Raw genomic sequence first — 144,179 nt, 5'->3', positions numbered from 1 at the left:
GCCCTTTTTGAAGGAAGGAGTGTGTTTATTGAGTCTAATCCATAGATTAAACAGCGTATGACGGGAGCAAGACAGACGCACATGATAAAGTCCAGATATGAGCTCTTAAAGGAGACAGGTAGTCTCTGTCCAGTCTGTTTCCGAGGGGGACATCAGTGATACAATGGTGTAGGAAGAGTGTGGTTCATTGTTTGCTGTGTTTGCTCCTAGACTGAAGTATGCAGGAGTCTTTGTTTGGCCCGTCTGAGTTCATCCACAGCGCACTCTACGGCAATTCATTCATAAAGCCACTAGACCGCTGGGAGACCTCAGGCGACCGAGGAATCTGGCACCCCGTATGCCATCTCTATCTGACTGTGAACAGCTGAGACCTGCAACAGTGACCCCTGAGCCCAGACAGACCAGTATAAATATTAGTGATCCACTGCATCTAGGTCTTTCTTTCAGGTTTGATTGTCTCTTTACCTTGCTTAAACACATTTTAGGTGTCTTTATACAGTATGCCATCTTTTATCTTATTTATATTTCACTTTGCTGTCTGTTTTCTTTTGTATCTTTCCTCAGAATCTCAGCTCATTTGCTTTTTCAGTCATCTCATCACAATGAATCACATTCCACAGAACTGTAGACCACACACACACACACACACACACACACACACACTCCTACACAAAAACACACACTGAACTATCCTGGAGCTGCTCTGGTGGTTTACAGTAAAACTTTTAAATGAGGCACATTATTCATGAGGTAACACAGCAGAACTTAACCAGGCTGCAAGACATTTCAGACAGACTCTTACACACAGATCTGTTGACAGATCTGCAAATACAATACATTCTGGTAAAGCATGTTGTCACTCAAGTTTTCTACTAAAATGTTAATACTGAAGATAATTTGTGACAAAGCAGTAAAAATAAGAGAGCAAACTTTTTAAGATTTACTCCGTTCAGTGAGAAAATTCACACGCACACACAAAGGCAGCATGTGAGAGAGAATATACTCTGACGAATCCTCCTCCTCGGCTTCCAAACATTTCTATCTGGGGTTTTTATGACCACAGAACCATTTGTTTTTAAGATCTCTCAAAACAAACCCCACAAACACACTTAAATACACTCGGCATATTGATTGTCCAACAAAGGCACACAACACAGACTTTTAAAGCCTCTATGGCGAGTAAACCTTATTAACCATGCAGTGTGGCATTTATCACTGTCAGCCGTCCACTCGAGCACAGTCCCAGGGGACCCAGAGAAAGTCCAACAGACAGACATAAATGTCCAATTGCAAAGACATTTTGGAGACAGTAAAACAGCATGGAAATACAGTTGGTAGTGTGGCATACCTCAGAGGTATATCCTAGGTTCGTTTTTGTTCCTCAGAGTATCCAAACATCAGGAGTTTGAATGTCTTCTAGCTCAGTTCATACAGGTAATGTATCTTCCAAGTACTGGCTGTAATCCTGCACGTCTCTGTGTCTCTTGTCTATCACAACTCCACAACACACTCACTCCAACCATGTGAGGATGAGTCTGTCCGCTGAGAGCGCAGAAAGGGGTGTGTGTGCGCTCTCTCTCGCTCTCTTTCTCACCCATTTGCACAACCCTCCCCGTTCCTCCATTTGCTTCTCCTCCCCCTCTCCTTCTCACCTCCCCCCTCGCTCTTCACCCTCTCCTTCTCTCTCTCATTTCACCTCCTCTGGATCAACAGTATCTGCCAGCACGCAGCCCGGGTCTTTGCCCCTAAGCTTTGAGACACCCCGTTTCCTTTTAAATTGCTTGCCTGTGAGCCCCTAAGATAACATACTTGTGTACACAAGACCCACACAAGCACATACACACATAGTACATGTATGTCATACATTTAAATTATTTTACTATAAAGTATAAAAAAAAAAAATTTAAAATACAATTACTGTTAAAAAAAAAGTTGTGGTATTATGTATGTAAAAAATTTAAGTGCCTCCATTATGCCTTTTCGAATATTACTGTCATATTACCGTCATGTAGCTGTATGTGAACATAAACTATCTGCAAGGTTGTGAAGCCGACAGTGCACAATAAATAAAGTTATTGTCTATCAAAAAAAAAAAAAAGAGTCGGCTCGCAATCGCCTAAACAAGTCGTCAGGAATTCAAATATTATTCTGTTACGGCTGGACGTCACGAAGTAACACATTTGCATAATGTCCGCCCATGGGCTGTCATTCACGCTGTGCGTGGTAGACCAATTACAAAGGACTGCGCCATCTGACCAATCACAGCAGTGAGGGCTCACGGAAAGGAGGGGTTTAGAGAGACTGATACTTCGAACTGCTTCGCACGAGTCATTTACGAATCATTTAGAAATTAGGTAAAATTAAATCTATTTTTTGAGAAAACTAAAGTGTTTTTTGACCTTGGATGCATGTAAACCTGTTTTAGGAGGTACAGGTACTCATAAGACAATATTAGCAACCTTAAAAAATGGCATAATAGGGGCACTTTAAAAATATACATGTGTTATGTTGTGGTATTATAAGGGTAAAATTATACAAAATAAAATTAAAAAGTAAAATAAAAGGTACAAACATTATGTTGTGGTATTAAGAAGAAACAAATAAAATAAAATGTGCACATTATGTTGTGATATTATGTGAAAAATAAAATGAAATAAAATTTTGTTTCATTAAAACAGTATAAAATAAAAGGTTAAGGTTTAAAAAGTAATGTAAAAGGGGCTTTTTATGTGCATGTACTGAAGCTTGGGAAAGCTGTATGTGAAAGAAAAATGTCAATAAAGTATTCCCATGTCACATCTAATGTGCAGCTCGTGTGTTTTATTTTTAATGGACAGATTTTACAAAGACAAGTATTTTCATTGTTGCACTGAAAAATCAATACTAAGATATACAACAATACAATCTACTGAAATTCTCCCTCAAAACCTCATTTTAATTTGTGTAAAATTAAAGGTGTCTAGCCTGTCCAAAGTCCATAACACACATTACAGATCAGGCCTATAGAGAGAAACTTCTGTTTTCAGCCATAAATCCACAGAAAAACAAGGATGTTGCGCAATGTTGCCGGTCATATCCGCCTCTGGCTAGTATATCAGTGGGAGAGGGGGGCGTGGGAAACTCTGCACTGATCCTAGTTGTGGAGATCAGGGATTTAACCCACGGCAAGCTGCTGGGAGCCGCCACTGCACAAAGAACTAGTATTATTATTTCAGAGACCCCACTGTAAACGCTGGTCAATGAATAACTAGTGCTTACAAACCTACTGAATAGAAACCATAGGTGTATGCATGCATGTACATTCCTTAAGTGTTTCCTCTACAGGTTGCCACAGAACCAACCCCTTCATGCTGTTGTGTCACAGTACAGAGAGAGTTTGATGTTAGGAATTCTATTGAAGAAGCATATTAAAGTTACAAACTAGTTTAATATATAGATTTTCACATACACAAACACATCCACATAGACATGCACACACAGATATGCACACTTACATGGTCTCAGGCTTAGAGACAAGTAAAGAGTGACAGAGTCATCAAGTTGGTTGTAACTCTGGTAAAGTGTCTCTGGGTCAGGCTTAAGATGAGGGTGGCTGTGTGGCCAAGGATTCTCATGATTGGGAGGGACAGATTTAGAGCATTTCACACAGATCAGTGAGTATGACAAAACCTACGTCTATAGTGACGTCCTGGATGAAGGGGAGCAGATATATATGTGTGTGTGTGTGTGTGTGTGTGTGTGTGTATGTGTGTGTGTGCATGCATATATATATATATATATATATATATATATATATATATATATATATATATACACACACACACACTCTCTATATACTGAAACGTAAGCTTATGGCTTCAAAAGACTTTAATTGTACTTTTGTGGTGCTTTTGAATTCTTTTTAAAGCTTGAACTCTCCAGTCCCCATTTATCAAAAATGCAAGGAAAAGATTTACTAGTATATAATAATTTAGAGATTTAAACGAACATGCATCATTGCAAGACACCTGATAGTGTGGATTCTCCTGAAATCCATTTTATAACTGCTTCAGTACTTCACCGACCGTGAGAGCCGAACATGTCTGCGCAAGGAGAAGGGCGTGGAGAATTAGATGATGTCCCATACTGCTTTTCATCACCTAAACTTCCTCTCAGAACAAAGCCGACACACCTTCACTCCTCGGGCTGTTGATGACATTCACACAACAAACAGGCTCTAAGGAATCACAATGACGTTTTTATCTGACACACAAGAAGTGAATAGAATTAAAGTTTAGTGATGATTTACCCATAAGCACAAGTTCTTCCCTAAGCACAAGAGAATTCTGCTAATCCATTGGCTGAATATCAGTCACTGCTGACTGGCCGACTGCCACACTATAGCGATACGATTACAGAAGGCATGAGCGTGTTTAGACAAGCACACAGAATAATGAGTCAAGGTGTGAGATGCTCCACCTGTATGCTGTTCTCCAGTGTCTCGCACATTGTCAGTCAGATCACAGGTCTATTATTCCCCGACCCTCTCACAAACACTCACAAGCTCAAATACACATACCTAACTGCTATCACAACTTCAGTACAAAGTTATTCCTGATCAAGAAACATGATATACTTTATGAAATAAGACGCTATATATGTTTTTTGAGACCAAAGCAGCATATTAGAATGATTTCTGAAGACCCCAAATGAAGTCCATAGACCCAAAAGTCTTGTTTTTGTTTATGACACATTAAATATGTATGTACTCTTGACTAAAGTCTACTGCTTGTGCTCTATATATTTCCAACATGAGACTTATGGCTGATAACAAATTGCATTGTGTTTTCACAGACGAGTAAGCTGAAGCTTCCTGTCAGATGGTTTTAATCAGAATTCACAAACGGAAAGAAAAGAAGCTACTATAAGAAAACGTCAAACACAATAGAGCAGGTAAGACTGCCATTCTCTGATCTTCATTGACTCAAACTCTGATAAAAGGTGCGGGCGGCTGAAGGGGATAGAAAAACTACATTAAGAATCAGTTTAAGATGACAGGGGGAGATTGAGAGAGTAAAAGAGAAAAATGGTGAAAGGAAAGAGGGATTGCTAGAACACCACCCTCACCTCTCTGTCCCTTTTTCTCTTTCACTGACTTTATGCTTCTGATTGGCATGGATTATTCATTTGGTCTGCAAATTGTGTACAGTTGTGCATCTATTATTTATCTTTAATGCTTCTTATACAGTATAACACACACACACACACACACACATACATACATACATATACATATACATATACATATACATATACATATACACACACACACACACACACACACACACACACACACACACACACACACACAGTACAAACTACAATTTTTTTCCTCAGTAATCTACACTCCGTACCTCATAATGACAAAGTGAAAACAGAATTTTAGAAATGTCTGTAAATTTATTAAAAAGAAAAAACTGAGAAATGAAACTGAAAATACTAAGTACTTAGCTGAGGTACCTTTGGCATCAATTACAGCCTCGATTCTTTTTGGATATGACACAACAAGCATAGCACACCTGTATTGGGGAATTTTCTGCCATTCTTCTTTGCAAATCCTCTCAAGCTCGGTCAGGTTGGATGGGGACCATCAGTGGACAGCCATTATCAGGTCTCTCCAGAGATGTTCAAAAGGGTTCAAGTCAGGGCTCTGGCTGGGCCACTCTAGGACATTCACAAAGTTGTCCCTAAGCCATTCCTGTGTTGCCTTGGCTGTGTTGTGTTTAGAGTCGTTGTCATGTTGGAAGTTGAACCTTCGGCCCAGGTTCTGAATACTCTGGACTGGGTTTTCATTAAGGCTATCTCTATATTTTGGTGCACTGAGCTTCTCTTCTACTCTGACGAGTCCCTCAGTCCCTTCCTCTGAAAAACTCCCCCACAACATGAGGCTGCTACCAGCACACTTTACTTTTTGGATGCTGCTCTGCAGTTGATGAGCAGAGATGGTTTCCTTCAAACATGATGCTTGGAATTGAGGTTGATCAGACCAGAGAATCTTGTTTCTCAGAGCCTGAGGGTCCTTTAGGTGCTGTTTTGCAAATTTCAAGTGTGTTTTCAAGTGTCTTCACTGAGGAGAGGATTGAGTCTGGTCACACCGCTATAAAGCCCAGATCGGTGGAGTGTTGCAGTGATGTTTGTCCTTCTGTAGGTTTCTCCCATCTGCATTTATGATCATGGAGCTCAATTAGAGTGACCATCAGCTTCTTGGTCACCAGTCTAGACAAGGCCCTTCTCCATCAATTGATCAGTTTGGCTGGGCGATCAGCTCTTGGAAGAGTCCTGGTTTTGCTAAACTTTTTCCATTTGAGAATTATGGAAGCCACTGTGCTCTTGGGAACCTTCAATGCAGCAGAATTTTTTTCCAGATCTGTGCCTCAATACAATCCTGTCTCTGAGCTCTGCAGGCAGTTCCTTTGACCTCATGGCTTGGTTTTCTCTCTGATATGCATTGTCAGCTGTGAGTTCTTTTATAGAGAGGTGTGTGCCTTTCCAAATCATGTCCAATCAATTTATTTTACCACAGGTGGACTCCAATCAAGGTGTAGAAACATCTCAGCAGTGATCAAGAGAAATGGGAGGTACCTGAGCTAAATTTCAAGCGTTGTAGCAACTTATGTAAATGTGATATTTCAGTTTTTTCTTTTTAATAAATTTACAGACATTTCTAAACTTCTTTTTTCACTTTGTCATTATGAGGTACGGAGTGTAGATTAATGAGGTGGGAAAAATGAATTCAAACAATTGTAGTATCAGGCTGCAACATAAAATTGAAAAAAGTGAAGGGGGTCTGAATACTTTCAGTGGGTACGGAAAGTATTCAGACCCCCTTAAATTTTTCACTCTTTGTTATATTGCAGCCATTTGCTAAAATCATTTAAGTTCTTTTTTTTTCCTCAATGTACACACAGCACCCCATATTGACAGAAAAACACAGAATTGTTGACATTTTTGCAGATTTATTAAAAAAGAAAAACTGAAATATCACATGGTCCTAAGTATCTGCAAGGAGGAATGGCAGAGGATCCCCAAATCCAGGTGTGAAAAACTTGTTGCATCTTTCCCAAAAAGACTCATGGCTGTATTAGATCAAAAGGGTGCTTCTACTAAATACTGAGCAAAGGGTCTGAATACTTAGGACCATGTGATATTTCAGTTTTCTTTAATAAATCTGCAAAAATGTCAACAATTCTGTGTTTTTCTGTCAATATGGGGTGCTGTGTGTACATTGAGGAAAAAAAATGAACTTAAATGATTTTAGAAAATGGCTGCAATATAACAAAGAGTGAAAAATTTAAGGGGGTCTGAATACTTTCCGTACCCACTGTATGTATGTATGTATATATGTATGTATGTATATATATATATATATATATATATACATATACATACACACACACATATACAGTTAGGTCCTTATATATTTGGACACAGGCACAATTTGTATTATTTTAGCTGCTGACCAAAACATATTCATGTTACAGTTATATAGTGAATATGGGCTTAACGTGCATACTCTGAGCTTTAATTTGAGGGTATTCTCATCAAAAGTGGAGGAAAGGTTAAGGAATTACAGCTCTTATACATGTACCTCCCCTCTTTTTCAAGGGACCATGTAATTGGACAATTGACTCAAAAGCTGTTTCATGGACAGGCGTGGGCTATTCTTTCATTATTTCTACATCAATTAAGCTGGTAAATGGTCTGGAGTTGATTCCAAGTGTGCCATTTGCATTTGGAAGCTGTTGCTGTGAACCCACATCATGCAGTCAAAGGAATTCTTCAGTGAAACATACAACTGTTAGGCTTCAAAAACAAAACAAATCCATCAGAGAGATAGCAGGAACATTAGGAGTGACCTAATCAACAGTTTGGTACATTCTGAGAAAAAAAAGAAAGCACTAGTAAACTCAGCAACATGAAAAAGCCTGGACGTCCACAGAGGACAACAGTGGTGGATGATCGGAGAATCCTCTCCATGGTAAAGAAATATCCTATCATAACATCCAGCCAAGAGAAGAACACTCTCCAAGAGGTAGGTGTGTCACTGTCAGAGTCAACAATCAAGATAAGATTCACGAGAGCAAATACAGAGTGTTCACCACAAGGTGCAAACAACGCCAGATTAGACTTTGCCAAAAAACATCTAAAAAAGCCAGAGCACTTCTGGAAAAGCATTCTTTGGACGGCTGAAACCTGCACCAGAATGACGGGAAGAAAAAGGTATGGAGAAGGCTTGGAACAGCTCATGATCTGAAGCATACAACATCATCTGTGAAACATGGTGGAGCAGTGTGATGGCATGAGCATGCATGGCTTCCAGTGGCACTGGGTTACTGGTGTTTAGTGATGACATGACAGAAGACAGAAGCAGCCGGATGAATTCTGAAGTGTATAGGGATATAATGTCTATCCAGATTCAGTCAAATGAAGCAAAATTGATTGAGCGGCGCTTCATAGTACAAATGGACGATGACCCAAAACATACAGCAAAAGCAACCTAGGAGTTTTTGAAGGTAAAAAAAAAAAAATGGAATATTCTGCAACGGCCAAGTCAATCTCCTGATTTTAACCCGATTGAGCATGCATTTCACTTGCTGAAGACAAAACTAAAGGCAGAAAGACGAATAAACAACTTAAGTCAGGTGATGTCCATGAGTTCCAGACTTTGAAACTGTGTCAGTGTTCAAATATATATGGACCTTACTGTGTGTGTGTGTGTGTGTGTGTGTGTGTGTGTGTATATATAGTCATAGCCGAAAATATCGGCACCCTTGGTAAATATGATCAAAGAAGGCTGTGAAAATTAATCTGCATTGTTAATCCTTTTGATCTTTTATTTAAAAAATTCACAAAAATCTAACCTTTCACTGGATAATAAGAATTTAAAATTGAGGGAAATATCATTATGAAGTTACAAACAACTGAAGTCAGGTGATGTCCATGAGTTCCAGACTTTGAAACTGTGTCAGTGTTCAAATATATATGGACCTTACTGTGTGTGTGTGTGTGTATATACAGTCATGGCCGAAAATATCGGCACCCTTGGTAAATATGATCAAAGACGGCTGTGAAAATTAATCTGCATTGTTAATCCTTTTGATCTTTTATTTAAAAAATTCACAAAAATCTAACCTTTCACTGGATAATAAGAATTTAAAATTGGGGGAAATATCATTATTAAATAAATGTTTTTCTCAAATACACGTTGGACACAATTATTGGCACCCCTAGAACTCCTTATGAGTAAAATATCTCTGAAGTATATTCCCATTCATATTCACAATTTTGGAGCACTCCAGGGTGATTATGAACATGAAATTATCCAGCCATGGCTTCCTGTTTCCCTTAATCATCCATCACAATGAGAAAAACCAAATAATATATTTCTGATGTGCAGCAAAAGATAATTGAGCTTCACAAATTAGTGAAGTGGCTTTAAGAAAAGAGCTAGAGCAGTGAAAATTTGCATTTCCACCATCAGGGCAATAATTAAGAATTTCCAATCAACATAAAATGTTACGAAATTGCCTTGAAGATAGGGGTGTCACGGTGCGCGTACTGAACCGTACGGTTCACAGAGCAAATTCTAAATGGAAGTGATCATCCCTATCCCCTTGGAGTGGGGACTTTGGAGTGAACAGGGTACGTGCGAGCCATTATTTAGTCGTTTGAAATGCACTTGGCAAAGGGAGCGATCTAATTTCCTCATAATCTTCAGCTGGGATGTTCCCATGACAACGCAGCACGGTGTGCATCAGTAGATGTCGCTGTTTTAATGTCATATGTCTTTTTATTGTTGTTAGCATAACTGTTGCAAATGAACATACATTTTATATTTTAAAACATTTTGAAAGTTTTTTGCTATATAATATATAAAAACTAATATGTATACAACTTTTTAAAATATAAAATGTATATTTTTTTTATGTCGGTCAGCGAATTTGCCGTGCTGCGTTATCACGGGAACATCCCAGCTGCAGATTATGAGGAAATTAGATCGCTCCCTTTGCCAAGTACATTCCAAATGACGAAATAACGGCACGCACGTGCCCCGTTCACTCCAAAGTCCCCACTCCAAGTTCGGTACGTGCCACCCCTACTGGAAGAGGACGTGTGTCTATATCGTCCTAATGCACGGTGAGAAGGAGAGTTTGAGGGGCTAAAGACTCTCCAAGGACCACAGCTGGAGAATAGTTGAGTCTCGGGGTCAGAAAACCTTTAAAAAAAAAATTTCAAACATCACCTATATCACCACATGTTGTTTGGGAGGGTTTCAAGAAAAATTCTCCTCACTCGTCCAAAAACAAACTCCAGCATATTCAGTTATCAGACACGACTGGAACTTCACTGGACTGGCTTCTATGGTCTGATGAAACTAAAAATGAGTTTTTAGCAGCAAACACTCAAGATGGGTTTGGTGAACACAGGAATAAAAAGTACCCCATGTGTACAATGAAATATACTGCTGTATTTTTGATGTTGTGGGCCTATATTTCTGCTGGAGGTCCTGGACATCTTGTTTAGACACATGACATCATGGATTCTATCAAATACCAACAGATAAAAAAAAAATCAATAAGTGACTGATTCTGTTAGAAATCTTATAATGGGCCATGTTTGGATCTTCCAACCGGACAATAATCCAAACACAAACCTAAAAAAAAACACAAAAATGGGTCACTGGGCACAAAACCAAGCTTCTGCTGGCCATTCCAGTCCTCTGACCTGAACCCTGTAGAAAATGAGTGAACTGAAGAGAAGAAGCTGGGAATCTAAAGGGTCTGGAGTGATTCTGGATGAAGGAATGGTCTCTGATCTCTTGTCAGGTGTTCTCTAACCTCATCAGGCATTATAGGAGAAAATTTAGAGCTGTTAAACTGGCAAATGGAGGTTTCAAAAAGTATTGAATAAAAGGGTGCCGTTAATTGTGGCCAATGTGTATTTGAGAAAAACATATTTCATAATGATATTTCCCCCCATTTTAAATTCTTATTATCCAATGAAAGATTAGATTTTTGTGAATTTTTTAAATAAAAGATCGAAAGGATTAACAATGCAGATTAACTTTCACAGCCTCCTTTGATCATATTTACCAAGGGTGCCGATATTTTTGGCCACGACTGTATACTATGTATGTGTGTATCTATGTATTGTATGTGTGTATTTTAATTGAATATTAAAAAGATAATAAGAAACATAAAATTATGCATCATAATGTTTTTTATTTTATTTTACAAAGTGTTTCTTCTTATTTTTTATTAGTATATCTTATTTTATTTTGTTTTACATTTTATTAATAATATTAATGTTTAATTTTAACAAATTATACACCATGATGTTTCTTTTTTATTTTTAATATAAAAGCTATATTTAGTATAAAAGTACTTCCATAATTTAAATTTGGTTACCATATGTGCTCTCAGACTTTTGTAAAACAGTGTGTGAGATTTGTGTGTCCATATCTAGATCTTATTCTATATCTAGTTCCTCTTTTACCTTCTTTCCTGTAAGCCACACACCTGCTGACATTATCGGCTCTCTTATCTCTAACTCACTCTGCAGCGTGAAAGTGAGGTCACACTTAAATATAGGACATATATATATTTTGTCAAGCACCTTACCATGAGACAACTCCCTCATAATCCACACACATACACAAATACATGCTGAAACAGCACACAAAGTTGCAGGTGTTTGGGACTAAGGGTCTCAACTAAACTGCCCGTGGACCCTCCAAACCTGTCAGTATTCTCATTACAATTACACAGACCACACACAAGGGTAGATCATAACGTCATTTGTGCGATAAACTCCATTGCTCTGCCCACAGCAAGGTTGGCACGGTCAGCCTGAAGCTACAGAGGCCACCTGGATAAACAAATGAATAAATCATCTCAAGAACACCTGTGACTACAGCCACAGAGTGGCTACAGGGAGTCTGAATCACAGCATGAATTCTAAAAACAGAAACAACTTATTAAAAGAGTTTATCATCACGGAGAACATGAAACATGACAGGAAGATGTGCCATTTGGCATTTCCCCCTCTTTATTTATGGGTATGACGCTGTTATATTACATAATATAGGCCTTCAAGCATTTTATTTTCAGTGGCCAGTGAAAAAGGAACCTGAAATCAATTTTTGGTTCCTTGTTAGACAGTAAGGATTAGAAAAAAAATATACAAACGCAAATTAAGGTTTCATTCTCTGATAAAAGACAGAGTGTGACGTCCCAGGATGTGACTTATCAACTGATAACAATGATCTGTGCAAACAAAGTCCCTCTGAACATTAAGGAAAAATAATCTATGATATAAGAACACACAGAGAGAAGAATAAAGAGTAGTTATCTTGTGTATAACGATTTTTGTACAAACAAACCCTCTGTGATGTATTTACATTGACATCTTGTTAGGTTTAAATTCTAAACAGGAACATTTAATCACAGGAAAACTTAATTATTTAACTTAAACTTAATATTCATAACGCAATAACAGCTTTTTATGTGGTTCTATGAGTGTCAAACACCACATTTGGGATGCTTTTTTCTTCGTTCAAAACTTCAAATTCATTGAAAACAAAAACAAACAAAAAAACAGTAATATTGTGAAATATTATTACAATAGAAAATAACAGTTTTCTATTGAATATATTTTGAAATGTAATTTATTCCTGTGATGCAAAGCTGAATTTTCAGCATCATTACTCCAGTCTTCAGTGTCACATAATCATTCAGAAACCACTCTAATATGCTGATTTGCTGCTCAAAAAACATTTCTTATTATCAGTGTTGAAAAACAGCATTTTTACTGTCACTTTTGCTCAATTTATTGCATTCCTGCTGAATAAAAGAACTGATTTCTATTAATATATATGTATATTTAATTTTTTTTTTTTTTTTTTTTTTTAAATCAAACATTTAAGCCTTTAGATTTTAAGATCATAAACATGAATTCAAGGTGGAAATTTAGGATTAATTCTGTCTAAATCTGGCAACAGCAAAGGCAAGATGGCAACTACACAAAGAAAGAAAACGATTACATTAATATATATATTTCTAATATGATTGTGCATATTCAGGGGCTGTAGCTGAAGATGCAAGAATAACATTCATAAGCAAACTGTACATTCCCTCACATTAGCGCATATTAGATGCAACTTTATAGGCAGAGTGATTTCTCACGAATTACACAAGCTCCAGTTAAGCTCAGCAAAGCTGATGGGCATCATCTAACCAGACATGCTAATGCAAGAACACTGCTACATTATTACATCTGACAGTAAGCTGAAAATGTGGGCCAAGTCTATTGAGGGCAGGAAACCACTGGTTTCATGGGTCTTCCTTCTCTGGGAGATGTATTATGAATGGGATGAGTGCAACAACCAACAAAGGGACGGATGGAACGTGTGTTTAGATGTGGAAGAAGAAAAAACAGAAAGACTGAGGAGGATGAAAAATGAAATTCAGGGAGAGGACAGACAGAGAGGTGGATAATGGAGAAGAAGGGCAGAGAGGGCAGGCGGAGAGAAAGAGCAAAAAAGGAGAGAGAGGTGCGGAGGTGACCCGGGCTGCACTCATTAGGCTGGATGCCCAGACAGAGTGTCCAAGTGCTGAGATTCTTTCCAATTTACATCAAAGCCCCTGGGACACGAGTCCAGGCACCAAATCGAGTCAAACGTTCAAGTGATGCAGAAAAAGAGAGGTCTAGCCAACTGGGGTTGAGAAAATATTCATTTCGAAAACACACACGCCAAGATGGGCTTGTGGGACTTGACCAAACAACATCACAGAGCAATTTCTGTTCTAAAATTGAAATATGCAAATCTAATCAAAACGAATATGAGGGCCCGGCTGACTTTGATTGAGGTCTTCAGTGTGACGTCTGTTAATCTGTGGGAAATGTTGTGTGTACACTCACTGTCTGCTTGATGTAGGAGTCTTGTAATTTGCACGCTGACAGCTTACTGCCTGACGGATGGATTATGGAATTTTATATGGAATATTCTGTAATTAGAGGGTTCTGTACACTGTAAGAAAAAAAATGTCCTGGAAGAAAATTAACAGTACTTTTCCATTAACTTTACGGACATTTCCTTCAACCCTCAACAAAACACAATGCAATGTTATTCAAAACAACGTTGAAAAATCAATAATGACAATTCCTTCAAATTTACAAGAGTGTAGGAACACTAGCTTACTACTAAAGTTACTACTAAATAATAGTTATGCACACTCAGTAGTCAGTAGTTACATTAGTGGTCAAAAGTGACAATAAAGGCATTTATAATGTTACAAAACACCAAAAAAAAAAAGCACCAAATCAGTATATTAGTATGGTTTCTGAAGGATCATGTGACATTGAAGACAGGAGTCATGATGCTGAAAATTCAGCTATGCATCACAGGAATAAATTACAATTTAAAAATAGTAAACAGCTATTTTAAATTATAATAATATTTCACAACATTACTAATAGTTTTTACACTATTTTCAATAAAATAAATGCAGCCTTGGTGAGCAAAAGAGACTTTTTTCAAAAACATTTAAAAATCGTTGACCCCAAACTTTTGACCAGTAATGTACAAAATAAACTGTGCTCTTATATCCCATTCCCACATACAAATTCATAAATGAAGACCAACATGAGAGTTGATAAGTCAGACCAAGCAGTGAATAAAGCTAAAACGAATACTTGTAAATTCAGTCTGTGATTCATGAAGGCTGAATCAACACAGTAAATTTGAAAATCTTCAAAACAGCATTGACAGCCAACACTGCTGTAGATATTTTGATTTTTGGTTAGTCACAGAATATCAGTCAATTCTGTAACTGAATACGTGGGTGAAATGTAACGGAAGCCACAAGGGCCTGAGACTTTATAGTAATAATAGTCACATATCTACCTTCAGCACAATATAACCGCTTCTTGAATCCTGAATCATTCTGAGAGGTGATAACACAAAAAACTGAATCTTCCACTGACAAAAGCTCACTTAGTGTGACTGGGAGGTCAGAGAGAGGAGACTGTATTAGAATGAAGAGTAACAGCTGAACCAGGTGGTAAATTAAAAGTTCTGTCATTTACCAGGATAATCAATAAATGTGGAGCTGCTGGTGTAATGAATGTGATATGGACAGTATAGCACAATGCCACAACGCCAAATGACTTCCTAGCTGTCTAAATGATGACTGATTTGTACTTAAAGGGGTGATTTACTGGTTTTTTTCTAGGCTTGATTGTGTTTATGGGGTGCAGTCTAACGTGTTCATGACAAACGCCTCGATTACTTCCTGTTTTTATGAAGCCCCTCCCTCAGAAATACGTGATGGGCTCTGATTGGTTAGCTGGCTCAGTGTGTTGTGATTCACTAAACCGCCGAGCGTGCGTCTAAATGTCCCGCCCCTCAGCTCAGCGGCATGTGCTCCGGTTGTATTGTAAACAATGATTTATAACAATATAGAAACGTCTATATTGCTTATCCATTTGAGCCCGATTGAGACGCAGAGGATATTAGTGAAGAGGATCGCGCAGAACCTGTGCAAGCACGGCTCTTAATGGTATGTTTGTTTGTTTGTTGTCTCATACCGTTAGATACGCTGTTATTATGCTACTGCTTATGTTAGCTTTTAATATACGTTTTTATTCTGATTAAAGCTTTAATACAGTACGGCAACCGCTGCGTGTCCATTCCATGTATAACGCTTCTCATTGCTATGTGAAAATGTATAATTGGAACAGTTTGTTGGAGCTGATCTGACGATCTGAATGAGAGAGAGAGAGAGAGAGAGAGAGATGCAGAGCAGGGGACGCGAGGAACAGGATTGAGAACCGCTGTTTTAGAACATTGATTTTGAAACTTGTGAATCCATTAGAATCGATAGAAGACAGAATCGCGATTCATATATGAATAGATTTTTACGTGCACCCCTAGTTTTCTCTTCCTCTTCTCTAAAGCAGCGCAGCATGGCCTCGCCCCCTTCCTTACATGTTCCCGAGGGCGGGGTTTATTTGGGTCAGTGACGTATCAGACCCGGGAAGTAGTTCGTTGTAGTCCCTTACCAGCCGTTTTTGTAGGCATTAAACTTCCAGAATTTTAAAAGACAATATCTCTGTTTGCATTGAACTTTCAGCGCTGCAACTTTGCAGATGTTGTTTATGCTCAAACAGCAACATTACACACTAACTAACATTAAAAAAGTGAAATTGCAATAAACCACCCCTTTAAATGAAATGAAATGCTTCTATAATAGTGAATATGAATATATTCTTTTGGCAATATTTCTCCAGAATTATAGCTAGCACCAAAACAAGCATACAGAATAAACTTTTGGACCCACAACTCCTATCCGATCTGCCTTTGAAATAAGGCTGGTGATGAAACAGAGCACTTGTAACTTAAGTAGAATCTATCCGAGAGTCTTGCCTGCAAAGACTGTACATTTATCCAAGCATCTTTCTCATCATCTTTCATCATTGTTACTGGAACACAGCACAATAGCTCTGCTCTAGTTTCATGCCTGTACAACACAAAACACAAATACAAGCGCTCAGAGATATAGAGCATGCAAATCAAAAGCGATGCAGCAGTGCTAAAGCAGTCCGCCCCTGGCGTCTCTCACTTCCTTTTCTCTGCTGTCCTCACTCTCTCCCTTTTTCATTCCATACTGTGAATCTCTTATTTCCAGGTCAGGCAGAAAGGATGTGATCTGTCTCTAATTCCTCTCATATAGTTCTACTTGTCTCTGCATAATAGGATATGAAATGTGTGTTAAATTCTCACTCAAGCACATGCACTTTTCAGGGTAAAAAATATGTTATTATTAATAATATCGATAATAATATTAATAAAAATAATTTTAATAATATTTTCAAAAAACATCAAGAAATTTGTATATAATTTATTTTTTCACAACACTTTTACACATTAAATGGGATTAAATTCATTAAATACTGTATGTCAGAGCTGAGTTTTGAACATTGTCTGTAATAACAAACACAGATAAACACTCTCACAGGCACACAAACCCACATAATACAAAGCGACTGAAATCCCATCAAAACTACTTCAAGTTGAAGAGATGCTTAAGCATCATTTTGATGAGGACAGCAGAAAAGGGGCATGAGGAGGGAGAGATGGAGAGAAAGTGGGGGATTAAAACATCAGAAGGTAAAAATTCCTCCCAGACTGATGTCCTGTCCCAAAGGAAAGAAAAAAAAGAATAATCCCTCCCTTAAACGGACAGCCTGCACTTTTACCACCCACAGAGTGCTACACACAGACACACACACACACACAGTAGCTGAGTAAGCAAATGCATGAACTCTTCCCAGTTTGTTTGTCCTAAAGATACCTAAAGGTGCTGATCTGGGCCCAGACTTCAATAAATAAAGGCAGAATGACTGTTTTTATAGACCAACCACAGCATTATTCTGAGATCTGAGTTTACCAACATGTGTTTATTTTTTATATTGCTTTAAGGTCTATACCAGAATATTTCTGTATTTTATTCAGAAAATTTTGAATAAAATTTTCTGTATTTTAAATTTTTGTGTGTGATGTTTTAATTAGCATTTCATTTTCTATTTCCTATTTAATTTGATATTTTATTTAATTTCATGTTATTTGATTGTATTATTTTATTTTATATATCAACACATTTTATATTTAATTATTTCACTTTATATGTAATTTCAGAATTTTATAATAAAAACATTTCATAATAATTAAATAATTATTAGTATAATAATTACTACTAAATTAATAAAAACAACTGTTTTCAGAAATTAATAAAGAAATTTCAAGCCTCTTTACAGTGTTATTTTTATTTTGTTCTTTCATGTTGCTTTATTTTAGATTTTATTTCATTACATACTTTATTCTTATTTCATTCAATAAGTAATTTTTTTTGCTATTTTAGATATTTTTGTTATTTTATGTTGTTTAATATCTTATTAAATGTTATACTTATATATATATATATATATATATATATATTTCATTTTGTTTTAGTCTATTTCATTTCACTTTGTATTTATTATATTTCATTTTCATTTCATTTGATCAGGGATATGACCTAGGCCAGACTCAACAATCATCTATGCCACAGTTCTAATGATTTCAGGTTTTACTACACTTGTGGGGACATTTGTTCTCTACAAAGATAGCAAATCCTGCCCACCACACACAGAGAGCTATAAAAGTAACTCTCCCTACTTAAACAGCAGACATTGCTGCAAGGTCGGCACTTCAAGAGACATGAATATCTTCGAATAACTAGTGAGTTGGCACAAATCTTGAAGAATAACTTCTGCCCCTTGAGATCTGACCCGAGTATATAGAGAATAATTCAAAATCGGTCAGAAGATCACACATCTCATGCACAAAAAAAATCCACAGACAGACAGCCTGCAAGGGCAAATGAGGACAAATCCAATAAAGAAGTCTAGCAGCTGTATTATGCAGTTAAACTGAGCTGCGTTTGCATGCTTCATTAAGATGCTGGGACTTATCAGAGATACAGACATCCACACACAAACACACACACACACACACACACACACACACGTAGCTTTGTCCAATCACCCCTGCACTCTCGAAAATCCCACCCACTCTCCCGTTTGCCTCCAGGTGTTCATTTCTTTCTCAGTACGCCCCCCATTCCAATTAATGACTCTAATTGCATCCCCTGTCTAACAAGCTCAGAGAAAGAGAAAGGACTGTTTTTACCAACTCTGAAATAACCTTAACCTAGAAGCAGAGGTCAGGAATGAAAATTGCCTCTGGTATGACGCTCCACAACACCAACCTGATAATAAAAAACACGCAACCCTAAAGCTACTGCACTTAGTAAGAGGATGACAAGTTAGTGATTGCTTACACAGGTCAAACGATATTGACTAAGAAAACATTTGGGTATTTCACAAATGTTATCGAGAACATGCACAGGTCAAAATGTCAAAAGACAAAATAATAATAATAATAATAGTCTCTATTTTGATTTTTTGGTAACATTATTTTTATGACAGTTAAGATAATTACCCTGAAATAATATAAATTAGAATAATATTAAATAAATAAATACATTTGTCCAGATAATATGCCCTATATAATATTAAAAAACAATTAAAATTAAAAATAAAAAAAATTTAATAAAAAAATGGCATTTTTAATAAACAAACAAATACAATACAACACAACACAAAACCAATTCCATAAAAAATGTTATGCTGATTTTATTAAATATTTTAATATACATCAGCATAAACAAATTTAACATCTGAATGTGTTGTACTGCATTTAATTTATTCACATTGTAATGTGGCCTATATAGTATTAAACTATAAATATAAGATATTTATATTATAATTTATATTTAAAATATATTGTTACACACATATACATGTTTTTATTTTTTAAATACATTTATTTTTATTTTCATTAATATTTAATATATTTTATATACATATATTTATTTAATTATTATATATATATATATATATATATATATATATATATATATATATATATATATATACACACACACACATTACACATATTTTTTTCCCAGAATTAATTTAAATTATATGCTTTCTATTTTAAGATTACATGTTATATGTACAATATAAACAAGTTTGTTGTTTCCTGTGAAAATGTTTCAAAGACCCCCACACACACACACACACACACACACACACACATCAACAAAGGAGCAAAACAAAACCCATTTATCGTGTTACAGACTTTTGAAATGAATATCAATTGAAAATTTTTAAAACGAATCAGGTCAAATAAATGTTTTTTAATCTTTGTCTACTTTCACTGATGGTGTTGAAAACTACACAAAGAATAAATAAGGGAAGGAGCTCAACTCACCGTGACACATATCCAGGTGTAAACAAGCTGCTTTCTTCCTCAGTCTGATCCCCCTGCAGCCACACCTGTTACGGTTATTTGCATGTGTGTTAGCACTTGAATTATACATTTAAATAACGGCTGTTTAAAGGAGCTAATCCTCAACCCCACAGGATAATAATAAGAAAATGTGAAAGTGATTTGTGTAGCAACATTGATGTGAGCTTGGCCAAGTACATTCTGAACTTTTAATTATCTTGAGTAATAACCCTGAGCAGTCTTTTTTATGCCACTTCCTGTTTACACTATGGTGGGAATGTCCCACAAACTGACAATCTTTCAGTCGCACTCCTCTTGTGGCTGCAGTTTACGACTGAGCAAGCTGGACAGCGTTTCATCATCAGAGAGGAAAAAATGTGGATTATATTTATTCTGAAGTCTGATTCTCAGTTCAGTTTAAAACCTTGGAGGGGTCTTAAACATAGAAATCTAGCGATACATTGATCGGCTTGGCTATTGTATTGATTGATTGGCTAAGGTCAGTTTACAACACGGATCAGTTCCTGTCTGCAAGTTTGTCCCATCGCTACAGGGTCAAAGGTCAAGCTTTATAGTTGCCGCTGTGAGAACTGGCCCAGTCTAAGACTTCGATAAGATAATAAGTAGCTACAATTAAGCATATTCCTTTGATGGCGTGCCAAATTAAACATAATAACAGTTTGAAGTAATAAAACTAGTTAAAAGCTGTATATACACACTGACAAACTATATCACAAAAGCAAAACACACAATACGCTACACTTTGAAGTAATAGATTTATAAAAATCAAAATATGATAATGCACAAAGGCCGAAATAATTGTCACCAGTCAAAATAATTGTAATTTGCATTTTCTTTTAAATTCACCACATTTTACTTCAATTATATATATATATATATATATATATATATATATATATTATAATATTTATTTTATAGTACATTTTTTATGCATTTAAATATGGGCCTAATAGTGAAGATTGTTAAGCTTTGCACTTTTTTATTATACATCACAATATTCATGTTTTAATCTTTTCAAAATTCAAAACATTTCAGCTTTAAATCAGATGCTGAATTGGATTTTCAAAGTTGCCTCAGACATTCGGAGTCCACTGTTTTTTTAAATATTAATTGCATTTAATTTGCCCTAGTATATATATATTTTATTTAATATTTTCCTTCAAGCACACTGATCTAACAAGGTCATAAAATTAAAAGCAGATGTTAGTGATTCCACTTGATCTGTGGAGCAAAGAGGTCAAACACACACTTAAATATGGGTTACAACATGTTCATTCAAATAGACTCTCAGGCCCAGATGCTCAGAAACACGTAAAGTCAAAGAAAATAAGATCATATGTGGGATGGAATGAATGTGATCCGAGTCAACTCACTATCGAGAAGAGTCGTTGAACTCCAATGGGTGCAATAAAAGTCCAGAGGTGAAGTCTGTTTTATGTGTCCTTCACTTTTCTTCTGCCAGAACCTGATAGCTGAGCAGAGAGGAAACTTTCTCAGGCAGTAAAAAGTGACTCAACTGCAGTGAAAGTGGACCACACAGCGATCCTCCATCCTCAAACATCACAGGCGCAGATTATTTCGAGGTTCTGGCTGAATAACACACATACCTGTGGAGCAAAGGTCTGGTCAGGAGGATTCTGGAGACATAAGAGAGCATTCAGTGACCCCTGGCTTGTAGTATGAGGGCCATGTATGGCATCTGACCTCTAGCAGTGGTTTAAAAATATTCACAGACTGAACATAGCCATTACAGTATACTGTAAAAATGAGAAGATACATTTGGGGGAACCCTCTGGAGAACTTCTGGCAACTTTTGAAGCTATCAAATACCCTATTGTATACTGGAGAAACTTTACTTTGTAAATCAAGTAAAATAATTTCCTCAAATAATTTCCCTCATGACAGGGTTCTTGGAATTTTGACAATATTGGAGGAACTACCACCTTAGAAAACAACCATTCTGGGCTCCTAGAAGGTTTTGAATATATCAATACATTCCATAAGAGATTAAATGAATATGTAATCATTCAATAATAGACTACTAGACAGAACCTAGGATAAACAGAGTCAGGTTTAACCAAACAGAAGCATTTCAATTTTTACAAACTGACAAGAAGTTTCAAAGAGATGGGACAAGATAAGAGGTGGGGGAACTAGAAACCAGAAACAAGGGCTTAAAAGTCAATAAAATCACCTTAAGTTCTTTGACGCGTAAAGAGCCCTTATGTAACATCAACACTGAACCAAAACATTCGCACTCGCCTCCCACAGTGATCCAGGACATCTGGCCTTGTTGCTAAGAAACAGAGGTCCGAACAACCGCTCAGGTGGACATAATTAGTTTAAAAATGATTTAAAGACGCAAACACCAACAGATAACTTTAAATCACAGATCCGTCCAGATCAAAATGTTCCTCAATTGTTGAATTAAATTGGGCTCAGTAAGATTTTTTAAAGAAATGTAATACTTTGATTTAGTAAGGATGATTAACCAAAAGTGACAGTAAAGACATTTTATTCACCTTATTTTTCCCGTTACAGTGGGCGCGGCCATTTGTAAATTTTATGTGCCTAGCTTCCGGTCTCATCCGCCTCCAGCTATTTTTTAGCTGTATAAAACTACTCGTTTCGCTGCTTGATATTGCAAACCAGTGTGTTTTACCATATTATTTAAATGTACAATCTCGTTTATAAACAAACTGGTTTTGAGTGCAAACAGTTTTCGCGTTTACTGTTATTCTTCTCGTTATTTTCCTACAGCGGCTAATGAACCGGAAGTCTCGCACATTCGCGGAAAACGGCCTACTTCCGCGTTGAAATATAAAGTGGATAATAATATAAATTATATCTGTATCAACTAAATACTGCTCTTTAAAATTGGTTTCTATACATTCTATTCAACATGGATAATAATAAGAAATGTTTCTTGAGCATTAAATCAGCATATCAGACTTATTTCTGAAGGATCATGTGACACCATAAAGACCAGAGTAAAATGAATAATTTTCGTCTGTTTGAAAAAGACAGTGATTTATGTTTGCTTATGAATTCTTGTTGAAGCAAGTACACTTTAAGATTTTAAGAGGGAACTTTTTGGGATTTAGACTAAATTTATACTACTATGCCTCAAGCTAAGCTTTTATACAACCAAAACAATAATTATCCTCAAGCACGTGCATGAGCAAGTCATACAAGGAAGAAATATGTGGTTTTCATGCATGTTTGCCATCTGTGCCAAATACACAAGATGGTCAAAGTCACAGTAGCCTATGTACAATCTCACATACAAAGTCAGTCTTTGTAGGTGCCACTGTAAAGTCTGGCCATCCAGCCCACCCAGATGATGAATGGTTTTGAAGCATTCATTAGAGTGGGGATGCTTTGTGTAAGACACAAGACCTTGTTAGTGTGTGTTGACATTATGTGAGGCCTATGACTTGTGCTCCGGTGGGACGGGCAGCTTCTTCATTATTCATGATCCGCCTTGCTGATGCTATTTATACCAGCGTTTTGACTCATCACGCTCCAGTGATTCTGTCTGCTTCTGGAAATATGTCCATGTGAGGACCGTGATTGTACTTCCTCAATGCATTTTAAGGCCTTTGTGCTGCTGCACCTGTAATGAAAGAGGGCAGAGAAACGTATTACTCACAATAAATTACATCAGAAATAATTTATCACATGATTGTCCTATTTTTATTCCTGTTTGGATTGAATGCATTGGCATAAAATATGTACTATTAAACAAGCGTATGGTAAGAAATGTACAAACTGCAAATTAAGCAGAATAAAGACAGAAAAGACCAAGTTTCTACATTTTAACATAAAAAAACACTTGTATTTTGGGTGCAAATTTGGTTGGTATTTGAACTGTGAAACTCATCTGTGGGTCTTTGCAGGTCTTGGTTCTCTGGGGAATCTCATTTTCTCTGGAGAGGAAACTGGAAATGCCAAGTTTCTTCACATGGGAGACTGCTCCATTAAAAGAGAAAGAGGTTTTGGAGCATGTAATTTCAGCAGCAGTCCGCTGGCCATCTGCGAAAGCTGGCCTGCACCGGGCGCAGCTGTTTAATAGCAGTTTCAAATATAGAGTCAGATGTCAAGGGCAAGACCACCCATTTAAAATCATATTCATAGAACATCAATGACTCCCAACTCTGAGGCATTATACTGATATATTAGTGATTTGAAAAATATCTTAAAAGCCTAAGGTTGGTTGGTCTATGCAGGTCCAGACGAGCTAGTTTACAGCTGGTCACAGAGATTGACTATATAAAAAGTGTCCTCTAAAAATTCGAAATTCTTACAAAACAAACGCATAAGGTGTTATGAAGTAATACTACAAATAAGCAATATCATAATTAAGTATGCACTGCTTATTTGAAAAGCATTGCAAACTTCCTGAAATTACTTTGAGGTACTGTTAGGTCTGGCACATGATAACGCAAGAAAAGTCTGCCATCTAGTGGTGTATCCTCAGCAGTGTTGGGCTAGTTACTCAAAGAATGTAATATATTACTCATTACTAGTTACTCCTTTCAAAAGTAATATTGTTACTTTACTTATTACTTTCTGGCAACAGTAATTAGTTACACTACTAGTTACATTACATTTACATTACAGAAGTTGTAACTGTGTATCTTCCAGATGTTTCAGAAATGTTACTAACAACATATTTCTGCCTCATCATTTGACCAAAATCCACACTGGATCACAGTCAGAAGTTATTACAAACACTCAATAGTGACTGATAGTGACATTCAAGTAGAAGTGTTGTATTCATCTCATTACTAATTGTCATGTGTAGCTTGAAGTAATTTTTCCATTAGCCATATGCGATTAAATTTCGTTATGTATTTTATCAAATCACATGAGTTTGTAAGAAACTGTTTAATTTTCCAAAAATATTTTTATATTAATATAATGTATCACATACTGATCAGAGGGATGAAATGCCAGAGTAAAGCCACAGCCTACACAACAGTGTTCAGATCATCTTTTTTCCTGACAAAATCAATATAATGCAATATTTCTATCTGCTGAATGTAAGCTTTTCCATATTCCAAGCTTGCCTGCTGCACTGCACGCGTCGTGAAAACTATGAAAATAAATCTAGGAATTATTTGATTGTTAGATTTTAAATCAGCGGGGTTGAGGCATCAAAAGTAACTACGTAACTAAGCTGTTTTATGGAAAGTAACTGTAATATTATTACTGAAGTCTTATTAGTAATTAGTTACACTACCAGTTACTGCAAAAAGTAATATTACAGTAACTAAATTATTAGTAACTAGTTACTGCCCAACACGACTTCCTCAGCAACGACTTCTCTTGACTCCAGACCTGCCAAACCAGTTAAACTAACTTTATGAACATTTACTATGGTAACCACGGTTTCCAAAATACCATAGCTACTACAGGAAAACACAACAAAAAGGAATCTTCTTCCAACAGTGTAAGCAGCTTTCAAACTTTTTGATGACAGAGGAAAGTTTTATAGTAAAAAGGTTATGCCATGGTAAATTCTTTCAGGCTTTCTGAGACAAAAGTATTATATTTGATCCCAGAAACAGCAGGGTTATTGTTTTAGTATTACTTTATATGCCATTACATATATATCTTTTTTAAAAATATTTTCAAAATAACTTATTTTTATGTTTTGAGTTTTAACAATTTTGTGTGCTTCTGGCATTTTTATTAGTTTTTTTTTTTTTTAAATACATTTTTAGTTAGTTTTCAGTTACCTTTAGGGTTGCAAAATTCCGGGAATTTTCAAGACTGGAAACTTTCCATGGGAATTAACGGGAATATATGGGAATTAACGGGAATTAATGGGAATAAACTGCAAATTTGCTAAATTGTAGGAACTGGGAACTTAAATGTAGTTGAGAACAAAAACTTGCAGCATAATCTTGGTTAAAACAACCAGATTTAATGCAATTTAATTTTAATTTCTACTCTACACATTGCTCAATCGCACGCAGCACACTGCTTACTGCGGGGCTATCGAGGCCACGCCCCCTACATGCACTGTGCTTATCTACCATTACATGCACAGATCATTTCTTAAATCATGCACACAAAATATCAAAATGTCCATCTTGGTAAGTATTCATATAAATTACATGAATATTACAAAAAATGTTTAAAACTTCCTTGTGCTGTGTAATATACTGTGCAACTAAATTAGGCTATACCATAGTAAAAACAAATACACTGACTGAACAAACATTTAGGTGAGATAAAACAAAAGTCTAAAAATGACCCCCCCCCCAAACACACACAATCCTCTCTAGTCACCTAAGAGGGGGATTCCCCTCCATTTTCTCTAAAGCTGCACTTTCTGCATTTGAGCCCAAAGACTACATCGAAGTTTTGATATTCTAAATATATTTGATCTATGGGATTCACGTTTAACTAGTAAATACCAAAAAGTGTTTATACAGTAGCTAGACAGTTTATGAGGTAGGCTGTGAGCTATATAGCTCAAGCTGTGATGCTCCTTCTGCTAGCAAGTTTTCTGTTGTCATACAGAAGTTCAGTACTGGTCAAAAGTTTGGACACATTACTATTTTTAATGTTTTTAAACATTGCATATCTTTTGCTCATCAAGCCTTCATTTATTTGATCAAAAAAAAAAAAAAAAAACAGTAATATTGTGCAGTATTGCAATTTAAAATATTGGTTTTCTGTTGTAATATACTTTAAAATATAATGCATTTCTGCAATGCAAAGCTACAGTCTTCAGTGTCACATGATTTTTCAGACATCATTCTAATATGCTTATTTATCAATTTTGGAAACAGTTGTGCTGCTTAATATATATATTTTTTATTATTATCATTATTACCCGTGATTCTTTTTTCAGGATTCTTTGATGAATAAAGAGTTTAAAAAAACAAAAACATTTAAAATAGAAATCCTTTTTTAACAATACACTACCATTCAAAAGTTTGGGGTCAGTATCTTTTCTTTTTTTGAAATAAATTAATACTTTTATTCAACAAGTATGTGTTAAATTAATTTTTAAAAAGTAGTAGCAAAGACTTATTTTCTAACAATATATTTCTATTTTGATAAACTGTTCAATAAATCCTGAAAAAAGCATCACAGATTCCCCCCCCCAAAATGTCATTTTTAAAATTTGTATTAGTTTGCATGCAAGTGAGCCTATGATCAAAAAATATATATAATTATGTTTGTATATGATACAGTTTTATAAATTTCCAATTAATTCCCATAAATTCCTGGTAAGTTTCAAATTTGGAATATTTCCAAAGTTCCCATGGAAAGTTTCCGGAAATTTACCGGAGATTTTCCGCCCCTTTGCAACCCTAGTTACCTTCAATGATTTTTATTAGTTGTAGATTACGACAGCAACACTGAACAGAATCAGGTTTAATACTATACCTGCACAATTTATTTTTCCCCATCAAAGCCCAAAAGTGTACTTCATAAAAGACACACACATATCCAGTCTGCTCAATCTTTATTGAATAAAGCAGAGATCAGAGGAAACAAACATCACTTTGTATCTGTAAGAAGGTAGATAGCGCCCACATAGACGTGTGCAGAAAAACGGTTCTACATAGCTAAAGTATAATTCCTTAAACATTAACTTGCAAAAATAGAGATCATAATCGTCAGTGGGCTAAGTGCTTACGGAAGGGGGATCCACATTGGTCACCATCATTTCAAAGCTAAGTCTTTGATTAGAGCTGGACTTCACTGAGTGATGCCTACAACACCACAGGCCAGACGACCTCCAGCGTTGCCAGTTTTTTGACTTTCTTCATTGCCTCCTTTACCGAAGTCATCCTCTTTCTCATGGATCTAAAGCAGAATATACACAATGAGGTCAGCTGGTTGTTGCTATTAGATATGCTGCTGATTATAAATTCAGAGTTGATTTCTTACCACCATGGTCCTCCCAATGATGGAGTATTCTCCTGACAGGGTCACCATTGCATCCACAATGTCAATTTTTGCAACACCATTGTTACCAGCTATCACGTTACCAAGGTCTCCGACGTGTCTGTGGGACACAGTACATCACAGTAATAAAACACATTTGCTAACGTGGCTGCTTTAAATTACACTGAAAAGGTACGCCTCCAAAATAAGGTCTGCATGATACTAGAAAATAACTTGCATGGCAATATTCAGGTTTCTGCGATATATAGAGAAAATACAGACATTTTCTTGTCTAAAGATGACTTTAATACTTAGATTTGGGAGAAATTAATGAATCATTGAATGACTGGGGTGACTAATCTAAATTAGAAAATTAAAATAACTTTTAAAAAAGCTGAAAAACAATCTATTTAGAGGGTAAACCATCCTTCAGGCCTGAATGATTTTGGAAAAACTGGATATATCTGAGTGTTCAACACTAGAATATACTCTTTATAAAAACCATAAAGTTAACAGGGCTTTAAAAAAAATATATCTGTCTTTCCACTTGAATTTTCACAGACTGTTTTTGATACATTCAGTGACTATAAAAATTATTTTTATTATGAATATCGTCAAGTTAAAAAATATATAAAAAGCAATAAATATTAGCACTGGTTTTTGACAAATTTCAAGATTCATAAGCCTGCGATTCGATTTGTATTATTTTGGATATATATCAGGTACAGTACATGCCAAATTTTCTCAAGGAAAAAGCAAATCTCTCAACTGATGCTGTAAAATATACGTCAGCTGGTACTACATTACTACAATATTGAAGGTTAAAATGAACAGATTTGTATACAAATGCTTAAATTACACTATGGTTAAATATTTTTAATAATAAAGTTACAATTACATAATTCTATTTCTACTCCAATTTGTTTTTTGAAATATAAACATTTAAACAGTGGCTGTCATAAAAACTTAAGGGATTTATTCAACCGTAAATTAACTAACGAGTTTATGGTCACCAATGTTTATTCTGAGGTAAGTGTGACGTTATGTGACTGTTTACAAGCTTTTATACTGATGTCTTTGCGTGGTTAAAACACTGAGTGAGTGATTACATGATACGGATTTCGGGAAGTTGTACTCTTTCTTTTAACATACCTTCGGATGTTTATTCAAGTTTATTTCGAGCTGAAACTGGCATTAAACCAGAGGAGACGATCAGTTCACGTGCCCTTCGAGCTGCTTCTCTGTGCTAAACAGTGCCAAAACAGCATTTATTGTTTGAAAACTGTAATAAAATGGACAGAATTTGAAATCGGAGACTTTGTTTGTTCATATCAAAAGTAAAAAAGCTTATTGCGATATTTTGGATGTGATGTGTGCTACAATGTTCCGAAAACAAGCTTTACTAATCGATTCTTAGGATTTAAGAATCAATATAGTTTCATAAAAATGAGAATCGATTAAAATCGGGAAATCAATATTTTTTACCCAGTCCTCATAAATATATAGTAATAAAAACTATTGCTCAGTAAAATATAATGCTCTTAAAAGCTTGAAATGTACTCATTTTTATTTGATCTCAAAGGTCAGTATAGTCAATAATGATGGGTTTGGGACTGTTTTGCTATCAACATTTTTAAGTTGTCATTTACTGTGGCTACAAAATAATCACCACATTTATACACATATATACACTTCTGCAAATTAATATATAAAAAAATATAGTCCTCTGTGCTCTCTGAACACTGCAATATCGTACTGAATACAAAAGTAATAGGACACTATTTAGGAAGTACTGCTCTTCAGATATACACCCATTTGACTAGTAGAGATTTATGCAAATCTGACAACTTTGTGGGCAGGTAGAGTTTGTACTGTGACCTATAACATCAATAGATCATAAATATTAGCTTTTCACCAAATATAAAAGATTGGAAACACGTAAAGGGGTCGTGGCATACAGCACACTGATAGACTCACCTGACACTATCAGTTGGTCCACCGTGAGTTTTATTGTGAGGATTGAAGTGTGGACCTGCACTGATGCAGCCTGTGAGGAGAAAACAAAATGGTAATGTCTGTATCCAAAATAAAGATATCTCTAGGGGTTTAAGGGAAATGTCTTCAGTCCTAATGGGATTAACCTGTACTTTAAGGTAAGTGACAGGAGTAATGGTGCTTACCGTTTGTGTTGTCTCCAAAAGCATGGACATGGAAACCATGCGATCCTGGAGTAAGGCCAGTGATTTCACCTGAGAGCTTCACTGGAGTCCCGTCATTCTAAAACAAACAGATCACTCATTTGGTCAATGATAGTTTCATATCACTTCAAAAAACAGAAGCATTTACTGTTTGGCATGGGTTTGATTACCAGGGAATGCAGGAACTGATCAAATGTATACCTGCAACGTAATGCAACTTAAATAAAATCACCTACCAAATGCTTAAATGTAAATACTTGACAGGGTTTCTGCAGGTTTTATAAATGTAAATTTAAAACTTGAAGATCAAGAATAAGTCAGGAAGAAGTTGAAGAAAGCACAATATACATGTCTGGGAAGCACACAATGAGCCGCATTAGCAGAAATTCAAAGTTTGAACAACTTCCAACTTCATTAATTTTGAAAACATTTTTTTTTTTTTTTTTTTTAAAGGCTTGCTTAAAACTGCTAGAAAATAGATTTTTTTTTTACTCCATCTACTAAACACACTGTAACAAGTGATGTTCTTCCTCAGTGTTTTTGTCTTGTTTTCCAGTGCAAAAGTCAGAGTAAAGATTCGTAAATAATGATATTCAGATGGAAAATGACAAGATAAGAAGTTTTCAGATTAAATGGGTTTATGATTAAAACAAAAACAAATATCTAAAAGAGGTCAAACAGGGAGTTTTCATATTCCATTGACATATTTGTTCATGTTTTAATCAAACTCATTCAATTTCTCACTTCATCTCTTCATTTTGCATCTCAAGGAAATACTGATTAAAGGATGTTTAGATATTTTAACTGGAAAACGAGACAATTTAAATTTTTTTAATTTATCATTTAATTTTTTTCAATGCATGTAACATTTAATGCCATGTACATGAATGAGGCTGCTCAAGATTTAATTAGTGAAAGGGCAAATTAAGAGTTTCGGATCTATGATCAGATTTATAACTAAAAAAACAACACTACAAATGGTGTTTGAAGAGCAATGAAATGCTTTTACACCAGTACAGTTTGAGTCTCTGCCAGCATAATGGGTGCCTTGATCTCTGTCCTATTTGGCCAAAATTTGACAGCAAACAAACAGAGATAGAGCATGACTCAGCAAACTTGTCCCTTCTAGTTATAATTTCATGAGATTTAAGGCAAGTCATTGTCACCACAGTCTGCCACCAAACGCTTCAGAAAGCTGCAAAGTCCCAATCTCGGGTGCAAACGCATACGTTAACAGTTTCATCATTCACATGCATGCGTGCGTGCAAATAATTATCATGGGTGTGCACGGGGGCGAATACTAAACGCAGACCTGCCTTCGTATCAAAGGCCATTGCTGAGCTGCTTTTAACGGTTCTAACGCAATTATGCAATGTAACATTGAACAGAAGTCAGTCAACAAGTGAAATCATGTATTACAGGCCACTGTAGATTAATATCAGATTTGGTCATCAGTGTGTGCATGATATTAGTACAGCTAATCCCATGCAATTGCATAAGCATGTCAAGCTAACGCGTGTACTCTTGAATGATGGAGCTAAGCACATATAAAACAAGCTGCGCGCGATAGCTGCAGGCTAGCTCGCTGCTCTCCCGCTACAGGAACGTCATAACAAACGCCGCAAAAAAATAACACCTTTCTTTTTCTTTACCTCTTGCTCGAAATGAACGGTGCCGGTCACTTCCCCGGTGCCTTTAAGTACACAAACCGCCTTCTTCACCATGCTGCCTTTGAATTATACAAACTGTGAAGTTGTGACTCAGAGTGAAAGAAATAGATAGTGTTTGATAAGGGATAGGAGGCGCGTGAGCCGAGCTGACCAATCAGGTGGCAGAAGAGACTCGTCGACGGTGATTGGGTCAAAGTCTGGCGTGTCACGCTGTCATGTGGAAGTGACTTGATGCACAAATTCTAGACTTTTTTTTTATGAAGGAAATTAAATATCTTACGTCGTTTAAATAGTCTAAGAATAAAAAAGCTTTAAAAATATCTGTTTCGAAATGATCTTTCTATTTTTAGTGACGATGTAATTTTCAAATTATATTTCTATTTTATTGCTTTTCTCCATTTTTTGGTTTATTTGTTTCTCATTGTACTTGTTACAGTATGTTTTTTTAGGTTTAAAAATGTTTCAAAGAAAGGAGAAAAACGTCTTCTACATGCATTATAGCACAACATCTACAGTAAAAGCAAATACATAAACCCCCGGTTTCACAAAGGAGGCTTAAGCCTAGTCCTGGACTAAAATGTAAGTCTGAGCTGTTTCAACTGAAAGAAACATGCACTGATCTTAAAACATATCAGTGCCTTTGTTTAGTCTTTAGATGCACACCAGTAATGTTTTTTTTCTAAGGCACGTTTATAAAAATGACTTAAATGTCCTAATTGAACAATGGCCTAATTGAAGTCCTGTCTGTGAAACCGGGCCAAAATGTTTACAGTGAATGTTTGTGTACTTTAAATGATTATACTTCTATACCAACCTCTTCAAATTCCTAATGTGTTATGCTCATATAGAAAAGATATTGCAATTGATATATCAAAGCACATGGTTGTCACTTTGACCTTGACATAGTCACATGCTGTACTCTCATTCCACAGTCAGGACCTATTCATATAGATATAGATGTCCTATTCAAGCCATGACGAAGGGTTTACATTTACATTTAGTCATTTTGCAGCTTTTATCCAAAGGTTTGGGAGTCACAAGATAAATACCACAATATGGTTGTATATGCCATAAGGCCCAGTAAACAGTAATGTTTATTCATGATTAGCTTTAAACTTGATAACCTTACTACTAGTTGGCACAAATACTTATAAAATACTAGGGTAAATGTTAAAAAGACTGAAACAACTTGCATATTAGTCAGTTCATTCATTTGGTATGAAAATATTTTATTAAAACCAAATTCCTATCGCTGAAATATTTGGAGTTCCTATCTCCAAAAACTTAAAAATTATAAAAACATTGTGTTTTTTTTTGTATGTTGTAAACATTAAGTTAAAAACATTACAGCAAAAGGGTCTTAATATCTTATTTTAGTCAATGTTTCCATTGCTGAAACTCAACAGGGATATCATTGTAAAGTAAAAACCAAAAAACGGCCAGTCAAAATCTACAAACATTATTCGAGTAATGTTAGCATATTTACAGCAGAATCATTAATTGTTTCTTTTCCTTATCTTCAGTTTTAATACAACATTCAAGCTTCATTGAGGTGGGACAATAAATTCACAAGGCAACGCTCCACGTTTGCCAAAAGATGCTTTATAAAGTCTGAAAAACTCGGTTTGGGATGAAGAACCAAGCATTATATGCATAAAGCATCCCACAACAGTTGGACTTTGATTTCTAGCCAGCAGTATTCAAGATTAGCACTGACAGGTGAGAAGCTCATATGGTCTTGACATATAAAGAGGCCTCTATGACTCTGCCGTATGTGTTTGTTCGGCAGATTTGTTCTCTGCTATAGGTTCTGAGGCTTTAGAGTCTGCTGTGGCTGCGGTGGAAGGTGCTGGAACATCGGGCTTAGCTTCAGGAAGTTCTTTAGTAGCGTTTGCACTGGGCTCGTTGGTATTTGCTGCAAGTCTCTCGTTGGGTTCCTCGCTGGTGAGACCCAGTCGATCAAGTCTATCATCTCGATCCCAGCGTGTGCTCCTCTCTCTGCTTCCAGCAGAGCGCCTCGTCCGTTCTTCCCCGTCCCGTCCTCTATCTCTATCCCGATCCCTCTCTCCATCTGGACTTCTCCTCCAGTCCCTGCGTTCTCTCTCTCTGTCCCATCCGCCTTGTTTTTCCGGCTCCTCATGCCAGCCTCCAAATCGCTCACGACCGTCCGGCCTCTCACCGCCACGACCCTCTCCAAAAGGGCGCCGCCCTCCAAACCAGTCCTGTTCTCGATCTCTGCCCCTCCCTAAACCGGGGCGTTCGCCTCTGAACGGCCTCGCCTCGTGATCATTCGGCCCATCTGGTCTGGGTCCGCTCGGCCTCATGAAGGGAGGTCCGGGAGGGGGAAAGGGACCCCTGATGCCATGAGGAGGGGGCGGCATGCCGAAGCCCCCGGGTGGTGGCTCGCGGTGCATCATCTGAGGTGGACCCCTGTGTGGCATCATCTGTGGTGGGATGGGTGGCATGCCAGGTCGAGGAGGTGGAATGGGGAAGCGCTGCATGTGTGGGAGCGGCATCCCCGGGGGCCGCTGGAGAGGCATCATACCCGGCCTTGAACCTAGAAGACCTGGTGGAGACTGCATGCCCATCCCTGGTGGACCTCCAGGAGGCACCTGGTTTCCTGCAGAGTTAATGAAATAACAATGAATTGACTTCACAAAGACACATTAATAATAATAATAAAAAAATAGCATGACTATATTAAAATAATATTTCATAATATTTTGTGATTAATGACACACAGACACAAATACCCACCTGAGTTGAATCCCTCTGTTCCATCGCTGTTAATTCTTGGGCCCATACCTGCTGGATCGTTCGACAGATCTTCAACTGAGCTGCCAACTACAGCAGAAAAAAATCAGTTCAGATGGGAAATTTGAAGAAACTAAACACTGGCTTACTAGTCAAGCCTATAAAGACAAAATTAGGTAGGGTTTCTACAATAAGGCCCGCCCACCTGGAGGCATGCCGATCCCTGCTGCAGGTGGAGGAGGCCCTGTGGCACCCAGAGGCGGCATGGCACCCGGGGGGAGAAATCCTGAAACAAAGAATAATGCGTGTTAGTAACTGGAACAATACTTCTCTTAAAACAAAACATCTATCCTGATAACACACTTAATAACACTGTGTCACTAGTATTGCAGTACCTGGTGGCATCTGCATGGGGTTAAATCCTGGCCGTATGAAGGGACCAGGGGGTGGGGGAACCCCAGGTGGGAACGAGGGGGGTGGGATGTTCATGGGTCCTGGGAATCCTGGAGGTGGGACACTGACTGCTCCCATTGGCTGGACAGGAGGAACCTGAAGAACAAAACAAAAATAGGAAAAATGAATAAATAGGACCAAATCTAAAAACTTTAGGAAGAGGAACCAGGGCATTATGAGTTACCTGCATAGGTACAACAGCCGGGCTCTCCTCCACTTTTCCCGCCTCAGTTCTGCCGTTCTGAGACTCTTCAGCCTTCTCCAGCTCAATCTGAGAGCTTCTCCATTCTGTGCATGGACATGCAAACAATACATTACAATGTGACCTCAATGCCTGGACAAATTATTAACAACTGGTTGCAATAGTTACCTGGTGCAAGAGTATCAGGGTCCAGCATCCCTCCTTCTCTACACACATCGAGATCTTCCATCTTTATTTTGGACCATGGTATATAGGTTACACCTAACTCCACGTCCCAATACTGCTTGAATTCAGCCTTAATACCCTTATTCAGAGCCCAGGCAATCTGGAAAATACAGTTATATAATAATTGTGAAATGTACCAATAATACTGTTCAAAAGATTTAAGTCATTAAGATTTTTAGTAGATATTAACACTGTATGACGGTAAAGATAAGGTATTTATAAGGTCTATTTACATTGTTTTGAATTTTCTATTAATCAAAGATCCCTGAAAAACATACAAAGAATATTAAGCAGCAAAACTGATTATAAAAATTAAGCAGCAAATCAGCATATTAAATTATTTCTAAAGAATCATGTGAAAATTCAGCAGGATTATCACAGGATTAAATTTGAAAAACCTTTAAAATAGAAAACAGCCATTTTAATTTTGATATTATTTCACAATAATACCGTTTTACTGTCTTGATTACCATATGACTTCTTTCAAAAACACGTAAAAAAGTTTTCAAGTTTCCTTTTGTGTGGTTTTATTTTTATGAGTCTGTGCTAAAATAATCATCTGATACCTTAATGGCTTTCTGGTTGACTTTGTATGGACCTCTGCTTAGTTTCTGCAGGGCTCGATAGGCATCCTGACGATGGATCATGACAATGTAGGCACAACCACGAGGAGGAATCATCTATCAAAACAAAATGAGACTTCAGCACAAAAATCCAACACCATCTTATGTTCCCCTAATTCTCAAGAACATACATTAATGGAATCTATCTGCCCAAACTCCTCTAGTAAACAGGCCACGTCCTGCTGCTGTGTCCTTTTATCCAGCTGTCCCACCCATAGAGTAGTACTGCACACTGAAAGAGAGACACACAATTTCACACTGGCATCAGGAAGAAAGTTTATTACTGTGTTATGCGTATTTTATAGTGAGCAATTACGCATAATCTGACTGCATCCACTTGACTAGCTGTTACAGTAGTGAAAGTGGCCTTGCTTACCACTGAGAGTGTTATTCTTTATAGGAGGAAGGCCTTTTTGTCTTCGTTCTCTTTCCTTTTCTCTGTCTCTTCTTTCCTGAGACCGCGAGCGAGGCGACTGACGCCGTCGTTCTCGAGAACGAGAGCGCGACCGCCGATGCCGCATTCGTCTGGTACGGGAATTGGACCGAGACCTTCTTCTTTTAGGAGATCTGAAACAAAAGCAACAACATTTAACCTTGTCACGAGGACTAGTGTTGTTGTTCATAAGGACAGTGATTTGTTGTACGCACCTCGACCCTGAACGTGACCGTGACCTCTTGCCCTCGGGATAAGGCCTAGCCGATGCATCTGAATTCATCATTTCCTGTACCACAAGCAATCAGAGATTAGTATTAAACTCTACATCAGCTTAACAGTTAAGAATCAGTTAATTGTTCATTTCCGAATTGATTTTACCGGATGCTGATGTCCAGCCATGTGTTGACTGAAAGTGTCATTCTGAGGGGGAAAAGCTGCATGTGGCTGCCCCATCTGAGGCATCATGTCTGGATAGGGCTGAGAGGTCATAAGACCAAAGCCTTGGACCTGTCCATTTGAAGGTAGAACAACCTGAGCACACAACAACAAAAACCAAAACATGACTGTAGATTTATTAATTTACAGGAAAATGTAATTAAAATCCGATTTTAGTCCAAAATGTCTCTATATAAAAGGTCTGTAATAATCTACCTGTTGCCGCTGTGATACGGCCATCATATGTTGTTGGAAGTGCTGCATCTGATTGGCTGGAGGAAATCCTGGGACGGTCTGCTCAGGAAATCCTCTGCGGAGACACAGAAGAAATAACAAATTGAAAATTCTGCACAAGCTCTGTATATCAGCGTTCAAAATATGGTGAAGGAGATGCTACTTACATAGTAGGTTGGACAGATGGCGTTTCATCCTTCTTTGCATCCTCACCCCCTTCTGGCTCATCATCATAGTCAAAGCGGTCCAGAAGGGTCTGGAGAATGAAGAGGAAAGAGAATGTCAGTGACTTTAAGCCAGCTAGGGATGTGCAAACCAACACATTTTCAAAAAAAAAAAAAAAAAAAATAGGTTACAAAATATAACTTGATAAAACAACTGATCTCTTTTATTCACCTTGTCGAAGGTGGCTTTCTTCTCCACAGGCTGTGGAGCGTGATGGACGTGCTGATGTGTGAGGGTGGACGAGGCAGTCATAGCCTGGGCCTGTAGGTGGAGGTGACTCCTGTTATTGTCCACAGCTGGAGACTGAGGTTTCTCTGGCGGCTGAAAGTTCTGAAGCATCTGCTGAAGCTTTAGAAAACAGTGGACATGAATATCCCGAATGGGCTAAAATTATTTGATGATTTCTTTCCCCAAGGTGTTCAATGCTTTGTCCTTCTCAAACAACTGATATGTGCATTCAGTCGACTAACCTGCTGTCCTTGAGAAGACTGAATAAACTGAGCAACAGCCGCAAAGGCATCTGTGTTCTGAAGCTGAGGCACAGCTGCTGCGATTGAGTTTGTTGTCACTACAGGATGAGTCTCCTGTTCCCTCACCGGAGACTGTGGAGATGCTGCAGAAACACATTGATAATCAACTTATTTTATGTCAGTAGGAAACTCTAAATATAAACGGAAAAAAGGTAAAACCTTTTAAAACAAGACAAATGCATCACAAGGTATTCTGATTGATGATGCTTGCAAATCACAGAATCAGAATCCTGAATCGATACAATACAATTACCAGTTTGAACGGATTCACAGACAAAAATAAACTTAGCAACTCTAACACCATTTTGATACTGTGGCTTAAATTAGAGACACTATTACAACATCTACACTACAATTCAAATGTTTGGAGTCTGTAAGTTTTTTTTAATGTTTTTGAAAGAAGTCTCTTAGTGTCACCAAGGCTGCATTTATTTAATCAAACATACAGCAAAACAGTAAGTTTATGAAATATTATTACATTTAAAAATAACTGTTTTTGATTGTAATATATTTAAAAATGTTACTTATTCCTGTGAAGGTGAATGTTCAGCAGACATTACTCCAGAAATCATTCTAATATATATATTTGGTGCTCAAGAAACATTCAACAAAACAGTTCTGCTGCTTGTTTTGTTTTTGTCAAAACCTTGATATGTTTTTTGATGAATATGTTCAAAATAACAGCATTTACTTGAAATAGGAATCTTTCTATACTGTTAATTTTGATCAATTTATAGTTTCATACTAGCTGAATAAAAATATTAATTTCTTTCAAAACAAATCTTACTTACCCCAAACATTTGCTACTGTCTTGCTGCTCATACTTGCGACCAGAAAGACAAGTTTGTATCACAAAACAAATCTCGTAACAGATAAGAAGGGAATTAAAATAGGATATTCACAATGTTACACATCAGTGTCTTACCCCCATCAGGGCCGTTGTCCAAGCCTGATGAGCTGCTGGATCCAGCAGCCATGTCCAACAGAGGCTGGATTACATCAATCTTAAACACTCCATTCTTCTGCCACAGGTTCAGCACTCTCACTATCTTACTCTGAAGAAGGAAGAGAAACGTTATGAAGTGAGAATCATTTAAATCATACAACAAGAGTACTGAATAAAAAGCTGTTAAAAAATAAACCCAGGCGTATCGCTGGATATTCTCACCCTATCTTCTGTGGGACACAAGCAAAGGTTCTCAAATGTTCCTGTGATGTTTTTGGTGAACCTAGGTCCAAACACATCTTTATCTGCTCCAAACTGATGCCGTGACTGTCTCACGATGGAATCCACCACGTATAGCCCTGGTACTTTGTACTCGGGTTTGCACTGCACACAAAATAGCATCCAGTAAATGACTAAAACATTAATCGTCCATCTTAAATTCAGACCAGATGGACACCTACCTTCTTTATGAACTTTTCTACGATTTGGACAACATGCTTGTATAACTGGAAGACACAAAAAAAGAAAAAAGGATTAAAAGGATGGTTTTCAAATGTATCACTGTGCTAAAGCACAAACAACGTATCATATTTTAATCCAACAGCATCAGGTATCAGTCGTGATGGGTGTGATTACTGCACTTCAACCTCAAGATCAACTTACTTTAATGGCTTTTATGGCAGATTTGGTGATGGAGATCATCTTGGCCCTCGAGATGGGAGGCTTGGTGTCCATCAAGGAGAACAACTGCAATGGAGCCATAAAGTAATGTTAAGGCAAGTAATGCAAGTGAGGTTGTTTTGACATCACACTTACGGCGACTTATGTCGTGCCAGATGAGGCTCGCGCAGCCTGAGTGAGTGTGAGACTCGCGCAGAAATCAAACAAATGAGCACAACAACACTCACAGAAACTTATAGATGCATACTGCAGTAGTAAAAAACAAGAAATTTATAATATATGATTTAGGTACGCAACATTGCACGACCAAAATTTTTCAACACGATTGCAATGGGGTTTTATACAATAGTAGTTCAATGAACAAGAAGTTAAAATTAAGTGACTCACATTTTAGACACAATATTGACTGTTTTTGCTCAATTTCGCTGATGAAAATAGTTCCAATCAAAGCCCCAGCAGAACTGTTTTGTGTCTCCTAGCAACACAGCGGTGTTTCGTTACTGTATGAATCCACGTTTTTGAACAAATCAAGTGAGTCAATGATTCAGTAACCCATTCATAAATACAGTAGTCACTTGCCTCGTTTCTGAATGAATCAGCCTTTTGAATGAATCTGTAGAATAAAGGACTAATGACGCACTCATTCAAACAGTCATTTTGACGCCACCTACTGGTTTGGTTTCATATTTAAAACTGTAATAGAATATTTTTTTTTTTGGTATGTTAAAAAATACTTAAAACATTAATCTTATAAAATTCTTTTTGCATTCAAAATTTTGCAGTGTAAAGCCACGGTCACACTAGACTTTTCGTTCCATTGACTTCCATTCATACGCATGCGAATGTGCCAGACAGGAAACAAGCCTGTGCAAAGATATTTCGCTGCATAGGAAAGTTCAAGCTTGGTGAACTCTGGCCTGCGAATTCGCATCACATGATACCGTGTGACCAACGGTAGATCGATACGTCACAGCATGACCTCCTATCTGAATTAAAAGAACATAAATTTAAAACTGCAGCGCTGCAGGAAAGTGGAGTACATTGTATATTTTTACATTTTAGATGTATTATAATTTGTTTTGTGTTGAATTTAAGTTTTTGAAAAGACGCTGCACAGCGTGACATCATATCACGACCGTTGCAGCATGCGAAACGATTTCGCAGACTCAAATTCTAGTGTGACCGCGGCTTAAATGCATTTATGGCACCTCAGCTTCATCAAACAGCCTGTGTAAATACATCTAATCACACTTCAGTTGCAGCTTCTGTGTTTCCTGCAGTGCAAAGATGGAGTTTGTTGATACTGATTTAATTTGAATGGTAACAGCCCTACAGTTTCTTATTATTCTATCTGAAGTAATTAAAAACAATGTAAGAATTTGATGTGAATTAAATGACACATTTAATAAGATTAGTGAAAAAATTACAATTTAAGAAACATAGTGGGAAATGAAATCTGTATTGTTATATACAGCAACTCCTTTTCAGTTAATTGTTATTTCTACCTCTTTTCTAGTCAAAGAGCACTTTATTTTGAGAGTTGTTTCAGTGAGAGAACATCTGTAACTTTGTCCAGAATTGGGGGAACTGTATGCAATTTTTTATTATTTTTCTGCATTACAAAAGGATAGTTTTTGTTTGTATATGCTCTCAATTATAGTTATTAGAAAGTAAATCGTAATCGGCAGGTCACACTTACAAAAAAAAATAAAAAATTGGAATCGGCCAAGAAAATTGCAATTGGTGCATCTCTAGCTTATACGAGACAAAAATGCCCTACACCCTTCAAAGAACACACTTCAAGGGCTCTGCCCTTCAAAGGGAGTAGGGCACAGGGATGCTCACTTCTGTTGGGAATTCGCCCACTGTGTACTTATGCACTATGTCCTAAACCATGTAGTGAATGAATTTTATAAGTTTTTTTTTTTCATAATCAATACCACCTTATAAGTAAAATGAATGAAAAAAATATTTCTGGAACCAAGGCTGCTGAAAAAGTGGGCGGGCACTGTGGCACTACATTTAAAGGCATAATGAGTAAGTTTTCGCCAGTAGAGGTCACATTTTCAAAATAATAATAAAGGTGAAGCTTGATGACACTATGTTCACGGATGAGGTAATGAACTCATTTTTATCACCTGTACCTTCCACAGTTATTGAAACTGTGAATAGATTACACAGATAATGCGAGCAAAGGACATTTACATTGTGAAAGAACATTATGACTGACTTGAAGTCTAGCGCGAGAGTTTAAGCAGTCTCAAAAAACTCCCCTTAAAAACAGTAAAGCTGTTTATACATGGTTTTATGTCTTACATCATACGTACATCTACACTTTGTTGTTTATAATGAGAGAATTCGCGTGAGAGCTGAATTCAGTCAGCGAGTGCGTGCAGTGAAAAACTCTGAATGCCTCTGATTGGCCATTGCATTCATAAGCTCAACGCACTCATGTGTGATTGGTTATAATGCACAACACTGTAAAAACACTAAAAAACACTTTGCTGTCAACACTTTTCATTTCATTTTATTCACGCCAGACTTAGTATAACTGCACAGCAGCATTTGTATCCATGTATTGCCATAGTTTCTACAAGCAAAACTGAGGATAGTGCGGAAATTATGTCATTGATAGGCGACAATGACCAGAGACAAGTCATTATTTAAAATTTGAATTTTTCTGGATTTACAAATCCTTGGGAACGTTTGGGATAACATAAATACACAACTGCATGAAATATATCATGCTGTGCAAGTAGTTTTTGAATACTGTATTACGAAAATCTTACATGTTGTGCCTTTAAGCATCCTGACCAGTCCCAACATACTGACACTTGTTAAACCAATGGCATGAATTTGGGGAGGACTAACAATTTAGCTGACCAATAACACACGAGCGAGCGTGTGCGAAAACGTGCTTGAAAACAATCATTTTTGCATCTGAGTTTTTTAGTGAGGCTTGTGGTGCAGAAATTACACACTTCACCTATAAGTTTGGAAAAATGAACAGTTTTTAATTTTAACACTTTGCAAATAAATAACTGCCCATATTTGCATAAATACGCATTCAGCAAGCTGGATAAACACTGAACTACAGTAGGCGGAGGTTACATGAACAATCCATTCGCATGGTTCTTAAAGGCACAGTAACAAAAACATCCTTTTAAAGGGCCAGAGAAAAGATAGAAAATGGTCGTTTGCAACTAAAATTTCAATGTTTTGGGTGCAAAAACTTCATGGGCATTAAGAAAAATGTGCTTTTATGGAATATGGTACCTTTACAATGATTCTGTCACAATTTTGGACAATTAGCCATTAGCGGACACATTTGTTTATCTCGACTATTAGCGAGCAATATAAAGTTCCTGAAAGAACGAACTGTGACAGGTTATGGCTGTTCCCTGAATGAACCTTTACGCTGGAGGAGCTACACACACTGAGCGCAGACAGTAAACAACACGATCACTAGTCTGTACGTCATCTTATAACTTTAGCACAGAAGTGTATTCATACATGTTAGATCAAGTGTAGAATAAAAAGCCGAAACCAACAGGCAAAGTGACCAACTGCAGACCACGCTGTTTATTACACGATTAGGCTTGTTATTATAGCGTTTAAAGTACCGTAATACACAGATCTAAGCATTTACACTAACATTTACGAAAGGACGGTTTCGTATGAACAGCTACATCCAACCTGGCAACATGCAACTGCGCATTTTAAACACTGAGGCCTTCATCTGGCTTGGGCCGTTGCAACACATTGAACGCTTGTGCTCAACAAACCGCCATTTTACAGCCGTTTCATCTTATTGAACACACACACACCTCATGATTAAAAGCGTTGACGGCATCCATGGTGTCCCGTCTCTGCTTTGCAGTCAGTTTCTCCGGTAAAATCAGAAATATGTGTGGTGCTGTCCTCCAGCAGGCCGCCCCAACATGTCCGCCCCTGGCAGCAGACAGACAGCTCGGACTCGAGTCGGAGTCGGCGCGGTGCTCGCGGTGCAGGATGGGATTGAGAGACTGCTGTTGCGACGAACAGCCACTAGATAGCGCTAGAGGAACGCAGGCAAGAGCGAAATAATATAAAAGTCATTCTCATAAATTTACAGGAAATAGTTAACATTTAGTTGATAACAAACATAAATGCATTTAAAACCAAACAAATCGAAGCATATTGTCATGGAAAATGCAGACACGATTTCAAATGTAGCTTAAACAAGTGTTCTGCAATAAATTAACATCTTTTAAAAACATTTTCATCTTGTTTCCACCGAATGAGAAGCTATGTAGTTTAAATGCAGATTAAATTAGACACAACTAATTCCATACGTGAACATCTTTTTCAACACTTTTATTATACCAGAAGATGAATTAAAGAGGAAAATTAGCCTAAATGACGCTATTTTACTTACAGTGAAAAAATAAACACATATTTGTTGTGTACTTCAAACTTCATAGTGATTATAAATTCTGTGTTAAAACATGCTAAACATGCTAAAACATGGAAATATGGTTTGACTGCACTACATATGGTTTATCAAATCCTTTGGGCTTAAATTCTACTCATTATTATTCCAAATGCTGGAGGCTGCCTGATGTTCACCCACCACCCTTGACAGTTCGGATAAAACTGGTGATTCAGTCCCTCTTTCATGCGCAACTGCATTCACTTAAAACTTGCTGTAGGCCTGTAATAGGAAACAGCTGATTTTCAAAGTGTTTGTGAGATGAATATACTTTCAAATTAAAAAGGACAAAAAGATTAAGACGCCTTGAATACGTTCATGACAACGCATTACATGTGCTTAGAGGCCTTCCCTGACCTTTGGCTCTTGTATTAAAAAATGTTCCACTGAAGTTCTTTGTTTATTAAAATTCACTTCAGAAATAAAGCAAAGGAATGTACACTAACATTCAAAAGCTTGGGGTCAGTAAGACATTTTTATGCTTTTAAAAGTCTCTTATATGCTGCAGTTATTTGATCAAAATACAGTAAAATGGTAATATTGAAATACTACATTTTAATATAACTGTTTTTTTTAATTATAATTCATTTTGAAATGTAATTTATTGTGATACCAAAACTGAATTTTCAGCATTATTACTCCTTTTTATTAATACTTATTATTATTATTTATTATAAAAACAGTTGTGCTGCTTATATATGTTTGTGGAGACTGATGCTTTTTTAAGGATTCCTTGATGAATTGAAAAAAAAAATCTTTACTTTAATTGTAATCAATTACAATGCATTTCTGCTGAATAAAAGTATTAATACTTTCAAAAACTGACCCCAAACTTTTGAAAAGTATAGTGCAAGTCTAGTACAGGTTCATAAAACTGTAACTCCAACAGAGGGCGTCATTTAGTTAAAGACAACTCATTTATTTGAAATATGGTCAAATTGTCCAAATGCAGCTTATCATTCATAAAATGATTCAGGGGAAAAGTCTGCAAAACATTTCAGAATATAATGGTAAACAGTTTATTTATATGATTTGTTAAAATTTCACAAACATTCAAACTTTTTCCAAAAAACTCGGTGTCAGTGATTGATGAGCATATTATTATGATTGGATTATAAATCTTCTCCCTTCATTAATGTGCATAAACATAGTGTTAATGTTTGATGGACATGCCATGGTACTCTAAAACAAGCGGCTTTAATCCAAGAGTGAAATCATGAGCTAAAACAGATTACATAACCCTGCCTCTGGCTGCTTGGACTGCTCACTGTCATTGTCTTAATGTAGGAAGAAGGAAGAAGGAAATAGTGAGATCCAGAGAAAGTGTCCAGCTTTACTATGGTTTATTTTGCATGCCTAAGCAAACACAGAGATATTGTGTAAGACCATGTAATTTAAACCATGATTGTTTGGCATTACACTGCTGGCATTGTGTTTTGCTCCAAACATTTTAAAGATGACATTAAATCTGATTGGGAGAAGAAAAAGGGGTTCTGAAACCAAAATGCTCTCAGTGTGAGTGGATACGACCCTTCAGGGACAAAACATTGCTCAATATGAACCTCCATGTTGCTATGGTATATCTGAGTAAGCTTGCTATCTCGTTTCACTATCTTGATTCGGTTTATGTAATATCCTCCTAAATGTCTAATTGTGTTGACAGCTCGGGGAACGGGTGCAAACACAATTTCCAGGTTGGGATGAGAAGAGGCTGCTATGAAACAGCCTTGCAATAGTCTGCATAGTCTCGACCTACTCCTAGATGTATTTTGTCATTCCTTTGTGAGGGATTTTTTAATTTTCTTGAGATTTATGGGCTCTGTGTTTACTTATCCTTCAGAAAATAGAATTCATGACCTTCTTAATATAGTCTACACAAAAATGAATAGGTCCATACTTCACTAAAGCTTAACCCTGTAAATCCTGAAATAACAGTTTGAAAAATGTATAATATTATATTTGAAACATCAAGCTTTTAATGGACCATATAGAAAAATACAGAGCTCACACAGGGGGGAAAAAAAGGTCTTAATTCTATTTAGAGGCCCAAATTGAACAAAAATGTGCAATTTCGGTGCTGATGCTGATATTTATATGGTCAAAAAGTAAGATGAAATTCTGATTGTAATGTATATCACTGAGATGTTTATAACAGTTGCAGATTACTTTAAAATGCATATAAATAACAGTCGTCACTCTCTTCCAGTAATATGTCGTAAGATGATATTTACATTTTTAGTTTAATGACCAAAAACATATAATGCAATGCAATACAATAATGATTGAGAGAGGGGCAAAAACACTTTCTTCAAAAGCCTAATGTATCATATAATCATATTTGATACTCATATTTCAAAATTAGTTACAGTCAGTTTATGACAGGCCAAATTCAGAAAAAAATACTGAGCATTTGCACCATTATTGTTCAGGGGGGAAAAAAAGATACAGTTTGTTGAACACAAGGGGCATATTGTCACAATGAAATATGCCATTAAAGGTTTTCTTCTTCTTCTTCTTCTTCTTCTTCTTTTTCAGGAAACTCACAGCTAAAGTACTTTCAGGCAGGTCTTGAACGCATTACAGTTCCATATCACTTCGCCAAATGATTTCAGTTATTTCAAAGATCCTTGCAGCCTGACAGCAAAAGAACCAAAATTCACAATACACTGACAAAGCCAATAAATATAACAAATGACCATTTCTAAGTTTTTCCAACGAAATTTCCAATGAAAGTTTTATTATCTATGGACAACATCTCTCGCTCTCTCTCATACAAACGCACACACACACACACAACGTGAGATGCGTAAGAAATGAGTCCTGAACAAGAGAGGACAAAAACCTGACAAATGTCTTAAAATAAAACATCTGAGCAATGCCTTGAGATGTAGTAACCGTAGTATAAGCGGAGCAATTGATTAAAGGCTGCTGAATTATTAGAAAAGTAATGCATGGAAAAGTGTATTTGCTTCTGCATTAGGTGCGCATTAGCAGGTGTGCTCCGACACGGCCCCAGCCTGACATATAATGCTTTCTTTTGGCGTTTTTTGATGACAGTGACTGTATAGAAAAGATGATCCTAAATAAAATGAGCTTGACTTGAACTTCCATCGCCACAAAAGCAACACGTGCCCGAGCAAGTGCAACTCCTAGGCCACTTCTTTGACAAGCTATAGTTATTTTTTACCATTGTGTGACCTCCCCCTTACATGCTTTCATTCTTCAACTTTGATTCATACTTTGTCCTGCGGGCCAGATATTTCCATCCATCAGACTATCAGTCCTGTCTCCACTTGTAGAGATTTCTCTTAAAGCAAGCAGTGTGCAGGTAGCGCATTTGTGTGTCTGGATGCCTGCATGCATTGACATTAGGTGGGTACTTAATTTTATTGTGTACATCGGTTGCACATGATCAGAATATGTTCAATTTAAATATTTATCCTCTTTTTCTTAATGACTTATTGCTTGCCAAACTAAAATATTTCATTCATGTTAATACTACTTAAAATAATCATGTTGATTCAAGATATTATCTGTCATTACTGATTGCCATTACACAAATGTATTGTGTACAGTTAAAGTGATTTCATTGTGTCAAGGGTACCAACTTGATTTCTTAATGCTAATTTTAATATTAATCAAAGGTATTAGCAATTATTAGTAAAGAAAAAATGAGCAATTTCATTATGTCTCTGGTACCAGAGTTGTGTAAACTTATCTTGCTTAATACAGGCTACTCTACATGTACTATAGACGTGAAAATTGATTGGGAATACAAAATCATAAATCTAAAAATACATACTGGCTTTGACAACAATAAAGGCAAAAAGCAAGAGTTGGTATTAAATTTTGCTGTATTGAGTTGTCAGACTTTGCAAATATGGAGGACTGAGCACAGCTGCCATTAATCGATTACACAGAAGTATCAAAACAAAAACACTTTAAAGGCTGTAGATTAAGAACAGCAAAGACATTTGTAAAAAAATATTAACTGTCACATTAGACTTAAAAGTGCATATACAAAATAGGAAACTGTTAGAACAAACAGTGCATTCTGAAGAAAACACAAAACACTTATTTAAGTAATCCAAACATGGCACAAAGTGAATAAGTTGAAATAGAGCAAGAGCTTGTTACAGTTCACTGCCAGGGTTAACCATGCATCTAATAGGGATAGTTCACCCAAAAATGAAAATTCTGTCTTTAATTATTCACCCTTCATGTCGTTCCAAACCCGTAAGACCTTCGTTCATCTTCGGAACACAAATTAAGATGTTTTTGATTAAATCCGCGAGCTTTCTGACCCTCCATAGCGAGCAATGCAACAGAAATGTTCCAAGACCCAGAAACGTATAAGGACATTGGTAAAATAGTCCATGTGACATCAGTGGTTCATTGGCCTCATTGAGGCAGGCTTCATTCATGCCCTGCACAAAACAAACAAATGTAGGTAAATGTATGAAAATAAGTCCCATTAACAAAGGCCTACTGAGAAAAATCTAAAACACTAAAAACTACTAACAACTGTTTTTAATTATTTATGATGTTTAAGATTTATTTGGAATGACAACATTTATAATGCAAGTGTATTTTTTGAATTATGTAAAACTTAGTCACATAAAAAATAAAAAATAAAGATTTAGGTCTTTAGCAGCAGTACATAAGTAAATTAAAAGACTTACCCATTTAAAGCTTGAGTGTGTGCGCAAAGATGGACCTGTAAAATTATTTTTTTATAATCAGTCAATAATTGAAAGACAACATACAAATTCACAAAGTAAAGATGAACAGACTTGTTTTAGTGTTTTGTCACACACTCACAGCCAGAGCCCATAAAACCCCAGAGCTTGAGTGCTGAGTGACCTGAAGCCAAATCACAACCAAGAAAACAACCAATGGCAAACTGAACTATGTGTCTGACACATGTATCAAGTGGGCCAAAAATTGTGAATCATATTTTATACAAACTATTAATGAAAAAAAATAAATATGTGTTTTTGTAATTGGATCATAGTGCTGCCTGATATTCCAGCAAAATATCTAAACATCTGTAAAAAAACAAAACACAACAAAAAACACACACACACACACACACAAAAAAAGGTAGCAAAATTGCATAACTGCTTTTCAGTAACATTCTTTTTATTAATTTATTTGACAGTTTTAAAAATAAACCTGATAAATATATATTATATAAAATAGAAGTAAAAATATAAGAATGTATATAAATATATTTATAAAATTCCATACATTACCGTTGTAAAATGTCTCTTATGTTCACAAAGGCTGCATTTATTTGATCAAAAATACACTAAACAGTAATATTTTAAAATATTATTATTTAAAATTACATTAAAATTTTGATGGAGTTTTAATTATAGTAATAAAATTTTAATATATTTTAAAATTGAACTTATTAGCAGCCATTACTCCAGTCATGAATAGATAGATATTAGATATTTTGAAGAATAGAACGTTTAAATAGGAATATTTTGTAGCATTATAAATGTCTTTACTGTCACATTTGATTAATTTAATCAATCTTTTATGAATAATCAGTAATTTCTTTCAAACAAACAAAACTTACTGACCCCAAAGTTTTGAACTGTAGTATAAATATGTCTAATAAGTCTGTCTAAACTGGGTCAGCAGGATCAAAATGACCTGCAACAGTCTAAACAGTCTTTTTTTTTTTTTTTTAAATGTCTGAATGCACCTTAAACCATATGCAGTGTCTGCCTGTTAATTATTGATTTGAATGTTAATAATTTAAGTGGACTTTGTAAAGCAGAATTTGAACTTAGTTTTTGAGATGAATAGAGCTCTGGAATGAGCAATTGTTGGTCTTTCACGCATGCATGAACAATTAAGGTAAGAGTCAGCCAGTAACAATGTAGATGTGTTAGTTTAGTATACATTAATGATTTCAACGTAGGATAAAGTGGTATGGAAAATTAATGGCAGTATGATTTCAGTGTTAAAAAAATACTTTTTGTAAGCGCAAAAGAGGTATAACTAAATATTAATGTTTATTTTATTAAATTTTTTGCTCAGATACAGCAAAAAATGAAGTCAATTTCCAGCCAGTCACATTTCATTGTTGGATTATTTTTGACATTTTCTGTTTTCACTCTGAGCTGCGACGGAGGTAAAGTTTTACTGTATCCTGTCGATGGAAGCCACTGGGTCAATATGAAAGTCCTGATAGAAGAGCTGCACTCCAGGGGCCACAGCATCACTGTGATCCGGCCCAAATACAGCTGGTACATCACGGAAAAGTCCCTCTACACTTCCATCACAATCGCAGAAGAAAAAAGTGAATCTGAAAACTTTTTTGAAGAGTATTTATGGAAAGCGATAGAAATAGAAAGAGGCGACGCTTCTGGGCTGTCATTCTTGAAGCTCCAGGTCGATTTGTTCTCCATGTTGTCAAAAGCACACTATATTATATGTAAAATGGTATCGGCCGTTTTGGAAGATAAGATGCTTGTGAAAAGACTTCAGGATGAGCGGTACGACCTGGTGCTCACCGATCCTGCGTTAGCAGGTGGCGTGATTTTAGCGCATTATCTAAAACTCCCTCTTGTTCTCAATGTACGATGGATCACAAGTGGTGAAGGACATTTTGCTATAGCACCATCTCCAATGTCTTATGTACCTTTACCAGGCTCTGGCCATACAGATAAAATGAGTTTCACTCAAAGGGTTAAAAATGTTTTATTTCAGAGCTTTACTTTCTTCCAGGACAGATTTGTGGTTGGTCCACATTATGATGCGCTAATAGATAAGTATTTGGATTACAAAACGGACATTGTTAGCCTCATTCAAGCTGCTGATATTTGGCTCATGAGAACTGATTTTGTCTTCGAGTTCCCGAGACCAACCATGCCAAATGTTGTTTACATGGGTGGATTTCAATGCAAACCCTCCAAGCCTCTTCCTGCAGATTTAGAAGCGTTTGTGCAGAACTCAGGAGACCACGGATTTATTATTATGTCATTGGGAACACTTGTTAAAAGTATCCCTGCCGACATGGCTAACGATATTGCATCTGCTTTTGCTAGTTTACCTCAGAAAGTCATCTGGAGACATCTTGGAGATCGGCCATCCTCTGTGGGCAACAACACTCTTATCGTGGACTGGATACCACAGAACGACCTCCTGGGACATCCCAAGATCAAAGCGTTTGTAGCCCACGGAGGAACCAATGGAGTGCAGGAGGCCATATACCATGGGATCCCGATCCTGGGCGTCCCATTTTTCTTCGACCAGTTTGACAACTTAATACGCATTCAGCAAAAAGGAGCAGGTAAGATACTTACGTTGTCAGAGTTCAGCAGTCGTACTTTTAGACAAGCCCTACGTGAATTGCTCAGTAACGCCTCCTACAGGACGAACATGCAGAGACTTTCTAGTCTGCACAGGGACCAGCCAATGAGGCCTTTGGACTTGGCCGTTTTCTGGATCGAGTATGTGATGAGAAATAAAGGAGCGACTCACCTGCGCTCAGAGTTCTACAAGATGCCGTGGTACTCGTACCATTCTGTAGATGTCTTGTTGGTTCTTTTCACTGTTGTTGTTGCATTTATGTTTTCTGCGGTTGCAATAATCAGATATGTGTGTTATAAAAGGTGCTGTAAGCGAAAAATAAAAAATGAATGATGCTATCTAGATTGTTATACTCGGATTTGCATGCAAAAACAAATGACTGGGGAATAGGAAAATAATTTACTCAAATCATTTGCTAATTTCAATAATAAATACATTTTCTTTTTAAAAAAGCAAAAGGTGTGTTTCCTTTTAATCAATAACTGGCTTTAAATATATATTTAACAACAACACTAATACAAAAAAATGTGGAAACATTTAATATTTATAAAATACTACTGACAAACTGCGTAATGTGTAATTTTAACTACAAGTTGTTAGTAGTAGCAGTATATTTTTTATTTAATGTCATGTCAGCATCTTAGGCTATTTTCATGGCAAAAACAATAAAAAAAAGTATAACAAATACAATAAAAATCAGCAAAGAAACAAACACAAGTTATATTACACAAGATTTTTTACTTTAACATATGATAAAAATTCTAAAACTTTTTCTGGCAAAATTATTTACAACACTACACTGTTAGACATTTCAAAGGGTTTTTACAGTTTACAGTAGCAAACTGTATTTGATTTATCAGTATACTACTGTAATTCATTCATTTTAATATAGATTTCATTGGATTTTATAATTTTTATATAGAATTCATTTTATTTTTACTCTACATAGGTACTACTGGCATTCAATTAAAACAGACACAATAATTACAAAATATCAAATTCTTTATTTAAAACATTGCATGTATAACACATAAAAATACAGTCTTCCAGTGCTGAAACAGTGCATCTTCACCATTTCTCCTGTCTTAGGACGTTTTGCAGTGCATTTTGTTGTGATTTATCCTCACAAAAATCTTTAGGCAACAGAAACATAAAGACAAGCAGCCAAAGAATACATAGCCATCTGCAAAACCCAGGTGCTGCTCCAAAACGTAGCCACCATCTTTGCTCACCGTCCACTTTGACAGAAATGTCTTTTCTGAAAAACAAGTAGAAGAAATAGCACACTTTTAAAAGGCAAACCTCATATAGAATACACAAATCTCTCAAAAACATAGTTGTTCTCTTACCATGAATTATCAGTCTCAGGGTGGCTGGCATGTCCATGTCTTTCTTGATGCTTCATTGCAGTTGCCTTTAAAACATAAATACAAAAAAATGCAGTAAATCTTAAATTCCATTAAAAACTATAACTAACTAATTCTAAAACTAGAAAGGCAGCTAGCCATGAAACTTAACTTAGCTAACATATGATTTTATTTTCTCAGGCTACTGGCCAACATTAACTACTAACACCTGAACTAAATTTCACATTAGTTAACCTAATGTTAATATAAGACAAGCGTTGCTCGTTAAAAACAATTTTAATTCGGTAACTTAATTCAATAAGCTGACAAAAGTCGTTTGAAACGACAGCGCAGTTTACCATGGTAAAGTTTGTTACCACCATGTTGACCAGTAAATGTTACTAATGTTAGGTAAACTGGTGTGCAAAAATCTGACACAAACACGCAGACAAACGTACATATATTTTTACCTTGCTTGCTGGTCTTTTTCTCTCGTAAAGTGCATCGACACACAGCGTAGATGTTCTCCGGAGCTCTCCTATGGAGTCAATTTAATGCCGCATATATATGCAAAAGAAAATTAAGTTTTGCAAAAGAAAATGAAGTATTGCAAAAAGAAAATAAGTTTTGCAAATAAAAATAAAGAATTGCAAAATAGATAAATAAAACAGAGCAAAAGCAATGATTTTGTTATGTAAATGAAAAACGAAGTCGAGATGGATATGAAGCTTGAGTCTTAGACCTTTTTAATGATGTACAGTTTGTGAAGTTAATTGCATTCTTTTACATTAAAACTAGCAGTAACTCTGAACTAATGTAAACAAAGAGCGCTGTGCACAGATTAAGAGATTTTAAACAAGCACTATTAATGCACATTTAGTTAACCAGATGAAACAATACACATTTCAATGCTATAAAAGTGTGCACACATTGAGAGAAATAAACAGCAGATGTTCATATTAACAACTTCTTTAACTTGAGCAAACGCTGCTAATACACATATACATTTGTTAATAAAATGAAAACATGCATGTTTTAAAGCTTGTGAATAAAAGGAAACGATCCACCCGCATGCCTCTGCTCAATGACGGTGCCTGGATCAGCTGTGATCTGCGTCTCGGGCCGATGACGTCACTTCCAGGGAGGCATGCCCAGGCCTGTTGGACACGCCCCCGTCCCCTGACTTCACCCCCATGTCAAAACAGCGCCACAAAGTGAGACGGGCAGAAACATGAAGCGCAAAGGGAAAACGGTATCGCAAGCTCAAACTCGACTGAAACGCAAAATAAAAGCTGCATTGCAAATAAATTAGTAGATATGGCCATGGAAAATATGTATTGCAAAATCATTGCTTTTGCTCTGTTTTATTTATCTATTTTGCAATTCTTTATTTTTATTTGCAAAACTTATTTTCTTTTTGAAAAACTTTATTTTCTTTTGCAATTCTTTATTTTTCTTTGCAAAACTTATTTTCTTTTTGCAAAACTTATTTTCTTTTGCATATATATGCAGCATTAAATTGACTCCATACTCTCCCACTCTGGCGGGTTCATCCCCGGGAAAAACCCGCGACGCTACCCGCTGCTTCTGTGTCTTCCTCGGACGCGAGTGGCGCGGCGAGGCGCGACTCCATAAAAAAAACAATATAGAACCCATTATATATATTATCTACAGTGGATGCGGACAGTAATGTGATGCCCCGGAATATTTCTGATGTACAGATGTACTCCAAACGATGTACAAACGGATTTTCCAATCATTACAAGCGATGTAACGTCCAGTAGTCAGTCCCAAGCTGCTGCGGCGTTGTAGACACGGTGTTGGGCAAATTGTGTCAATCCAAATGTAAGAAATTAGGAAAATAAAACGACCTCAGTATAATGTCGCCAAAGAGACCGTTACAGTAGTATACAGCAATTTTAAAAAATACAGTAAGTCTCTGTATGTGGGGTCTGACGTCACAGAAAATTCCCATGATGCAAAGGGTATTACAGTTATTTACTGTAAAGGAAATTTGCAGTATTACACTGGGTGATATACAGTAAATAACTGTGGAAATTACAGAAATGTCTAACAGTGTACACTATCTACTACACTAATGTTTCACAGTATGCTGTATGTGTTTGAATCACTAAAAATAATTACTCAAAACTCAAAAGTATACATTTATAATGGACTACACTGGTCATGCAATCTGTTTAAGGCATAGACGTTAAAAAAAAAAAAAAAAAAAGATGAAGTGAGGCCAAAATGTCTCAAAGATGGCTGCTGCCATGCTACGTTGATAATGTAATTTGGAGCCAGTGTCTGCAAAGTAGTGCTCGTGAAGTGGAGCTGCATACTCCTGCAGACTCATATAATTCATAAAAAAAAAGAAATATTAACTGCTAGCTAACTAGCTAACAGTCACCTGTTTTTTCCTGCATGGCTAACGCTAAGCTTGTTGTCTTAGCTAGCTGGGCAATAACATTTATTTTCTAATTAGCTTATAAAGCACAAATTTAACTGAACAAACTTCAATGATCTCTTAGGTCGGTTAGTACAATTTACTGCAGAACAAGTCATTTTGTCGCTTGGAAACAAAACAGTTATGGAAAACTACATAAAATTAGAGAAACCAGCTTTGGGGAAAATGTATTTGAAGTGTAATTAGATTCATTTATTTATTTATTATAGTTTGGCTTGATCCCTTTACCTGAATAGGGCGGTTTATGACCTATAGTGCAGCCAGCCACCAGGGGGCAATCAAAATGTTTTGGTTTCACTTTTCAGGATGTGTGTGGTTTAAGATTTTATGAAGTAAAAGAGTCAGTGGTTTGGGAATCAGAAAATTGGTAACACTGTATGTTTATGATTCACTAAAAAGAATAAGTGATTGGACTTAACAAACACTGCAGATTCATTGTGATCACTGAAAAGTGTAGTAGGATGGAACCAGTTCCGAATAAGAAACGATTCTCGGATTCCATCCCTAATATAATAAATAAACTGCTTCATTGTAAGCTCCATGGTTTAATATTACATGAAAGCAGTTATACTCGCACTTTAGGGCATACTTGAAAAACTCAGCCCTGGGCTAATGTTTCCTGTTTGAGGCTATAGCAGCAATCTGTGTTCATGTTAGAGTGCTTTTTCAAACTCATGTTGACAGAAGAGATGAAGAGGATGAGAGATGTGTCATTGTTAGCATTCTCTCTGATGCTTTGGAGCAACCTGAGCTCATCGAGGCCACGGCAGAGGGTCATTTCATGTGCCACATGTGCTAACATGCTTGCTTTGTTCAGAGAGACTCTCTAATAGGCATAACAGTGTGAAGATATTACCCCTTTTATGCACGATTAGAATGAACCTTCAGAGCAGTTGGGCCTTTGATTGCATCCAGCTGTGGTCTATTCACTTTTTAAAGAAATTACATGCCATAATTGTCAAAAAAATGCATTTATAATAATTAAATAATACATATAAGCATTTACCAAAATTCCCAACAGCACAGCATGGATCACTGATCTCTACCAGCAATCCATACTGTACTATTGTTGGAAATGTTTGCATATTACCTTGTGGTTGTGTGATGTGGTTTTATAAAAATTTAAAGGGGTTTTAAATCCATACCAATGACTCAAGATGTTAACAGACCATGAATACAACCAGAATTCCAACATATCTGGGTTTTTGCACATAAGAACAGCTATTTTACTGACCACGAATAACCGTCTGTGGGTCAGAGGCTGCTGAACCCTGAAACCACAATCTATTACAGAAGTGGTGCAATAAATTTGCATAAATCATTGCTATTTAACCTAAACCGCAGGCACTTTAAACAGATTTACTATTATTTATTCAAACAAGGCTCCAGAATGATTGAGGATAATTACTTGTTGGACTTGAGGATGTAGTGGCTTGATATTACCTCATTGAAAATGCATGATAATGTTATTAAGAGCTGATGACTATCACACTTTTTCATCTCACTGGAAGATCCACACATTACCATTTCAGTTTGTGTGACCTTTTAAGGATCACAGTCGATACTGATCATGTTTGCAGTGATACATTTCCAGTAAAAGCTCATTTTGACAAAACACAGACCTTTACAGCCAAGAAAATCCACTAATTCAGGTAATGCAAACAAACAATGGCTGAACAGAACAAAACACCAAGGGGAATTATAATGAGCTTACCAAGAAATGTTCAGAGCAACAGTCTATTTACCTTTATATGTGTGCTCTGGAAAGCCTTCAGCCTTGTGTTTGAGAAAATGGCCAGCCAGCAGGAAGAATATAAATGAGTCTTGCAGCAATCATTTTTGTTCACAGTAATGTTTGAACTGAGGTTTCTCACACAGCTCTGCATCTGACGAGAGGAAATCATTTGTCATAAAAGACAGCTAAAAATAAATATGTACATTTTTTCTTGATCAAAAAGTTTTCAGCTTTATTATAATACAAATGAGAGATCTGACTCAAAATGGGAGAGTGTAAACCAATAATGTGCAACAATAGGCCAGTATTAGGCCTACATGTTGCTTTTTTTTTTTTTGCCACATGCTGCAAGTGATGCAGACACACACAAATTGACATGTGTTGAACAACTAGTTGAGATGAATTATAAGATTATTTATGCCTGTACAAGATTTCTGTTTTTCTAAAAAAATAAATAAATCGTTTCTGACATGTACTCTATTAAGGAAGTGGGGATTTAAATGTTTTACAGGTCTTAAAAATTATAACTGTCAACAATTAAAACGTCTGTTATTTTACATTTGTCAGTTACATTTCACTACTGCAGCGCAGCAAGTCTATCCATCAGAAACTCTGACTAATTTCCTTCAGCGTTTTTGGCAGCTAAAATCGTTCGATGCTTTTCGTATTTCCGCCTTTCATATGGCCCAAGCTGGTACTGCTACTATAGTCATTTCACAGCATGCACTGTGCAAGCGATTTAATATAAATTCATTAAACAAACCCTAACAACACAGATCTCATTATTTCACGTAGGTCCTAAGCGTTTGCAAAAATATTATCTCCTATGTTGCAGTATGAATATTTGCCGCGAGGTGGCATTTGTCCGACATGCAGTTTAGAGCTGACTTCAGGTAGAACAACGTTCAAATTTGACATGAAAGTGTTGCATGTTTTCAAAATGGTTTCAGGGGACCATCTGGAGCATGACATGAAGAAAAAAATGACACACCTGAGGTAAATAATGACACACATGAATCTTCGGTGTGAAACAATGACTGTACTCACACAGCAGCTGAACACAGTTAAATTATATAGCTAGAAATCTAGATTAAATTTCATATCATCACGGCATGTCAAACATGTCCTATCACACAGTTTAACAGTTAAAACTGCACTTTATATCATGGCAGGTGTGAGCACGCAGATGTATAGTATTGTGGGCTTCAGTGAAATTCAAAGCAGGAAACAACAGGCCTGAGAGCCTCTAACAATGGATGATTCTGGAAGTGGAAGTAATTTGACTGACAGATGTTATTTAATGCTGTGAAAGAGCAGCCTTGGACTCAAGCCCCATCCATCCATCCACGCAGCCCACATGTCCTGCCTAGAACCTGGCCAGACACCCACTGATTAAGTCACGGTTTCATGCGTTTAGACTGGAATCTGTTTTCTTAACCCCTTCTATTTTATTTCCTTTTGCCTGTAGTTCTTATAATGAACACTAAGATTTATTGACAAGACTGTAAAAACATGTATATATTTGATTGGTTTTCAGCATTTCAAGCTGAATTTAAATAGAATGAGATCAAGTAATATCTGAGAGGGGTTCAAAAGTCTGGGACCATTACTGAAAATGTTTTTATTGTGTATTTTTCTTCTCTTAAAGCAGAATTTCATTACTAATGATAGACAACTGTAGAAAAATAAATTTATTTATTATATATATACATATATAAATTATTAATATATAATTATAATATCACGCACATGCACACACACACACATATACATTTAAATGTTATTTATTTTTATTAATATTACTATTTATTAATAGTAGTAATTATATAATTAAATCATTTAATTACATCGTATTAAATAGATATTATATTAAATATAAATTTTTTAGAACAGTCTGGGATGGATTTAGCGATTTTATTTTTGATATTTATAAACAAGCAAACTCTCATACTGAAGGGACTTGCGCAAGATTTTCCCTTTTCATCCACCCCTGGCACTTATAATGCCATAATGAACGCACACGTGTTCAAGTCATGAAGCAATAGAATATAATTTGTTTTCTGCACTAGACTTTACAGATGTGACAGCTAAAGAGATGTGTTCAGCATTGGCGAAATTAAGAGTTTTAAAGATATGGAAGAAACAAAGCTACTAAGAATCAGGGCAACTGTCTTCTGTTTGTATGAAACCACATGTTTCCCTCCCTAATGATGCTCAAGCTCATAGGCTTTTTCCATCTGTGGTGTAGAGTAGATTCCCCGAATCACTTTTGTTAAAACCGTCCTAGTATTATTACCTGGTCCTATTTATTTTCCATGGAATAAATGGGGTCTATTTGGAACAAATTGTGTCAGGACGATTAACTTGCTGTCTTGTTGTAAGTCTTACTAATGTAAAAGCTTTCCTATGTAAATTGAGCTGCAAAACCTTTGCTCCCTCCAACAGCTGCATTAGAAAATGCATGTGGTTTTCAAAAAAAAATATTATTTTAATGTCAAATCTCAGCCATTACAGGTTTGGCAGTGGCATCCTCACTGTGCACAGATGGCTCAAAAAGGGGAATTACAGAATGGAAGAAGGTGCTCACAGCTCTATTGTGTGTTCACGGGAATCTTTATAGATCTGATATAATACATCTCACAACATAGCGCACAATAGAGAACATTTGTGGAAATCTGACATGGTGCACGGTGTATCTTGCTTCCTCTTTATGTAAAGGTTGTTAAAATCCAGGTTTTAATCTCATCAAGCTGCACAGAGGCTCCTGATGACATTGTAATATCTTCTTCAACTCATTTGTTCCCTATGTCATGAATCAGTGTAGCATGATGAATTTGTATACTAAAGGACCTCGGTCCACTAAACATTGAGACAATGATCACTCAGATGCTGTTTATTCAAACTTTCAAAAACAAATCCTGGAAAATGTGTTTTCATAAAAATATTAAGCAGATTAATTATTCTTTATTAAGAAATAAGCAGAAAATCAGCATATCAGAAAGATTTCTGAAGGATCATGCATCCTCACTGACTTTTTATTGTGTATTAGTTATTTCTATTGCCAGCCATTTTGAAGCATGACTCTTTTATTGAATACAGTACTTCTTTGAATAAGTTTTTTTTGGTGACCATTATAAAAGTATATTTAGTATGAATGTGTGTATAATCTGGATATATACTACATCCACCATGTCGGCACTGTCAATGACAATTTACCCACCATTTACCAATCCACTCCTGTGGCCTTATGGGATTGTAAAGTAATGTTTATATGGGTGGTTCAGAATCTTGTCAAAAGTAATGAAACCTTGAATTCAGACATATTAACCTTGTCACATTTTTACTTACTATGAGAAGTATGAATATTTTGATATCTTTAGAAACTGACTAAGGAGTGGACTGAGACACACCCAAGTACAAGACATTACTGGAAACAATGAACAAGGAAGACAGGAAGCTAAAGACAGGAAATGAGACCTTTAGAATATTAATCATATCAAAACCATATCAAAATAAAAGACACTGACTGACATAAAAGACTTCAAAACAAAAGTACAAACGTCACACAAAGACAAACCCAATACAGACCACAATTTAGGTTTCCTGACAAAGCTTTTTTTTATATAGTGAAGGGTGTGTTGTATTTCTTTGACTGATGCAGGCAAAGAACAGCTGTGTGTGATTATTTGATGGATTATTTGATTATGTGCTGGAGACCGTTCAGAAGGGAGATCGCCCGGAGCTATTTTTTTATTTTGCTTAGCAGTTTTTGAGTTATGAGAGAGACGCTGTCCGCTTTAAGACTAATGTCAAAGAGTACAATACTTGACAAGATTAACAAATGAGCACAAAGCTACCTTGCCAATTTGCTATTGTAAATTCAGGTGTGCTGCCCCCTTTCTATGTTTAAATTTCCTTAAAAACATTTCCTTCTGTAAAACGTTTTAGCCTTTGCCCCCTTCCTAAACGAGTATCATGTTTCCTCTTAATGCAGTGACCATTTTTAACCAGCTCTCACACCCTTTGGAAAATGGAAACTTTGAGTCACTAAGGAAGCACATGTAATGAGATTCAAACAAGCTTAGACATCACCTTAGGCTTCATGTCACTGTCCAACATGAGACGCCTCAACAAGTTTGAGCTGAAATGGCCCGCTTTGAAGATGTATCCATCATCCATAAGAATTTATGACCTGGACATCTCTCTTTTTTGTGATTTATGTCATGTTTTTTTTTTTGACAAATTTCTCTGAGGCCATACCACCATGTTTCAGTTGTAGATAGATAAGATAGATAGTATAAAGATGTTTACATTGTTACAAAAGTTTTCTATTTCAGATAAATGCTGACTTTCTTTCCATCAAATAATCTGGAAATAAATCTGAGAAATATTAAGCAGAAAAACTGTTTTTCAACACTGATAATGAGAAATGTTTCCTGAGCACCAAATCAACATTAACATTAACAATGTACTAATGCAATTATACATTTCTATGAATCTTCATGCTCTAATACTTCCAGTATTTTCAGTATTATCACTTTCCCCCCAAAATATAAAATATGGAAAACTTGACAAACATTAATATGTCACATACATGAATACATAAAATTGCGTGGGTATAATGCACGTACGCCACGTTTACACAAACTGTGTGATAAATCAGAAAGAAAAAGTTTATACCTCATACAGTGACATAATGTAGGCGTTCATTTTCTTCATGCAAACACAAAAATACCAAGAAATACAAGTGTGATTCACATTTTCATAAGATCTTCCAAAACGCTGCGGTAACTGAAATAAATGTTCTGGTGCAGTACAGATGTTCTGCAATGTTCTTCTCCAGCAAATAAAAGTTATGGCAACTGATCAACAAACAAATAACAAACAAAGCCCTGCTGACAAATAAATGTGATATAAAAGGACTCCACTGACCAAAAGGATGTTATTGTTTGTGTAATGCATTTAAGGTGTTCAGAATAAAATTGGGTTTGTTTTCTGACCCCTCAGATTCATGGAGCCGATGGCATCTTCAATACCTCCGTGAAGTTGGCACCACATAAAAAGAAATAATAACCAAAACTATGCCATTCGTTTGTGCTGATTTGGTTTTTGAGATATTAAACATTCTTTTTTTGACCGTGTGACGTCACTCTCCACCCCATGTTGCCCAAATCGCTCCAAACCCTCGATTTGTGCCGTTAAAACAAACACGGTATCTATTTTCCTTCCTTAGATATATAACCAAATTATTTTCGGGAGCTGTGACGTCACTCTCCACCCCAGTTCGTCTAAATCGCACAAAACTGGTGTCATTCATTTGTGCTCGATTTGTGCTGATTTGTGCTGTTGAAAGAAACAATGTAACCATGAACTCTTCTTAAATATAACGAAAACTTCACTCTCCACCACATTTAGTGCAGCCGCAGAGTAAAAATAATAATAAAAGTAAATAGTTAGTGTTCGTGCTGCCTTAAAATTTCAAGTTTAGTCAGCTCCAAGTTTTCACTAACTTCATATTTCAAGTTGACTAAGCTTAAATTTCAAGGAAGCATCAAGTTGAAATGCTGAGACCGTTTTTTTTTTTTTTTTTACAGTGATCTAAATCGTTCTAATTCGTTTGTGCTCGATTTGTGCCGTTAGGAAAAATAATCTGGGTAATATTTTCAGCGATTAACAACATAAATTCTGCTCTGCACCAAATTTACTGTATTCCGCCAGAGAGGACTGCGGCTGCAACGCATTGTCAATTGGATTACTTCTGGTAGTGCTTTTGAAATTTTTGCAATAAATAAATGATTGTAATTGTATTTACCTGTCTGTCATGTTTTTCTTATACTGTACAGAAATAGCTATGTTTAGGTTTAGATGTAGAAGTGGGATTAGCGACTATAAAAACATTTTTAATGCTATATTGTTACTAAAATGGTTATTTTCCTGCATGTTTGGGTCAATTGCGTTTTATATATCCTTTTATATTCGCTATTAAATGGGTAGGTTTAGGTTTGGGAGTAGGTTAAGGGGTGTAAAAGTCTAAATCGCTTATAGATAAAATGATGAAAATGCATTGATTCGAATATCTTAATGATATAAAAGATACGTAAATATTTTTACGTTTTTTAAGCTAAAAATACGTATCGATTTGTACGTTTTAAACGTTGAAATACGTCTAAATTGTACGTTTTGTGTTTGTAAATGTTACGTATTAGTACCTACGTATGAACATGAGACCAGGCTGTGCTGTTTTTTAACCTTCTCATATTTTTTTTCTACATGAGACTCACATTAATCATCACTCAAGATTCAGGCTGCCTGGAACATCAACACTGTTGATTTGAGTTGTCATCCTCAGGATACGTCAGTGTCTAGAGAAAGACAGTTTAAAAACAGGCATTGTTTTATTTTTCAGCCTGACTAGACATATTACAGTTAGGGGATGTTACACTTGGCAATGCCTTAACTGGCTGTCCTCAGGAGTGAAGAAGTGAAGATGGACAACACCAGAAGGTCAGTGAAGCGGTAAACAGCGATGAAACAGTGAGGAGGTGCGTTTATTCTTAGAACTAGTCTGAAAAGATGAGCCAACTGGAGTGGTTCTCCTGAGGCGCATAACAGATGGTGGTGAACAAGTGGGTCTGTTAGTATTCCCATTCATATTGTACATCAACTCAAGAACACCTGACTTATGACTCTCTAAAGCCACTTCAATAAGAGCTGTCACTACATGAAAAATCACATGGTGATGATCCATTATGACCATGGAAATTAGAAAATGGAGAGTACCAAAAGCTAAATATGTATGTGAAACCCTCTTACAACCTTATCCAGACACTTACATTGTATTTGCCAGTAATGTGGTATTTTGAAAGTAGAGCTTTTCCAGTGGAATAATGGTGTCATCGTTACAGAACACTTTTAAAACAAAGGCAATCACGTTCTGAAGAAACATTTCCATTAGTAAGTTCATGTTTTGATAAAAAATAATGTTATGTTAACCAGTAGTAAAAAATAAGTTTGATATCAAACCATCACCGTCAGTGTGGGAAAAAATGATAAATTATTGAACAGTATTTTAACATATTAGTCTAATTCTTGGTTTACTAACTATCTAAATACTCACACTATAACATTATGCTGTTTTAAAATAATTATTAAAAAACACAACATATTCTCATGAAACCTTGTAATAATTTGTACAAAATGGCATAAGATGTCCTATATCTTAGAACGTACAAAAAGGTATACTTTTTTTCAGGTCGTATGTTTTTGTACAATCCATAATCCCAATTTCAGCATATTGTACAAATTAAACATTCTCATGAAACTGGATTTAAAAAAATAAAAACCTTTGTTTGTTTTATTTATGAATAAATTTTCCAATTTCAGATTTCCCCAAAGGGAGGTTTGTCAGATTTAGCTCACTTCTGGGACAGTTTTGTCCCTAAACCACAGCTAAGCACGTACAAACCCACATACATAAACCGTATATAACCCATCTATCACTCCTTTCCATTTAGATGCTGATCTTTCATAAGAAAGTAACTATGCCAGAAACGAGGATCCAATTTGAGTCCCATCCAGATTAATCAATCCGATCCAAGAGATACGGTAACCACAATGGCTTCAGTTAAAAGAGCTGCATAAAACACATACAGTGTCCCATCTGTCTAATTAGCCAACAAACTTTAATTACACTGAAACAGTTCAGGAAGTCCAGGTTTTTTTATATCCTTTTGAAATAGTCCCTTAGGGGACAAGATGCATATATTGAGTTATTAATCTTGACACTGTAGAGTTTTAAAGAATGCACTCTTTGAACCTTATATCTACTGGATAAATCAAGAAAGCATTATGCATGCACGCTTAATTGGTTCTTTTTCAGGTATGCAGGGTTTTCAAGCATTACAAACTCTCTTCTAAACTCTCTATTTCTTCTCAAGTAAATAAGTCCTGCAATATCTCAAGGGCGTTACACAACACTGTGGGCAAGGTAAACACTTGTTTGATGACCTGGCCTGAGTCAGTGTGGGATAGCTGTCAGATGGTGACTCACTGTGGACTGAAGTGGGGCTGAGAATAATCTCTGTCTGCGAGTTTGGATGAACGGGACCCAGCGGTGCCACCATAAAGTTCCCATTAACTCCAATTACAGTGTCGTAAAAAGTGGCTGCAAGTCAAAATCAAACAAAGGAAGGAGCGATTCCATCAAATGCCGACTGAAGAGGCACTCAGGCCAAATCACACCACATCTGAAACACTTTCATATTGTTTTGGAGTTTGACAGCATATGGTCCAAGCATAACAGAACAAATGTTAACATCTCCCCATCTGTGTTGTTTTTATCTTCATATTTTGGTGGCTGTGAAGTATTTCTAGAGATATATGGTAACAGAATTCGATGACATACACTTAAAAACAATAGTAAAACCTGTTGTTTACTTTGTAACTCATTTATTTGAAATGCTCTTCATAGACAAATGTGCACCATGTGAATACTGCCTCAACCAGACTTAGGACTTGAGAAACATATATGAGCAAAATTATAAATTAGATCAATCTGAATTTCTTAATCCTTGTGGGATTGTTTTATCAATGATGTATACACTCAATTTTTCCTTTTGGAAAGGTCGTTAATCTTGACAAAATTGGCAGAATTGCGATTTACTAAAAGGCATAATTTGCTAACCATAATTTAAGACAGTCTTTATGTCAGCAGTTGGCAGGGGAACACATTTTTCCTTAACAGGAAAAAGCCGGTTCCACAATAGAGGATAGCTGACCATTGCAGGATGACCATGATGCTCCAAAACAGACAAAGCATGCAAACACAAGAAAGAGCTCAATAATATAAAAAGGCCCTGAAGCTTGAGTTCTGCTGTCATTAAAGCAAAAGACAAAAAAAAAAATCCAAAATATTTCACTCACATTATGTTGTTAATAAAATTAAAAACAGGCAAAATAGAAGATTTTAAACCCAACTGTATGAATTTAACTCTCAAATACTATACTTTTGAGCCATTTATACAGTAGCAGGCAAGACAAATAACAAATAAAGGTACTATTTTATATGCATGAACACTGGAGGATATCTGAACATCTGTTCTCCAGTTCACTTTAAACTGTACTATACCTAGAGGTTTGGCAAACCCTTCAGATGTAAAAATCTAGTCAGACTTCCAGGGCTTGCATATTCATGTGCATTTATTGAAATTGACCCTTTTGGCAGCATTAGCTTGTTAGCTAATAACACTGTCTCCTGCTGTTTCATTTGTGAAGGAAACGTTCATGTTTTGTGCCATACACAAATGCTCAGTCCTAAGAGTGATTTTTGGCCCTTTGTTTAAGTTAATTATGACCAGAAGTTTCAGTGAATTACACTTAAATACACATGGTTTGCTGCCAAATGGTTGCCAAAATATGGACTTTGCCAAGGTTAAATTACGAATCCATATGTGATTTACATCACAGTTTGTGTTGTGATTGTCTGGAGACACTGTCACTTCCTGTCAACTGAGTACAACTCCGATTCTGTTTCATCCTAAAAAGTACTACATAATGGACAACATGGATACATTTTAAAACAGGGATTACTATTGTATGTCATCCATTATCCTCGCTATTAAATGCACAATAACACTGAAGCCAAAGCATTCTCTGGTTAATAGGCAATAAATAAGTCTGTACATGTTTATAGATGTTCTTTTATTTGGTTATGTTTGATTCTATAACCTTATGAAGGATGCGAGCATCGTAAACACAGCTGCCTGTGACTAGTTTTGCAAATCAAAGCATGTCCTTTTTCTTTTGGCCTCACATAAAAGATTTATTCCTTGGGTGTGACATTCTTGACAGTTTATCATATGTCCTGAAAAAGCACCCTGAAGATACATGCATGTCATCTGGTCTTTTTTCGACAAGGTCACGCATGCTTGCATGTTTGTAGGCGCATGGATGTACACGTCAGGCATGTTTATACAAAGAATCTTTTAACATGCCAGGCTGAAACTGCAGTTGAAATCATAAAAATTGACTTTGTTGGGATTAGTGCAGCCTTTCAGAACATAAGCAGTGGTAATAATTACAAACCTAGACATTACATTTTAAGGCCTCGTTTCTTTATGGCTCCATTTTTGAAGGTTTGTAATTTTAGGAGTTTTGGGATTCTGAGTTCAGAAGAACTGCGCCGAAGTGATTTGAGGTAAAAGGCAATCTAACAAATGATTAGTCTCTCCAAATGTCATGAAAAGGAATGAGATCATTATGGTACTCTATTGTTGTGAGTCATTTTAAAGGGAAAATTTGCTCAGAAATTCTGTCATCATTTACTCACCCAAATATAATTTTAAACCTGTATGACTTTGTCTTCTGTGGAACACAAAAGAAGATGATCGATGCTTTTGTCATACAATGAAAGTCAAAGGGGTTCAAAATAATTTTGGACCTTACTGACTTTAATTGTGTGGACAATAAAGCACTTTTAAAAAATCCAATTTAAATATCTTGTTTTGGAACAATCGAGTGAGTAAATGATTTAATTTTTGAGTAAACATGGCATGAAACACCTTTTGGTTTATAGAGAGATGGCACTGGGACTAATATAAAATCTGATTCTTTTGCTCTCTCTCTCTGTTTCAGAAGAAAAGTATAAAAGCACAGCTGCAAGCCTGCTCTAAACTCAAGGTCACTCCTGTTCTTATGAGTAAAATGAAACAATTTTGGTCTAATCTCTCACATATCATGTTTCATCAGATTTTCCTAAGAGCCAGTTATGATGGATGACAAATGAATTCACATCTCCTGCTTGTTATCCACCACAGACATATTTAGCTTGCAAACAAATAGAATTGGTTTGCACTTCATACATTTCAAAAATGAAAAATGCAAATCATTTATATACTCAGGTGCATTAAATAACTGCAGCCACTTAGAGATACAAACATTGTTTTAGTTCATCCAACAAAATGTTGGCCGAATCATTTGGAATTACACAGAGCTCAGTGTGAATGTCAAACAAAAAATGCTATAGCTGTGGTGTCTGAATATGTGATAGAAATGAAGTTCAAATCAGTTCATTTATTCTCTCAGTATGGTGCACAGCTGAGGAATTCCAGATATGACCTGTAAAATAATGAGCTAATAGGCGTGAAGCTGAACTCCATGTCCGCTCTGTTGGAATATTTCTGCTTAAAGAGCTTAATAGAAAATTCCAAATAAAACACAAACCCACAAGAGAAACACGGTACAATTACTAATGAACAAGAAGTTCTCAGTCATGTAAACTGTTAGACATTTCAAAGGGTTTTTACACTGTTGCCAATAAGTTACTGTAATTACAATTTACAGTAGCAAACTGTATTTGATTTATCAGTATACTACTGTAATTCATTCATTTTAATATAGATTTCATTAGATTTTATAATTTTTATATAGAATTCATTTTATTTTTACTCTACATAGGTACTACTGGCATTCAATTAAAACAGACACAATAATTACAAAATATCAAATTCTTTATTTAAAACATTGCATGTATAACACATAAAAATACAGTCTTCCAGTGCTGAAACAGTGCATCTTCACCATTTCTCCTGTCTTAGGACGTTTTGCAGTGCATTTTGTTGTGATTTATCCTCACAAAAATCTTTAGGCAACAGAAACATAAAGACAAGCAGCCAAAGAATACATAGCCATTTGCAAAACCCAGGTGCTGCTCCAAAACGTAGCCACCTTCTTTGCTCACCCTCCACTTTGACAGAAATGTCTTCTCTGAAAAACAAGTAGAAGAAATAGCACACTTTTAAAAGGCAAACCTCATATAGAATACACAAATCTCTCAAAAACATAGTTGTTCTCTTACCATGAATTATCAGTCTCAGGGTGGCTGGCATGTCCATGTCTTTCTTGATGCTTCATTGCAGTTGCCTTTAAAACACAAATACAAAAAAATGCAGTAAATCTTAAATTCCATTAAAAACTATAACAAGCTAATTCTAAAACTAGAAAGACAGCTAGCCATGAAACTTAACTTAGCTAACATAGGATTTTATTTTCTCAGGCTACTGGCCAACATTAACTACTAACACCTGAACTAAATTTCACATTAGTTAACCTAATGTTAATATAAGATAAGCGTTGCTCGTTAAAAACAATTTTAATTAGGTAACTTAATTCAATAAGCTGACAAAAGTCGTTTGAAACGACAGCGCAGTTTACCATGGTAAAGTTTGTTACCACCATGTTGACCAGTAAATGTTACTAATGTTAGGTAAATTGGTGTGCAAAAATCTGACACAAACACGCAGACAAACGTACATATATTTTTACCTTGCTTGCTGGTCTTTTTCTCTCGTAAAGTGCATCGACACACAACGTAGATGTTCTCCGGAGCTCTCCCACTCTGGCGGGTTCATCCCCGGGAAAAACCCGCGACGCTACCCGCTGCTTCTGTGTCTTCCTCGGACGCGAGTGGCGCGGCGAGGCGCGACTCCATAAAAAAAACAATATAGAACCCATTATATATATTATCTACAGTGGATGCGGACAGTAATGTGATGCCCCGGTATATTTCTGATGTACAGATGTACTCCAAACGATGTACAAACGGATTTTCCAATCATTACAAGCGATGCAACGTCCAGTAGTCAGTCCCAAGCTGCTGCGGCGTTGTAGACACGGTGTTGGGCAAATTGTGTCAATCCAAATGTAAGAAATGAGGAAAATAAAACGACCTCAGTATAATGGCGCCAAAGAGACCGTTACAGTAGTATACAGCAATTTAAAAAAATACAGTAAGTCTCTGTATGTGGGGTCTGACGTCACAGAAAATTCCCATGATGCAAAGGGTATTACAGTTATTTACTGTAAAGGGAATTTGCAGCATTATACTGGGTGATATACAGTAAATAACTGTGGAAATTACAGAAATGTCTAACAGTGTAGGCTAAAATCACAACAAAATTACAATTAAATGTGTGTCCAAAAAGCACATAAAACTACTATAACAGTAGTCCACATGTCTTGTCCCCATTATTCCAAGTCTCCAGAAGCCATACAACAATTTAAGTTGTTAATAACTAAAAATAAAACAAAAAGTTTGAATCTGGTGTGCAAGCAAGAGCATCTATTTGTTTACACACGTGGTGCTTGTGAACTTGTTCAATACCATACAGTATAAGGAGAAAGAAGGCGGAGCATAAGAAATTCCACGCAAACCTCATTGGCTCTCATGTGTATCATCAAAGCGGTAGAGTTTAATGTGCGAGAACTATTTGTCGGTTTGTCTAGGGGCGCAACTTACACAACTTTTAAAATATTGGATTACAACTATAGTCCAACCAGAGAGGAAGATGTACAGGACTGAAATGACTAGATTTTATCATAATTTTTAAACACGTGCTCCTTTAAAATGTATAAACGTTTTTTATAATGTGAAATAAAATGCATTATATGAATTGATTCAGATGTTTCTCCAATAAACACCTACATGGGGAACCTGCTCCACCATGTGTTGCACAGGGATAGTCATAAATGTAAAGTTGTATGTTACAACAGTCCCTCTTCACAACTCTTTTCTTGTTAAATTCGATCTCTAAGAACTTGCACAGAGCTTCCAGTGAAGTATGGCTGTAAGCCAGTGTCCATCAAGAATGTTGGACGTCAAATCAACAAGAACACATCTTGAAATGAAAGTCACAAGAGAGCACTTTTCCTCAGAATTTTGGCCATTTGGCCTCCAGTGTTGCGTACAAACAGCAAGGCCGCCATGTTACCAGCAAGCTGGACTCCATCAGTCATTTTTACAGCTTTTTATAAGACTCTGCAGTGCCAGTAGTCTTACAGATTTGTGTTATTGACCTTACAGCCATCGATTCGCTCCACATTCTACATGATAAACTTTCTGCTGTGCCCTGCTAGAGAGAAATAAGACATTAATACATGTTTTGGTAGGGCTGTTTCAACATACTTTTATGGCAATTTGTATCTGTTATACATTTTGGTAAATTGGTTGCCAAATTTACAGTACGTTTATACAACAGCACTGTACTAAATCCTTTGCATTTCTGAAAAGTTTTGCATACAGAGGAAAATGTTCACACAGATTACATGGATCCTCAAAAACTTTTGTAAATGCCCTCTTTTATAAATTTGTTATAAATTTCATGATATTTTGAGATATTTTGACAACTTACTGTATATGCATCAACATATATATGGAAAATTTAGTGTGTTTCTTTATCTATAGGCACTTTCAGTCTTTTGCGGACTTTTAAAAATGAAAAAAATATATATACCGGGACATAAAAATGCCCACAGAAACACTTATATTCACCTTTACACTTTGTGCTAACTGACGGCTGTATTGTGCATTTTTTCCAGCCATAATAAAATTCAGTGACAGCAAGAAGCAGAAGTACAGTTATTTGCTTGTGTTTGAAAGGTCTGAAGCCTCATGATGAAACAGACCACCGCCGCTTCAGTATGTTTTATGACTCGTTTGCTCTCGTAAAAACTCCTAATCACAGCAATCATCCCCACGTGCAGGGATGTTTTGGCAGTCTTTTGTGCACCATTTGAGAGCCTTTCCTCCTTTCTTTAACTTGACACACACAGCCCCTTTTCCAGTGGATCTGTCACAACTGATACAAGTCCAAATCTCACACCAGAATATTCACAGGTATCCGTTTATGGTAAAAACCATTTATGTTTTTATACAGTAATGATGCCAGTGACTGTGATAAGCTTAAAGATAATAAGCATCACTAACCATTTGTATCCAATCCCAATAACAGAATAAGACTTTTAAAATGTTAAAATTTAAACATAAAACCTGTGTGATTTGGGGGCGGGATTATTTGTTGCTCCAGCCAATGGAAGACGGGAGATTCTTCTGGAAACTTTTTGAAAACATTGTTTTTGCAAACCATTGAGGATTATTTTGGATGGATAGATGGATGAATAGATAGGTAGATAGATAGATAGTCAGTACGACAGAAGTAAGCTTTAAAATATGACAAAATAACAGTCCATTACACTGTAAACGATTTCTGTTCTGTGTATTTTACTGTAATATGTACAGTAAGATGCTGTAAAATGTGTGTACAGTATTTTACTGTAAACAGCAAAAGATTATGGGAAAATATACGGTCACTACTGTATTTCTAAATCCATTTACAGTAAACTACTATAAATTTACAGTAGTGAACTTGCCCGCGAAAAACTGACCAATGACAAGGAAGAACCACCATTTTGTTTTTTCACTGTTAGGCAACACCACTGTTTCAGTGCAGATTTTAAACAGTATTTTCAAGTACTTCTTTTGTTTGTTATTTTCAAGTTTCTAGTCTGGATGTCGTCTGCAACGTCGGAGGTGTATTTTGGATCCTCTTCTTGTGAATGCCTTTGTATCGATGATAACATAACTGAGTTAATGTCAGTTAGCCGAAGTTAACTAACTTAGTAGTTGAACACAAAGAAGCATAATAACTTTTCTACACTGCAACTTTTTTTTTTTTTTTTTTGAGTCTTTTCCTGTGATTGCCGTCATAGCGGTGCTAACAACAGAGGAGCTTCCATCAACTTAACTAAAGTTACTAAAATAGCCAAATTAGTTCCATTAACTCACAGAACGTGTTTACTTTTTAAATAGAGGAACTAGCTAGCAATATCTTAATATAGCAAGTTTAACTAATAAATATTATGCGTTTATTAAACATGTAAATTCTATTATTCTTTTTGATTAGAGAGATCAGGGTTTGCTGCTTCAGGTATCTTTAATTTACTGTAGCTGATAAATTCATAATACCGATCTCACCATCTGTCAAAATGAGATTATTGTTTCTGTATAGCAACAAATAGATTTTTTTTTTTATCATGGTACGCCTATTATTTGAGCAGACTTTCTAGGACACACAAACGCATTTAGAACGATTATATGAACAGATTGGTTAGCATTCAACATGGTCTATGGCAGAGTTTACTTGGTGTCAGGGCAACAAAATTCAATAAACAAGAAGTTAATATTAAGTGATTTAAATTGTAGAGAAAATATTGTCTTTTTGCTCTATTTCTCGAAAATGGTTCTAAACAAAGCCAAGTTATGCATCTTTGTACTCAGCAGTGTTTCATTACTGAAAGAATTTATCTTTTTTGAACGCCTTGAATCAGCGATTCACTGACCCATTCATAAAAAGAGTTTCTTCCTTCCTTCCTGAATGAATCAGCAGTTTTGAATGAATTGATTGAATAAATGACTGACTCAGTCATTAAGGTAGTGGTTTGCTGCCACCTACTGGTAATTTTAGTATCATTTTTAGAAGTATAATTTTTTTTGTCATTTCATATTTCTGTATTCTAAATTTTATATTTAAAACATTAATTTCATAATATTTATGCAATTTGTAAGTGCAAATTATAATTAATTATGCTTGACTCTTAAAGAAAAAATAATAATAATTAAGCCACTTAGCCAATGTAACTTTTCAGCATAACCTAAGTGTATCCTGTGTATCTCTGGGCTAAACTGTGGATATCCACTCACTCTAGCACTGCCCCTGGAATCAAACCCATTAATTCAGCATTCTAGCACTTTGCTCTACTGATTGAGAATGCATTGTAAAAATGGAGCTTTAATAATTTGAATGTGATGGATTATCAACTAATTATGTACCTTCCTTGTAGGTGCGTTTAGATGTTAGTATATAACATTTTTATTAACGTCAAAGTGCATGCAGCACCAAGTTTGACAGCTGAGGCAAATTCTGTATAGCCTGGTAATACCAAACTCTGCTACTTCACTTTGCTTCGTAGACAGAAGCTAACTGAAATTGAGCGGAAGTACGAAGTCTGACGTAGTCAGGCTAAATTCTGTAAACACTTTTTTTTTTTTTTTTGTGCTTGCAGTTTCATTCACACCATCAACCTTTGTGGCACAGATCAGATGGAATTCTGGAAAGAGGGTGCAAAGAAAAAGCATCAGCCTGAATCCCCTCTTGGTGTTTCTCATCGGAGTGCTTGTCAACTTTGACTGGCAAAATTACTGAAATTTAACACAGCAACATAAACTAATTTTTACTGTATTATTTTATTTACTTCATTTGAAAATGTTCAACAATTAAAGAGTTAACTTAAAGAGTAAGCAATCTCTTTACAGTGTAGATTTAACTGACCGTGAGAAACTCAAATAAAATAATATTTTTTAATGATCATGTCTGCTGTTTTATTACTTAAATTCCTATATTCAAACAGCAAAGCCATAAAACCAGTGTTTTTTCAGTTCTCTAGCCAATGGCACAGCAGATGTACTTTTGACTTTCTCTGTTGGAGCCCATCTCTCAATGCTGAAACCGTCTAATGAAGGAGCTTCTGAACCCTGCAGGCATATCACTCACTTCACTCCCAATATAAATCACTGGCTAACTACTTGCTTACAGCCATGACGACTTTATGTCAGATATATGACTGGAGTTAAAGACATGCCAACACTCTGATATCAGGACAGCATCTTGTTACACAGAAGGAGGTGCCTCTCAGTTTTATGATTGCCTTTATTGCCGTTACTTCCAAGTTAAGTCAGTTAATATTACCGTATGTAGTCTTTGTGTTTCTTTCAGAATATTAATAGAAATTACACTCAATTAAAAGAATTTGTAGTAAACAGAAAAGTAATAGGCTACTTATTATTGCTAGTGAATGTTTTTGTTTTTATAGTGTAATAATATAGTTTTTAAAATTATTTTACATTTAATTTGCATTATAGTGAATAATAATAAATAGATAGTAATATTCTATTTTATAATAATTAAAAAAAATATATATTCTGACCAGTCTGGCACAGCAACACTGATGCTACCAATGGAGCGAGTATGGGGTGGGGCTACTTGTTTTTTGACCAATGGCAGGCACGGGGAGTGGTTTTGACAGTCGTTGTTTTTGCAGTTCCATTCGTAATGGACTGTTTTATAAGATTTTCCAAATCAGATTGGATTCTGGACTGTGACTCTTGTATTGTGTAGATAAGTTTTCCCTCGGTCATCTCTCCAAACATGTGAAATTATGTTCGTTGTGCAGAAATGTCCCCAAGAGCACACACAGAGAATAATAGAACACATGTGTGAACCTGTAAGTTCAGCCACAATACACAAGACCTTCTCTAGCAGATGTGTGATTGTCCTTATACTGTAAGTGCAGGCCAGTTGTTGTTGGCTTGCTAGGGATGAACTGGGATCCAATAGAATGACACTTACACTAAGAACTATATGAGAAACGAAAACGTATGAGAACAAGGTAAGGATTAATTGCCAATGAGTGTTATTTTAGTATCATTGAGATAAGTATGTTTTATGAATATTTTTAATTCGTTTTTATTTTATATTTTAAAATGTTGGCATTTTTTATTTCTATAGATTGTATTACTTTTTTATTTCAATTTTATTTGTTTTAGTACATAAACTATCAAAATGAAAATGTGAAACTGAGAAACTAGAAATAAAATGCATTTAAAGTTTTTATTTTATTTCCATCAACATTTTATATATATATATATATATATATATATATATATATATAGTAACATAAATTATTCTTTATTATTTTATTTTTAGTGAATCATTTGCATCAATATTTGGTATGATTTAGCAGCTTCCACATTAGACCAGTGCAGATAATGGACAGCTTTAAATGTGTTTTTGTGTGTGTGTGTGTGTGTGTGTACACTAGTGTGTATATCTAAAACAACTTGCCATACTTGACAAGTTTATCATCCCAATGAAGTCTGGGGCTTCAGATTGTCTATATTAAGGAGCAAAGCTTTATTTTTTTTTCAGACATAAAGACATCCATATGTCTTTATGTAAAGGCATGCATGCTGCTACATAATCCCCTATGTCAACATATGTGTTTCTTTAACTCTGCACTGTTAGTTTTTGCATTCATTTCATGTCACTTCTGACATGCTATTTATCTGGAAACAAGCCCATAATGGGATTAACATTTTAGCTCATACTAAAGTCAAGATGAATAGCAAATTGACAGCAGAGTGTTTGGAGACTGAGAATCAGTCACTTCAAAAGTGACTTTGTACTTGGATACAAATGGTTGGTGATGCCTATTATCATTAAGCTCATCATTAGCAGTCACTGCCATCATATTTATGAAGGATGAGAATGATTGCTAATGATGAGCCGAAAAGTCACAGTGCAATGTCCCCGGACAGTTCATACTGTTATTCAGTATTTATATGATTCATTGACTGAAATAGCTGCAACACGGATTAAAAAATGAACAGGTCACAGTTTTTTGGAGATAAACAGTAAAATCACAAGTAGAGGTGCTATAAACAGAAAATATTTTATTATTTATTTTTTTTAACTCCGTTGCGGCTTATTTCAATGTGATGATTTGAATTTCTATGATTAAAAAGTCCTATTTAAAAAAAAAAAGAAGAAATTAAAAAATGTAGATGTGAACATTCATAAAAAATGAACAGAAAATTAGAAACAGATGGAAAGTTACAAGCTGCATAATTTAAAGTAAACTCAACAGCCAAAGCTTTGCTGATCCTTACAGATAAAACGCATTCATGTCTCTGAATGCAAGCACCACAAAATATCATGTGCACGACAAGCTCAATGACAGGCTCATACAGTATACATACAGTGAGGAAAATAAGTATTTGAACACCCTGCTATTTTGCAAGTTCTCCCACTTAGAAATCATGGAGGGGTCTGAAATTGTCATCGTAGGTGCATGTCCACTGTGAGAGACATAATCTAAAAAAAAAAATCCAGAAATCACAATGTATGATTTTTTAACTATTTATTTGTATGATACAGCTGCAAATAAGTATTTGAACACCTGTCTATCAGCTAGAATTCTGACCCTCAAAGACCTGTTAGTCTGCCTTTAAAATGTCCACCTCCACTACATTTATTATCCTAAATTAGATGCACCTGTTTGAGGTCGTTAGCTGCATAAAGACACCTGTCCACCCCATACAATCAGTAAGAATCCAACTACTAACATGGCCAAGACCAAAGAGCTGTCCAAAGACACTAGAGACAAAATTGTACACCTCCACAAGGCTGGAAAGGGCTACGGGAAATTGCCAAGCAGCTTGGTGAAAAAGGTCCACTGTTGGAGCAATCATTAGAAAATGGAAGAAGCTAAACATGACTGTCAATCTCCCTCGGACTGGGGCTCCATGCAAGATCTCACCTCGTGGGGTCTCAATGATCCTAAGAAAGGTGAGAAATCAGCCCAGAACTACACGGGAGGAGCTGGTCAATGACCTGAAAAGAGCTGGGACCACCGTTTCCAAGGTTACTGTTGGTAATACACGAAGACGTCATGGTTTGAAATCATGCATGGCACGGAAGGTTCCCCTGCTTAAACCAGCACATGTCCAGGCCCGACTTAAGTTTGCCAATGACCATTTGGATGATCCAGAGGAGTCATGGGAGAAAGTCATGTGGTCAGATGAGACCAAAATATAACTTTTGGTCATAATTCCACTAAACGTGTTTGGAGGAAGAAGAATGATGAGTACCATCCCAAGAACACCATCCCTACTGTGAAGCATGGGGTGGTAGCATCATGCTTTGGGGTGTTTTTCTGCACATGGGACAGGGCGACTGCACTGTATTAAGGAGAGGATGACCGGGGCCATGTATTGCGAGATTTTGGGGAACAACCTCCTTCCCTCAGTTAGAGCATTGAAGATGGGTCGAGGCTGGGTCTTCCAACATGACAATGACCAAGCACACAGCCAGGATAACCAAGGAGTGGCTCTGTAAGAAGCATATCAAGGTTCTGGCGTGGCCTAGCCAGTCTCCAGACCTAAACACAATAGAGAATCTTTGGAGGGAGCTCAAACTCTGTGTTTCTCAGCGACAGGCCAGAAACCTGACTGATCTAGAGAAGATCTGTGTGGAGGAGTGGGCCAAAATCCCTCCTGCAGTGTGTGCAAACCTGGTGAAAAACTACAGGAAACGTTTGACCTCTGTAATTGCAAACAAAGGCTACTGTACCAAATATTAACATTAATTTTCTCAGGTGTTCAAATACTTATTTGCAGCTGTATCATACAAATAAATAGTTAAAAAATCATACATTGTGATTTCTGGATTTTTTTTTTTTTAGATTATGTCTCTCACAGTGGACATGCACCTACGATGACAATTTCAGACCCCTCCATGATTTCTAAGTGGGAGAACTTGCAAAATAGCAGGGTGTTCAAATACTTCTTTTCCTCACTGTATATTCAAAGAAACAATATAAACAGCTTAAAAAACAAACAAAAATGACCAATATCTCTCTTTATTACCACCACCATTTCAAGTACCCCTTATCTGAGTTGAAGTGGGGGGTGTGCCACACATATCCAAGATATTACTGCATTGGTTCGTAATGTGTAAACATTCAATGCGGTTTGAAGTAACAGTGTATTTGCAGGACAAACACACTGTTCTACAACGCTGTCTTTCACTTTAGCTGGTAGAGTGAGCCTCATTCATCTCACTGTCTGGGTCTGGAGTGATGCCTGACTTGTCTCATTCTCCGCCTTGCGTTTCCTGTGTTTTAGTCCACAAACACACACATATAAACAAAGCTGATCTAGACATTTATGGTTCATTTTCCTCTTTGTATTATGAAGGTCTCGATTATGGTAAAATAAAATGTGTACTGTAAGTGTCTTAATTGATATACAAATAGCAAAAAAACAAAAACAAAACAACAGATGTTAATAAGCTGAAACACATACCTTGTGATTGTCTGATGGCAGCTCGTTTTTTAGAACGGCCCTCTAAGAAGAAAAATAATTCAATTAAACCTTGGGCATTAGATCTGTCCTCATATTATTCACAGTTGTGAAAGCACTAACCCTTGATGATTCTCGTGATTCTCTCTGATTCTGTTTCAAAGATTGGACTATCCTTGGAAGATACAATCTTTGAAAAATCTGGTCCTAAAAGAATAAAAATAAATAAATAATAATAATTCATCATGTATGCATATTATATAGGCTATAATATTAAATCAGATATTATGATTTTTATCATTATAATTAATATAACTGAAGCCAGTAAAAAAATGCTGGGTTCAGCTTGTTGGCTCATTTTTGAGCAGTGCGCGGGCTTTTTGCATCCTATAGAAGAGAGCGGTTCTCAGCACCCCCGTCGTTTTGGGGCACTTCTTCAGCAAAATAAAGGTTTGTATACATTTTATTTCATTTATAAAGTCTTTACTGTCCTGTAAATGATATTATTTTACACAACACAAGGACAGGATGTCAGTCAGCTGCGTCAGCAGCGGTCGTTTTGTACGATGGAAACGCCTTTGCCTTGCATAACAAATGGATTTTATTCGTTATAATACTGACTTTAATTTAATGTTAAAACAAGTTCTCTAATGTCAGTACTGTTTGTTTATCGGCAGGTTTTGGAGTTAGTCATGGCATCTTTTATAATTCATACATAAAGTAAGACATACATTAAACGCTAAAATGAAACTAAAATCTGTAGTATCAGAAGTGTAAAATCATTTCTTGCCTTCAATTATCTGCAGTTCAGGTTGAACTACTCCGGTAACAGTGGTTTCCACATCTGGTGCACCTTTGAATACAAAAAGATGAATATTTGATTTGGTTTGAAAATTTAAACTGCATCTTACCACTGTTTGACGTATTGTGTCTGACCTTTAATGATCTGAGGGTCTTTCTTAATTACTCTAGTAAACGTGGTGAGCCCTGGTTCAGCTTCAAGCAAAAACAGAAGTCAGTGACACATCTGAGCAAAACTTAACTCACATCATATCATCATTTGATTTATTAGGCCTTACTTTCAACAACCTGGACCCCTGGTTTGATTACTTTAGTTATAGTAGTGATCCCCGGTCCACCTTTGAGAACAAGGAGACATGAGAACAATGGATGAACAAACATCTGGGTGAAAGTCAAACCAACCACAAGCCAAATCAGTGAGTAATAGTCAATAATGAAAGCCTTAATCTTACTTTAGCTGTACTGCTTAAAGGTCCTAAAACTGATTCTTTTTTCTTTTAGCTGAATCATAAGTTTGATCTTGCCAAGAACGAATCAAAACCATAGAGTATGGAGTTAAATCAAGAACATCTGGAGTAGAGCCATGTGTATGAGCCATGGGAAAACCAACGGAGCTTTATTCTGTTACGTAACTAGAGATTGTAATCCATGGGCATAAAATTAGACAGACAAACAAACATTAAACAATACTAAACGAGGACGAATCACTGCGTTCACAGCTGCTCTCAATAAAAACGTCAAGCTCTTTAGGAAGCTACAAAAGAGTCTTACAGATCCCAAAGCCCTTCAAAATCATAAATCACATTAATGTTTGAATCAGTGGAATAAAAAAAAAAAACAATGCGGGAAAGAACATGATTATTACATATGCCAAGGATTATGGGTAGTATAATCTACTGTTTGTACTGTTTGGCAGTAGAGAAAGACATATCTGAAAAATTTGTGCTAAAGGGGAAGATTTAAGTACAGTCTCTTGGTTCAAGTGTCACCGAGTCAGTGTCAATGAGTTTGATCACCCTTTATATACAATTATATACATAAACAAATTGTATCCAATTGAAAATGTTTTTTATTAACTGAAATAGAATAAACTACAAATGAATTAGATGAAACTTAAATTAGAAAAGCTAAACTAAAATAGAAAAACAGAACAAAATCACTAAAAATTGATTAAAAATACTTTACTAATATATAAATTAGATTAAAATAAATAACACTAAAAAGAGTCTACAATGCAGTTAATGTCAGAGAAAGGGCAACTTTGATCATTTCAGCAACACTGAGGCTTAAATATAGCCATTTATTATCAACATGTCAACTATAACTCATACAAAACTCTCTTGGACTAACCTCCCTGAGTGATCGCATCAGTGATTTGTTGGATATCTTCCTCCTGGAGGATGCGTACGTCACCACTCTGAAACATCTGCACCTTGGTTACATCTACAACACAGACACACAATGTTTTAATGTTTTATCAGAAAGAATATTTTATCAGCAATTCTGAAACAAACGAAACTGTAAAAGTATTGCTAAGTTGTCTATTTTCTTTTGAGAACAGACTTGAACATGCTGAGTGTCTCTTTCTAATCCAGTTCTTACTGCACAAGAATCAGTTTTCAAATGTTTAATAAAAGCAACTGCCCATTTTAACCCAAAAAAGAATGTACGTAATGATGTGATATACAACATATAACTACACAACCAAATAAAGCTGTTAAAATTAATGACCTTCGCCCACGATTCTCTTGATTTCTCCCTCAGCGTCAATTTCACCATCAGATGAGGCACTGTGAGCTGAGCAAAAAAGGCAAAAACAAAAAAAAAGTTACAAAAAAATAAAGGTTTGTTATTTTAAAATTAACCTTAGGAACAGTTCATCCAACAATTAAAAAAATCACTTGCTCAGCAATGAATCCACTGCAGTGAATGGGTGCCGACAGAATGAGAGTTCAAACAGCTGATATAAACATCACAATAATTCACAAGTAATCCACATGACTCCAGTCCATCAATTAATGTCTTGTGAAGTGAAAGCTGCATGATTGTAAGAAACAAATCCATCATTAAGAAGTTTTAACTTCTGTCACTTCTGTCTAAAAAACAGTCCATGATCCATAATAACGCTATATACAGGTAATAATCCTCCAGTGAAAAAGTCCTCTGTTGTCCTCTCATATCAAAATCAACCAGTTTAACTGTCTTGGACTGTTATCACTCGCAAATGGTGGATATTCCTGTGCATATTTATCTCCTGATTCAGACACGAAAGCAATATTATGTATAGAGACTTAATGATGAATTTGTTACAAACATGCAGCTTTTCACAAGATGTGAATTAATGGACTGGAGTAATGTGGATTACTTATGGATTTTTTTTGTGATGCTTTTATCACAAAACTGTTTTGAGTCACCCATGAAGATCCATTGTTGAGCAAAAGATCTAATGCAAAATTTCTCCAAATCTGCCACAATGATTTTCATATCTGAGTGAACTTTTCCTTTAATCTAATGAAGTTTGGACATACTTTCAATGAGCCATGGGACCTTTGTAATGGACGGCTTTCCTTCATCAACAATCAAATTTTGGTAATACCTGATTCTCCTCCGACGGTGATTACGGTGATGCTTGGATCTCCGTTAGTCACTCGTGTAATTTTGACGTTTGGATCTTCTTCAATCACTCGTGTTACTTTGGTGACGTTCGGATCTCCTTCAATCACTCGTGTTACTTTGGTGACGTTCGGATCGCCTTCAATCACTCGTGTTACTGTGGTGAACTTTGGATCTCCTTCAATCACTTGTGTAACTTCAGTGATGCTTGGTTCTCCGCCAATCACTCGTCTAACTTTGGTGACGTTTGGATCTTCTTCAATCACTCGTGTTACTTTGGTGACGTTCGGATCTCCTTCAATCACTCGTGTTACTTTGGTGACGTTCGGATCTTCTTCAATCACTCGTGTTACTTTGGTGACGTTCGGATCTTCTTCAATCACTTGTGTAACTTCAGTGATGCTTGGTTCTCCGCCAATCACTCGTCTAACTTTGGTGACGTTTGGATCTTCTTCAATCACTTGTGTAACTTTTGTGACGATTTTTTCTCCTTTGATTACTCTTGTAACTTTGGTGACGCTTGGTTCTTCAATCACCACCTTGGCCTTGGGACCTAAGGGAAAAGTAGAGATCCCATCAGGTGGCATGTCAAGACCATGACATTTCCAAAAATCTTCTCAGTACTTATGAAAAACCAATTATTTAGAGATATTTTTTTTTTCTTTGCATAAAGTATGGCTATCGTTTTAGTTACTATTATGCTGATTTAACGAGTTCGTTTGCCCATATAATCTTTAGGAAATTGAGTGTAAACTTATTTGGCTTGCTGTCCACTGATGAGGGGCTCGATGCAGCAGCTTCAACTCGAGCTCTGATATACCCCCCCACGGACTTGATATAGGATGATTACAAAGGGCAAGGTACCTAAGAAGAAGGTGGAGATTGGGGAGGTGGAGGGATGCTGGAACAGCTGAGACTGGAGAAAGGTAAGCAGCTGCTTATATACTCTGGCTGTCGATTGAAAGAATAGATGGGCTCGCTCCTCCCTAACTTACGTTTAGGAACTTCATTAAATTAAAGTTTGTTTTGTTTCCAATGGTTTTGAATCCATTGTGCCATTTCTCCTTGCTGCTTTTACTGATATGAATCACAAGTAAATGATCAAAGATGAGAATGGAAGTCTAAGCCAATCATTAATAATCATTGGCGCTGTCAGGGCTGTTAATGAACACCAGACCAGCTTTTCTTTCTAGACACTACAACAAGGGTCACGTTTCGTGCTACTGCTGGATTTATAAAACATAAATGTATATTCTGCCAAAGATGAGCTAAGACATAGTGCACATGGAAGAACTGGCTGTGGATCAGGATCGTGATGTTTTTGATTGCAGGCTCAGCTTAAATGGTACTTTGTGCTTCATAATAGAATTCAAACAGTGTGAAAACACTGCATATAAGAAATAACTGTACAAAATAAAACTACATTACAGACAATAACCCAAATTAGGGATCGAAGAAGTAAGCAATCGCAATTAAATCATTTTTAAGTTCATATGTCCTGATAATGCTAATAATTAAAACAGTTATGCTGCTTAATATTTTTGTGGAAACTGTGATTTTCAATAGAGCAGCATTTATCTGAAATACTAACCTTTTCTAACATTATTAATGTCACTGCTGTGTGTGTTTTCTTTTTTTTAAATAATTGTAATCGGTACCTGCTGAAAATGAAGCATTGATTTCTTTCAAAAAAAGTCCCCAGACTTTTGAATGTTCAATAGAGTATAATATACTTCGACACGATATTGATTCTACTCTGAGTGGTTTTAAAGACAGATTGGAACCACTGTGACACACACAGATCAGTAAATAAATGACACATGCAAATGTTAGACTGTAACATCGATTTATTAAATTCAGCCGTACAAAGACTCCAAATGATTTGACTTTCATTAGTCCCATCTGTATTTCATTTAGAACTAACTTTGTCATTAAAAAGATCTTTCATGGAAAAAGTCTGTCTATCATTTACTAATAAATAAGAGTCCCGCTATGGGATTGGGTCTTTTACAGCATACCCTCGCAAAGCTTCTGGCAATTCTAGATCCGATTTATCATGACCTACGATTGTAAAGTTACATAAAAGGATTTACAATTTTAGCTATTGTCAGTATATTGATATTCTATACTGTAAATTTAAAGTATTGAATTAACCAATGTTGGGCTCTGACAATTACACATATTAGCTCTTTAAAATTGTGGGAGTTTAATTTGAAGAAAGGCAGCCAGTGAATGCCTGCTACTGTAGTTTGAGATCCAAAGCTCTGCTTTAAGTCGTAACTCTAAAAAACACTGCCATTACCGAAGCTTTAATCAGTTTTTACCTTCTCGAATATACATTTTAAGCCAAGTTTCCAATAACATCAATTTACATAAATTCCATTTAAATTTTACCATCCTGAACTTTGACATTCACTCCTACCCAACACATAGGTCTCCTGCCATGGTCTGAGGCAAAATCCTCTCCCTCTCTGTCTCTAATGGCTCTTTATCGGCTGTATCTGTCCAGCGACTGCCAGAGGAGATGCCAGTGCTGGTTGCAGCCAACAGAATAACATGTGCTCGCTCTCCTCTGGGGCTCTATGAAGAATCAGTTTTCTTGAAATGCAGCTGAGACAAAGTCCAGGCTTGTTGTACTGGATAATGATTGAGTAAACACACAATTTTACAAATAGGCAACCTAAAAATGCTGCTGGGAATAATCAGCTGGCAGAAAAGGACTTGCCTGAGGAGCTCAGTATTGCAAATATACTGAATAAATGCTTATAGATGTAGAAAAGGGGTAAGTGGATGAGGAAAAGAGTTAGCATTTAGAAAATAAATTAGTTAGCAATAAAATAAAAAGTAATGCAATAATGTACTACCTTTCTCAATGATATGTGTGGTTATAGTCCTCTCTGCAAGGCGAAACACAATATTTATTAATAAAAAGCATGTCCAATGTAATCCATATGCCATTGATAATGTTATTATGTTATGTGGAACATAAAAAGAGAAATGAGGGATGAAACTGAACTCACTGATGAATGTAAGTGGAATCTCACGGTAGGTGTATCCAGATACAAACTACACACAAACCAAAGCAAAAAATAGAACAAACTGATAAAACTGGTATGTGTGTTTGTTCGGTGATGTACTGGACTGTGATGGATCAGTTATATAATGCGAGTCAGTGTTCAGATACGATGTGTGTTCTGCTGTACCTTCAGCTGTATGTATTTGATGAGTCTCCTCAGCAGAATCAATATGTCTTCACGGCCAACTGGAAGATCTGTGAAATGCAGTAAAATTCTTTATTAAGCTCTAGGGACTGTGTCTTATGGCTCAGGAACTGTAGTTATATAAGAGTGGAAAAAACATTGAAGATAAAGACAATTGATTTTGATGGTAAATGATGGTGACATTTTGAACATATATTCACATATAGTGCATGTTCATTGCTGTTAATAATTCACCTTGAGGATATAATATGGTCTTCACTACATGAACTACTCCATTGGATGCCATAAGATCAAAATCTGGAACCTCCACTGAATTTACATGGATGGAGTTGTTAACCTGAGAATAAGATGGTGTTAATCATTAAATGACTTTTTTTGTATGTAAATTACAAGTAATTAAACAAATGATCTTATATATAAAAAGTTAAAAATAGTATTGTTTTATTTTTTAAATATATAATATATATATATATATACACATACACACACACACACACACACACACACATTTAAAAAAAATGATCAAAAAGATGATCTTATAAAGCTGTTTGAAACATACAGACAAATATAAGTTATTAAGAGGACATCTTATTAAGAGGTAATTTCCTTGTTTGGGAGATATCTGTGTATAAATTACATGCTCCAAATACACACACAAAAAAATGCCCTATGTCATAGACCTTCAGCTATACACAAACACAAAAAGAGAAATGTTCTTAGCCCTAATTAGGATGAGATGATGTATGTTTTTTATAATCAAGTCAGCTTCATGCTCAATGTTAACCTGCTGATATGTTTCCTGGTTGGATTTACGTGAATGGTCTGGACTTGGTTCATGGAATTTTTTGAGAACAGACACAGGAAATTTGTGCTGCGTCTAATTGCATTGTCTGACGATAACAGTATGTCAGGTCCTTCCTCTCTTGTGCTACCAAAATATTAGTATTGGCTCAAATTTAAAAGTCATTCTTTCAGAGTCTAGAGTTTTATTATGGAGTGTGCAAAGGCCGTTAATCTTGCAACTGGAAAAGCTAATTACGGGACATCTTAATCATAATGACTGTTGGGATAAAGCCGACATTTGAGGAAATTTCTACATTTTCACTAATTACAATGTTTAATCAGATAAATTTGGTTTGTGGTTAGTGCCTAAAAAACCTGACCGATAAAAGATCCTATCTTGAAATAACAATCCCAGTGTACTTACAGAGAGAACTTGAAGGTTGTTTCCCTGAATGGTCTTGAGAAGATTAGTCACTCCAACCTCCAAGCCTCCATTAATAAAGACACCATTGCTAAAGTGGTAGAGCAGGATCGCCCTAAGGGCATTGATATCGCCTGGATATCAGAATAGACATAATGTCACAGTGAGGAAACAGACCTAGAAAAAGTTGGATATAATCTAAAAAATAGAGAACAAAAGGTTTACTTTTCAGAAGAGTGATGTCTTCCTCTGTCAGGGTGCCAAAGGCGGCATCTACAGGAGCAAAGACTGTATACGATCCCTCCTGCTTCAGCAGATCTGTCAGTCCAGCACTCTCCATCAGAGACAGAAAGATTCTGGAATAATTCAGCCAGTCTATGAATTATTTATGCTTGTAATAAATAAAAAAATAAATCAATATTTCTTCATTTTAATAAACACTTAATAATAGAAATGATATCAAGTTATGATGATAATCTCACTTGAAGCGTCCGTCTTTCAAGAGCAGCTCATAGATGGTTGTCTCGGGTGGCTGAATCAGTGTTCGCATGAGATGAAGGACTCCGTTACTGCCTTCTCTGCTGCCTCTGACCATACACGCGTTCTCAATACACACAGCCTAAAACATACACATAAAAAGGAGAATGAAATGATAGCTGTGCCTTGGACACTTTGCAGAGTATTGAAAAACAATGTAGTTAGACAAGGAAAGCTTTAAGGTCTAAAATAAACAAGAATATAAAATTTAACTGCCTGCATAGTAAACATTTAAAAAGTGCTTGTTTTCACCCATGGAGTTTACACAATAATTGTTTGCAGGTCCTCAATCCTTCACTAATTCTTAGACAATAAGTCTTTCTCTCTCACCGTGCGATAAATAAAGACTCGGAGGAGTTTTCCTCCCAGGGTTTCGAGAAGCTGGCCGCTGTAGAGGTCACTCAGAGAGACCTTGAATTTCACAATGTGGTTTTCCAGAATAATCTTCAGGAGACGCTGATCCATGGACATTACCTCATCTGTGTGACAGGTAAGGACACTTATTAGACAAGTTATTGTGACATTTTAAGCAGACTGTGGGGCATTTAGAAATGTACCTATATTAACTACAAACTGAAAATACAAATTGTATATTTTTCATCTTTTGCAGCCTTATGCTAAAATGCTTTAAAATGATTTTTTTGTATCTATCTATCTATCTATCTATCTATCTATCTATCTATCTATCTATCTATCTATCTATCTATCTATCTATCTATCTGTATGTCTGTCTGTCTGTCTGTCTGTGAGTGCATGTTTGTCTCCCTCTCTCTCTGTCTATATTGTATTACATTATAATTTTGTTTACATTTTTAGAAATTATATATAAATATAATATAACAAATATAATAATATATAAACATATATTATTAAAAATAACATCAAATTAATAAAATTAATGATTAATTATTGTAATTATACAATTATGATGATATTTATTATATATTAATTTATTATATATACATAAAAAAATACAGTGCATATATATTTTGTAAAAAAAAAAAAAAAAGTACATAGTAACATTTTAAATATTTCTCATTAGTTTATTCAGGCCTCCTCCAAAAGAAAAACAAAAAAAGAAAAACAGACTCCTGGTGAGCGCTCACAGTTATCTCTGCAGAAACATCCTGTATTTTGCCCATAGAGTCATGAGGTCAACTCACCAGAGAAGGCTCCATTCAGTGGGGCAAGAATAGTGTACTCAGTTTCAGGCTGCATGGCGGCAGACAGGCCGAGCTCAGACACCATGTCACTGAAGACGCTCTGAGATTTGCCTATAAGCTCCATGACCTGCTTGGCTGCAAGACAAGATACACACTGATCACAACATTAAATGATTTAGATGTTATATCTGTGACAATAAATTTGTATATTTTAATATATAGAAATGCACGACATAAGAATGTAAAAATAAAGTCAAGCCGAACCCAGTGGGCAGGTACAGAGTCTCACCTGAGTCAGGCATGAGCACCTGGTCGATCAGATGAATGACCCCATTGCTGGTGACAATGTCCTTCTTCAGCACCATCTTGATACCATTGACAGTAAGGCTCACACCATCACATCCAATCTCAATATTACTGCCCTCAAGAGTCCCATAGACGGAGCCCGCCATAATGGCCTCAGAGCACTGCACTGAGTTCAGGAGGTGGTACTTCAAAAGGGCTTGAAAAATAAACAGATGAAGAGAAATGGAGAAAGGTTAAGTGACAGATTGAAAGATAAGCAGTGCACTGACCTGAACTGTTGAGATGTATTTATCGTCACAGTCCAGTAAGCATCAAGATAGACCACTAGAGAGAATTAAAAACACAGAAGTCCATGTTATCCAATGGGACACCCGCCCAGGTCTTCCTGTGCGGAGGCAATGTGGTGGAGACCTGAGACTCTTACATCAGCTGTGATATCACTTTCCCAGCAGCTGAGCTCATTTTGCCAATTTCCTGCATCTGTTTAAGCTGTACATGTATGTGCAGTCTGACAACTTTAAGTGCTTTGCCAAAGCAAAATCCAAATCAAAACAACCTTCCTAAGACAGGTCCTATTCATCTACACTTCTAAACTTTACCACATGGGCTATTGGGTAACAGTCAGCTGTGGCATGCATCGTGGTACTCTTGTGAACGTGTGTTGAAGACTGACACGGAAGAGATGAAATTGTTGAATAAAGTTGTTGTTTTTCTTTTCTTTTCGAACAAAACATATTCTCGTAGCTTCATAACATTACGGTTGAACCCCTGATGTCACATGGACTATTTTGACGATGGTCTTACTACCTTTCTGGGCCTTCAACCTGTCAGTTGCATTGCTTTCTATGCAGGGTCAGAGAGCTCTCGGATTTCATCAAAAATATCTTAATTTGTGTTCTGAAGATGTTTGGAACAACATGAGGGTGAGTAATTAATAACAGAATTATCATTTTTGGGTGAACTGTCCCTTTAATTGAGATTGTATTTCTCCCTTATTAACTTAGATGTGCATTTAATGAACCTAAATGTGAACGTACAACAGTTTCCGAAATATTCCTTAACAATTTAGAAAACAACTGTATAGACAAAAATGGTCTTAAATGCATCTCTCTTTTTAAATTTCCACTTCATCTTAAATTCAAGAGCATATATTATTTTTATAATTATTATTTTCAGTAAATAATTAATATAAATGAATTCATTTAATTTACATAATAAGTAAAAAGCAGTTGAATTGTTACTCAATTGTGCATATTATGAGGCCTCGGGTTCCCACATTCTTAGAAAACTTGGATATATGTGAGAATTTCAAAAGAATGATTTCTAGACATGAAAAAGTGATGGAAATTAATACATTTCCAATAGAAATTCTATACCGACTATATAATTTTGTCAAGCTCTAAAATATTTTATTGGAAGTGCTGTTTGAGAGTAAAAACAAAAAAGTTTGGAAATAAGTTTTGTCATTACAGCAGAAGTATAAAATATACCCTGGCCTAAATGAAGGGCTTTTGATTATTATCTTGGACAGTTGGGCCTTGGAGTAAAAAAGGCTGAGAACCACTGCTAGGGTCCTGTGAACATCATGTACACACGCGAGCAAAGTCCACGAGACCGCAGGTCCACATCAAGTGAGCCATTTGGACAGGGCCAAAGATCCTGTAAGAGCCAGAAGTGATGTAATGCTGACTTTATACATCTATGTGGTCTTTCCCTTCTAGCCTAAAAGAAGACCATTAGACAGCTGCAGCTCATTCAGAACGCTGCTGCCAGGATTCTGACTAGAACCAGAAAATCTGAGCATATCACACCAGTCCTTAGGTCCTTACACTGGCTTCCAGTTACATTTAGGATTGATTTTAAAGTACTTTTACTCATTTATAAATCACTCAATGGCATAGGACCTAAATACATTGCAGATATGCTCACTGAATATAAACCTAACAGACCACTCATATCATTAGGATCGAGAAACACCAAGGGTTTAACTTTAGCCGCATTTAAATCCAGACTCAAAACTCATCTGTTTAGCTGTGCATTTGTCAAATGAGCACTGTGCTACGTCTGAACTGATTGCACTGTGTATAATCATTTTCTATTCTTAACTGTTTTAAATTCATTTAAAAATTCCTTGTTTTTATTGTTGTGTTTATTATTTTTATGTAAAGCACTTTGAATTACCACTGTGTATGAAATGTGCTATATAAATAAAGTTGCCTTGCCTAAAATGAGGCATGCTAAAAAATTCTAATTTAAGTAGACAAAATACACAAGAAAATCAGTCTGTGTGCCGTAGGCCTTTAAACCAGAACCCTGATGCTTGATCTGCTCTAATGATTTGCGTTTTTTCACACAGCATTTACATAAGTGAGGTCTTAAGATAATTGGCCTCAGAAGAACTGCATGTTTACTTCAAAGCTAGTCTTTGCTTTGGAATATAGGTCTCTACATTATTTTCTTTTAATGCTTTTTCTATAATGATAATTTCAGTCATCACAGATTTTGTCTGTTACAACATTTACGATCGTCTGACCACAAAATATTCAATCTTTTTCACCAGAATCAGATCAAGTATTATTCAGCATCTAAGCATTTCCCATCAGGAAGCCTTAGAGGTCTTGACCAAACTTGGTTTTGGATCCTTGCGTGGTTGCGGCCAGATCTGCTGTTTGCCCGCCGTCTGAGAATGTGCCACTGCTTGGATTGGACTGCATTTGTGCAGTTTACTTAAAACACGAGGCTGCTAGTCTTTCAAAACTTTGAAGGTGATTATTCATTATGTGCATGTTTTGTGTGCACATACACTGCTGTTCAAAAGTTTGGGGTTGGTTGTTAAATGTGTTTGAATGAAGTCTTTTATGCTAACCACACCAAGTCAGCATTTATCGGATAGAAAATACAGTAAAACATTAGTATTGTAAAATATTATTACAATATGAAATAACTGCTTTCTATTTTAATATATTTTTAAATGTACTATATTCCTGTGATGGCAAAGTGGAATCATTACTCCAGTCTTTGGTGTCATATAATCCTTCAGAAACCCTTTTAATATGCTGATTTGCTGCTCAAGACACATTTAAGACTGTTATCAATGTTGAAATAAATATTTTGTGGAAACAGTGATACATTTTTTTTGTCAGGTTTCTCTGTTTATTTTAAAATAAATTTGAAATCTGAAACATTATAAAAGCCTTTACTACACTGTGAAAAGTGATGAGTTGACTTAACTTAAAAAAATTGAGGAAACCCGTTGCCTTAAAATTTTTAAGTAAATCATAATTAAAAAAATAAGTTAATTGAATTGTCAAGTTCACTTAACTTTTTTTTTTTTTTTTTTAAGTATTATGTGGCAACGGGTTTCCTCAATTTTTTTAAGTTAAGTCAACTTTCACTTTTTACAGTGTATCACTTTTGATCAATTTAATGCACCCTTGCTGAATAAAACTATCTTTTAGACCCCCAAATTTTGCACTGAGGTTTACTGTGATGAATCCACAGTAACAGTATTGTTACTATCTTTGTAGTGCATCAAGACTCCATCCACCTCAACATGAATCCTTTCCTTTATACTGTCTAAATGATGTTCTGTGGTTGTGCTCTATGTTTACCTTGAAGTACAGTTGTGTCACTCATAAGTCTCTCAAGGACATCACTGTCTACTTTGTCAAAGGCCTCGTTGGTTGGAGCAAAAAGTGTGTAGTGTCCTGGTTCTGCCAGTTGATCCTGGAGACCTGATCTAAAAGCAACTGTCTATAAAAGACATCACAAACAAAATGTTTTCCAAGATCACTCTCTGAAATCATATGACCCTGCTGAGGAATGGTATTTTGTATTTTTTTCAAAAGTTCATAGAGCTTCCAAAGAGTTTTCATCATATTTGTTTACAAAAACATGGCTATGATAACACATACGTTCAGCGAAGCCAGATCATCGTTGGATTCGATCACATCCTTGATCGTCTGGCTTACGACGCTGATGACCCGATCAATGACATGCACAACTCCATTAGTCGCCACCTGGTTGCCATGAATGATCCTGGCACAGTTCACAGTGACAACCTGCAAAATTGTTGAAAAAGAGTTTAGAAACTGTAGTTGAGGATTGTTCATCCAAAAATTAACATAGAAAATATTTTGGAAAATATCTGAGTTTTTAATGTTGTTTTGGACTCTATTGACCTGCTTGCATAAAAATAGTTAAAACATTCTTCAAAATATCTTTTGTGCTCCACAGATGAAAGAAAGTCTTACAGGTTTGGAAAGACATGAGGGTGAGTAAATAATAGTTGAATCTTATAGGTGCAAACAGTCTTGTAATTGTAAACTAAAACTAAAAATATTTATAAAAATGTTAATATAAAAAATAGTTTACGAAAATAAAATAAAAAAGCTGAACTAATATAATTACTACAACAAAAACTGAAATAAAAATAAATTAGCTTAAGTAAACAAATAAAAAACTACATGCACACAACAAAGTGACTAAAACATGAACATGAAAATATATCTTAAAATAAACTAAATCAAAACATTTTTAAATACTACAACAATATATAAATAATAACACGGTTTCATACACACAATGAATTCGAAGAAAAAAGTAACATACTCCATTTGAGTAGTGATTGATATAGAGGCCTTGTTTGTTATACATGGACTCTAGGGTCATATCATTCTTCAGGTCCTTGGTGAGAAGACGCTTGTTGACCATGTGATAACGGAGTGCATTGTCAAGCTCAGTGTTTCCACTGCTCACCAAGGCCGCTTTCGATGCCTGGAAATACAGAAACAACTCTAAAATGTCAGCGCTTTGAAAAACAAAAAAGACAGCATGACGGCATATTCCTCAGTTTATTTCTTTTTAATAAGTTCCAGTCAATGCTTCACTTATTAATAACGCACATTTGATCACCGATTTAAACATAGCATGCAAAGCGAGCATGCGGCTCGAATGAAGTAAAACGTGGCAGGAATTTGACTCACAGGATCCAACTCTGCCCAGGCATCGTCACTGGGTGCAAACATTGTGTAAGATCCTGCTCCCTCGAGTTCTTCCCTCAGTTTGGACTGATCGGAGTATCGCTGGGTGATCTTGGCGTTCACCAGATCCAGGGTGCCGAACACAGTGTCAATAGGAGCCACTGGGTATTGGAGCAAAATGTAAAGGAAATAAACAAAAGAGTCTCATGCACAGGATAGAGTACTGTATAGAGTATCCTTTCGCATGATGTGAACCTCGAATCTTCATTCAAGACTAGCTGTGGCTCATTAACCTCATGTATAAGTACAGCCAGCTGGGTCTGGATTTTGTTTAGAGAACAAAAGCTAATGTTCTCCTCCACTGAACTCATAGCCAATGAATAACCTAACATTTAATCTAAGCATGACCTTAAACTGAAGTCAAACGTGTGATTATTTGTTGGTGCTTAACTATTTAACAGTAAAAATAACCATATGTAACCTTTGTCATGTTCGCTTCAATCATGATTACACCTCAAAAATTGTGCTGCTTGGAAAAAAATATTATAGAAAAAATCCAGTTACCACGCAGAACACTGCAATAACCATATAGCAATGATCTAACAACCACTCGGACTAGAAACATCTTAAGAAAATATATTTCTGTTGGTGAAATGAATGAATACTGACCTGCAGGGCACCCACGCTTCCCTTCTAACTTCATATAACCCGGACAGCACTCATATAAGATCATCCTGCATAGAAAGAGTCAAAATATATTAAAACTGATGTACATCATATTCCAATGGGATGATAACTGTCTTTGCTAGCTATAGAATGTAATATATTCCTACCAAATTTGTTCCATTGATATACAATGGAAGGAATTGACATTTTGTTCATATTAAGCCCTGAAAACTCGCGTGACATTTCTTGTTAATTTTTAAATGTATTCAGATGTGTCTTTTTCATATAAAACATGTTTGCTCAACCATCTGGACTTTTATCTGGGTTTGTTATTGATTTAGTGTTTTTTACCCAACATTTTTTCAGTTCATGTGAATTCTCTACACTTTTAAAAACATTTACATAATTCACCATCATTATATATTAAGACTTAGAAAACACAATTTAATGAATTAGAAAAGATTCCAAAAGACCCTCTCTGTACACTTTCAATGACCAAAAAATATCCTAATATATTACAATAAGATCATTTCTCCTTGGAATGTTGACAGTAAATCTAAACCTCAGGTTCCACAGTTTTACCTCATCGGCAAATCCTCGAAAATTTGACAACATAAGAGGGCAAAAACCCAAATCTGAGCCAGCCCTGACAGAGAAAGTGTACGGTCTGAAACGTGTGAGGTCACTTGCCTCTGGGCTGTTTTGACAGTATGATTGATGTTTATTTTTAGCAGTAATTTCAACTGGTATTTCTACAGTGTATCTGGCATGCAGTGGGGAAAAATCTGAAGTGTTCCAGTGGTTTATTGAACACATCATGAGCATACAGGTTGATCTCAGAGGAAAATGTATTGCTCAAAAGGTGGCTCAGGTGGTCTCAGTTACATTTCATGCAAGTGTCAACTTTGCTTTGGATATTTCTCATTAAATCCCTTAAGGAATGTAAAATCCGATACAAATGAGAAAGTAGTAGGCATTTAAAATGATCCAAAATTCTTTTTCAAGTACAAGTTTAAACTGAAACTAAACTTTTGGCAAATCTGAGCCCAGGAGAGATCTCTCCTGAAACTTCAGAGGAGAACGATTTGGATGCTTTTCCTCATGAAAAACAAAAAAACAATTAGATTAAAAATAAGCCAGATACTTTCAAAATTTCTCAATTTGCACTTCATTTAATCTCAGTGATGTCTAGAGATGTTGAAGTGAAATGTCATGTAAAAATAAAGTACAGTAATACTTCCAAAAATTTAGTATGTGGGAAAAGGCTGGTAAAGAAAACAAAATCTCCTTCACATGCTAAATATCTGAATTTGTATAAACGATTTTTATTTTATTTACATTTAAATCTTGTTTAAGATCTTTTTAGATATTCATTAAGAGTAAACACGGTAATTTGAAGGTTGGCTAGTAGCCTAAAAGCTGTTATAATGCACTAAAAAAGAGCAAAGAAGCTTTCTAACAGCTGTCTGCAGATGGCGTGAATAAAATTCTCCCATGACTAATGCCGTTCCTCACTGGTTTTAGCGAGAGATCTGTGGCTTTGAGAATTATCATGCCATGTAGGCCTGCTGTTTGTCAGACAGCGATATGGTTGGAAGCACGCACCTGACACTGCACAGATTCAATTGCTCTATTTCTCTTTTTTATCATCATGATAGCGTCTGGAGGCACAGACATTGCAGCTGTGGAGGAGTTCATCCCCTGACAATGAACAATGTTCCCAGTGTCGGTGAAGGAAGGAAAAAGGAAGCCAGCGGGACCCCTGAGAAAAGCCTGACTCAAATTTCCCCAGTGCGACCAGAGGAGAGACAGCAAGCTGGGCAGCTCCGGACCTACTGCTGCCCAGAGTTTAGTCAGGGGAACTGGGAGGAGACGCCTGGCAGGGTGTTTGTTGCCTTTATTATTGACCTCCCAGCAGGCACATTCAAAATTGCTTTCATATGTTTCCTACAGTGACCAGAGGGGCTGCAGCCATATATGTTGGAAGAAATCCAGGAGAAAACAACACTGCAGGTGAGAAAGAGGATGACAATTGAGCTGTATCATAAATCTCACAGGAGATTGATTAAAGTTCGCAGGAGACTCATTGTAATTCTTTATGATTCTCTATAAGTCTCTCATGAGAGGGCTAAACTGAGGGCAACAGATGAAATAATTTAAAGCTTAAAAAAGGAGCTGAGAATATTTTATTTGGTTTCTCTCTTCCAAAATCAATTTATGTCTGAAGACTACAGGTATGAAGAAGAATCGATCCTTTAGGTTCCTGGACATGCTGCTGCACGATTAAAGACACACACACACACACACACACCCACCCAAACACACTGAGACAACACCCATACAATTGTCCTAAACATACAGTGGCCGCAAAAAGGACAGTTAATTGTAATAGTACAATTGGACAATTAAACCACATCTAAAATAAATGAATGTATTGATTAGAAAAAAATATAAAACATATTTTGTATGATTTATATAAAATGTATTATAAATTAATAACTTTTTTTTTCCTATTTCTATTTTCTGAAAACCTTTTTACTGCTTAATATGTAGAAACTGTGACATACTACCATTCAAAAGTTTGGAGTAAGAAAAAAAAATGTAAGAAAATAAAATTTATAAAAAGAAATTAATACTTTTATTCAGCTAGGAAGCATTAAATTCTTTAAAAGTGACAGAAATTTATAATATTACAAATTGTTCTATTTAAAATTTTGAAAAAATATATCACTGTTTACGCAAAAATACAAAGCAGCAAAAAACTAATTTCAACATAGATAATAAGATCGATTATTAATTATTGAGCACCAATAAACTGTTCACAATTAAATCAGCATATTAGAATGATACTGAAGAATTCACTGAACATTCACAAAAAATTCAAAATTTACATTTTAAAATATATGAAAATAGAAAACAGCTCTTTTAAATTGTAATCGTATTTCAAAATATTACTGTTTATTTTTTGATTAAATAAATGCAGCATTGCTGAGCATAAGAGACCTCTTTCAAAAACATAAAAAAGTATCATTGTGTGTGTGTTCGCCTGGTATTCTCTACATTATGGGGACCAAATGTAGTTTACAAGAATAGTAATACCAGCAAATTTTGACCTCATGGGGACATTTTTTGGTCCCATGAGGAAAGCAGCTTATAAATCATTCAGAATTATTATTATTATTATTTTATTTATTTTGTATTTTTTTGAAAATCTAAAAGCGCGGAAAGTTTTGTGTTAGGGGTAGGTTTAGGGGTAGTGTTAGGGTAAAGGAAAAAAAAAAAATACAATTTGTACAGTATGAAAACTATTACGTCTATGGAATGTCCTCATAAAACATGGAAACTGAACATATGGAGATACCGAAGATCAAAAAAGAGAATAACAGAAAAAAACTGCACAACCCAACACAGACATTTCCTGAGGCCAAAGGTTTTTCTCTTTTCTTTCACACACAACAGGTCTCTGCCAGTGGAAAGGCTGAGTTGAGCCTGAAAAGTTTTGTCTGCCAATTACTAGTCACCAGTCCCTGAGGCCTCCATCACAGTCTCACAGCGCCCAGAAACACGCTTACATCATCCTCTCAGTGAACATGCAGTAAATTAGTGTGGCGTTTGTGAAGAAAACAGAGAGAGAAACCAGTGGAGCAACAATAAACATGTCAAAGTCAGCGCACATGAGCTGCGGTTTATCTGCCATAAACAAGTACAGTAAGATGCACTCGGCTGACAACTGTTGTTTCATCCTGCTGCGAGCTGGGAGAAGAGCTCCAAAGTGTAATATGTTTTTGTATCATAAATCATATTGCTCTAGGGAGTATTTATGCTCTTGGCCAGCTTGTTTTGGCAAAAATCCAACTGTTTTGAATCATTACTAATACAAAACAAAGAACAAAACTGATCTGTATGAAGAGTACAAATCAGCTTCAAATGTCTCTACTTCATTCACTTTCCCTGAACACACCCCCAGTATGACCCACCGTCACCTTCAGAGCTACAGGTGTTGTGTCCCGGTGACCCCTGACCTCTAATAAGACCGTGGGCAGAAACCCCGCTAAAGCAGAGAGGGTCAGAGTGAAAAGTGATGGATAACTTACGCCTTTTTGCCACAGATGGATTTGTTATACCAGTTCCTGCATGTGCTGTAGTACTTTTTCTTGGTCCCCATGACCTGCTGTAAAGCGCACACATTGGGCCTGGAAAAGAGAGTGGAGGGAGTATATGCATTACAAAACCTTTCCAAAAAGTTGTATACTTCAAGTTTATTTTATTAAGCATACTTAAGTAAAGTATATTTTATGTAGTAAGTATACAAATATCAGTGTACTTGTAAGTGTACTATTTCAATACTCCTTGGGACTAAATTGGCCCACTTTCTTGTATATAAAAGTATACTTTTAAGTATACTTTAAGTATAACAGTAGTAAACTTAGAGTACACAACTAGTTTACATCAATGTTTTTAGCTTGTACTGCAACTATACTAAAAGTGAACGTATAGGTATACCGATAGTTTACTAATTAAATACTTGTAGTGGCATTTTTAGTTAAAGTGAACTTTATGTCATACTTTAAGTATACTACCATGTCCCTATTTAGGTATTAATGTGTAACTATATATTTTGTTATATGAATATCTGAACATACAAAACATCAAAAGAAAGAACAAGGTATCTGCTTGTAAACAAAAACATTTTATTCTAGCTTCTTGCATTCTTTTTATAAACACTTGAATGTGGGTAAGTTTCATAAATAAAAAATAAAGAAATAAACAACATTTTGAACAAAAAGCTGAAAAAGGCTATGAATTGGATTCAGAATGATAATGAAAACGTAGATGGAGTCAATCAACACCCCAAAGCTTGACAGTCATTATTAACTCTTCATTGGTCAACATTTTATTCCATAACGTTACACAGTTTTGATGCTGTTTTATGTCTGATGATCATGTTAGAATACATGTGGAAGCATCTGTTGTTTGAGTTTCTTCTTCACTTGTGTTTTTTTTTTTTTTTGGAAATTCTGTACAGAAAATGTGTACTAGCGCCCCTACCGTATAACAATGAAAACACGGACTCTAGGAGCACATATATTTAGACTTTTTCTAAGTATAAGTCAAGTATACTTAAATGTAATTTTAAGTATATTTCTGAGAAGTACATAAAATGTAGACTAAAAGTATACTTTCCTATTTTTTAGTTTAAAAGAAGTATACTAATAGCACACTTGAATAAACTTCTTTTTCGTAAGGGAAAACCCTCTGGGGATGCTTGATATCAGCATACATGACAGACTTACAGGCCACAGGGTGTTCAATTAGACAGGTGATTATACAGAAGTTCTGACAAATTGCTTTAAATAGCTGACTGAACAAAGTGAAAATTGCTTTTTAGTCCATTTATGTTTTAAAAATGTATGGTTAATAAATAAAAAAGATTCAAATATTCAGCATTGTTGAATTATGTTGATGACACAGATTTCTAACGTTTTAAAATAGATACATGTATATTAAATATATATATATATATATATATATATATATATATGTAATTAGGAATAAATTTTTTCAGCTTCAGCTTCACATACATGCACATGTTTTTTATTCAATAAAATACTTTTATTTATGTAGATATTACTTAAATGAACATAGATTTATACTGTGTATAAGATAAATATAAGACTTAATATGAAATGCAGTGGGAGTTTGAGACTTGTGAAAATGTCAGTTTTGTATTTTCTCTTTTTTTATTTAATACATTTTAATCTAATTTTGCAATTTCATACAATTTTTCATTAAAAATATTACATATCTACATAATCTGAGTGAAAGGCAAAAATAAATAATAATAATTTGAACACAAGTTCTAATGGTACATTTCACTCATTTTTATACAAATTAGTGTCCAAGAAACGGTGCAAAATCATTTAATGTATCATAAATTGTCTTTGTTTAATGTTAAAGTTTTAAATAGCATTCAACAAAAAAATCCCAAACTTTTAATATGTAATTTGACATTTGCCATTAACAGTATTAACAAAACTAACCACCTTTTCCCAGCCAGCAAAGGTGAACCCTTAAAACAATCAACCTTACCCTTCATTCTTAGCCCTGATGCGACTGTGTGTGACTATCTTGTCATATGCTGAAGACTCCACCTGGTCCAGGGAGGACAGCGCCAGGATGGTAAAGGTGGCCGTAAACAGGAGTATCATATTGGAGTATCCCCTGCAGATCAAACCCACTGAAAAAACAGAAGGAATGGGAGCGAGCAACAGGGAACCGGCCTTTATAGCAGCCCTCCCCTTCTCTTTCTGTCTCAAACACACACAATGACACACTGACGGAGATTAATACAGAGAGAGAATCAACCTGCTTCCTATGGATCCGCCCCCTCCGTGAGAACCCTGCACGCCTAAGAAGGACCTTCTACATTTACAGACACAGAAAGAAGAGAATCAGAGGCCCTTACAATGGTATGACATCTGGAAATGTTTAGGTGCATTACATATAAAATATCCACATTTTATGCCGGATGATTAAGATGCATTTATGCACATATTCTGCAAACATTACACATTTTTTAAATCACTACAGCTCAGTATAAATCTTTATAAGTGACAGAATAAAGCTTTATTACACCATCACTTTCTCAGGTGCTCTGTTGGTTTGTCCTCAGAAACACGATTTTCATTATCTGTAGAAAGCTACTGGGGGAATCAGATGAAAGGATAACTAACTGTTCAATCTCCTGCCAGTTTCTTTATCATCGGGCTGCTGTCCATATCTGGATTCTGACTGTTTTAAGCTGGAGCTCGTGGGTCAGGCCTCAGGCAGTCCTTTGGACAAGTCAAAGCCAGATGGGACTGTTTTAAAAGCTCCCAAGAATTTCATCTGCATTTATCTCATGCTGTCTGGCATGAAAAGGTAAGTGGGGGGAAAAGTGAACAGATGATGGGAATAATAGTGGAAAGAGATTTGAATCAGTGTCAGAAAAGACAGGTTTAAGAAATATGATCATTAATTTATGTCTGTTTTAACCCTGTGTGTGCATCTACCTCTAGTGGTAGAGTCCTAGCAGTACACAAATGACAACAATTGAATTCCCTTTTGCTGCAGATCAGCGGCCTGTAATAGTAAGGACAGTTTTGTTGTTGTTTTAATAATGGGAAACATCATAAATATAGTCCCTGAAGTCTCCTGACAGAAATCAGTAATTCAAGTGGTCTAAATATATAAATATATTTCTTCTGTGGAAGGCTTAGGAACGAATGCAATGATAGGATGTCCCACCTGCCTGTCAACCTATGTATTTGCATACCTCCGTGCAGCCAATAGCGAGAGTTGGGGGCGTGGCTACTGCAGCAGGCTGATCCGTAGGGTGTTTACACCGGGCGCGTGGGTTCATTTTTCTTTAAAGAAGTGCAAGCAAAATTGGAAAACTCGCCAAAATACACAGAGACAGACAATGGGGTACAACCATGGGTACAACAAGGGCAAACAGTGTTGGAGGATGGAGGAAGATGGAGGAATTTGATGGAATGTTGGGTTTCAAACTATAAGACGAGCTTGTGAAGTTTGTTCTGGACCGGTAAGCTAAACATTAAGTCAAAAGTATTTCTTTGGACCTTTTGTTGAAAGTAGCATACTTTACCTGTTGAGACTTGCCTTTTATAGACAAGTAAGAGCTTTGTTTGGGGCGTTAAGGGGCAGTTCACATGTTGCGTCTTTTGCGCGCTCAAGTTCCTTATTTTAAATATAGACGCAAGCTTTTCTAAGCGCGTCCGCGCGAGTAGCATCTGCCTGCAAAACCGGAGGCTGCATTTTCAGGAACGCAGTCCTAGGACCGCATTTCTAGGACCCTAGGTTTTTAGTGACAACGCCACCTACCGAATTAGAGGACCAGCGAAGATGGATGACAGTCAGAGTGTGAGTATCAAATGTGAATACATTTTTATTTGTTTAACAATTAAAAACAATTGTGATGCATTTCATTGGAAAGTTAATGTAGCCGAAGTGATCGTGATTTGCTAAATAGTCTTGAATTCATAGCCATCATATATTAGCCTCTAATGCTGTAAAATGAATTGTTAGCATGATAAGCCTGTGTTGAATTATTGACAGCACAATAAACTGTAGTACGTTCCTTGTGAAAGCTTGTTAATTACTCATTGTTTTTCCATTTTAATTAAGTTAAAATAATCTTAATGTTTTAAATGTCACATGCTCACAGTCAGCCTGTTTAACGTTACCCCACAATACATGTTATGAGTATGTCTCTTCATTTTGAGATGGTTTTATAATGTTGGTTGAGACATATGACATTTTAATAGTCAGACATAACAGAGAGGCCATCACAATAATTGACTGTTAAAATACCACGTGTTCGATTGTGTCATTTACTGTGTACTGTACTCTATATGAAGTGCTTTCAAGGACACAGCTCAGGGCAGGCAATAGTATGACAAAAGATAAATAAATAAATTGGTCAAGTATTGGAATTGTTTTTACACAATGCCCAATGTATCCTTTTTTTAAGCGTTAACAGTATTTCTGTTAACCTAGCAGTGATTATGTTCTGCATTAACTATTTCAGTGAAGTGGAAGAATTTAATAGGGTGTATTTAAAGTCATGTCAATAATATGTTATTTCTATTCAGATTTCTTGCATCTCTCTCTATTATTTTTTTTCTCAGTTCAGATGGGCTTTATTGACATGAATGTTTCAAGAACCTTTGTTCCCACAACATCAAAATAAAATTTTCCAAATCTTTGAACAGTAGCTATGCAATAATAGTATTATGAACATTAATTGGTATGAAGATTGATATAATTATTTTTGGATCGTATATGTGTGTGTGCTCTGTAGGGCTGTCACGATAACTACTTTTTGTTGTGCGATATATTGCACCAAAATTAATTGCAATAAACGATATTATTGTCATTTTAAGACAATTGTATTTCACTTATTATGTAATTACAGTATGACAATATAATAGCATACTAATGCAAGTACACTCTTTCAAAGAACAAAGAACATTTTATTCTTAAGAATATTTAGACATTGGAACCGGAATGTGAAAAAAATATATGCTAAATAAATAAAACAAATACCGGCTCATTCACGTTAACTGGCTCACCTCTCTCATTCGGCTTAAAGCCAAAATGTTCCCACACCGGAGCAGAAGATTGCGGCTTTGAAACCAAGTCCATTGGGACTTGTTCTTCCTAACTGGCTGTAGTTGTCACAAAACACTTTATAACGCAGTGGGTTCACGAATTCTCTTCACCTGTCGCTGTCCACTCTGTGTGCATGTGTGGGGGGGAGACTAAAATGTTGGTGATATTCATTTTTATGTAAAAAATTTTATATAATCATTATTTTTAATTATAAAAAAAATTATCAGTCGCAATATATCGCGGCACCAAAAATGATCGCGCTCATTTCCATATATCGTGCGATAAGTCGATATATCGACTATCGCGACAGACCTAGCGCTCTGTGGTAACTAAGATCTTTTAAATATGAAATTTAAAATTAGAGAGTAGAATATGTTCAACTAAATGTTCCTTATTTCATTCACTTCTCTCTCTTTCTCTCTCTTAGGAGTCAGTGAAGACGTCGTCCATGAAGTTCTTTCTATGTGGTTCACGTCATGAACAAATTTGTTTTTGTGTGTGTTCAAGTTCAACTGTTGTAATATATTATTTTATAAAATATACACAATCTTAAATCTACCCCCAGAGTCATCCTTGTGTCTTCCCTCTGTACTTGAAAATGTGGTTGATCTAGTGACTGAAAAGACTATACCATGATTCCTTGTTTATTTTACTTTAGTTATTATATTATGCTACTTAGACCCAATAATTACTCAACATTCCTAGGAACCAGGTTTAATTGTAATAAATAAAGTAGTATTTGGGTGTAATAAAACTTTTAAAAAACTCTAAAATTCTAATGTAGTTAAAACTGGGTGGAAATACTGCCTTAGTGGCACTTTTTTCGGTCCTCCAAAACTAGGGTCCTGGAAATGCGTTCCTGGGACTGCGGTTCTCCGGCTCGGTAGGTGGCACTGTCACAAAAAACTAGGGTCCTAGAAGCGCGGTCCTAGAAGTGTGGTCCTACAACTGCGGTCCTGAAAGTGCGGCCTCCGGGAATGAAGACAGATAATATTGGTCTGCGCCGCATTCAGAATGCCGCAAGTGCACCGCAGGTCATGTGTCAGGAACCAACCAATCAGCTTCATCCTCAACCCATTCAACCAGAGCAGTTGAGAAATAGAAGAGTTGTGACACTCCCATAGGCTTCCATAGGAACTGAGGAATGCGGAAGTAAAGCGTTCATGGACAAAGAATATAGAATATCCAAGTCAAGACGTGTCACTCTGGTAAATGGTGAAAAATGCAACGCTCTAGTGATGGGTCGTTCTTGAACGATTCGTTTATTTTGAATGAATCTTTAATGTGACTCGGGAAGAACGAGTCTTCTCGGAGAGTGATTCGTTCAGTCGCGCATGCGCAACATCCTATACTATAGGTTGTGCACTGAATCAGTTCACCTGTTTCGAGTCTTCGGGTTCGAGTCGTTCGTTCATCACGTGACAGCCCCATAAGCTAAACCTATGCAGTCAGAGGGAAAAAGACTTAACAACAATAATAATAATAATAATAACCAACTCTTTAGTTTATTACCTCTGTTACAACATTCAGTGTTATGGAAAAGAACCATCATGACAGAAATTCACACATAAACACATAAAAGCTACAGTTTAAGATAGTGCTGGGCGGTATGACCAAAAATGTATATCACGGTATTTTTCAAAATTATACCGGTTTCACGGTATATGACGGTATTTATTTTTTTCATGCATGATCGGGTGTTAACCACATTTTCTACTGATTGAGGGAGGAAAAACTGCAGTAGATTGACTTAGAATGCCCTATTTTACTGTCATGATGAGCGAATATTGTAGAAAAATTCCACACTAAATAGTGACTAAACACGACCCATTAATACATGTTAACCAGGAGTCATTTTCATTTATAATCGCGACATCGTCTGATAAAATCAACATGCATCTAACGTTATACTAAAGAGCGGCTATGCGGTGGTTTTGGCTATATTACTATTTTGTCTCATGCAGCGCACTGCCTGCGTCTGAGTAAACTAAAACAAAAAAGTGCATAATATTAACAGACGAACTATGCTCATATTGGTAATTCCAAACAGTCGCGGTACGGCCAAATGAATGCGGTGCTTCTCTGCCGCTCGCTGCACAGAACAGACGCAGAGAGACGCGACGCTGCGCTGGGAGTCAGATCTCGCGCTCGCGGGGCAGCACTGGCAGCACTGGCGACATCTTCCAAAACATTCGCTAGGTTTGTCAGTTTGTATATTCTATGGAAAAAAAGCCGCTAAAAGGGTTTGAAAGTTGCTAAATATAGTGCTAAAGTCACGCTCGTGTGTGTGACGAGCTGGTGGCGGCGCGCGGTGGATATTGTGGATGAGTTCTTCTGTGTCATCACGTTCTACTAGTTCTACAGCTTCAGAACACGCTTAGTAACACATACAGCTGTGTTCTTGCCACAATGCAATAGTGAAAAGAGACCCCTCTCAAACAGTGTGTCGCGTTCCGAACGTTATTTAAATAACACCGGTATTGCGGTATTTTAAAAATTCATATCATAAGAAAAATAAACACCGGTATTCGGTATGAACCGGTATACCGCCCAGCACTAGTTTGAGACCAGAAACGCATCACGTAACTGTAAGAGTAAATAATAATAATAATAATAACTATGCAGCCGTTTGTGAGGAAGGTTGTAAATTAACTAATTTCTCTATCCAATGCTGTCACATATGTGACAAAAGAACAAATGATTCGAAAAACTCGAAAGATGAACTAATCAATTCTCTTTCCAGTTCTGACTGCATAGGTTTAGCTTATGAGGCTGTCACGTGATGAACGAACGACTCAAACTCGAAGACTTGTCAGATAAGAGGTGAGGTGAGCTAATCATAGACTAAAGACCCAGGTAAACAATTAATTAATTTTTTCTGTGTCTTATACCATTATAGTTTTGTATTGTTTGTAGTGTGATGAAAGTTTGCATAAGTAGTAGATGTGTTAGGGAAGTAGCACGTAACATTTTAATTCTATTTTGCTAAAATGAACGAAATGATTCGAAAAACTCGAAAGATGAACTAATCAATTCTCTTTCCAGTTCTGACTGCATAGGTTTAGCTTATGAGGCTGTCACGTGATGAACGAACGACTCAAACTCGAAGACTTGTCAGATAAGAGGTGAGGTGAGCTAATCATAGACTAAAGACCCAGGTAAACAATTAATTAATTTTTTTCTGTGTCTTATACCATTATAGTTTTGTATTGTTTGTAGTGTGATGAAAGTTTGCATAAGTAGTAGATGTGTTAGGGAAGTAGCACGTAACATTTTAATTCTATTTTGCTAAAATGAACGAAATGACTCGAAAAAAGATTTGTTCATTTTGTTGAACGAGACTCAAAGGTCTGAGTCAGTAAAATGATCCGAACTTCCCATCACTACAACGCTCAATAGAGAATGAGAATGTGACGTAATGCCGCGTTGAGTTGTGGGAAACTGCTTTGTTTATCCGCCATATTTGCAGGATAGCGCCAAAGACGTAAAGAGACTTTGATAGCGCTGCCTTCTCGCTATTGAGTTTAGGGCAGTATTTGATTTTTTTTGTCGTGACTGTGAAAATTGTCACCATTGTATGTCATTCATGCTGCATCGAGAATTGCAATAGTATCATCGTTCTGAGAGAAAACTGTATAATGCAGTATGTTTTTTTGCCTTTTTTCTATGTGTAAAAACACATAATATGATGGATATGATGATTGAGGATTTCCTAGAAACAAGGATAAAATAACATTTTGTGTAACCACCCTAACAAAATGATAGCTGAAATGTGGTACTTTGTTCACTAAAATAAGTTTAATCTTACCAAATCCAAAAACTCGCTCACTCTGCTGTTATTTAATAGATTAAATGCACTAGAATTTTAATGAATAGTACGTGGAGACATGTTTTAAATTAAAATATTCACATTAATCAAGGATTTATTGACTTTTAATGCATCTTATTTCAATGTACAGAAATACTTGCTTTCAAATGTACTTTAGTTATGATTATTTGACTGCACTACATCCTGCAACATCTGGACAAACCAGGGACTTATGCAAGGATCTTGTTTGTGGACTTCAGCTCCGCTTTCAACACCATCATCCCAGACACCCTTCAGAACAAACTGACTCAGCTCTCTGTACCCACCTCCATCTGTCAGTGGATTACCAGCTTCCTGACAGACAGGCAGCAGCTAGTGAGGCTGGGAAAACACACATCCAGCACCTGCACCATCAGCACTGGAGCTCCTCAGGGCTGCGTTCTCTCCCCACTACTCTTCTCCCTCTACACAAATGACTGCACCTCTAAAGACCCCTCTGTCAAACTCCTGAAGTTTGCAGACGACACCACAGTCATCGGCCTCATCCACGACGGCGACGAGTCTGCTTACAGACAAGAGGTTGAACAGCTGGCTGTCTGGTGCAGTCACAACAACCTGGAGCTGAACACGCTCAAAACTGTGGAGATGATAGTGGACTTCAGGAGAAACCCCCCTCCTCTCCCCCCACTCACCATCATGAACAGCACTGTGGCTGCAGTGGAGTCATTCAGGTTCCTGGGCACCACCATCTCTCAGGACCTGAAGTGGGACAATCACATTGACTCCATCGTAAAAAGGCCCAGCAGAGGTTGTACTTCCTTCGTCAGCTGAAAAGTTCAACCTGCCACAGGAGCTGCTGAAACAGTTTTATTCAGCTGTTATTGAGTCGGTTCTGTGCTCCTCCATAACTGTCTGGTTTGGGTCAGCCAGCAAATCAGATTTAAGAAGACTTCAACGGACTGTTAGGACAGCAGAAAAGATCATTGGTGTGCAACTCCAGAGTGAAGAAACGGGCAGGTAACATCATCAAAGACCCCTCTCACCCCGGACACAGCTTGTTTGCACTTCTCCCTTCAGGCAGACGCTACAGATCTCTGTGCACTAGAACATCTAGGCATAAAACAGTTTTTCCCCATGCCATCTCCAGCTTAAATAGCTAACACGTGGATCATTACCTGTGTTCTGTAATTCATTCTGTAATTCATTCTCCATCTTTAATTATTGCCTCCTCTCAAGTATTATGTAAATACACATACATATGTTTATCTATACAGCTGTATATAGAGTAAATAATGCACAAATCTGTACATAAATCTACTGTTCCAGATTCATACTTATTATTATTATTATTAGGATTATTATCCATTGTTAAGTCTTACTATTTAAATGTTTTTCTGTTCTCATGTCACATGTGTATTTATGTATGTATGTATGTATGTACCAGGAGCACCTTAAAACCACAACAAATTCCTCGTGTGTTTGCTCACACCTGGCGAATATTTTCCCCATGCCATCTCCAGCTTAAATAGCTAACACGTGGATCATTACCTGTGTTCTGTAATTCATTCTGTAATTCATTCTCCATCTTTAATTATTGCCTCCCTCTCAAGTATTATGTAAATACACATACATATGTTTATCTATACAGCTGTATATAGAGTAAATAATGCACAAATCTGTACATAAATCTACTGTTCCAGATTCATACTTATTATTATTATTATTAGGATTATTATCCATTGTTAAGTCTTACTATTTAAATGTTTTTTTCTGTTCTCATGTCACATGTGTATTTATGTATGTATGTATGTATGTACCAGGAGCACCTTAAAACCACAACAAATTCCTCGTGTGTTTGCTCACACCTGGCGAATAAAGCTAATTCTGATTCTGATTCTGATTCTGATTTCATTTATTCACTATACTATTTATTACTAATGTCTCATTTCAGTCTTAGTTTGGCTCTAGTTTTGTATTTATTCCAGTTTATATGAAACGATTAATGTAGCGTAGATTAAAATTCTTATACAGAGTAAATACTTTTCACTGAACGTTAAAAATAAGTTTGAAACAGATGTCAGAAGCGGTCTGGTGGTGATGTTGACGGCGAGCGACCGTGGTGGTGTAGTTCATTTATAGCCTAAGTTTAGCTTTTCACTTCTGGCGCTTTTATGTAGGCATCAAAATTCGTCAAAGTTATATTATTTTGTGAAGATTATCTTGATGGACAAAACGTGTAAGTTTCATGAACTATGATTGAACACAGAGCTTATTTTTTGCGATAATCCTAAAGCCTATGGAAAAATCCTATTGGCTTTTTGTCGAGGAACCAGTTTCATGCTAATCGCCGATCTGCCTACAAAGTGACGTCATGCGCTAATTGGTAAAGTCAGCGCGTCACTGCAGCTGCCGTTAAAAGTCCCGGTTGCTATAGAAACAGTCAGCATTCTGAGACGTGCGCTCTGGACTGCTCATGCGCACTGGCTGGTCTAGCTTTTTATAATGCTATTTGAGCAAAAGAAACAACATTAATGAGACAGTTGTTGTCAGATTTCTTTGGTGATTTCAAATATGAAATTTAATCGTAAGCTTCGTGAACAGTTTTGGAGAATTTGATGTTTCCCCATTCAAAGAGATAGGAGCTGCACTTGTGTGCCCGAGAGGCGTTTCAAAGATGGCCGCCGAGCAGTCAACACTCCCGTTTTTCCCGGGATTCTCCTGTATTTCACACCCATCTAGTAGACGCAAAATAGTAGACGCTGGAAATTGCATCTACCATCAGTGGTAGAAATGGAAGAAGAGTCAGGTGGTGCTCCGGCGAAGAAAAAAAATATTAGAATTTAATTTCTTGTCTCAAAGCCATGTGAACAACACCCACGCCTTTTGCAAAGTGTTTTGCACTAATTTTAATATCGGACAAGGTGGGAAAAAGGACATATCTCAGCATATTAAATCACTCGAGCCACAGAGGGGCAACACATACTAAACACACAATGTTAATGTTATGTACAATGTTACAATGTAATGCAATGTAATTTGACGGTGTTTAACTGATGTGCAGTGTTTCTGTGTAATTTCAAAAAAACAGTTATAATTATAATAATAAAAAAGAAACACGAGTAAGTCACGGTATTATTCTTCTTATGTATGTACTTATGTATGTACGCCCCCCCCCAAGGGTATCCCGGATTTTGGTACCCAAATGTTGACAGGTATGCCGCCGAGTGACATGACTTTTGGATAAATTTAAACGTTATAGTAAGACAGTAAGACACGCAAAGTGAACAATATTATGACTTTGCCAAAACTTTTTATTATTCTTTAATGGAATATACATTTTGCTTTTCTTGAGATACATTTGATTTCACTAGGTTGCTTAAATTTTGCCCCAGTCCAGTCTGTGTGTACAGATAGCTTATAATGAGTATTTTTACTCTATGTATTATTTACACAATTATTCTAATTCTAAGGCACTTATTGCCTTCCCTGAAATGAAACCTCATATCCGATTTGGAACATACAATGTGCATCACACAAATAATATTCATCATGCAAAGTGCATATAAGTCTCTATTCACAACTGATTTCAGTTTGTTAACATGCTGCTAACACAGTGATACTTATGTGAAAAGTAAAAAAAAAAAAAACAGCATTTATTCAAAATAGAAATCTTTTCTAATGATATGTCTTTACTATCAATTTTAAAAAAAAAAAATCAATTTAATATGTTCTTGCTGAAAAAAGCATTGATTTCTTTCAAAAAATGAAAGAAAATTTACTGACGCCAAACTTTTGAACGGTAGTGTATATTATTTTACAAAATATTTATATTTTAAATAAATGCTGTTTTTGTTAACTTTTCATTCATCCAAAAATCCTGAAAAAAATATGACAGGTTCCAAAAAAATATTAAGCAGCACAACTGTTTCCATCATTGGTAATAAATCAGGAATGATTTCTGAAGGATCATGTGACACTGAAGACTGGGGTAATGGCTGATGAAAATTAATCTTTGCATCACTGGAATAAATTACATTTTAATATCTATATTTACATAAAAACAGTTATTTTAAGTTGTAAAGCAGTATTATTTATTTTCTGTATTCTTGATTAAATAAATGCAGCCTTGATGAGCAAAAGAAATACTTGCAAATTGCAAAAATTTTTACTGATCCAAAACTTCTTAATGGCAGTATATAAATGTAATCTACATTTTTCTCTTTCTGTTATTCTTTTTTCTTTTTCTTCCTTTTTTTTAACTAAACTATAGTACAGATTTATTGTAGAAAAATAATACCATAACATTGATTTGAATCTCGCGTCTCTCTCAAAATCATGTACAGTTCATTGCTGGATCACACAGTTTCACTGATGATCCACAATAAACCCTAAACCCAGGATAGATGGGCTGAGTGAATGTTGTCTGGACTATGTAGATGAGTTTCATTTTGTCAGAGATGCTGAAGAAGCACACAATTCCAGCACTGTAATCCACATACACTGCCAATCTAGAAGTCTTTAATTTAGAAATGTTTACATATAGTTTAGTCTTTTTGTTACTGTCCCAGAATGTGTATTTGGAAGGAGAACAGTACAAATTCATAGAATGACCATTACATCCAAATTTACTCTCGTCACCATTTCCCTTCCTGCAAATGCTCTTATAGGCCAAAGATACTCCCACTCCACTCAAACTCCCAGTAGGCTCGTCCACACACACTCTCTTTACACAGGACCTGAGGCCAACAATCGAATCTGTCTGGATGTTCGGGATATAGCTGGACTTTGCCAGTGTTTGTAGGCACTCTGTTCCCTTCAGACAGTAGGAGTGTTTCATTCATTGTGTTTGAATCTATTGAGAGCTTGTGTGAATCTAAGGGAGATACAATACAATATTAAACACAATATTTAAAGCCACCATGAAATCAAAACTGACAATTTTTTTTTAATATGGCGGTGTATGTGTGTGTGTGTATATATATATATATATATATATACAGGTGCATCTCAATAAATTGGAATGTCGTGGAAAAGTTCATTTATTTCAGTAATTCAACTCAAATTGTGAAACTCGTGTATTAAATAAATTCAGTGCACACAGACTGAAGTAGTTTAAGTCTTTGGTTCTTTTAATTGTGATGATTTTGGCTCACATTTAACAAAAACCCACCAATTCACATCTCAACAAATTAGAATATGGTGACATGCCAATCAGCTAATCAACTCAAAACACCTGCAAAGGTTTCCTGAGCCTTCAAAATGGTCTCTCAGTTTGGTTCACTAGGCTACACAATCATGGGGAAGACTGCTGATCTGACAGTTGTCCAGAAGACAATCATTGACACCCTTCATAAGGAGGGTAAGCCACAAACATTCATTGCCAAAGAAGCTGGCTGTTCACAGAGTGCTGTATCCAAGCATATTAACAGAAAGTTGAGTGGAAGAAAAAGATGCACAACCAACCGAGAGAACCGCAGCCTTATGAGGATTGTCAAGCAAAATCGATTCAACAATTTGGGTGAACTTTACAAGGAATGGACTGAGGCTGGGGTCAAGGCATCAAGAGCCACCACACACAGACGTGTCAAGGAATTTGGCTACAGTTGTCCTCTCCTGAACCACAGACAACGCCAGAGGCGTCTTACCTGGGCTAAGGAGAAGAAGAACTGGACTGTTGCCCAGTGGTTCAAAGTCCTCTTTTCAGATGAGAGCAAGTTTTGTGTTTCATTTGGAAACCAAGGTCCTAGAGTCTGGAGGAAGGGTGGAGAAGCTCATAGCCCAAGTTGTTTGAAGTCCAGTGTTAAGTTTCCACAGTCTGTGATGATTTGGGGTGCAATGTCATCTGCTGGTGTTGGTCCATTGTGTTTTTTGAAAACCAAAGTCACTGCACCCGTTTACTAAGAAATTTTGGAGCACTTCATGCTTCCTTCTGCTGTGCAGCTTTTTAAAGATGCTGGTTTCATTTTCCAGCAGGATTTGGCACCTGCCCACACTGCCAAAAGCACCAAAAGTTGGTTAAATGACTATGGTGTTGGTGCGCTTGACTGGCCAGCAAACTCACCAGACCTGAACCCCATAGAGAATCTATGGGGTATTTTCAAGAGGAAAATGAGAAAACTGCCGAATTGAGGCAGTAATTAAAGCAAAAGGAGCCCCTACCAAGTATTGAGTACATATACAGTAAATGAACATACTTTCCAGAAGGCCAACAATTCACCAAAAATGTTTTTTTTTTTTTTTGTTGGTCTTATGAAGTATTCTAATTTGTTGAGATGTGAATTGGTGTGTTTTTGTTAAATGTGAGCCAAAATCATCACAATTAAAAGAACCAAAGACTTAAACTACTTCAGTCTGTGTGCATTGAATTTATTTAATAAACGAGTTTCACAATTTGAGTTGAATTCCTGAAATAAATTCACTTTTAAACGACGTTCTAATTTATTGAGATGCACCTGTGTGTGTGTGTGTGTGTGTGTATATATATATATTATCTGTGCACATCATTATGTTTGTAAAATTCATGTGCCCTCAAAATCTTTACTTTTTTTTTTACTTTAGTTTTCTTAAATTTAACGTTTATGGCGTGAGGGTGGGACAACCTGTCATTCACATGAAACTGCAGCAATAGCAAACCACAATGATCCAATCAATTCCTGATGGACAAAATGAAGTCCCGCCCTACATTTTTTCTTGCTCAAGAAGCCGTTTTACTCTCATGTATGTAACAATAGGAAGACAACCACTACCTCCGAATTAAGGAAATTGTCCATTTTTTTCTTTAGTCTTTTAGAGAAAGACTTTCTCCCATAATCAGAACGAGAAACAACATCAAAGCTGAAAGGTACAGGAGGAACCGAATACGATGAAGAACTCTGGGGGGAAAAAGAGCATGCATAGAAAAATCATCCTCATCACCGCCACATTAACCTACAAAACAATTAGTTTGAATCTTGTCAAACTAAACTCTCTTGTTTACCTATAGCACATTGACAGTGTTGTGTTGTATTTCAATCACTGTATCTTTTTCTTACATTTTGGTAGATTTGATATTTGTTTAGGATTTAATATAAAATTCTTATTTTCCATAACATTTTCCCAAGTTTCCAACTTTTGTGTATCACATTATGTTTCTTATTGCACTATGCATACAGTAAAAAAGAACTGGGTATGATGTATGTTTTGTTAGTTTGTTTGTTTAAATTGACACACCAAAATTAAAAAGGTTTAAGAACAGTTTATCATACAGTATATCTATCCCTTACATCCTTACTTTCAAACCTGTCAAAAATTAAATATGGTGATAACCTGACTAAGATAGGGATAGTTCACCCAAAAATTGTCATTAATTACTCACCCTCATTTCGTTCCAAACCTACAATACCTTCGTTCATCTTCGGAACACAAATTAAGATATTTTTGATGAAATCTGAGAGCTTTCTGGCCCTGCATAGACATCAACGCAACTGACATGTTCAAGGCCCAGAAAGGTAGTAAGGACATAGTTAAAATAGTAAAAAAAAACACATAAAAAACATAGTTAAAATAGTCCTGATAATGATATGAAACTATTAGAATATGAGGGTGAGTAATGAATGACAGAATTTTAATTTTTGGGTGAACTAACCTTTTAACTGTCTCTTTTGGATTTGAGAAAATTTTAAAATGCATACTATTACATAAGGCAAAACATTTGTAATGTACTGTTTGCAAGCTATAATTATACTTAATGCATTAGTGCTTGGTCTGAGGGATTTCATTTGGTTATTAGGTTCTTCAGTGGATGATCAACTTTGTTGAAATGGGTTGGCAAGCAATTCAAAACGGAAAGCAAGTACATGCGTGCGATGGCCAAGCATTTGCTTAGTTGCATTATTGTTTCTACTTCATACTGTACCTGATTCATTCTCTCTGCTCCTGATGTCACATCATGGTTTTTGTGTTTACCCATCGTACACCGCATACAAATGCTCATCTGGTCAGTATGACAGAAAATCTCCAAAAGCTCATTGTGTATTGGACAGATCATCTCCTCTAGTTGCTCAGTAGCATCAATCAAACAGTGACTCTCACCTTTGAAGACATTCTCATGTTGTTGAAAGTGACTTTGACAGAGAGAATTCAGACACACCAGACAGGATTTGATGGCTTTATATTTTCTGTCAGTACAGACATCACACTTCACATCTCCAGGTCCAGCTTCAGTGTGAGAAACTTAAGCAGGCAGGGGAGCAGGCTGGAGTTCTGTCCTCTTCAGTTTCTCCACCATTTCAGCAACCACCACATTTTTCCCTAAAACAGGTCTTGGAGTGAAGGTCTGTCTGCACTGAGGACAGTTGTATTGTCTCCCATGAGCATTTGCATCCCAGTGGCATCTAATACAGTCCATACAGTAACTGTGTCCACAGGGGATTGTCACTGGATCGTTCAGTAGTTCCAGACAGATCTACATGTAGATGAAGAAAGACAGCTCAACACCACACTAGTTTCCTGGTTCTGTGTTTAAGAGAAGGCATGTCTGTAAGAAGTGATTGTATTTAACATTAACAAAGTCCCATAAAAAGTCCCCTAGGGTCACTAAGCAGATTTAACTTTATATTTGACAACATTTCCGAGAAACGCGTTGATGATAAAGATACATTCATGAGTTCTGACAAGAAGTGACTAGCTGAACAAAGGTCTACAGAGTAATTAAGATTGTGTTCTAGAAGATACTGATTAGTAGTCATGTTTAGTAGTCTATAGATTAAAATACCGGTACCAGAATAGTTATTTACAATGTGCAACACCCACACAAACAAACAGAATGGAATTGTATGCACTGAAATTTAATAAACGAGATTCATCGGATCATTGCCAAATTTGCATCAGAAAATGTTGAGACATGAATTAACGGAAGTTTTGTGTTGTAAGAGGGCATGGTGGTGGAAAAATATGAAATGAGCAAAAAATTTGCATTCCCCCACAAAATTTTGGATTTGCTCACAAAAGTCTTGCATTCCCTCGAGAACCTTTGCATTCGCTCACAAAAACATTGAAATATAGTTTTTCAATTTTTATATTTCCATCACCAACTTTGTGTTCACTCACAGAACGTAATCATTTTTTCGAGGTTAGGTTGAGTGAATGTTTCAGTGACTCACTCGTAAAGACAGAAGGTAGTTTTGTTCCTGAATGATTCAATGTGTTTGAACGAATCAGTTTAATTAATATATAAGTTGCTTGTTGTCACTTACTGGTAACCTGCAGAAAGAGTCACTGAAACATCCTCACCACTAATACACAGACTGGCAGCCTGTCTGGAATACACAAAGATCAAATTTTCAGTATTTTTCTGTCCCTCTTCAGTGATGTAACTGTTGAAAATCCCTGTGAGGTCAGCTCAGTAGTTCTGGATTTTAGCATTCACAAAGCATAGCGTGTCAGTGCATTGCCCCTTGCCGCAGTGCAAATGACTCGCTGCTCTTTTAAACTTCATTCAAGTGCCCTTGGGCTGCACACTGGACTCTCTAGAGTGCTAATTCAAATAAATTATAGATAGGCCTTTGTATCCCGGTGAAGGACGGAGAATGTGAATCAAATTAGATGGTGAAATCTGCCCACAGTTTAACGTTCCCACCCCATCAAACTGTGCAGCACTGCAGGAGTCTGAGCCTATTTACAGTATTACCATTACAGATCCTCCATTTACATCAGTAGATAACCTGTTGCTGGTTAAAATATGGCATGCCATGGGTCAAAATAAAATTAGTCACAAGAGAATTTACGTTAAATGTAATATAACCACTGAGCTGTTTGAATGCAGAGTGAGATTTTCCTTTTTTCCCTCAGGATATAAAAATATATACTGAGTCACTCACAATAATACTGAGTCATAGTACAGCATATATATATTTATTTATTTATTTATATTTGTGCATTTATTCATGATCTGTAATACGAGGCAATAATCTGCTATGGAAACAACAAGGATAGATGGACTAAGACATTTAGAAGCATAAAGGACTATGTACTGTGCAAACTGTATAATACCATATTCTCCTTGTTCTTTAGGATGAATACAAATGAGGAGGAGGAAACAGACATGACTACACAGTACATTGTACCAGACTGACTTCGATATGTAGTGTTTACTTTGGACTTTAATCCATGTTTATAAAAAGACACCCTTCAACCAGTTCCTTCTTTTATACAACTGCCTCTTGCTCAATGCAAAACGTGACTAAAAAGGTAAAAAGTTGTAAATATTTGCATAGTAAACTTTATTAAAGAAATTAGATTGCATGACGGTAATGACATCTCTTAACGTTGGAACCACAGATAGCATAAAATGCTAAATCTAACAGAGTAAGGCAGAATGAAAAGTCTAAAATAGCAAGGGGTCGGCTATTGCTCCTTCATATATGATTCAGCAGAAAGAGGAGCAGAGCAGCGATAAACTACAGGAGCATTTACACACTTGAGAGTGTAAATCACTGTGAATGACAACGTTGGACCCCATATTCTCCTAAAAGTGGCAATCATCCCTGAGACTCCAGAACAACACTTGATGTTCAGATCATACAGACGCAGCGCCCTGCACTGGATCTTCACCACAGCTGCTTCTGGGAAACGAGAGAGTTCAGGAGAACAGTATCTTTCTCTTTCTTTCGTCAATTTTTCAAAGTGTGAATGCCATTATAATCTGCTTCCTTCATATTAGTTTTCCTCCTTCATCTCTTCATCACACATATAACGCATATATAACATTTCTTCTTCCTCTTGCAAAGTCTCGTTCATTCTGTCCTTCTGTGTTTCATTGTTTTGGTTCCCGTTTCCTCCCTGTTCATCATCATCCTGTTCTTCACTCTCAGATTCACCAGCTTCTTCTGACACAGAGTAAATCTCTCCTGGGTTGTTTGGCTCTTTGCAGGTCATTTGATTGCTAACAGTCTTTTTTGAGATGAAACCATCCGCTAGGCCACCAGGCTTCCAGGGGTTGGCTTTGGGTCCGCCCCCCTGGATCACAGAGGTGACGATGTTCTGCAGTCTCATTTTGCCTTTTAGTTGACTTTCAGCTGAAGTAGAATTGCTCTTCAGAGGGTTATCAGCATACACTAGGTTTGAAGCTCCTGTGTTCCCTTTTGAGTTTGTCACACCAGTCTTAGTGCCCTTCATCATTCCCATCACCTCGTAACGGAAGCTTGAGATGTCCTGTTTAAGTTCCTATGGTAATAATAATCACGCATTGCTCAGTAAACTATAATGTATTAACTCTTTTATTTTCTTTGATAAGTAGCTGAATAATAAGCAGTGTTCTTATTGTAAACTAAAAATTAGAAAATAATGTTAATTGTAATAAAGCTATATATGTGACCCTGGACCACAAAACAGTCATAAGGGTAATTTTTTAAATTGGGATTCATACATCGTCTGAAAGCTGAATAAATAAGCTTTCCGTTGATGTATAGTGTGTTAGAGAGGATAATACTTGGCCGAGATACAACTATTTGAAAGTCTGGAATCGGTGCAAAAAAATCTAAATATTGAGAAAATCGCCTTTAAATTTGTCCAAATGAAGTTCTTAGCAATGCACATTACTAATCAAAAATTAGTTTTGATATATATTTACGGTAGGAAATTTACCAAATATCTTCATGGAACATGATCTTTACTTAATATCCTAATGTTTTTGGCATAAAAGAAAAATTGATAATTTTGACCCATTTTGTTGGCTATTGAATATACTTATGACTGGTTTTGTGGTCCAGGGTCACATAGGGTAAATGTACCCATTAAGCACACTTTCATTTTTGAGATCAGATTATAAAAAAGAAAAAATAATTTATTATCCTACTTGATGTCTTAACCAGTTGATGTGTTTGTTACTATATACCTCTTGTAATTTCAAGGCAATCAGATCATTGCACACTGAGATATGGGTCTCCATGTGTTCACACTGTCTGGTGGCCATTTTGAAAGCTGTCTAAAGATTTTCACCAAAAGAGGAGCCCCTTAAATGTGCATTTTTTTTTAGATGTTTAAGCTTTTATTTTGAGTAAGTTTCACTACTTATTGTAAAATTAAGAGCTTAATGTTGAGACTTTTGCATATTATAACCTGGAACTTGGATGTTGGAAATAAATTACATTAGATCCAAAAGATAGTTTAAGCAACATAGCGCAGATGCTACAGAACACAGTTAGCTGACTAGCTGTATAAGATTGTGTGCTACGCTAATATATTACTTCACAGGCATTACTGGCTTGTACTTTTACATCCATGACATTACCTGCTGTAATTTTTTACAGATTTCATATTATTTTAAGGTGAGCTTAAAGGGTACACGACTATGAAAATCACACAGCTTCAGTGTGACATCAATAAGAAAAAGTATAATTTCATAGATATTGTTAATAATAGTTGTTCATATTAAAATGTGTATGAACTTATTACATGACCTAGACTATTTATTTAGCAAAATCCTGTCATTTTAATAAATATTACATGAAATTTATTAAAAGTTGTTGCTGCTCCAATTAAGCTCAGTGTGCTCTCTTTAAGCTCCTCCACATTGAACGTCTATGTAAATACTTCATAAACAGACTTTAAATATTAACTGATGGTTGTCACTTTAAGTTAATCGATTTTCTATGGATTCTGTCAACTCTGATCTTTGGCAACTAGCATCGACTTCTCCAGACTGTAAATTTGTGGAAAATCAGGGCAAAAATCGTGTAGTGTATTCCAGCCATAAGAGACTATAGATAAATTGGCATCCATTTAAAAAGACGTTTCATAATGAGGCTAGTTTCTGTGTTCATCCCCATGAATTAAATGTTTTATTGGTTTGTTTTATTTTGATTTCTGAATGTGTTACTTAGCTGAACGTGGACTAGTATAGATGTTGCAATGTGCTTAAATGACACTTCACTATGAATATATAACTGATCAACTTCAATGCCTTGTTGCTTGATTTTAGTTTTCTGTTTTTTTGTGATTGACTTTGTACCTTCAAAAAAAAAAAAGTTTTTTTATTTATTTTTATTTATTTATTTTTACAATTATTCTTTAAACATTTTCCTTAAAATAAAAAAGAATGTTTTATAAAACATGATGTGAGCTTAATGGGAACAGGGGTGTGCTTAAAGGGTACAAAAATGTACTGCCAGACTTGAATGATTTAATGAATTTAATGAGGTATATCTTAATTGAAATGCTTTTGTCATTTAAAATAAAATTAAATATTTTTGTGTGAGATTAATATTTTATTTTAACATAATTGTTTGTACTGAAACCAATATCTTAAAAATGTCTCAGTGTAGATTTTGGTGAGCTATAGGTATGTTTACCCTATATAATAATAATATAATATTATTATTTATAATATTATTACCCTATATAATATACATTTATATAGAAAATGTTGAAATGGACATGATAAGCTTTGGCTTGGAAACAAGTGAAGTAAATTTAAGTTGAATGACTAAAATTACTATAACTAAAATAAAGTAATAAAATAATAAAGAAATAAAAATAAATTAAAGCTAAAAAGAAATATTATAAATAAAAATAGTAATAAAATTGACAAAAGCACATAACAAAAGTTACTAAATGTTAAACTAAAGTGAAAACAGGAAATGTAAAAAATAAAAGTTAATTCAAAATATTAGTACTATAATAATATTAAAAAGCACACTTTACCTTAAAGTTCTCCTCAGTTAATCCCTCTTCTTTTTTGGCATACCTAATCATTGCTGCCACATACCGTTTAACCAAGTTTCTAAGTACCTCCTAAAAAAATTAAATTCATTTGATTATGAAGCGGGAAAAGATTAGACCAAACAAGCAGCCCACAGAGTCTTTCAGAAGAATTCAATTGTATTTGAAGGGGATATTAATATCTAAATTCAGAAAGACTTGAGTTGATTTACAGTGTATGAAATAAGAGATTGTGGAGAGCTGCAACCTTTCATCTATGATCTGATGCACTTTGTTGACAGATTTAATGATCGGTTGCTTTGAAAGAGACATCATTACCTGGTACTGGCGGTTTGTGCGGACATTTTCGGCAGCACGCATCTGAGAAAAAAAAAGAGAATAGCTCAATTGTATTGATTTTTCATGATACCTACTTCGCTGTATTACTAGTTAGTGAAAACCTCATCATTTTGTGCACTGAATCATTTAGCCTCGTTTGAACATTTTGAAGATTACTCGTCATACAGAGCAATTGTAAGACTTAACAAGATGTGGACTCTGATGTCTGGTTCTTTCTGTATATTGACAATATAAATCACCATCAGTCTGGAAAAAAGCAGCGTGAACATTCCTATAAAAATCATCTTTTGTTGAAAAAAAACACTTCAGAAACATGAGGGTTAATAAATGATGACAGAATTTAATTTTTTGATATTTATTATGAACAGAAGAGGAGAGCAAACAGCTTTTTACCCCAAGTGATCCAAACGTCTCTGTTCTTTTTCTGCGTTTAACATTAAAGCAGTGGGTCTTGATCCATCTGACGAGGTACCACGCTGATTTTGGACTTGGAATGATGTTGAAAGGAGGAGGCAACGTGCCACCCTCCTCAAAGTAGCTCATCCAAAGTTTAGTTCTGGCAAACTTCCACTCAATATCAGCATGATCCTGAGGAACAACCAAAGAGAAGAGCTGAATATGCCAATTAAACAGTTATTTGTAAGTCATTTGTCACACCAAAGGGGCATAAAATGAACTAATGAGGCAAAAAGTGATATTAAAAACAAACTAAATAAATCAATTTATAATTTTTTTAATTGTGCCCCAAAAAACTAATAATTTACAGCACTTACAGCAATATGTTGGTAGGAATTATTCATCATAGCAATGAGCATATTAAGAAGCACCACCAGAGAGATGATGTTGTAGGTCCCAAACATTGTGGCTCCAACAAATTCAGTGAATTCGTGTTTGGCGTCAACATTGGTCACATGCAGGGCAACAAGACCAAATATAGACCAGAACAATGACTGCAATGTCTCAAACATGCTGAAAAAAAAAAAACAATCAAAAAACATAACATCATTATTTTACTGCAAAACAAGCAAAATTAAGATCAAATCTATAGATCAGAGATTGCTCACGTGGTGAATGCATTGTTCTGCTCTGAGCAGCGGATACCCTTGCATATGATGTCATTTGTCGTTTTGCCTTTAGTTTCATAATAGAAATACAGTTGATTAAGTCCATTTGCAAATGCGAGCAGCACCAGGCAGTAAATGAAGAGGAATTTGAGGATGTCCAGCAGCATTCGGCCGAGAGAGATCTGAAGAGGGCCCAGGTGCGAGTTGGCTGTGAAGAGTGAAATCAGTCGTAGGGAGCTAAATATGTTAGCAATGGCAAACAAGGCCTCACCCACCAAGGTGGGGTGCCACATCTCCCATGTCGCCCGCTCCCCGTAGTTGTCAGAGTGCTGCAGAAAGACAAGTGTTGAGATTTACAGTATCATCGTTTCAAACCTCTGGTCAACCTCTTTCCAGTTAAGACTAGACTAATGTCTTATCCTAACCAGGCACAACCAATACATTTTCCATTGACAAGTAATTTGTTTGTCCACAATGAAAGTCCAAATGTTTAGAATGCAAATCACAGCCAATCAAAAATGTTTATGGAGTAATATACAGTTATGTGGGGCTACCCTTACAGGGTAGGTTAGCAGCACTTCCAACTGATCAGTAGGTGAGATTTCTACTTGCCATGCAAACATTTTTGCTGAAATTACTTTTTTTAGTAAATGAATTATTATTATTTTTTTTTTTAACCCTTAGGTATTGTTCCTTTAGGTACACTTGTATTATTTGCAGTCAACACAGACCATAATCGTATAATAATTTTATTTTTATAAAATGAATGTACTATATTTCTTTTCAATAATGTTTTTTTTTTCTTTAATATTTGGCACTTGGGGATTTCATGTTACTGTATTACAATATTCACATCTAAATTATGCCAACAGTTTCGTTTATGCATTATTTGAGAACCATTTGGTCTATCAAAAAACTCATGGTAATGTTTCTCTGATTTTTTTGACAAACTGTTCAGAAGCTAAATAAAAAATAGCTATTTTTCATATCTCCTGACCAGTAGGTGGTACTGCGCCAAAAAATACTGCAAGTAGCCTCAGGTGTTGCTTATGATGACATGTACCAAGTTTACTCAGAATTAGTGATGAGAAGTTCGGATCATTTTACCGACTCGGACCTTTGAGTCTCGTTCAGCAAAATGAAAGAATCTTTTTTTGAGTCATTTCGTTCATTTTAGCGAAATATAATAAAAATGTTATGTGTTACTTCACTTACACATCTACTACTTACGCAAACATTGATCACACTACAAACAATACAAAACTATAATGCTATAATAAACAGAAAAGATTAATTCGTTGTTTACCTGGGTCTTCAGTCTATGATTAGCTCACCTCACCTCTTATCTGAGTCGTTCATTCATCACGTGACAGCCTCATAAGCTTTAACCAATGCAGTCTGAGCCGGAAAGAGAATTGATTAATTCATCTTTGGAGTCGTTCGTTCTTTTGTCCCATGACGTGACAGCATTGGATAGAGAAATTAGTTAATTTACAAGCTTCCTTACAAACGGATGCATAGTTGTTGTTGTTATTATTATTATTATTATTTAGTAGTAGTAGTAGTAGTATTGTTATCATTATTATAATTATTTACTCTTACAGTTACGTGATGCGTTTCTGGTCTCAAATTGTAGCTTTTATTTCTTACAGTTTATAAATGTGTGAATTTCTGTCATGATGGTTCTTTTCCATAACACTGAATGTAGTAACAAAGGTAATAAACAGTTGGTTATTATTATTATTATTATTAAGTTTCTTTCCGGCTCAGACTGCATAGGTTAAGTTTATTGGGCTGTCATGTGATGAACGAACGACTCAAACCCAAAGACTCAAGAGATGAACTAATCAATTCTCTTTCCGGCTCAGACTGCATAGGTTAAAGCTTATGGGGCTGTCACGTGATGAACGAACGACTCGAAAAACCCGAAGACTCGAAACAGGTGAACTACTTGACTAATTCTAGTACAGAACCTATAGGATGTTGCGCATACGCCACTGAACAAATCACTCCCCGAGACGACTCGTTCTTCCCGAGTCACATTAAAGATTCATTCAAAAAGAACAAATCGTTCAAGAACGACCCATCACTACTCAGAATACACGAAAGCATTGCCAAGATATAACCTTGCATTCAATATGGTGTCCTCTTCATTGAATTTGTTCATGTGATACCCAAGAAGGGTTGGGTTTATCAAAAAGCTTTTGATTACATTTTTTGCCAGTGTGGTCTGAAGATGATCTGAGCCAATTTTGGTATTAAAAAATCAGACAAACCTTCTAGGACAAGTTTAAAATGGCAAAAAAATCTTGACCTAGAAAAATTTTAATCATTGCATGCATTTGACTCGGCATGAGCCAAGGAATCAGAGGGGGGAAAACCTTACAGTTCAGAAGCTATTAGCATAAACATATGTGCAACTTTAGACATTATGGTTTGAATTAGAGACTCCAAATTAGCTGTGGTTAATGTTGTGTGCCAAATTTCACAACTTTTTACCATACGTTTCTATGGGCTGCCATAGACTAAAGGCAGAAGATGAAGAAGAAGAAAACTAACAGATACAATAGGTACTTGGCTCCAATAATACCTGACAATGTGAGTATTTTTACTCTATTTTTAATTAAAGCTGCAGTCCATAACTTTTTTGGGTTAAAAATGATCCAAAAACAATATTTGAGCAAGTACATAACCAGCCAGTATTCAAAACTATCACCTTACTTTAGCCCGATTCACAACGGTTAGCTTATAATAATGTTTTCTACAAACCCGGTTCCAAAAAAGTTGGGACACTGTACAAATTGTGAATAAAAAAGGAATGCAATAATTTACAAATCTCATAAACTTATATTTTATTCACAATAGAATATAACATATCAAATGTTGAAAGTGAGACATTTTGAAATGTCATGCCAAATATTGGCTCATTTTGGATTTCATGAGAGCTACACATTCCAAAAAAGTTGCCTCTTTCAGGGAAGACCTTGCATTTTCCAACATGACAATGCCAGACCACATGTTGCATCAATTACAACATCATGGCTGCGTAGAAGAAGGATCCGGGTACTGAAATGGCCAGCCTGCAGTCCAGATCTTTCACCCACAGAAAACATTTGGCGCATCATAAAGAGGAAGATGCGACAAAGAAGACCTAAGACAGTTGAGCAACTAGAAGCCTGTATTAGACAAGAATGGGACAATATTCCTATTCCTAAACTTGAGCAACTTGTCTCCTCAGTCCCCAGACATTTGCAGACTGTTATAAAAAAGAAGAGGGGATGCCACACAGTGGTAAACATGGCCTTGTCCCAACTTTTTTGAGATGTGTTGATGCCATGAAATTTAAAATCAACTTATTTTCCCCTTAAAATGATAAATTTTCTCAATTTAAACATTTGATATGTCATCTATGTTGTATTCTGAATAAAATATTGAAATTTGAAACTTCCACATCATTGCATTCTGTTTTTATTCACAATTTGTACAGTGTCCCAACTTTTTTGGAATCGGGTTTGTAATTTGAGTGGTACAGGTAGGTTTCCGCGGGAAATTCGAGCATGGCACTGCGTCATTTCGTCACGTCTGTAAACATAAAGAAGTTGTCTCGGCTAGTAGGCTTTCGCATGTGTGAGTATGCTGCAGGTGGCGGATCGTTTAGCCTTTTCTCACAGCAGCTGGAATAATTAAATGTATCAATTTGATGGCGGATTGTAATCCAGAAAGGATTATATGTTTTTGAAACACATATGAATTAAATTAAATTACATTCCAATTTTAAATGTGCTTCTGATTACAGATAGCCTGGGATTACACAAGATTTGTATTTTAAAGACAACCAGTTTGAGGGAAGCATAGTTTGCTTTTTGGGTTAAAAGAATTTCTTAACATGAAATTCGAATGGTATGACAATTAGATATTAGACTGTAATTGAAACATGCCAAATGTTAGACAATGTTTAGATATTAGACAAAAATTTAAATCTACACGCTAATACACATTATACTCATTGTCACACAATGCTGTTTTTAACATTAATAATTTGAGAATAAAGTATAACAATAATAATAATTTGCCCGGTAAAATGTGATATGAGCTAACCGATCGTTAGATTTAATTACCATTGGTAGCGCAATTTATTGTAATTAGTTTTTCCTCAGTTGGGCAGAACAAACATGGCAGACTTGTTGCTTACTTGTTCAGATGGCAATATATGGGGAAAATTCTTATTTGTGTCATATATTCCAAGACATAGGCTAGAATCTGTGATTCCTGAGTACAGTATCCACACCGGTGCGGTGACTGACTGCCACACATTCACCTAAAAACATTAGATTCATCGGAACACAATTCCAGGTTTTCAAACAGAGATGGCGACAAAGAGGCAAAACTTACGGACTGCAGCTTTAAATAAATGGAGTCTTGGTGAGGATAAGAGACTTTCAAAAACATCTTACTGATCTCATTTTGAACAGTATTGTATATTATTTTTTATTAGTTTATTAAATGAATGCTCCAACTGGAATTTTCCAATGCCTGGAATGTTCTTTTGACAAATAATAATTTACACATAAAATATCAGGGAAATGTTTAAGTTTGTTAAGCATAAAATCTGTTAATTAAAAATGAAAAGGTAAAATTAAGCCAAATTCGGTTTTATATAAAAAGTGTAAAAGAGTACTTCATTTTTGATTTGTTACCTTAAAGTTAGTGACGAACTTCAATGAGATGGTGGCCAGATACAGAGAATTCATGACAAAGTCCATGAGGTTCCACCAATCATGAATGTAATCCTGAAAGCCACCGTCCCACATTTGTTTAATTTCAGCCCATACAAATCCTGTAAAACAAAGAAATTCAAGAAAATGAATCTATAACGGATCTAATAAAAAAAAAAACTAAAAAAAAAAAAACTGTTCAAATCAGACAGATTTTTCAGCCCTAAACACAAATTACCTAAAACCCAGGGTAGGATCATCCATTCCACAGTGGTGGGCTCTGGACCCTGCTTGGTGGACTCTTGACCCTGCTTGGTGGACTCTGGATCGTCCACACGGTCCACGTGTACGTGTTGGGAGGCCAACAGCAGGAGAAAGAGGAAGGTCAGATAAGAAGCAGTGTGGCATATAAACTTGATGAAGGGTTTCCGGATGAAGAGGCCATATTGGCTCTTGGGAGCAATCAGGTAGAGCAGTGAAAAGAAAGGGAAGAGGAATCCGATGAACATACAGGTGATGAACTTGCTGGCCCAATGGCGGCGTCTCCAGCCTGAGAACTCATCGTACCAGCGAGATGCGAGCAGCTGCTGACAGTTTGGTTGTGCTACAAACTAACCACAGAATAATGAAAAGAGATTAAATTGACACTGAATGAACTAAAAGAGTCTGTTACAGGAGTAAATTCACTGTTGACTAAATAAATCAAGACAAAGAGTATATGATATATATATTGAGTTATTGGGATTTTGCTGAACTTTAATTTAATGATCTGCTTGCATTTTCCTACTGGAATGTGCAGCAAAGCAAAATCATTTTCTGCCTTATATCATGCATGGAGACTGTCATCACTTTCTGCAGTTGCATAAGAAATGCTCTCTGCAGGAGAACACAAATAACGGAGCCATGTCCTAATGAGAAACAAGTGCCATTTGAAAAAGAGCAAACAAAAAAGGCACAGAAAGGCTTACAGTAACACATTGTTCTTTTCTCTCAGCCTGCTCTATCTGGTTCTCATCATATCTGGTTTAAATCCCTATATGGATGTTGCATGAGAGCTTTTCTGCATCTTTTGTAAAATTATCTGGGCTGCACATGGAACTCAGCAAGCCATGTGAATTAAACATGTGACTGTCAATTTGTGATGTCAGTAGCAGCCAAATTAGCATAATTCTCAACATTATAATGGAAAAATGCTTCAGCATTTCACAAAATTTGTAATGAGACGCGTTTGTAAACCTGTTTTTCCAGAATCTTGAGTTTTCCGTCAAAATAAAAGCACAGCTGCAGTTTCCGCCAAAATAAAAGATTATAGGTTTATCTCTTGCAAGCAAGGACTAAAATTAACTGACGCACAAAGAAAATACTGTACAGGCAGAGCATGCTCACTGTTTACTGGAAGAAAAATATAAATATTGGAATGGGGGTTTATATTAATGTATTTCTGAAGGGAACTGGCTTCAGAGAAGTTTCGCTGACATTTTTATTTCTTCTCTCACTTCACGAATTTGCGTGCCATACATAAATATCACTGTTGTTCCATAAGCGCCCCCTGCTGTAAGATAGTGAAATTCAGCCTGTCTGCTCTTCTTGTTTTATGAAGGTTTTAGCATAATTTCACAAAGCTAAAGTCAGACCATTCTGTTTTTGCTTCAAATGTTGAAATTATATAATCAAATTTAAATACAAATAAAAAACTGCTCATGCTACATGTGTGTAGCATCTTTGTTTGCATTGAGATCAAAATGCAGTGGTTGGTTCTAATTTCAAATGGCATTTTTATTATTATTATTAGGCTACTACAACAAAAGAGAATGTTTATTTGTTGTAGTAGCAGCAACTGCAAAAACAGTTTCATGGCCAGGAAAAAAAATATTGATGGCAGGTAAATTTTCTCAAATCACCAGAATATTTTCTTTGTATCGTGATTAAAATGGCAGATGTGGCAACAGGTTAAGTTAAATACTTATTTTAATTTATTTTACAGTGCAATTGTTTTTCAATATATGGCTATTACTGTCAATAATAATATAAAATGATTACTATTATTATTATTGTTATTGTTATTATCATTATATTCTAATGTGTTTGGCTTCCAAATTCACCGGTGTGAGTGTAATTTAGACTGAGACACTATATCACAACTAAAAAGAGGATTGAGTCCCCTTTAAAACTAAAGTACAAGTCATTTCACCAGCTTTTTTCTTTGTTTAGTTTGCACACTGAACCTGTGTTGGAGCTCTTCATTTTGAACTCTCAAAGTGCAACTGATAGATGAATTTATCTTTAAAATGTACAAAATTTTCTCCCAGGGGGGCATGCCCCTGGACCACCCTAGAGGGACCAAGGTCCACCCACCACAGTCTCACAAAATCCTGTGGTATATATTATTTTAATACTACATATATTTTGTAATTAAATAAAATGTAACAAATATAAATGTATTTAATGTTTCAAAAAAGCTATATATTTATTTATGCACTCTCAGAAAAAAATAAAAATAAATAAAATTCCAAAAGCTGTCACTGGGGTGGTACATTTTAGGTAAAATGTACTCTTTGCATATGCACTTTTAAGGTATTGAAAAGGTACCACCCCAAAATATATTTGTATTACAATATTTATATTAATTATATTCAATAATAATTTACTTTTTAATAAAAAACTATCAAATGAAAATATCTTGACCATCATTTTAATTTCCTTTTAGGTTTAATTTCTTTCTAATTCATGAAAGACAAATAATGAGATAGAATGCTTTGGCCGTTCAGCCAAATTTGCTGTCATCTGATTGTGATGTGGAAGATCTTCCAGAGGAATTTCAATGACTCAGCTATAGAATAATAAGATCCTGAAGTGCTTCTGTTAAATTACATACAGATGCCATAGGTGAATAAAAGGCGAGCTTGTAAGCATCACCTCTTTCTCCATTTTCAGTCATGTTTAAGCTAGTGCAGTGCAATACAGTACCATACATATGCATGGAAAAGTAAAAAGCCTGCAAGAAGCCTCTCCTGCAAAATAAGAAATTTTCTTCTACCTTTCAAACAGAAAGAGCTTGTAATGTTTAATGTGCACAGAAGGGGGCAACATAGATCCATATAATGTTGCAGCCACTCTGCAGCATCCCTCCAGAGCAGTGGTTCCCAATTACGTTCCTGGATGCCTCAACACTGCACATTTGGCATGTCTTCTTTGTCTGACACATCTGATTCAACTCATCAGCTCAGTAGTAGAGATTCCAAGACCTGAAATGGGCATCCAGGAACATGATTGGGAGCCACTGCTCAAGGGGGAATAAAAACAACCTACCTTCTTGGGGTGAAAATATTCTACAGTTTTAAAACCCAGAATTTGCTAAATAGAAAAACAACAACACCTAAAATATATTATCCACAACATGTAAAATTCACCAGATTGCCAAATCAACAGGGCAGTCGTCCAATCACAGTCCCTGACTATTGAAACACCTGTGTTTGTAATAATGAACCTTTGTAATATGCTCAAGTGCTGTTCCTATCTGGAGTGATTCTTTTGTACTACTGCTAATGATCTTGAAGTAGTTGCAGATTGCTTTCAAAGTTCTTGTTGCCAAATGTTGACGTCTGAAGAGCACAAAACTCACCTCTTTCTGGTGGTACTTGATAGCCAGTTTCAACCTGGCGAGATCATTATTCCCTTCATCCTCCAGGAGATTCATATCGTCCCTGTAATTCAGAATCAGTTCAAGCTCTCTGGAGCTGCGTGTTTGGTCAAGCAGATCTTTGGCGAACTGCTTGCACTGCTGGGAAAGCTCTTCATACTCGGACTTGAATTCATTCTCCACCTTGCTGAGCTCCTGGAGCTCCCAGCTGAGCTGGAAGGCCGTCAGGAAGGGGTCTTCGCTGGAGAGGGCGATGAGCGAGGGACTGGCCAGGGCACGGTAGATGTTGAGACGGGATCGGGAATGTCGCAGGCTGTCCACGTCTGAGCTGGACACACATTCCATGCAGTTGCAGCGCACCTGGTGAGGCTGGGGCATGGATACACCCTTCTGAACCAGCATCTTGATGATCTCATAGTTGTTGGTGTGAGCGGCCAAGATGATGGGCGTTATGTCAGGGGTAAAATCAGAGAACTGTTTATCCAACAGGATAGGAGGCACCTAGAAAAGAGAGAAATCAGTTCACAATCAATTTCTTATTCTGTATTTTTTTCTTGTTTTCTGGTATATATATGTCCTTAAAACAAGATACATCTGCTTGAAAAAGCAAAATTAAGACTTTCAAATCTTGTTCTCAGAGAGACTGAACTAAACTTAGTTATTAAAATAAGAAAAAAAAAACTTAATGGTTGAATTCTGTCAAATCCTGTTGGAAAATATTTCAAGCATAAACCTCATTAATGGTTGATTTCTCAGAAAACAATACCTTTCCCAGTAGTATCTTATTTTAATGGTGTTTTCACTGGAAAACAAGACAAGAATACTGAGTAAGAAATTGATTTGTTGTTAAAGAAGCCACAAGCTATCACCTTTAACCCCAGGATGCTTCATGGTGTCTGTCTCTACAATAAATTAAAGTCCATGCAAGACAAGTCAATTCAATTAAATCAGTCAATCTTGGTTACACCCCCGGGCAGATATCTTGTGTGCAAGCTATAGATAAACATGTAAACAGTAGCTGATGCCTACTTGAGCCAACCAACTTATCAAAAATCTGATTGGCTCTTTTAACTTAAAGGTGATTGGTCGTTCCTCTTGCCACCATATTAAACATTACAATTTCTCTCATTCAGTTGTCTGCAAGCAGTCTGGGTCCTCCCCTATAGCGTCTGTAAAGTAACAATTAAAAGTGTTGCTAAATAACTGTATATACTGTTCAAAAGTTTGGAGTAGGTTTTGGAGATGTCTCTTATGTTCACCAAGACTGCATTTATTTGATTAAAAATACATTACAATTTGAAATACCATTCATATTTTTAAATGTAATGTATTCCTGTGATGACAAAGCTGAATTTTCAGCATCATTACTCCAGCCTTCGGTGTAACATGATCCTTCAGAAATCATTCTAATATGCTGATTTGGTGTTAAAAAACTTTTGTTACAATTATCAAGGTTGAAAACAGCTGTACTTCTTAATATTTTTTGTGGAAATGTGATACATTATTTTCCCCCAGATTCTTTGATGAATAGAAAGTTCAAAGTTCATAGAAATGTAATAACTTTTGATCAATTTAATGTTTCCTTGCTGAAATTATTAATTTCTTTCAAAAAAAGAAAAAAAAGAAAATACTGACCTCAAATTTTGGAATTGGTGTAGCAGTACATCTATGATAACAAAAGAATTTAATACCAGTTGTAGTCCTATTATTATATTACTGTTTACTCACACTTAAGAGATGACTTTGGTATGTACAGTTGTTAAATATAAAAGGTAAAACTGAGAAAAATGAATTCTGACACTATTGTGCATTGTTTATTATTTTACATACACATTATACCATAAATTATAAAAATAAATTGAAACCCAAATGGTTTAGACTATAATCTGGTTGCAAACCACATAAAATGTGATCTGCATCAGGCTAGGTAAAATTGCATGTGTTTTTGTTTTGATGATCAGACTACGATAAAAAAAAAAAAAAAATGCTTTTTAGATTTTTGCTGCCTGTCTGAACAAAGTCTTTAAGCTGCTCAATGCATGATTCAATTATTCTGTGCTATCCCACAAAAAACGTAAATATGTATTTCATTTGCTCAACCAGATATTATGACAAATTCACCTTATTTTTCTGTGAGACATGGTGGCATGACGATCAATTTGCTACACTGTGTGCCACTGAAGTCATTAGCACTTTATCTGTAGCAGGGGTCTAGCCCTTCAAACAAAGTGTAAAATTACTTAATCTTCAGCTGCAAGACAGTGAAAAGGATAATACAAGTAATCTTCACCGAAAAGCAAGAAAGCACTATTAGGAAGAGCACTACTTTCAAAACTTTTAATTAAACAGCCAGGTCTACAGGGAACAAATCACTTTTAGAGAGGATTAGTGCATTCTCGGGTTCCAGGTATCACTGCAGCATGGTCAGGAAAACTATTTGAAACGCTCTGAAACAGTTTGGACGTAATCTGCACATTTACAGTCGCTTCACAAAAGAAGGGATTACCGAGGCAACTGGGAATTCCTGCAAGTGTAAGTTGAATTGAAAAGAGGACCCGAGAGATGCTACAGAAGGTGAGACATCAAATTGTTTCGGGTATACAGGAAACACTGAAGTAAATTTGTCAGAGATTGCCATCTTACCTGCATGCCTCCGCTGGACTTTTTATGATTCAAAAGCAGCTCCACAGCCCCCACCACTTCTTTTCGTATGGCGTGTAAAAGCGCATCCCCCACGTACACGTTGAAGCTGAGCAGCAACTCAATAATTTCCAGGTTCTCATTCTCAATGGCAATCAACAGAGCTGTCCGTCCCAAAGGGTCGATGCAGTTGATGTTGATTTTGAAGTAGATCTCTGCTTCTATCAGCGCTTGTTTAACGCTGGCATAGTCACCTTTCTCCACAGCGCACAGGTAGGCCTTTTCCAGCGGTGACAGTTCAGACTCGGCTCGAACTATTCGCAGAGGAATCCGGTCCTTGTACGTGAAGTTGCCTGTTCTGCGAAAGTAGAGCTGTGACATTGCTGCTATGCCTTCATGTGAGACAACTGGGCAAGAAGAGAGATGGAAATAGAGAGACCAAGGACAGACAATGAAAGGATGCTGGTAAATGAGGGTATATAGGAATCATGCATTACAGAGGAAATGGCCCTAAGCATTGCAAACCATCATCTCCACACCCAACATCCCATTAGCATGACACTTAGCCCTCATTTGCTTGGTTTTCTGTTAACTTCGAGGTTATGAAGAGGTTATTAGATTTGGGCGTTGTGTTGAAGGCCACAATGGAAACCTCAGATACTTCTAATGGGACAAGGTCTTAATGGCGTTAAGAGCGCACTTGATACAGATTAAGTGTATACCCATGGACTGGGTTTTTGTTATTTGTCTAAGGGCAAGGCAAAAGCCATCATTAACGTTATCAATAAAAATGTCTGCAGGGAATTCAACCTGTTGACATCGTCCCAACAGTTTATCAGGCATCTCATATCCAAATATTAGGATCAGATTTGTTTTCCCTCACCACACAAATGAGCTCTGCCTTCTTGTAAGCTGTCATTTGGATTGATGTAAATGACTATAGACCGCTGTGGGGATGTTGTATTTTTGTAGACCAAAACCCAGAAATGAGTTAACAATTTAGCACTTCCGGTTCCACCAGTTCGAATATTGCTTTTCATGCAGTGTGTAATGTAGCTGTATGTGAATGCAAATTATCTGCAAAGTTGTAAAGCTGAAAGTGCGTGATAAATAAAGTTATTGTCTCCCAAAAGAAAGAATTGACTCTGAACAGCGTAAACGAGTCGTTAATTTGAATTCCCACTTTTGTGATGGCTACACCACATCACGGGGTAACATCTGCATAATGCGCACCTATGTACTATGTTGGCTAGCCGAGAACAACTTGACCCCCACTCAAACATATAATTTTACTTATGACTGCTTCTCTAATCTCAAGGAGTTTGTTGCGGGATTCACAAAATGCTTGTTCTTTAAAAATGGCTCATTACCTAGTTTATTTGGACCAGCCGGCTCCTCTGAATCTCAACCTGTAAGTATGACAAATAATAGATGTTTATATTTTCTATCAAGCTTTCAAAATATGGAACTATGACAGTGGGCTTTTCGTTTCCGACATGCACTGTATAGGGTGGACCAGTAATCCTCAAATCTGGCTCCTGCAGAGTTTAGCTCAAACCCTGCTCAAACTCATCTACCTGTCATTTTCTAATGATCCTGAAGACATTGATTAGCATGCTCAGGTGTGTTTGATTAGGGCTAGAGCTAAACAGGAAAGTGGATCTCGCGAGCCAGGTTTCAGGATCCCTGCGGTAGACAAATCACAACAGACTGGGCCATCTGACCAATCAGAGCAGAATTGGCTCACAGAAAGGAGGGCTTTAGAGAAACTGAATCTTAGAGCTGCTTCGAACAAATAGTTTGAGAAACGATGGAAAATGAGGTGATACTAAATGCATATTTTGAGAAAAGCATTGTTTGACCTTGCATGCATGTAAACCTATTGTAGGAGACTCCCAAAACAATATTAGGAACCTTAAAATGGCATAACAAGGGCACTTTAAACACCTTAAATATGGTCTGTGGTTAACTCAAGATATTTTTACTAGGGATGTCCCAATCAGAATTTTGGTGTCCCCGATCAGAGTCATTGAATATTGAATATCTGTCAATACCGAGTCCCAATCCAATACATGTATTTTCCTATTGCTTGGTGCAAACTTCAAGTAAATTATAGTTATAAAGTAAAAAATTATAATAATCCAGTTTATACAGGGATGTGCAGAGAGTTTTTTCATATCCAATGTTTAGTTTTTTACTTTTGCCAATTGTATTTAGGTTTTAAAATTTATAATATTTGTGGTCATTTGTGAAAACTATCATTAACAACAAAAAATGTAAGAATCATAAACTTTTATTGGTCTCAGAGATTATTTTTTAGCAATTATCCAAAAGCCAATGGAAAAATCCTATTGGGTTTTAATTGAGGGGTGATGCTAACTTCCGGGTTGGCCTACAAAAATATGTCATCACTGCAGCACTCAGTAGGTGACATGGGTAAATTATATCTGTACTCACTGAAATCTGCATATGTGTCCTCTAGATATGAGCTGACTATTTGTCATATACGTTCATAGCATCAGGGGACTGAAAATCAATATCTAACTATCCACAATTGAGTCAGCTTGTGGATGATGCTGATGTTTTATGGACAGTGCTTTCTGGTGTGTGCGTTACAGGAACATGCTGTTAAAACATTTTGTTCTTCAGCAAACTTAACAGTTACTATTCTAAAACTTAATGATGTTTTACAGGTCCAAATATACAGTCATGGCCAAAAATATCGGCACCCTTGCAATTCTGTCAGAAAATTGTTCCAATTGTAAATGTTTTGGTATTCACATGCTTATTGTTTTTGTTTGCACTGCAACAACGCAAAAAAAAACAGAGAAGAAAAGTCAAACTTGATAAAATTTCACACAGAACTCAAAAATGGACTGGACAAAATTATTAGCACCTTGTCAAAATTGTAAGAAATAATTGTTTTTCAGGCATGTGATGCTCCTGTAATTTGTATTTAGACACACTTGTGGCGAGTAACAGGTGTGGGCAATTTAGTAATCACACTTGCAACCAGTTAAAATGGAGAAAAGTTGATTCAACCTTTATGTTGTGTCACACTGAGCATGGAGAAAAGAAGGAAATGTAAGGAGTTGTCTGTGGATTTGAGAGAGAAAATTGTGGAAAAACATGGACAATCTCAAGGCTACAAGTCCATCTCCGGAGATCTTAATGTTCCTGTGTCCACTAGTGATGCAAAGTCCGAATCATTTACGCAAACTGTTTTTTTCGGACAGTTCAGCTCATTGAACCAGTTCAAAAAGCCGATTCATCGGTTCCTGACGCCGTCAAACAATGTCACTACGCTTCTCTTTTCTAACAACTCAGTGTCACGTTGTATCAATAAAACATTCAAATAAAGTAAACTGTCTCAACACATTTTGAAACATTCAAATAAAAAGTTATTGTGTGAATGCATATTGCTGATTATTGCCTTTCATTCACTTAAGTTAATTGTGTTTGTGATCATAGTTTCATTCGTGGATCCTTTATATCAGATACCAACCTGCCTACAACTTGTATAAGATTCCTAAACGTTTCGCACCTACAGCACACATTACAGACATGGATGCATAAACGCAGATATGTCCTACATGTCTAAAGTATAAAGAAGGAATAAACCAGTCTTATAAACTCATTGATTTCGCTTAAACACTCATCAGAATCCTCGCTCGGTAATCCTCGGCAAACTTCGACAGTTTGTGGAACCGACTCATTCGGTTCTTTTTGAGTCGGACGTGCTACTTCGCCTGTGCGTCCTGCGTCATCAACCCGGAACTAAAGTTCGATTCAGTTCGATTTTGTGGACCGGTTCGACCGGTTACTTCCTGAGAACTGGCTCAAAAGAACGATTCGTTCAAGAACCGAACATCACTAGTGTCCACTGTGCGCAACATCATCAAGAAGTTTACAGCCCATGGCACTGTAGCTAACCTCCCTGGACTTGGACGGAAGAGCAAAGTTAATAAAAACTTACAACGAAGGACTGTTCGAATGGTGGATAAAGAACCCAGAATAACTTCCAAACAAATTCAAGCTGATCTGCAGACACAGGGTACAACAGTGTCAGCTTGCACTATCCGTCGCCATCTGAATCAAAAGGGACGCTATGGTAGGACACCCAGGAGGACACCACTGCTGACACGAAGGCATAAAAAAGCAAGACTGGAGTTTGCCAAAAATTATGTGACAAAACCACAATCCTTCTGGGAGAACGTACTGTGGACAGATGAGCTTTTTGGTAAAGGACATCATAGCACTGTTTACAGAAAATAAATGAGGCCTTCAACTAAAAGAATATAGTCCCTACAGTCAAACATGGTGGAGGTTCAAAGATGTTTTGCTGCTTCTGGCATTGACTGTGAACGGTATCATGAAATCTGATGATTACCAAAGAATTTTGGGGCGCAACGTGGTGGCCAGTGTCAGAAAGCTGCGTCTCCATCAGAGGTCATGGGTCTTCCAGCAGGACAATGACCCGAAACACACTTCAAAAAGCACTCAGAAATGGTTACAAACAAAGCGCTGGAGAGTTCTGAAATGGCCAGCAATGAGTCCCGATCTGAATCCCATAGAACACCTGTGGAGAGATCTCAAAACAGCAGTTGGGGGAAGGCATCCTTCAAATCTGAATGACCTGGAGCAGTTTGCAAAATTTCAGTAGAGAGGTGTAAGAAACTCATTCATGGTTACAGGAAACGATTGATTTCAGTTGTTTTTTTTCCAAAGGGGTGCTACCAAATATTAAGTTAAGGGTGCCAATAATTTTGTCCAGTGCATTTTTTGGGTTCTGTGAGGAATTGTATCAGATTTAACTTTTCTTCTCAGTTTTTTTTTGCGTTGTTCCAATGCAAACAAACAAACAAACAAACAAAAACACGAGTACCAAAACATTTGCAACTGCAACAATTTTCTGAGAGAAGGGATGCATTTTCTGACAGAATTGCAAGGGTGCCGATATTTTTGGCCATGACTGTATATAAAGTTAAACAAACACTTACAGTTGTGACTGGCACTGACAAATATAGTCTAGTGATAAAACATTATGGTCCTCCACAGTGTTCTCATACAAACTTGTAGACTCATGAGGATCTTCCAGGCTTCTATTGTTACACTCACAATTTAAACAAAATTGTAAAGCGTAAGCTTAATGTTTTGCTTTTTTTTAACCAAGTTACCTAAATTCCTTAAACAACTTTGGAATCAAAATATTACTTATACAGCCTTGCACTAAAGTAGTCAAAGCCTTTGAACATATGAGAGCATTTAATAATTATTACTAAAAATGGATATAGATTTGAGCTCTTTTGTCTTATGTTGTCTATGTTGCATTTTGTAAGTCACCATATTGATTATTGTTGCTTCTAGTGAACTTGGACCTTTGTTGTTATTTCTTTAAAAGTTATTTCTTCATAAAACTGTTTATATTCTACAAAGGTGCTGTTTTATGTGCACTAAACTTTTTTTTTTAAGTGTGTGTGGTGAGAATCAATTCTGTATTCAATAACTGACCCAGAGGCCACTCACTCACAATTCCCCATACAATATTTGCAATAATTTGATATTTTAAAAATAATTTAAGCAAATTTATTTTCTTTAATTCAGAAAAAAACATAAGATCTGAGTTCAACAAATTGGTTCAGTTCACACTTTCAGAAGACTACCTCAGAGGAACTTGATGATAGGCTACAAGAGAAAGAAATGTGATGTAGGCAACTTCAACCAGTATTTATTTCGATTTTTAAAGGCGTTTTAGACACATCTGCACCCCGTAGATTTGAATTCTGGCATAATTTGGTCTATTTATGAACCTTTTACCCAGTGAAGAGGTTTTACTATAATTTACGAGGGCATTTTCATAATGTGCGCAGAAGTGGTTGATGAACACAGACAGATCAGTGCGCAGTGCGCTCTTCAGTCTCCACTCATGACTGCCGCAGGCTGTGTCTCAAAATATAGTGAGCTGCCTACATCAACGACATTTCTGGCCATAGATGTTTTTGTCGCGTTGCGAGTAAACAAAATGTCAAAAAAAAAAAAAAAATCCACGCGCATCCAATGCCCAAACATGATGCATACTATTTAAAGGTAGGCAACGTGCGTTAGTGGGAAAAGCAGGCTACGTTTCATGCGGTGTTTAGTTTAAAGCAGTCTTTAGAGACTTACTTGAGATTTAATGTATTATTGATTTTCAAATACCACAGTGATTCATTAACTCTCTCGAAAAGCGCTTTTATAAAACGGAACTCGTTGTCACTTTAAAGGAATCGTACACCCAAAATGCAAATTCTGTTGTCATTAGCCTACTCACCCTTGTGTTGTTCTCAACCTATGACTTACTTTTTTCTGTGTTACACGAGAATACATGTAGGCTAATAATAGCCTCAGTATCCATTGTGTAGAGAGTGAGAGAGAAAAAAGATGCAACAAAGTAAATGGTGACTGAGGCTGTCATTCTGCCTAACACCTCCATTTGTGTTTAACGGAAGAAAGTCACACAGATTTAGAACAACCTGTGGGTGAGCAAAGAACAGAATTTGCGTTTTTCAGTGAACTACCCTTTTATGAAATAACGGAATCTCACCTCACCTGTTGGTTTTGGATGTTGCACGGACTCGTGACTGATTCCGTCTAACTAAGGTAACAACAGGTGCCCAGCGCGAAGAAAACCCGTTACACTCCAACCGCCTCCACAGAGAAAAAAGCGCGAAAATGCGCAACGAGAGAAATAGAACGCGGGAAAATAATATCCATTTGTACGCGCAGCGAGGCTCAGCGATCCTGTCATTTCGCATTCAAGATGGAGCTAATCTGCAGAGTTTCCCAAAGCCGAAAATATTTGTTGTCTCCAGAAAGTGCATGTGCGAGGTCTTTGATCGTTTATCATCTTTCCTATTCGCTTTCCCAAGCAGGTTTCATCGCACTTTGGTGTGACGCGTTCTCATCTTTCGATAAGAGTTATTTTGATCATTGAAGAGACTTGGAGCGCAAAGGCTACCAGATGTCCTGTCTGCATAGTCTCTCTCTCTCTCTCTCCTGAGAGAGTGCTTGTGCATGTGTATATGGTTCACCACTAGACGTCTAGTAGCCTTTCACGGGAAAAAAAACTAGACATATAATAGCCTAGTATACCTATAATAAAAATTGGCTCCTTCATGGGCACTGCCATGTTTGTAATCACATGACCAATAATAATAATAATTACTTTATATAGTGTTTTCAGTCAGTCTTTAAGGCACTTAAAGTATAGAAGTCAACAATAAGTAAATAAATAATTTTAAATCCTACCAGTGACTAGGCTTGACAACATAATGTATAGGCTATAAAAATAGACAACGAATTCTCAATAATTATCTCAAAATTGATTGTAATTTATCTCAGGCATGGGTTAATATAGAAATGTCATTTTACATTGAGATGAAAATGTTTCCGAGTAAATCGAGACACTGACACCTTCTGAATATAATTTGTTTTGGCTCAACAGCAAAATGAAGCTGCAGATTTATCATCAGGAATTTATCATATTGCCAAGCTGCCTGTTAGAACAGATGAACGTTTTGGACAGCCTAGTCTGTAAACCGGTGAGGCACCTGTGCCATTTATTCACGTGTACACTTCACCATCAAAGCAGTACAAACGAAATGTGTCCAGACACTGAGATGATTTTTGTCTCTCTTGTTGAAACCTGTGAAACTGAGTCATTGATCTGGGTTTGAAGCATTAGGTGTGAAGAAGCCAACTCTAAAACTTCACATTCCTGCAATTTGTCAGATTAACAGGTTTAAACATCACAGAGCAAGACAAATCAAACTGTGGCAACAGCCAAAGACATTTCTCTGAGAATTTCATGTCATCTCAGAGATCTGAAGGACATACAAAGATATGGAGCCATAAAGCAAATTTCACATAATTCCTCAGCAGCTATTGCAAAATGTTCACCACCTGTCATATTCAAACTCCTCTGAGAATATGCAGGTCTTCAGCCCAAACTGAAAATCTGCTCCTGTTTTCCTTTTTCCTTTTCATTTTTTATCTTTCCCTTTCACAGTTGTTTGAATAACAGTCATGATGTAGAAGATCCTTCATGGTGAAGGCAATCCCAGAATATTCCTGCCATGAAAAAAACTTTTTATCTCACAATTGAGACTTTTCTCACAATTCTGAATCGAGATAAAAAACTGAATTGCAAGATGCAAAATTGTGAGATATAGGAATTGTCAAATGAAAAGTCGCAATTTCCTTTCTTATTTTTAATGGTGCGGAAAAAAAAAATCTGAATTGCGAGATGTAAACTTGGAATTGCAAGGGAAAAAAATACAGAGTTTATATTTCGCAATACTTTTATTTTTTTCTCCCCCCACAATTGCAAGTTAATGTCAATAAAAATATCTGAATCAGAAAAAGTCACAATTAAGCTTTTTTTTAGTCCTGTGGTGGACATTGGCTTCCACACATTCAATGTATTGATAAAAAATAAATTAATAATAAATAAATAAGCAATTAAAAAATAAACAATTAATAAATTAAATTTAAAAAATGTATTTTATTTTCATTAAAATGTATATGCTTGTTTGATTATTGCACAATTTAAGTTAGCAACATACTAAAAACAAGCTTCTAAAATCAACTGGCTTATAGCAGCAAACAAATCATAAATAATTCAACTTAAAAAAAAAAGCCATTCAAAAGAACAAACCTTGCTTTTTTCAGTTTAGAAATAGTAAGTTCACTGTAAAATAAATTCTGTCGTTTTTACAAAATAATTGTGGCAGCTGTGGTTGCCAGAATAATTTTGTAAAAAATACAGAAAAACTGTAAACACATTTATGGTCAAAAACTGTAAATTTGACAGTATAAAACTGTAATTTACAAGAAAATTTGAATGTAAACCAGTAAGTTCAATAACGCACACTGCTATTAAAATCTGTTTTGTACCTTTAACATACCGACAACCACCATAATAATACAGGTGATTAAAAGAAAAGCCACATGAAGAATCAATGCTCATCACAAGTAGCATCGCCACAAGTAGAAGTATATACTAATATATAGAAGGTGCACCGAGTCATTCATGCAAACACAAAACACCATCATGGTAACACACATGATACTTAAATAATGCAATTAACTTTCATTAAACAACAGAAGATGTAACATAAAGCCCAAATGTACATAACTGATAACAAAAACTATTAAAAAATCATGATTATTTAAACAAAATACTTTCAAATGTGGAGTATCACGCAGGGAATTCTGGGAATATCAGTTTACAGTTTTTGACTGTAAATTATACATTTATTTGTTCTTTTTTACTTCTAAAAACTGTACAATTAACAGCATGTTACTGTAAAATTACATGAAATGACTGGCTAGATCTTTTACAGTTTTTCCCTGTATATAGTACGGGAACTTACTGTTAACCTATTAACAGTTTTTTTTTTCAGTAGTGTTTTTACAAAATTTTACAGTTAAAATTACAATTATTTTTTACAGTGTTGTTTTTTCTACAAGTGATGCTGGAGACACTCTATCCTGTTTCAACCTTTCCCCTGGCTATAATTGTTTAGGATAATGCAGAGTGAATAAATCATATAATGTCTACTGTGCTACACCCTGTAGATTCCTTGCATGGGGAAAAATATGTCAGTGAGAGGTAGGATGATGGGGAAACAAACAAACAGCTGAATTAGCTTTTAGATGTTCATGCTTCTATATGAGCCCCATGTGTGAAAGCTGGGTATACACTGCTACCTCCAGGCAATAACACAAATATCTTGGTATTCACACATCTCAGTATAAATACTCACAAGCCTATACATAAAGGAAAAAAAAACAGGGGAATCAAAATGAGAACAGAAAACAAATCCAATATCACCTTCTTGATTCCAATCTTTCTAAACAGATACCATGATTTTCAGTGTATTTTGACCTTAGGTTCTCCATTTAGATCATTAAAGCATGTGAGCAGATAATGACACAGTGAATTATTATAAATTGGGATAATCTTGCAGAATGTCAGTATTGATTTACTGGGCCAGACACAATGAATTAAATGTCTCCTGTTCTTTGTTAGTGCAGGTAGGAGAGTTTGTGTATAGCCTACTTGTGGAGAAATGGAAGAAAAGCTTTATCAGGCCTCTATATTCATGGCAGATGTTTAAAACCGTATTAGTGTTTGCCACAAAGAGACATGGCTAATTAAAATTGATTGGATTTTACCCTTAGAGAGGCCATGGCCAGACACTGCTTGTCCCAGTGATCAACGTTCTTGGACCCTACTAGTATTTATACAGACAGCAAGACAGCAAACCTCCTTTTAATAGTGCAATTAGAAAAATAGACAATATTGTTCTAGCACATGCACATTGTTACTCACCATTTTCTTTTATGCAGTGCTTCTTGTTTCAAAATCATTTCAGTGTCTTTTTAAAGGGGCACATAAAGTATAAAAAGTATAAAAGTATACAATTACCAAAGTACAAAATAAACACTTAATTCACATGACACTGCTTCAAATTGGGAACCAGCATAAAAAGATAATTATAGGAAGCAAAAAAATTACTCAGTTAATAACTGTTTTTATAAATATGTATTAATGTAATTACTTATCATTAAATTTATTTCAACATTACTTTTAAATATTTAGAGTATTTAAGATAGATCGATATATAAATATATAGAAAGATAGATAGATGGACACACTAAAAAAGTTCCTTAGTTTTTACAAAATAATTTTGGCAGCTGTGTTTGCCAGAATAATTTTGTAAAAAATACAGAAAAACTGTAAACACATTTACAGGACAAGCTGTAAACGGCAAAACTGTAATTAACAAACAAGAAAATTTGAATTCAGCACCCTGCTACTAAACTCTGTTTTGTTCCTTTAACATATTAACGCAGATGGTAAAAGAGAAAGCCACATGAAGAATCAAAGTAGCTTTTCCACAAGTTAAAGTATATACTAATATACAGGAGTCATTCATGCAAACACAAAACACCATCTTGGTGACACACATGACATTTAAATAAT

General features: G+C 36.1%; 7 protein-coding genes and 3 long non-coding RNA genes across 19 annotated transcripts in view; 1 reads left to right on the top strand and 9 right to left on the bottom strand.

Moving 5' to 3' along the window:
- Positions 1-22,707, bottom strand: part of tiam1a (TIAM Rac1 associated GEF 1a) — a 75,640-nt gene extending 52,933 nt beyond the window's left edge. Inside the window, exons 1-4 of one of the 4 annotated variants that reach the window (XM_058788986.1) lie at positions 22,477-22,707; positions 22,149-22,250; positions 21,328-21,561; positions 19,916-19,980 (exon numbers count right to left, since the gene is read on the bottom strand). The gene's annotated coding sequence lies outside the window, so the exon portion shown is untranslated. Of the gene's footprint in view, positions 1-1,348; positions 1,539-19,915; positions 19,981-21,327; positions 21,562-22,148; positions 22,454-22,476 lie in introns of those variants that run through there. The other 3 variants (XM_058788988.1, XM_058788990.1, XM_058788989.1) reach the window with 3 other exon arrangements.
- Positions 22,708-27,426: 4,719 nt separating this feature from the next.
- Positions 27,427-31,878, bottom strand: sod1 (superoxide dismutase 1, soluble). Its single transcript, XM_058790148.1, has 5 exons — positions 31,719-31,878; positions 30,049-30,145; positions 29,846-29,915; positions 27,872-27,989; positions 27,427-27,787 (listed from the first exon to the last, which is right to left on the bottom strand). The coding sequence occupies exons 1-5, from the start codon at positions 31,788-31,790 to the stop codon at positions 27,680-27,682; spliced, it is 465 nt and encodes a 154-aa protein (XP_058646131.1). The 5' UTR covers positions 31,791-31,878; the 3' UTR covers positions 27,427-27,679.
- Positions 31,879-33,318: 1,440 nt separating this feature from the next.
- scaf4a (SR-related CTD-associated factor 4a) lies at positions 33,319-43,520 on the bottom strand. Its single transcript, XM_058789666.1, has 20 exons — positions 43,308-43,520; positions 39,463-39,546; positions 39,261-39,305; positions 39,022-39,183; positions 38,779-38,908; positions 37,794-37,936; positions 37,495-37,671; positions 37,266-37,354; positions 37,081-37,174; positions 36,808-36,960; positions 36,642-36,715; positions 36,370-36,560; positions 36,125-36,225; positions 35,937-36,050; positions 35,314-35,470; positions 35,128-35,231; positions 34,886-35,039; positions 34,696-34,776; positions 34,494-34,580; positions 33,319-34,356 (listed from the first exon to the last, which is right to left on the bottom strand). The coding sequence occupies exons 1-20, from the start codon at positions 43,335-43,337 to the stop codon at positions 33,494-33,496; spliced, it is 3,033 nt and encodes a 1,010-aa protein (XP_058645649.1). The 5' UTR covers positions 43,338-43,520; the 3' UTR covers positions 33,319-33,493.
- A 4,301-nt stretch (positions 43,521-47,821) lies between these two features.
- LOC131548409 (uncharacterized) lies at positions 47,822-51,156 on the bottom strand. Its single transcript, XR_009273142.1, has 3 exons — positions 51,021-51,156; positions 48,634-48,668; positions 47,822-48,378 (listed from the first exon to the last, which is right to left on the bottom strand). It is a non-coding gene; the product is annotated as an uncharacterized LOC131548409 (long non-coding RNA).
- Positions 49,767-51,660, top strand: ugt5d1 (UDP glucuronosyltransferase 5 family, polypeptide D1). Of its 2 annotated transcripts, XM_058789668.1 has the most exons (3): positions 49,767-49,822; positions 50,006-51,260; positions 51,343-51,541. In XM_058789668.1, the coding sequence occupies exons 2-3, from the start codon at positions 50,018-50,020 to the stop codon at positions 51,387-51,389; spliced, it is 1,290 nt and encodes a 429-aa protein (XP_058645651.1). In that variant the 5' UTR covers positions 49,767-49,822; positions 50,006-50,017; the 3' UTR covers positions 51,390-51,541. The 2 variants fall into 2 exon arrangements, with proteins under 2 accessions (XP_058645651.1, XP_058645650.1); XM_058789667.1 differs by having other exon boundaries at positions 50,006-51,660.
- Positions 51,661-52,317: 657 nt separating this feature from the next.
- LOC131548787 (uncharacterized) lies at positions 52,318-53,760 on the bottom strand. Its single transcript, XR_009273241.1, has 3 exons — positions 53,097-53,760; positions 52,630-52,694; positions 52,318-52,538 (listed from the first exon to the last, which is right to left on the bottom strand). It is a non-coding gene; the product is annotated as an uncharacterized LOC131548787 (long non-coding RNA).
- Positions 53,761-68,360: 14,600 nt separating this feature from the next.
- Positions 68,361-69,280, bottom strand: LOC131547786 (uncharacterized). Its single transcript, XR_009273012.1, has 3 exons — positions 69,150-69,280; positions 68,683-68,747; positions 68,361-68,591 (listed from the first exon to the last, which is right to left on the bottom strand). It is a non-coding gene; the product is annotated as an uncharacterized LOC131547786 (long non-coding RNA).
- Positions 69,281-78,046: 8,766 nt separating this feature from the next.
- postna (periostin, osteoblast specific factor a) lies at positions 78,047-100,495 on the bottom strand. Of its 4 annotated transcripts, XM_058789335.1 has the most exons (27): positions 100,439-100,495; positions 100,163-100,310; positions 98,167-98,265; positions 94,076-94,140; positions 93,410-93,567; positions 93,036-93,200; positions 92,339-92,485; positions 92,036-92,177; positions 88,408-88,620; positions 88,119-88,253; positions 87,286-87,434; positions 86,901-87,037; positions 86,644-86,774; positions 86,422-86,552; positions 85,449-85,551; positions 85,197-85,264; positions 85,014-85,059; positions 84,858-84,890; positions 81,977-82,546; positions 81,112-81,177; positions 80,731-80,823; positions 79,659-79,718; positions 79,516-79,575; positions 79,370-79,432; positions 78,703-78,786; positions 78,583-78,624; positions 78,047-78,391 (listed from the first exon to the last, which is right to left on the bottom strand). In XM_058789335.1, exons 2-27 carry the CDS (start codon positions 100,279-100,281, stop codon positions 78,336-78,338), a joined length of 3,135 nt encoding a protein of 1,044 aa, XP_058645318.1. In that variant the 5' UTR covers positions 100,282-100,310; positions 100,439-100,495; the 3' UTR covers positions 78,047-78,335. The 4 variants fall into 4 exon arrangements, 3 of the variants coding, with proteins under 3 accessions (XP_058645318.1, XP_058645317.1, XP_058645316.1); XM_058789334.1 differs by lacking the exon at positions 100,439-100,495 and having other exon boundaries at positions 100,163-100,358; XR_009273107.1 differs by lacking the exons at positions 78,047-78,391; positions 78,583-78,624; positions 78,703-78,786; ... (4 more) ...; positions 81,112-81,177; positions 100,439-100,495 and adding an exon at positions 84,416-84,629 and having other exon boundaries at positions 82,440-82,546; positions 100,163-100,358.
- Positions 100,496-111,387: 10,892 nt separating this feature from the next.
- On the bottom strand, positions 111,388-117,137 carry ftr54 (finTRIM family, member 54). Its single transcript, XM_058790233.1, is given in 6 exon segments — positions 111,388-111,730; positions 111,732-111,927; positions 113,629-113,653; positions 113,801-113,926; positions 114,949-115,497; positions 117,084-117,137. Coding segments are annotated over 6 exon segments (1,293 nt in total).
- Positions 116,935-140,215, bottom strand: trpc4a (transient receptor potential cation channel, subfamily C, member 4a). 3 transcript variants are annotated; one of them, XM_058790379.1, is made up of 12 exons: positions 139,739-140,215; positions 133,154-133,508; positions 130,493-131,011; positions 127,109-127,481; positions 126,853-126,992; positions 122,431-122,484; positions 122,156-122,337; positions 121,865-122,060; positions 121,485-121,679; positions 121,071-121,112; positions 120,735-120,824; positions 116,935-118,256 (listed from the first exon to the last, which is right to left on the bottom strand). In XM_058790379.1, the coding sequence occupies exons 1-12, from the start codon at positions 139,942-139,944 to the stop codon at positions 117,750-117,752; spliced, it is 2,859 nt and encodes a 952-aa protein (XP_058646362.1). In that variant the 5' UTR covers positions 139,945-140,215; the 3' UTR covers positions 116,935-117,749. The 3 variants fall into 3 exon arrangements, with proteins under 3 accessions (XP_058646362.1, XP_058646364.1, XP_058646363.1); XM_058790381.1 differs by adding an exon at positions 134,521-134,559 and having other exon boundaries at positions 122,156-122,484; positions 133,154-133,557; positions 139,739-139,838; XM_058790380.1 differs by having other exon boundaries at positions 122,156-122,484; positions 133,154-133,557; positions 139,739-139,841.
- Between the last annotated feature and the right edge of the window lie 3,964 nt (positions 140,216-144,179).

The sequence above is a fragment of the Onychostoma macrolepis genome, chromosome 10 (genome assembly GCF_012432095.1).
Source record: "Onychostoma macrolepis isolate SWU-2019 chromosome 10, ASM1243209v1, whole genome shotgun sequence".
In the NCBI taxonomy this organism is placed as follows: Eukaryota; Metazoa; Chordata; class Actinopteri; order Cypriniformes; family Cyprinidae; genus Onychostoma; species Onychostoma macrolepis.
Note: the sequence above shows the minus strand (reverse complement) of the source record. Positions and strands in the feature narration are given on the sequence as shown.

Bases quoted from the DNA above. Each gene is read 5' to 3' on its own strand.
- ugt5d1 (XM_058789667.1), top strand. From the start codon at position 50,018: ATGAAGTCAATTTCCAGCCAGTCACATTTCATTGTTGGATTATTTTTG.
- trpc4a (XM_058790379.1), bottom strand. From the start codon at position 139,944: ATGCGAAATGACAGGATCGCTGAGCCTCGCTGCGCGTACAAATGGATA. The intron at 121,680-121,864 runs GTAAGTGCTGTA...GTTGTTCCTCAG, and splicing joins ATTCCTACCAACATATTGCT to GATCATGCTGATATTGAGTG. The intron at 120,825-121,070 runs GTAATGATGTCT...TAATTTTTTTAG, and splicing joins GCACAAACCGCCAGTACCAG to GAGGTACTTAGAAACTTGGT.
- sod1 (XM_058790148.1), bottom strand. From the start codon at position 31,790: ATGGTGAAGAAGGCGGTTTGTGTACTTAAAGGCACCGGGGAAGTGACC. The intron at 29,916-30,048 runs GTAAGCACCATT...TTCTCCTCACAG, and splicing joins TTTTGGAGACAACACAAACG to GCTGCATCAGTGCAGGTCCA. The intron at 27,788-27,871 runs GTAAGAAATCAA...ATTCTGCTTTAG, and splicing joins TCATTGGGAGGACCATGGTG to ATCCATGAGAAAGAGGATGA.
- postna (XM_058789335.1), bottom strand. From the start codon at position 100,281: ATGATACTCCTGTTTACGGCCACCTTTACCATCCTGGCGCTGTCCTCC. The intron at 93,568-94,075 runs GTCAGTATTCAT...TCCAATACCCAG, and splicing joins GAAGCGTGGGTGCCCTGCAG to TGGCTCCTATTGACACTGTG. The intron at 78,392-78,582 runs GTATGTGTTTCA...ACTAAAACACAG, and splicing joins TGCCATCAGACAATCACAAG to GAAACGCAAGGCGGAGAATG.
- scaf4a (XM_058789666.1), bottom strand. From the start codon at position 43,337: ATGGATGCCGTCAACGCTTTTAATCATGAG. The intron at 37,937-38,778 runs GTAAGACACTGA...GTGTTTCTGCAG, and splicing joins GGACAACGGCCCTGATGGGG to CATCTCCACAGTCTCCGGTG. The intron at 34,357-34,493 runs GTGGGTATTTGT...TTAACTCTGCAG, and splicing joins AACAGAGGGATTCAACTCAG to GAAACCAGGTGCCTCCTGGA.